The 144,179-nt window shown below is 33.5% G+C and overlaps 12 protein-coding genes across 16 annotated transcripts; 3 read left to right on the forward strand and 9 right to left on the reverse strand.

Moving 5' to 3' along the window:
- Nucleotides 1–19,272: 19,272 nt before the first annotated feature.
- Nucleotides 19,273–19,763, reverse strand: LOC109176443. The gene has a single exon (XM_019325871.1). The coding sequence runs from the start codon at nucleotides 19,750–19,752 to the stop codon at nucleotides 19,318–19,320; it is 435 nt and encodes a 144-aa protein (XP_019181416.1). The 5' UTR covers nucleotides 19,753–19,763; the 3' UTR covers nucleotides 19,273–19,317.
- Nucleotides 19,764–31,498: 11,735 nt separating this feature from the next.
- LOC109176409 lies at nucleotides 31,499–33,700 on the reverse strand. The gene is made up of 3 exons (XM_019325841.1): nucleotides 33,623–33,700; nucleotides 33,140–33,346; nucleotides 31,499–32,971 (listed from the first exon to the last, which is right to left on the reverse strand). Exons 1-3 carry the CDS (start codon nucleotides 33,698–33,700, stop codon nucleotides 31,499–31,501), a joined length of 1,758 nt encoding a protein of 585 aa, XP_019181386.1.
- An 11,606-nt stretch (nucleotides 33,701–45,306) lies between these two features.
- LOC109176361 lies at nucleotides 45,307–51,353 on the reverse strand. 2 transcript variants are annotated; one of them, XM_019325803.1, is made up of 7 exons: nucleotides 51,191–51,353; nucleotides 50,078–50,170; nucleotides 49,140–49,274; nucleotides 48,931–49,020; nucleotides 48,689–48,838; nucleotides 46,597–48,191; nucleotides 45,307–46,410 (listed from the first exon to the last, which is right to left on the reverse strand). In XM_019325803.1, exons 1-7 carry the CDS (start codon nucleotides 51,260–51,262, stop codon nucleotides 45,504–45,506), a joined length of 3,042 nt encoding a protein of 1,013 aa, XP_019181348.1. In that variant the 5' UTR covers nucleotides 51,263–51,353; the 3' UTR covers nucleotides 45,307–45,503. The 2 variants fall into 2 exon arrangements, with proteins under 2 accessions (XP_019181348.1, XP_019181349.1); XM_019325804.1 differs by lacking the exons at nucleotides 50,078–50,170; nucleotides 51,191–51,353 and having other exon boundaries at nucleotides 48,931–49,003; nucleotides 49,140–49,178.
- A 6,136-nt stretch (nucleotides 51,354–57,489) lies between these two features.
- On the reverse strand, nucleotides 57,490–58,017 carry LOC109176410 (glycine-rich protein 23). Its single transcript, XM_019325842.1, has one exon. The coding sequence runs from the start codon at nucleotides 58,015–58,017 to the stop codon at nucleotides 57,490–57,492; it is 528 nt and encodes a 175-aa protein (XP_019181387.1).
- Nucleotides 58,018–65,969: 7,952 nt separating this feature from the next.
- LOC109176412 (putative nuclease HARBI1) lies at nucleotides 65,970–66,748 on the reverse strand. Its single transcript, XM_019325843.1, has 2 exons — nucleotides 66,598–66,748; nucleotides 65,970–66,460 (listed from the first exon to the last, which is right to left on the reverse strand). Exons 1-2 carry the CDS (start codon nucleotides 66,746–66,748, stop codon nucleotides 65,970–65,972), a joined length of 642 nt encoding a protein of 213 aa, XP_019181388.1.
- A 1,523-nt stretch (nucleotides 66,749–68,271) lies between these two features.
- On the forward strand, nucleotides 68,272–71,666 carry LOC109176444 (neurofilament medium polypeptide). 3 transcript variants are annotated; one of them, XM_019325874.1, is made up of 3 exons: nucleotides 68,272–68,445; nucleotides 68,587–68,727; nucleotides 71,505–71,666. In XM_019325874.1, the coding sequence occupies exons 2-3, from the start codon at nucleotides 68,605–68,607 to the stop codon at nucleotides 71,661–71,663; spliced, it is 282 nt and encodes a 93-aa protein (XP_019181419.1). In that variant the 5' UTR covers nucleotides 68,272–68,445; nucleotides 68,587–68,604; the 3' UTR covers nucleotides 71,664–71,666. The 3 variants fall into 3 exon arrangements, with proteins under 3 accessions (XP_019181419.1, XP_019181417.1, XP_019181418.1); XM_019325872.1 differs by having other exon boundaries at nucleotides 68,272–68,441; XM_019325873.1 differs by having other exon boundaries at nucleotides 68,272–68,441; nucleotides 68,590–68,727.
- Nucleotides 71,667–78,790: 7,124 nt separating this feature from the next.
- Nucleotides 78,791–82,824, reverse strand: LOC109176356 (receptor-like protein kinase 2). The gene is made up of 3 exons (XM_019325798.1): nucleotides 82,772–82,824; nucleotides 79,584–82,653; nucleotides 78,791–79,439 (listed from the first exon to the last, which is right to left on the reverse strand). Exons 2-3 carry the CDS (start codon nucleotides 82,468–82,470, stop codon nucleotides 78,949–78,951), a joined length of 3,378 nt encoding a protein of 1,125 aa, XP_019181343.1. The 5' UTR covers nucleotides 82,471–82,653; nucleotides 82,772–82,824; the 3' UTR covers nucleotides 78,791–78,948.
- Nucleotides 82,825–93,528: 10,704 nt separating this feature from the next.
- Nucleotides 93,529–94,445, reverse strand: LOC109176413 (uncharacterized mitochondrial protein AtMg00810-like). The gene is made up of 2 exons (XM_019325844.1): nucleotides 94,051–94,445; nucleotides 93,529–93,961 (listed from the first exon to the last, which is right to left on the reverse strand). Exons 1-2 carry the CDS (start codon nucleotides 94,443–94,445, stop codon nucleotides 93,529–93,531), a joined length of 828 nt encoding a protein of 275 aa, XP_019181389.1.
- A 16,804-nt stretch (nucleotides 94,446–111,249) lies between these two features.
- Nucleotides 111,250–115,347, reverse strand: LOC109176414. The gene is made up of 3 exons (XM_019325845.1): nucleotides 114,257–115,347; nucleotides 112,699–114,132; nucleotides 111,250–112,594 (listed from the first exon to the last, which is right to left on the reverse strand). The coding sequence occupies exons 1-3, from the start codon at nucleotides 115,345–115,347 to the stop codon at nucleotides 111,250–111,252; spliced, it is 3,870 nt and encodes a 1,289-aa protein (XP_019181390.1).
- Nucleotides 115,348–117,875: 2,528 nt separating this feature from the next.
- LOC109176415 lies at nucleotides 117,876–118,911 on the forward strand. Its single transcript, XM_019325846.1, has 4 exons — nucleotides 117,876–118,112; nucleotides 118,391–118,465; nucleotides 118,561–118,696; nucleotides 118,742–118,911. The coding sequence occupies exons 1-4, from the start codon at nucleotides 117,876–117,878 to the stop codon at nucleotides 118,909–118,911; spliced, it is 618 nt and encodes a 205-aa protein (XP_019181391.1).
- A 798-nt stretch (nucleotides 118,912–119,709) lies between these two features.
- Nucleotides 119,710–122,565, forward strand: LOC109176355 (inosine triphosphate pyrophosphatase). 2 transcript variants are annotated; one of them, XR_002053370.1, is made up of 9 exons: nucleotides 119,710–119,941; nucleotides 120,080–120,144; nucleotides 120,350–120,413; nucleotides 120,531–120,540; nucleotides 120,757–120,788; nucleotides 120,876–120,988; nucleotides 122,032–122,108; nucleotides 122,196–122,381; nucleotides 122,421–122,565. XR_002053370.1 is itself a non-coding variant. In XM_019325797.1 (8 exons), the coding sequence occupies exons 1-8, from the start codon at nucleotides 119,815–119,817 to the stop codon at nucleotides 122,314–122,316; spliced, it is 609 nt and encodes a 202-aa protein (XP_019181342.1). In that variant the 5' UTR covers nucleotides 119,710–119,814; the 3' UTR covers nucleotides 122,317–122,565. The 2 variants fall into 2 exon arrangements, 1 of the variants encoding a protein (XP_019181342.1); XM_019325797.1 differs by having other exon boundaries at nucleotides 122,196–122,565.
- A 7,108-nt stretch (nucleotides 122,566–129,673) lies between these two features.
- LOC109176536 (probable pectate lyase 8) lies at nucleotides 129,674–134,122 on the reverse strand. The gene is made up of 7 exons (XM_019326000.1): nucleotides 133,898–134,122; nucleotides 133,522–133,575; nucleotides 132,778–132,852; nucleotides 130,937–131,579; nucleotides 130,737–130,840; nucleotides 130,511–130,649; nucleotides 129,674–130,426 (listed from the first exon to the last, which is right to left on the reverse strand). Exons 1-7 carry the CDS (start codon nucleotides 134,005–134,007, stop codon nucleotides 130,205–130,207), a joined length of 1,347 nt encoding a protein of 448 aa, XP_019181545.1. The 5' UTR covers nucleotides 134,008–134,122; the 3' UTR covers nucleotides 129,674–130,204.
- Nucleotides 134,123–144,179: the final 10,057 nt, after the last annotated feature.

Below are 144,179 nucleotides of genomic sequence, written 5' to 3' on the forward strand. Positions count from 1 at the left end.
AGAGTTCTGTAATTGTAAATATAGAGTTCAATAATTATGAATGTGAAGTTCAAAGATTATGAGTATTTAGCTTTATAATTATGGACATATAGTTTAGTAATTATGAATATAGAAATCCTCCTAACAAATTCCGCCCCCCCCCCCCCGCCCCCCCCCCCCCCCCCCCAAAAAAAAAAAAAGCTTTTGTAGTAAAACCTATTTGGTAAGTAGATGTCAAATGGAAATTAAATAAAATCTATTAATTGGTAATATTACATAATTGGTAATACTATTTATGTTATAATATAATTGATAATATTATTGTTCAAGTATAAATAAAAAACTTATGAAATAATAACAATAATAATAACAACAACAATAACAACAACAACAACAATAATAATAATAATAATAATAATAATAATAATAATAATAATAATAATAATAATAATAATAATAATAATAATAATCCAAACAAAAGTATATACAAAATAAAATTAAAATAAAAAAATAAGAAGAAGACAAATGTGGCTCTCCTTTGTAAACAATATGAGATCATTTTGATCCCACATTGAAAATGTTTGGAAAGAGGAGCTCTTGAGCTCCTCTATATAAGAGGAACAATGTTCCTCTTACAAACATACAATTGCTGGTCCATCAATGTGGGCAAGTTTTGAAAAGTCCAAAGTTTTTTTTTTTTTTTAGTATTATTGACCCAATAAATTATGTTGTAGAACTGTGTCCACCTTGCAAGGTAGACACGGTTCAAAAATTATACATAATAATTATGAATATAATCAATATATAGTTCAAAAATTATGAATATATAGTTCTATAATTATGAACATAGTGTTGTGAACATAATTATGAACACATAGTTATGTAATTATGAATATAGAGATTCAATAATTTTGAATATGAAGTTCAAAAATTATGAATATATATCTTTATAATTATGAACATATAATTCAATTTTTTAGTTTAGTCTCTAGGGTTGGAGTTTGGAAGAGTGAACATATAATTCAATAACTATGAACATAGAGTTCTGTAATTATAAATATAGAGATCAATAATTATGAATATGAAGTTCAAAGATTATTAATATATAGCTTTATAATAATGAACATATAGTTCAATATTTATGAACATAGAACTGTGTCCACCTTGCAAGGTGGACACGGTTCCACAACATAACTATTTGATTGACCCTGTTACATATAGTATCTGTTCATATAAACTTTCTCAACCTATTGACCCTGTTACATATAGTATCTGTTCATATAAACTTTTTCAACCTATTGAAACCCAACGTGTCAAAAGGCTCTTATTTAAGAAAACTTATCTTAATGGCTTTTTTTTTTTTTTGGTAATTTATTAGGGGGTTTGGGAAAGATTAACCAAAAATGTATATGAGTTGTTTTAGTTTTTTAGCAGTTTCGAGCAAATTGTTAAGTTATTAAATAATATTTTTGGTGTTTTGATAAAATATAAAATGTTAAACAGACGAATTTGCCAAATAATCAAATTACAATAACAACAACAACAATAATAATAATAATAATCTAAACAAAACTATATAAAAAATAAAATTAAAATTAAAATTAAAAAAAAAAAAAGAAGACAAATGTGACTCCCCTTTATAAATAATGTGGGATCATTTTGATCCCACATTGAAAATGTTTGGAAAGAGGATCTCTTGAGCTCCTCTATATAAGAGGAGCAATGCTCCTCTTACAAACATACAATTGCTTACCTATCAATGTGGGCAAGTATTGAAAAGTCCACCAACAACTATAATAATAATAATAATAATAATAATAATAATAATAATAATAATCCAAACAAAACTATATAAAAAATAAAATTAAAAAAAAAAAAAAGACAAGCGAGAGTCACGAAAATTTTGAAAAGAGAGAGCTCCTCTATATAAGAGGAGCAATGATCCTCCTCTTACAAACGTAATTGCTTGCCCATCAATGTGGGAAGTAGTGAGATGTCAAAAGGTTATTATTTAAGAAGTCTTAAATGTGTCTTCTTATTTTAGTTTTTATTTATTATTTATTTATTTATTTATTTATTTATTTATTATTAATGGGGATTGTGAAAGATTAACACAAAATGTATGTGTTGTATTAGTTTTTAGATATTTGGAGCAAATTAGTGAGTTACTATATAATTTTTTTTGGGGTTTTGATTAAAGTTAAAATGTTAAAATGACGAATTTGTTAAAGTTTTGGCGAATTTATCAATAATCCAATTACAACAACAACAACAACAACAAAAACAACAACAACAACAACAACAACAACAACAACAACAATAATAATAATAATAATAATAATAATAATAATAATAATAATAATAATAATAATAATAATAATAATAATAATCCAAACAAAACGATATACAAATTAAAATTAAAATAAATAAGAAGAAGACAAAAGGGAGCCATGGGTTCCCCTTTGTAAATAATGTTAGATCATTTTGATCCCACATTGAAAATGTATAGAAAATGAGTTTTTGAGTTCCTCTATATAAGAGGAGCAATGCTCCTCTTTCAAACATAATTGACCCGTCAAATTATGCTGTGGGATTGTGTCAACCTTTTAAGGTAGACACAATTGTAAAATTATTTATAAATATTATGAATATATATAGTTAAAAAAATTTATGAATATTTAGTTCTGTAAAGTTCTGTAATTATGAACATAATTATGAACACATGGTTATGTAATTATGAATATAGAGATTCAATAATTATGAATATGATGTTCAAAAATTATGAATATATAGCTTTATAATTATGAACATATAGTTCAATAATTATGAACATAGAGTTCTGTAATTGTGAATATAGAGTTCAATAAATATGAATATAAAGTTCAAAGATTATGAATATTTAGCTTTATAATTATGGACATATGATTCAGTAATTATGAACATAGAATTGTGTCCACCTTGCAAGGTTTTGTCTACAAAGAGGTTTTAATAATGTGTAAATATAATCAAATTAATTTTTTTTTAAATAAAAAAAATTGCTATATATCTAGACAAAAAAATATATCTTTCATATAAATGAATAAAGATAGCAATTCATTTCTTTAGTTGTTCAAAGTTATAGCACCGCATGTGTACATCTAGACATTAGCTATTAATTTAAGCAATTATTTGCAAAAATTCAAGCAATGATAACATCAAAATATATAAACGATCCAAACCATATCTTTAATTGCACTATATAATATTTAATGTTCTAATTTAAATACTTATATATCGATTCATATATACTACAACAAATCCATTCCGTACATCGCACTGGTGCAAATACTAGTTCATATAATAACTAAATATAAAATGAATTCTGTACCAAAACGACATGTAACCTTGCGTGTCTGAATTAGTTAATAAAAACTAAATATATTAACATTTGGTAAAAAATCTGCTAAAGTCATATATACACTCATACCTACTTTATACTTGAATCTTTAAACGGAGACAGCTGTGCATCCATGGCACCCTGCATGGTGCATACGGATGCAAAAACGACATCATCTTGCATAAAACGCGCGTCCTACTTAAAAAAAAAAAAAAAAAAAAAAAAACAGTTTCGATTCCCAACAACAACATTATGTTATTCATTTTGAATTTTTTAGTTATGAAATTTTGGAAGTGTAGTTATGCAATTCTGGAAGTGTAGTTATGAAGTTATGGATGTGTAGCTATGCAATTCTGGAAGTGTAGTTATGCAATTATGGAAGTGTACTTATGCAATTCTGGAAGTGTAGTTATGCAATTCTGGAAGTGTAATTATGCAATTCTGGAAGTATAGTTATGAAATTATGGATGTGTAGTGAAATTATAGATGTGTAGTTATGAAATTCTAATATATATATATATATATATTTTTAAGTTAGACGCCAAAACGACGTCGTTTTTGTATCCGTATGCATCATGCATAACGCTCCTAGATTTTGGGAATTATAATATTTTGGGATATTGTAATTCTAAAATATCTAGTAAATTGAATTTCTGTGATTTTGAGTTGGATCATGGGCTTGGGCAAGAAGGGCCATTGAAGCTTGATTCTTGAAGGAGGATACAATTTTACCGGCAAATTGTGTTGTGGAACCGTGTCCACATTGTAAGGTGAACACGGTTTCAGAACTGTTGATAATTATGAGTATATAGTTCAAAAAATTTATGAAGATATAATTCTATAATTATGAACATAGAGTTGTGAGCATAATTATGAACATATAGTTTTACAATTATGAATATAGAGATTCAATAATTGTGAATATGAAGTTCAAAAATTATGAATATATAGCTTTTTAATTATGAACATATAGTTTAGTAATTATGAACATAGAGTTCTGTAATTGTGAATATAGAGTTCAATCATTATTAATATGAAGTTTAAAAATTATGAATATATAACTTTATAATTATGAACATAGAACAAGGTGGACACGGTTCTATTTTAATGAGACTAGACAATTGTACCCCTTTACCCGACAAATTATTGCGTGGACCATGAATATCAGATACATTTTTAATATACTAAAGGTAAGTTATATTTGTACTGAAGGTACATTTTATAAAATAATGTACCATTAACATATTAAAAATGTATTTTATGTACATAAATATGGTACCCTTAATATATTAAAAATGTACTTTTTATTTATGATTCACACAATTGTGTGGTCCATGCATTAATGATTGCCTTTACCCAAGCCAAGTCCTATTTTATCTAGTTTAATTATACCCCATCGTTTGCGGGCTTTTATTGTTGTTGGTTGTTTAGGCAAATTATATCGTGCACCGCGGTCCATAATCGATTATGCACCGCGCATCAAAACGATGTCGTTTTGTTTAATGAAAAGAAATGACATCTGTTTCCCGCCGTTCCACACCCTTCCGCAAAAGGTAACTCTGTTATTCAGTTTCATTTTGTATACACTGCAGTTTCAGTTAAACACAACTATAGTTTCATTTGATATTTATAGACTCGAATATGTGGAAATGTTATTTAATTTTATTTATATACACTATAGTTTTATTAAAACATAACTACATGATCATTTTGATATAATTACAGCTTCATTGTACAATATACACTCAAATATGTGATATGTTATTCAGTTTCATTTTATATACACTGCAGTTTTATTTCATCACAACTACAGTATCATTTTGATATAACTGCAGTTTTATTTGATAATATAAAAATTATACGTGAGGCAGTGTCGATTTAGATATACTGTAGTGTCAGTTGGTAATTAACATACAAAAAAATGCTCTCTGTTAACACTAACAGCGCGTCGTTTTGACCGCGGTGCACATGCACCACGGTCCACGATATAAAGACCCAGTTGTTTATTGCACTTTACATCACATTTATGATTTGCTTAGCTTCTAGTTTATTTCCTAAACCTAGTGTGCTGCTTATTGGCTGTAATCCCTAAAAGCAAGACCATCAATGATTTTTTCAATGACATGAAAGAGAGAGATAGTGAGATGAACTGATGAAGGAGAGTTTTTTATGGGTCCTACAATTTTTTTTAAAAAAATTCACATGGTGTGCGTTTTACGCACCAGCTGTGCCAAATGGACGTGTACATCAACAATTCTTAAAAATATATGAATAATCTAATACCAAGGTCACCTCCTAATAATAGCTATCTAGCCCTTACAAGGAAAACAATACGTATAAAAAAAGAATTTTTGTTAAAAAAAAAATAAAATGTTAATAAACATGTTATTCTATTCTAGACGGATTTCATAATTTCTAAACAGTACAGTTATCATGAACACATAATTATCAAATTATGAATCTACAGTATAGAAATTATGAATGTGCAGTATAGAAATTATAAATCTACATTATAAATTTTATGAATCTACAGTATAGAAATTATGAATCTACAGTATAGAAATTATGAATCTACAGTACAGAAATTATGAATGTGCAGTATAGAAATTATGAATCTACGTTATAAATTTTATAAATCTACAGTATAGAAATTATGAATCTACAATATAAAAATTATAAATGTACAGCGTATCTACTATGCACATGGTAAACACGGGTCCAGAGCATAACGCTCCGTCATGGACCCATTGGATCCGACTAGTAAGCCTCTACCCAAGAATAAATAAATAATAATAAGGAGATCTCAATGGGTTTGGAAGGAGGAGATAGGTAGGCCTACAAGAGGGGATCATGAATATATTGGACTTGGAAGGAAGGAGCAGGTAGCTCAGAAGAGGGGAAGGGGGGACATGACTATATTGGACTCGGAAGGAGGAGGTCAAGACCACCACTAGAGGGGTCATGAACATTTGCGCACAGAGGATGTGTTGGGCATAGGGCCGAGGGTCATGGATGGGGGCATTGAGGGGGTGAAGGAGTGTGAAGGGGGTGTGGAAGGTGGAAAGAGGAGGCATAATGTGGCAAGTAATGAGGGAGTGAAGATGGGGAACATGGGTGGATAAGGTGAAGAGCTATGGAGGACCACATGTACTCTTGACAAACAAGAATAGGGAGTCCACACCCTATAAAAGGGACATCATGACTCCCTTTGGGTATCAGCTCTCATTCTCTTGTCTCAATGTAACATTCTTAGCTTGGTGGTGACTTGTTTGGGCTTTCAACCTATAGATATGTTTTCGATTCTCATTGGGTCCAATATGAGTAGTTATACCATGGACTAGGGTTCACCTTGTAAGGTGGACTCTAATCCTAAATAATATATAAATTGTGTATTTTTAATATTGGTTGGAATTGTAAACTTCTAGAATATAAATTATGTTTCTAAGTCAAAACACATAATACAATAGAGTTGTTATACCATGGACCAGGGTTCACCTTGCAAGGTGGACCCTAGTCCTAAACGACATATAAATTGTGTATTTTTAGTATTGGCCGAAATTGTAAACTTCTAGAATATAAATTGTGTTTCTAAGTCAAAACACATAATACAATATAAGGTCACCAAATCCTAATCTGTTAATATTGTTTTAAAAGGAACTTGAAAGAATACAAAACAATGTAATCAATTACATATATGTTAACATTGTGTGTTTCGTAGTATACAAATTGTAAATTTTTAAAAGGTAAATTGTGAACATTTGGACCCGGGTCCACCTTGCGGTCCACAGAATAATTTGCAGTCCAATATTAGTCCTATCTCCTTTACTTGGGCTTTATTATATTTATTTATTTCTTGGGTCGTTGTATGTACTCTTTGGGCCTAGGATCCCGATTAATGCAAATTATGCTGTGGAACCGTGTCCACCTTGCAAGGTGTACACGATTCCAAAACTGTTCATAATTATGAATATATAGTTCAAAAATTATGAACATAGAGTTGTGAACATAATTATGAACATATAGTTCTGTAATTATGAATATAGAGATTCAATAATTGTGAATATAAAATTCAAAAATTATGAATATATAGCTTTATAATTATGAACATATAGTTCAGTAATTATGAACATAGAATTCTGTAATTGTAAATATAGAGTTCAATAATTATGAATATGAAGTTCAAAAATTATGAATACATAGCTTTATAATTATGAACATATGATTCAGTAATTATGAACATAGAACCGTGTCCACCTTGCAAGGAAGGTGGACACGGTTCCACAACATAACGATTGCTCGATTAATACTAATAATATTATTATTATTTTCTATCACTATTGTGTATATTGATACCTAGTTTATGATGAGTTCGGTCCTATAAAACAATCACCGATAATATAATCAATTGACACAAATAAAGAGTAAAAAAAAAAAAAAAAATAGGGGCATACAACAATTTTAAAAATGGACACTTTAATTTTATGTCAAGAAATTGGGAGAGATCTAAGAATCTTTGAACAATTACAACTTGAGCTTGAGCTTGAATTATATAGTATAAAACTACTCTTCTTCCTTATCACCCAAAAAATAAAAATAAAAAAACAAAAAAAAAAATGTTTGCACAAGTAATAAAATATATACAAAGTGCGATAGCTTTAGTTTTTCTGGCTTATTCTAGGTTAACATTGCACAAGTTGGAAATCCCATGATGGGAAGAGGACAAGAATGAAATGCATCCAATTTTAGATCGAGGGCTAAAAAGAAAATTATCAGGAGAATGCAAATGGCGCAAGTTGCATTTGTTTTGGGATTTTATTCCTAAAAAACTGAGTTTAGATGGAAGACAAGCTACCCAGGCCAATATTGTTCTTTTCTTTTTAGTAGTTTGGCTGCTAATGATTAGTGTTTTGACTGCCAATATTTTTTCTCTCTCTCTTTTTTTTTTTTTTTTTTTTTTGAATAATAATTGTGACAGTGTTTAAAGATATCATGTTTGTAGGCTTGTATCTGTCAGATAGAAAGAGCAGATCTTGAAAATTTTGTATAATATCAAAAAAGATGTCCTACTTTTGCATGGTTTTTGCGAATTTTATTATATATTTTTAGTGCGCTTGTTGAATTGAATGAGGAAAGTACCACAATTATTCTTGTTATTGGGTGCAAACATCTCTTAATTTAGACTCTGTTTGTTAGAGCTTATAGCTCATTTTAAATAACAAATAAGATATAAGTTCTGTTTGGTAAATCATAGATACTTTAAAATAATAGTTTATTTTGAAACGCAACTTTAAGTATCGTTTCAAAATAAACTAGTAACTATTAACTATTTACTTTTAAGATTTTAATTTTAAACTAAATTAGAGCATCCTCATTTGATAAGTTTTTTGCACAAATTTTTAGGTGCCAACTAGGAGGGAACGAGGGAGGTAAAACAAAAACAAAAACAAAAACAAAAACAAAACAAAACAAAACAAAAAAAAAACAAAAAAAAAAAAAAAAAAACAAAAAACAAAAAAAATTGTCAAAAAAAAACAAAAACAAAAACAAAAAAAAAAACAAAAACAAAAAATGATTGTTAACGCGCTACACGTGCCCGGCTCAGCGCTTCTGTGCACTTCACCCGAAGAAAAAACAAGAGAAAAGGGTCAAATAGACCCCTAAACATTTTGTGAAAAGTCAATTAGCCCCACGAACTTTTAAAAAGGTCAATTGAACACATGAACACACGATTTTTAGTCAATTGACCCCATTAGCCGGTAACTTCTCTGGTAAAAGCCGGTAATTGCCCCCGTGGCGCGCCACATAAGCGTTGGAGTGGGTACTTGGCTGCCACATAAGCCTAAATAAAAAAAAATTAAATTAAAGAAATAAAAATTAAAATTACCATTCAGCCCATCGTCTTCTTCCTCTGTGTCTTCTTCATCCTGGTTTCTTCTTCTTCTTCTTCTTCTTCTTCTTCTTCTTCTTCTTCTTTGTACTCCATATGGGTCATCATAATCATCTGAAATTCCAGACCACCATCTCACCTATGTTCAGATAAATACTTTTCAACTTTAGAAACCTTTTCAACTTTCTTACAATTTTTTGGTTCTATTTAAGGTTGCTGGATTTGGTTAATGATGGTATGCAACTTGAAACCTTGTACTTAAGGTTGACTTGAATGTACTTAATTAATAAACTATGAGCGTTATATATATTCTGATCTTGTTCTGGGTTTCAATGGTATGCCTGCTACGCTCGCTGCTACTGTACTGTTGTGTTTCGAAAATAACTAACAATGTCAAAATAATCAAATTTCCCTATCTATTTTCAAGAAGGGAGCGTCTGATTTTTAGTTTGTGTTTTTGTATATTTTTGAGTGTTAAGTAGTATTTAGGGTTCCTAAAAGGGTTGATGGGAGAGTGGAAACCAAAGAATAATATGCGTGTGTGAATTCCTTTCTGCGGATAGGTTATTATTATGAGTTATGACCCATATGGAGTACAAAGAAGAAGAAGAAGAAGAAGACAACGCAGAATCATGATTTTAATTTTTATTTCTTTATTTTTTTTTAATTTATGCTTATGTGGCAGTCAAGTACCCACTCCAACGCTTATGTGGCGCGCCATGAGGGCAATTACCGACTTTTATCGGAAAAGTTACCGGTTAATGGGGTCAATTGACTAAAAATAGTGTGTTCATGTGTTCAATTGACTTTTTTAAAAGTTCGTGGGGCTAATTGACTTTTCGCGAAATGTTTAGGGGTCTATTTGACCCTTTTCTCAAAAAACAATTTTTGTTTGGTTGGGCACATTCAAGAAGACAAAATTTGGTCTTCGTGCAAAAACCCAAAACACTCTCTCTCTCTCTCTCTCATTCATGTGCAAATCCACCTCAAAAACCTTCCAAAATCTTTTATTGGGGATACTCTTATAAGCTAAGTATATCAAACAGAGTCTTTATGATCATAAGAATAAATTAGGTATTAGTTGTTAGCAGTTAATATATTGTGTCAATAATTAGTTATTTGTTGGATGTGTTTATTGACTTGACCAACTAGTAGCATTAGTTGTTTTTAGAGAAGTATTTGTAAAATAATGATTTTTTGAAAACCAAAAGACAGCTTATATAGAATCACCAAAGAATTTCGAAATACAGCTAGGCGGGGAGGAATCCCACACTACAAGTACAGAAGAGCATCTAGTCGTCCCTGCAAGCACATGAGCTACATGATTCGCTAACTTTTTGACATGTCGAACTAAGACGTTCCCGTTGTCATTGGCAATAAGTCGACATTGCTTAATAATAAGTCCAACAATAATAGTTAATAATTAATGATTAATTTTAATAACGAGTAAAATGACTTTGAGAACATGAATTTATTTTATAACAATAATTATATATGCATATATATCTAAAAACATAATAAGTCTCAATCAAAATTATACCCCTCATTTATGTCCATGTTTTTAATGCTAAATGTTTTGTACATTGTGCTTTTAAAGTTGTACTATATAATTTTTTGGACAAAAATACCCTTACCCCGTTATAACTTCCGTTAACTTTTCCATTACTTTTACCATGCACATGCATCTACCATATCTTTTCTTATATTCTTTAATTATAACAATATTTGTAAAACATTATATATTCATTATATATTAGATTAATATAATAAATAAATTTTATTTCACTTATATTATAATTAGTAAAAATTTGTTAGCTATTTTTAAAAATATAAATATTGGGCATATGTTTTTGCGCATCGCGCATAGAAAAGACTAGTATATATATATATATATATATATATATATATATATATATATATATATATATATATATATATATATATATATATATATATATATATATATATATATATTAAAAAAATGTACGTTAAAATAACTAGTTCAAAAAATGAAGGGCAAGTATCCTGCAATTTGACTATTTGAGAATAAAAGAGGTCTTGAGGTGCATAAGAGGAATTTAATAATTTTGTCTTAGAAAGTCAGATGAAACACCGGTCAAAATAGCTTTCAAAGAATTGGGTTTTTTTTTTTTTTTTTTTTTTTTTTTTTTTTTTTTTTTTTTAAGGTCAAAAGAACTAATTTCAAATGCTATTAGCCAAACATTACTTTCGTGTCAAATAGTTAAAAGTTAAAAAAAAAATATACCAAAAAGTCATTCACCAAATAACACTGTTGAAGTCTTTAAAAAATATTTACATATAAAATTTATTTGCGTGCAACATATATATCTCTTTTTTTTTTTTTTTTTTCCTTTATGGTTTAAAAATTTTTCCAGTTCATTGTTGATTTTTGTTGTAAACCACACATTATGGTCCGGGTCTTTCTCTGTCCGTTTAACGGTCCAAGTTCACCCGGTTCACTCCGAGAGGCACAGAAGCTGGCCCAAAGGGAATCGCCACTTGTGGGAATTGAACCCGAATTATCCCAGAATTCTCCTCCACAAATAGAGCTCATTTGCCACTTGAGCTACCGTGTTGGGTTGTTGATTTTTTTTTTTTTAAATGTAAACTCTCGAACTTTACCTAAGTAAGTCAATTAGGTCCTTAAACTTTTTAAGAGGCAATTGAACTCATCAACATTGTATTTTGGTGCAATGAAGCTCAAAAACTGATTAGTGCCTGTGATAGCAGGCCACTAGGGTTCCAACAACATTCGGCGACACTCCTGTGTTATTTCCTACGATAAAACCGCCGACGACCGACGAACCGACGCCAGTCACCATTGAAGCCAAGAAGGAAGGTGTCCTTGGTCGCTTTTCAACGGAGAAGGTGACACAAACCCAGGTGGTCGCCTTCCTTCTCGGCTTCAATAGCGATCGGCACCAGTTCGCTGGTTGTTTTGTCGTCGAAAATAGCGCCGGAGTGTCGTCAGGGTTATCGGAACACGTCATTAATAAGTTTTTTGGCTTCATTGCACCTAAATACAATGTTGATATGATCAACAGCTAATTTAAAATGTTTATGGGCTAATTGACTTTTTAAATAAAGTTCGATGGTCTTTTTTTTTTTTTTTACTCAACCATGTGGAATTTTATTCGGGGAGCATGCTAAAACATCTACAATTATCATTTACCAATCCTTATTAGTTACTCCCTAGTGTGTATCTTTTTATTGAATGTTTAGATTCCTTATTAATTCATGTGTTGTCAGTCAATTAACAGTAATTCGTGAAAATAAATTGTTGATTTTATGGCGGTTAGCCCAACATAAACAAAGAACTTAGGAAAAATGGCACTTTTTCCCCTGTGTTTTTTACTAATAGCACATTTTTCCCCTATGTTGTTTATGTAACCACTTTATCCCCTTCAATTATTTTTGAAGTGGCTATTTTCCCCCCTCTCTGTTAAATAAGTGTTAGGGATGTTAAATATGAGGGTAAAAATGACATTTCACTTATTATTATTATTATTATTATTATTATTGTTATTATTATTATTATTATTATTATTATTAGTAATGAATTTGGTTTGCAATATAACTGTGCATTTTAGGCGTGGAGTACTACAATATATTAGGATGTTGGGTGGGACTTATTATTATTATTATTATTATTATTATTATTATTATTATTATTATTATTAGTAATAATAAATTTGGTTTGCAATATAACTGTGCATTTTAGGCGTTGAGTACTGCAGTATATTAGGGGTGTTGGGTGGGGTCATTCATTAATAATAATAATAATAAATGAAATGTCATTTTTACCCTAATATTTAACAACCCTAACACTTACTTAACGGAGAGGGGGAAAAATAACCACTTCAAAAACAATTGAGGGGGATAAAATGGTTACATAAACAACACAGGGAGAAAATGTGTTATTAGTAAACAACACAGGGAGAAAAAGTGTCATTTTTCCAAGAACTTATATCAAATGAATGCGGACAATAATTCAGGAGAAAATAAATAGGCACAAGAATTTGTCAAGCCAAATTCTCTATGTTTCATGGAATTTCATACATGTACATTTTGTATAGAAAGGTCTTGGGTTTGAAATATCTTTATGCAATTTTTGGGACTTAAAAGGATAAATACCGATCATGTTGTTTGTATTGATGTAGGTGATCTTTAAGTCTTTGACCATGGTCATTTATAGTAGACTAGAGGTAGTGAATATGGTAATTGGGTTTTCTTATGGTAATCAAGCAATATGATAAGGTGGCGTGCTTAATGCGATAAGGAGGCAATTTAGGGAAGATGGGGTAATTGTGGCGGACTTGAATCACTTGATTGGTATTTATAATTCCAATTACTTTTTCCGAGTTAATTTCATTAACTAGACTGTCATTTGTATTTTGGGTCTTTACCGTCATTTGGCCATTTGGGCCTATACCTTCAAAAATAGTTTATCTCTTTATTTGAAGGTGATAAGTGTAGAGGTGGAAAGTTATTAAAAAAAAAAAAAAAAACAGGCGTGAAAAATGACAAAATATTTTTAGTATGAGAAAAGGGTCAAATAGACCCCTAAACATTACCCTAAAGGTCAATTAGCCCCCTAAACTTTAAAAAATGTCAATTAAACACTCAAACATGCTAAATTTGGTCAATGAAGCCCAAAAATCGGTAAATGACCTGTTTTTACCGGTCATTTTAATTCCGGCGACGAAATCCGGCCACCGGTGACGAATTCCGGCCACCGGCGAATTTTTCCGGCGGCCGACGAATTAATTTTCTGGCCGTCCGGTCGTCTTCCACCGGAGAAGACGACCGGACGGCTGCCTTCTCCAATGGAGAAGGCGGCAGGCGGCCGTCTGCCGCCTTCTCCAGTGGAGAAGACGACCAGATCTGGTCGTCTTCTCCATTGGAGAAGATGACCAGATCTGGTCATCTTCTCCAATGGAGAAGACGACCAGACGGACGTCTTCTCCATTGGAGAAGACGACCAGATCTGGTCGTCTTCTCCACTGGAGAAGGCTGGAGAAGGCGGCCGTCCGGTCGTCTTCTCCGGTGGAAGACGACCGGACGGCCGGAAAATTAATTCGCCGGCCGCCGGAAAAATTCGCCGGTGGCCGGATTTCGTCGCCGGAATTAAAATGACTGGTAAAAACAGGTCATTTACCAGTTTTTGGGCTTCATTGACCAAATTTAGCATGTTTGAGTGTTTAATTGACCTTTTATAAAGTTTAGGGGGCTAATTGACCTTTAGGGTAATGTTTAGGGGTCTATTTGACCCTTTTCTCTTTTAGTATTTCTTAGTGTTAAAGCGGGCTGGACCGCCTCACCGTGGACCTAATTTTTGACGGGCCTATATATATAGAGGGTGTTTTTCTGGTGCACACCAACATTATCCTGTGAACTTGTGGATTGATGTGGTGCATTGATATTGATCATCTGACAGTCCCTAATTAATGAGCAGCTCCTTTACTACGGCTTGCCTAACAAATTGCACTGGCACAGACCTACGGAGAGAGCACAGACTCGACAGTGATCACCGGCGGAACAAAGAAAACGCGAAAAAATAGAATAAAACCCAGACCCCTAAACACGCCTGACCCAATGCACCGGTCAAATTACAAAAACGCCCTACAACAAATCAACAACGTAAATGCTTGCATCATACGCGGTGCACCCGCCCAATATGCACCTTCAGTGATACCCATCGATGATGCCACGTGCACGGCTATTAACATTGCACATGTTCACATGATAAAAGGAATTCATACCTGAACAGTTATATATATATATATATATATATATATATATATATATATATATATATATATAGCTAGGCCCACTCTTTCTCAGACCATTTTTTTGTAACCCTAACCCACCCACCGCGGGACGGGTGTGGGCCAGCTCACGGATTTCGACCCACTTTGACAGTACTTTGATAATTATGTTCTTTTTTTTTTTGTCAGGCCATGAGGTGTCCTGAACAGACCCTAACCGTAAGAAGCACCTTTAAGTTCATATTATACTCAAGCTAATCCACGTTCGCACCGGACTGGCCTAATTATAGAGTGAGTGCTGACTAGATTAATTTTTTCATACGAGGGGGTTCGATAACCATGTATGGAATATATATAAGTGTTCACCAATAATATATTACGGTATCAACATAGATTTGATCTTAAATTAGATTAACACAGAGGCTAGACCTTTGCTTACTGCGCACAAGGAGCCCCCCTCACTTTAAGAGGTAACTCCCACACTGCCGCTGGTGAGACTCGATCCCTGATCATTCTTCCAACTTTTCACCTTTATGACCAGATGCCCATGCGGGTAGATTAACTTCACTTTTGCTTTGCCCACAGCGCCAATTTGCTGAGTGCTAATTTAATATAGATCAAACATTTTTAGTTACACAATATTAAGCTCGTCGATTTGCAAAAAATGAATATATGAGGAACCAAATTAAAATTTCATGAGAAACGAATAAACAAAGATTTCTTGTTTCTTTAGTTGGTCAAAAAAACACAAGAATTTCAAAAGGAATTTTACAATTTTAAGGTATTTGAAGGAATTTAAATTCCTCATATTTTAGGAATTGAATTTGCAAGAAGAAAAAAAAAATCTTCCACCAACTAAAGACAAAAAATCTTCCACCAAACATATTATATATAACACAAAACTATAATTAATGTAAAGCATCTATTCTTTCCGTGTTCCAAAAATCCCGCCTAGGCGCTAGGTGCTAGGAGCTGATCGGCCGCCTAGCGTATCACCATATATAATCGGTGATCTAGGAGGCCGACTATGCCGCCTAAGCGCTGCCTAGGCGTACTAGGCCTCCTAGGCATCGACTAGGTCGCCTAGTCGGCCGATTAGCTATTGTTCCCTTCTTCTTTAAATGAGTTATTTTACTTAAAATGACATCGTTTTGAGCAAAATAACCCTAAATTGTTCAAACTCTATGTTTTTTATGTTAATATTTAATATTTTAGTATTAAATATTAAAGTATTAAATAGTTTATAATTATCAAGTCTTGAAAATTTTAAAAATATATAAAAAAAAATACACAGATGCTTAGGAGCTGATTAATTGCCGCCTAGACATTTCCGAGCGCCTAGCGATTTTTTCAACTATGATCGTAAATAATACAAATTTCAATGAAGCTATACGCATAAAGTGATATGAATATAATGAAGTATGAGTGTAAATTAAAACTTTAAATAACAAATCAAACACACATGCATATGGCTCTATTTGGCATATTTAACTTATTTTTTTAGTGCTATTGACTTTGTTACAACTAGCATAGCACCCGTGCGATGCACGAATAATAACATATATTCAACAATTATATTATTTATCAAATTTAAATAATGTAAAAAATAAATAAGTACTCAAAATATTATATAATATTCAAATCATATCTTATTATAATAAAGTATGTATAGTACCTAATATCAAATTTCGCTTTATAATGACTTAGTGTTGGGATTAACAAAAAAAAAAAAAAAAAAAAAAAAAAAAAAAAAACATATACACATCACTTGTAAATTAAATGTAGTCAGCACAACAAATATTGTATTTGGCTGCCCAAAAGTATTAGAATTTGCATATACTAAACTACTACACTAAATATAATGTAATATTTGTAAGTGCAGGCTATGTGTATTGTTTAAGGTTTCCAAGATAATATATTTCTTTAGTAAATGCAGGTCATGAGTGTTGCTCTCAATCCCCCATGGTGGACCAGGGTCACCTTCCATAGTGGATCCTGGTCCAAAATGACATCGTTTTATATCAAATGTCAATTAGTACATTATATTTAATAATACTATCATAGACTATGTTCATAATATTTGTTTTATATGTCCATAAATCAAACCTTAGTGTCCATAAATACAAAACTAAATATACATTATCTGCATTTTCATTCATCTATAGTAGGTTCATAATATTCATTCTATATATTCATAAAAATAAAACTTAATGTACATAGACAGTGTACTATGAACACATCATGTTTAATAATATTCATTGTGTGTTATACTCATAATATTTCTTCTATATGTCCACAAACATAAATATTAATGTTCATAAACATTAAACTAAATATACATCATATGTATTTATATTCACTCTATAGTAGATTAGTAGGTCATTCAAAAAAGATCTTAATTAAGATTTTTTAATGATATATTTTTTATACATTAGTTTTATTTTTACAAAAAGAAAAAGAGAAAAATAAACTCAAGTTGAAATTAATATAAAATTACCATATCAAAGGAAAATAAAATTATTCATATCTCTATCTCTATCTATCTATCAAAACAAATGAAAGGAATATAAAATTACCATATGAAAGGAAATTACCATTCACACTGGGTGGGAAAATGCTAAGTTGTGATTGGCCAAAGCTATATGGCTTTATTATATAGAAGGATGCAGCAATCGTTATATTGTGCACCAGGGTGCACAATGCATTGTGCGCCCTGACCAAAATGACGTCGTTTTATACGTTCAGATTTTATGTGTATTAGTTAAGAGTTTATGTGTATTCTGTTAAGAGTTTATGTGTACTATGTTAAGAGTTTATGTGTATTATGTTATGAGTTTATGTGTATTATGTTAAAACTTTATGTGTATTATGTATTATGTTAGATTATGTGTATTCTGTTATGAGTTTATGTATATTCGAAACAGAGAAATTTTTTTCCGGAAATGGAATTTCTAAAAAAAAAAAAAAAAACATGGCCAAAACGACATCCTTTGCCCTGGTGCACGATATAATTTGCCACAATGTAGTATCTATGAGTCGATTACTACCTCCATTGAAGCTTGAACCCACAACTTTCCCTATGGGAGTCCAACTTGGTGCCACTAAACCACAAGCTATAAACTAGTTTAAAGTTGAAAACTTAAAAACTATATATGAGCTACTAGCTTATTTTGAAATGTTACTTGAATAGCATTTCAAAATAAGTTATTATTTTAACTCTCCAATTCTCCATGTTTTTTTTTTTTGTTTGAAATACTAATAATTCTTTACAAGGTAGTATATGTTCTATACTTTCTCAAACATTTTCAACCCAAAGAATCGAAGCCGTCACCACCGAGATTCGAACTTATGACCATCCATTTAATACTTCCAAGAGCCCCTCACATCCTGACCCGACAAAGTATTTAGGAGAATGTAAATCATAGTAACTCAATGGCTCAGCATATAGGGTCAAATATCGATGCACTCAATAGGTATGCTCACTTTGAACATAAACCCTATATTAACACTGCTAAAATTCAAACATTGATTTTTTCCTACTAAACAAGTAAGCTAAGCACGTGCTAGCTTTATTTTCTTTACTTTAAACCCGGAATGGGCGTCACTGGCTAGTTGTGTGCATAATAAGCTTAATTGTCTCACATCATTTCCCTGCAGGCTTAACGTCTTGTCCATTTCCTATTTTCCCATGCTACAATAGGAATGGAGTGTCCACTATATCCTAAGAAGCAAGTGGACGTACACATTTTTTTCTTCCATAATGCAAAGCCCCTAGAAAATAATCTACACCATAAATAAAGGATTCCAATCATAACTCGAGTGTAAAAACAGTAATGTTTATTACAAAAAAAATAAAAGAGTAATTTTTTTTCTTCAAAAAGTAATATAAAATCGTTATACAAAACACACATAAGTGAAATTTAGTTATAACCATAGTATTTAATACATTCATCAATAATCTGCCCACCGCGTATCTGTAAAATAAAGATCTATAGTAAACTCACGAGATTAAATAAATGTTGTGTAACGTAACTAACTATTATACTCCCATCCAACTTTCTTTATAAACATTAAAAGCATAAATTTATAGTTGAGCTATATATTATTTATCACATATGCTGTTAAATAAAAAATTGCAAAATCAAAATCAAAATCCAACATCCTTAGATGAAAAAAAAAAAAAAAAAAAAAAAAAAAGTTTGCTAAAAAATATAAGGAAATTTTACTCTAGAAAAAAACTATTTCTCTTGAATCTTCATTGCCATTTATTGGCAATATCACATTTTTCACATCCAAGAAAAATCTTTTCTCCAATTAATCCCGTCAACGCTAAAGTAAAACCCGTCTTCCTTCACCAGCCAGAAGCACCGCCGCGTAGGGCTGCAGCGGTTAACGTCGCGGCCCTGCGCAAACGCGGCGAACTTCCGGCGTTGCTGATCGAACTTCATGGTACAAGAGAAGAGGATGTTGGTCCACAGACTGGGTTTCACGCTCCAACTGAAGTCGTCCCTCTCCTGCAGCGCCCGGCCGCCGATGTCGGCGCCGTCGCCGGAGTTGCACCACACCACCAGCGGCAGCGAGGAGTTGTTGGTGAAGCCGTTGATAATGTGAACGCCATAGACATTGCCGAAGTAGGTATCCGGCTGCGTGGATACAATGAGGGCTATGTATGTCGCCATGCCCACTATCAACAGCAAAATGGTTTGCGTTTTCTTCTTCATCTTTTTCTTATTTTCTCTTCTCTTCTCAGAGTTCTTTTACAGGTTTTTTATGTTATGAACACTATAGTCTATATATATATACATATATATTGGCTGGCTAGCTTCACATATACTGTGTATGTGTGTGTATGAATATATATGTATATGTAATAAATTGGGATATGAATACTTTTAATTTGAGTGGGATCCAGTTTCCAATATTGGCAATTAAGTAATTTATTACTATAGTATTGGATCAATAATCAATTTCTTCACTTTGAATTGAAAAATGTTACTTTTTTGAATTATTTAATATCAAATCCTATCATAAAGCCACAAATCTCCAGGTCAAGCCATATAATTATGACTCTTTCAAACTCTAATAGAGGCATTGTAACAGAGTTAATAGTACTAAAAAAAATCATATCATAAACGAGTGGGACGATAAATATTAAAATTGTTTAAATCATTAAAATACTTACGAGCGAATTGTCTAACTCTGCAATTAATTTGTGAGTTAATTCCACCAGAGGTCCTTTGTCTTTGGTGACAATTTCAGATTTAGTCCTAGACTATCGTTTTTGCCATTTAACATCCCAAACTATCATTTTATTCGACACTTTTAATCATTCTCATGATTTTTCCTATTTTTAGTAAGGGCATTTTTGTCTCATCATATTTTTCAACCTGTTTAATTGGTTTAGTACTTTACTAAAAATCGATTGAAAAATATGATTACTAAAAATTAGAGGTTACCTAAAGTTCTAAACCGATTAAACCGGTTGAAATCGAAAAATTAACAAAACAAAAATATGTAAATACAAAAATACCCTTACTAAAAATAGCAAAAGTCATGAAAAAGATTAAAAGTGTCCAAAAAACAATAATCTGGGATGTTAAATGACAAAAACAATAGTCTGAGACTAAATTTGGAATTACTACAAAAGACAAGGGATCTATGGTGGAATTAACTCTTAATTATGAATTGTTTAATGTATTACACATTTACACTTGAATCTATAGAGTAATTTCATATATAATCAGGAAAATGATATTTCTTATTTCTCTCCGCAGGATTGGATCAATGAAAACTTTAAAATAATATAATATTTTCAAAAATCTCATATAAAGTGAAGATGTGATCCTCGTGAACGTTACTAATAATGAATTAAAAACAAAATTTGCAAATCTCATAATACCTTAATAAGCTCACATTTGCTAGAACCAAATAAAGTAATATGATATGACAATATTCATATTTTTGGGATTAAATATCTTGAATCAAACAGCTTTAAATGCTGTTATTATTAATTTCTGAGAAATTCATAATCTGTACAATAGGTCACGTTAGTATGTAATAACACTTTTAATAATTTTTTATTAATATAATTAATTAATTCACAAATAATTTCATTTCGAGATTAAATTACGGCAAGTTGGCAAGTACGTGGGTTAGCAATAGAAAGTGAGGCAGATTTGGTCATAATTTTTTACTAAAAAGGGAATACACATTATATATATTAGGTACAATTACTATTACTAAAAAAGGGTTTAACACAAATCGGCGGCAGTAACAATCACCCCCCCCACCCCCCAAAAAAAAATCCCACCACACCAAAGCAATTCATACTTTTGTTTCGAATTTATTAATATTTATTTATTAATAAGGATGAAAATTTATATCCGATTGCATGTATTTTTTTGTTAACAAATTGTTTAAAATGACATTTAAATCGACAATATTGTGGGTATAATTTCAGTGTGGTCCACTATCAATTTAGGTTGACTTAAGTGGATTTGGATTTTCCAAAGATAGATGTTTAATTTGATATATTATACGTATAAAATGAATAATATGTGAATGAAAAATTAATTTTAATTTTAAAGTGTACACATTTGAGTTTGAAAAAATGAAGTTGGAAATATTAGGTAGTTGGGAGTAATATTTGTCACACATTGAAAAATGGATAGGATTTGCACTAGTATATATACAATCATATTTTTGAGAAATTTAAATTGTATAGCATAAATATTCTCTTTCGTGTGCACTGTATAGTAACATTCTCATTAGTACCTTGCTTGGAACTTTTATTAAAATTTTCCCCATGATATGCATACATCTAGTATATTTCAATTATGAGTTAATTACCAAAATGATCCCTTGACTATTTTTTGACCAATTAAGTCCCTAAACGTTTAAAATCGTAATCAATTTGGTCCTCTGTTCGTTTTGTCAGTAGACATCCGTTAACTCGAGATCAAATTACTAATTTCGCTATAATCAAGGGACCATTTTAATAAATAATTTTTGAAGAAAATGGTGCATGTGATGACCAAAATGATCCATTGACTATAACAAAATTACCAATTTGGTCCCGAATTAATGAATGTCTAACGGCAAAACAAGCGGAGGACCAAATTGGTTAAGATTTTTAAAGTTGAGGGACTTAATTGGTCATAAAAAATTAGTCAAGGACCAAATCAGTAATTTTGCTATAGTCAATGGACCATTTCGGAAATTAATTCTTTCAATTCTACATATATACTATATCTACTATACTAATAAGAGCCCAAGATAGTTAGGCCTATAATGGGTAGAAAAAATGGCGGTCAAATTTTTTAATCAAATTAATGGCTCAGATTGATCAGATTTTAATTTTTCCTTAAGATTTTCTAATTTATCCTTAATGAATATGATTATCCGTTATCTTTTCCATTAATTTCTGTTAGTTCACCATTAACTTACTCATTGATTTTAATAAGAAAAGTCTTAGGTTCGAACCTCATCCAAATCAACGTTGGCATAATTAGTACTCTATTTTACTCTTATTAAATTAAATAATAATTTAGTATCTACACCAAAAAATAATAAATATGCATTTCTTTAATTTAGAATTATGTGTCTACAATGCCTTTATTAAAAGAAAATTATTCATTATCAATAAATTATATAAGAGAAGTAATTTCATTAGTTATATTGTCTTTATTTTTCTCCAATATAAAAATTTTTTACATTCAAATTCATGAATTGATTATATTCGCTACATTGTCCCTACAATGTCTTTATTCAAAAAAAATTATTCATTATCAATAAATTAATTAAGAGAAATAATTTCATTAGTTATATTGTCTTTATTTTTTTCCAATGTAAAAATTTTTCACATTCAAATTCATCAATTGATTATATTCACTACATTGTCTATATATTATCTTTTTTGTGCATTATTTTTTAATTAAATATCAAAGTTATAATACAAAATAATGCTATATATTTATTTACCAAGTATTTTATTAATACCATGAAAAAATTTTAAAAAAAATATAATTAAGCCAATCATATTAACTACTTGAGGGATTTGTTGACAAAGAGAGTATTCAAATCACACAACAATTTGAAGTGAAAAACTATCTAGCAATGTAGCAGTTAGCGGTTAGCGTTAGCGGATTTTACCAACGAATTATATCAACGGTTGGTAAAAAGATATTCGAAAAAATTAGCTATTTACATTAACATGTAAAATGACCTAAGGGTATACGTATATTTCATAATAATAATAATAATAATAATAATAATAATAATAATAATAATAATAATAATAATAATAATAATAATAATCCTTTATATAATAAAGCTATATGGTTCGGAAAATAATTAATGTTACAATTAATGCAATAACATCCTTTATTATTAAAAAAAAAAAAAAGCACAACATTTAAAAAATAAAATAGCTATATATTATATAATCATATAAAAAATATACTTTTGAAAAATAAAATAGCTATATATTATATAATCATATAAAAAATGTGTTCAATTAGTGTTTAAATTTACACATACAAAATTTGAAATTTGCTTTCCAAATGTGATTATCTTAGTTATTATTCGTATTGTGAAAAAAAAAAAAAAAACACAACATTTAAAAAATAAAATAGCTATATATTATATAATCATATAAAAAATATACTTTTGAAAAATAAAATAGCTATATATTATATAATCATATAAAAAATGTGTTCAATTAGAGTTTAAATTTACACATACAAAAATTTAAATTTGCTTTCCAAATGTAGTTATCTTAGTTATTATTCGTATTGTGAAAATTATAATATAGATGAAATACAATTAAGAATAAATCAATGTAATTATGTAAATTATCTCTATAAGTTTATTTGAATATGCACATAATTAGAGATTATATTAAGCATACAAAATTTTAATTTTGATTTTAATTTTAATTGTAATTTTGTATTCTATAAAAATAATAAATACTTAACCAATTGAAGCTCAAAAATATTATTATATTAAATAATATAAAATATTTTAGTTTTTCTATTTTTTATTTATATTTATAATAACATAATTTTTTCCCGTGCATCGCGTGAGTGAATTACTAATAATAATAATAATAATAATAATAATAATAATAATAATAATAATAATAATAATAATTGTTTTAAAAATAAAAATAATAATAATAATTTAATTAAAAAAAAAACATATGGGGAGTCGAATGTTCAGCTCCTCTTAGTTTTGCCACTTTTCCCACATCGGTGGAAAAAGTGGCATGGGAGCCTTGAGGCTCCTATAAACAGAGCCTTAAGGCTCCAATTTAAAAATTAAGCTTGTCCATCCGTTGATGAGCAAGCAGTAAGCCAGTGAAACTGACTCTTGTTATTCAAGGAGTCGAAATGGCTCTACAGTAAACTTTTTTTTTTTTTTTTTTAATATAGAGGTGTTTTGGAGAAATCATTCTAAAAAACGCTAAGGGCTCGTTTGGTTCGCGGAAAATATTTTAAGGGAAGTGGAATTGAAATTCCATGGAAAAACAATTGCTAGGAAGATGAATTTCATTGTTTGGTTGGTGGAAAAAGAATTACTGGGAATACTAATTCTATTGTTTGGTTAGATTTGGAATTGTAAGAAATAACGAGTATAAAGACTTATATGCCCCTACAAATTAATAAAAGTAATATAATTTAAAAAAAAAAAAGTAAACATGGGTAAAATAGGCATTCCATCTCACTTTTTCTTCCCATCTTCCATGGAAAACAAAATCCTTGGTTCAACCAAGGATTTTTTTTTTTCCTCAAATTTGAGGAATTCATTTTCCAATGGAAAATAAATTCCATGAACCAAACACAAGAAAACAACATTTTCCTCCACTTTAAGGAAAGTGTTTTCCTTTGGAAAACATTTTCTATGAACCAAACATCCCCTAAGTGAAAATATTGTAAATTGCAATATATGTTTGTATTTTCAGTGACTTTGTTGCTTCAAACTGTTGAATAACCAAACACTTTCTTTAGCATTTTGATCTTTGGAATATATCATATTTTCCAATCGTCCAATATCTTTGGGTTACATTATAATTAAAAATTTTAAATTTTTACTACTTCTAAATTCCTTAAATTATGAATTTCTTTATTCATAATAATTTATTCAACAATAATGGTTGAACTAAATGAATACTGTTGGAAATTATCATTTTTTTGATCATTTTTTCGATCACTCATAAAAATGGTTAAACAATAATTTTTTTAATTTTTCATCGAAAGATTGGAATGGACAAGAATTCCGACCACCTTCTACATTGTGGTCATAATTTCCCACCGCAAAACAAAGATGGTCCGAAATTTTTTCAGCTATTCAAAATTTTAAAATTAGTATTCATTTTCGACCACCCCAAACTGCTCTTTTAAAAAATAATAATAATAATAATAATTTATTGTACATATTGCTAAAGTTAGAGTTTGAGACTTTACCATCATTTCATTTCCGCCACTCCACTCATCACACTAACTCCTGACCTCAAAAGCTCTCGCCTCTCTTTCATCTCCACCATCGGCCCATAGTCGGAGTCTTCTTCGTCTCCGCCTCTCCACCCTTGGCTCGTCACCGACATAAGGAAGATATTCTTTCTCGTTCTCTCCCTCATGGCAAGTGTTCTATGTTCCTATTCGTTCTCTCCCTCAAATCAATCTGATTCGTGGATTTAGTGCATGTGTGAACTTTGGGGGGTGCACTTTCCGGTGTTCGGAAAATCGCTGATTTCTAGTAGTGAATGATAGAAATTAAAGTGGTTATTTTATGGTACAAAATTAAAAATATATGTGGGTCTACTTCTGATTTGGGTCGGGTTAAAGTAGATTCGGGTTCTTCGTAGTGACATGAAGAGATTGATATATTGTATGCTCAAAACAAATAATAGGTGGATGAGAAATTAATTCTTATATTAGACCCATTTGAGTTGGAAATGAAGGTGGATAGGCTTTATAAAAGCATTTGTCCCACATTGGTTTAAGAAGTGGGTTTGAACCATTATATATACAAGAGCCTTTTAAAAGCATTTGGAATTGTATAGTATAGAGGCTCTCTTGCCTTATGGGTTAACTTATGCCAAATTTTCATATATTTTTTCTGTTTTATCTTTCGGAACATCTATTTTACCATTCGGAACGTTGAATGAATAGTCTCCATTTAAACTTGACAATTCGGTCGAGTAGTTACTATTCGGACGTAGCTATTTGATTTGACCGAACAGTTGACTATTCGTATGTAATCTTCCGAGTACCTTTCAAAATGTACCATTCGGAGTAGTTACCTTTCGAACTACTCATGTTTCGAACCACTCGTCGGAGTACCGTTCTGGGTATTAATTATGATGTTACGGAATTAATTACGAATTATTTCCAATCTTTGTATTTTAAAATTAATCCTAAAGTAATGGTTGCCCATTACAAAGTTGAATTTATTTCAGTTGTTATTGTCATGGTTTAATGCTGTTAAATGATCTTCGTTCTAGTTCGTCGGACTTTATGTTTGAGTGCTCAAACACTAAAGTCATATAGTAATCCGTTTTATCTTGAGAGACTGGCACTACAACTCTCCTAGCACCCTTGGGAGGTAGCTAATTGATTTTAAAGAAAGTGTGAGAACACGCGACTCGAATTTCTCGTTCGGTTTAAACTTCAGGTTTCTAAAGCCCTCTTTTTGTTATTTATATATATTATATAAATATTTATTGGTTTCATACCAAGTTTGGTGAGATTAATTTTTTATAAATTAAATCTCTTATTATTTTGATTTCGTACCAAAACTTTGGTTGAAATTAATTTTCTAAATTAAATTACATTTTGTGTATCGACTTATACACCACCAACAAACAATCATATACTTTGTAAATTATATTATGTACTCTCTTTATCCCATTTTATGTATCCGATTTGATTAACAATACTTGATTAAAATGATTTACAATTTAATTTTAATAATATTAAATTAATTATTAGTTTATAAAATTTAAATATTTAAAAACAATATTAAAAGTACTATATACCGGAGTATTAAACACAAAAAAATCAAGTTTAAAAATAAAAAATAAACAAAGAAAAAATTAATTTGATTAATGAATAATAAACATTATTGGACATGACAAATAAATGGGATGGAAAAAGTATTATTATTCATTTTATATAATATATGCTATAAATTAATAAAACATTTCATCTAAAAATGATTAAAGTTATGAATATGAGTAAAAAAAACTTATTCATTAAAATATAGCGTGTATAAATTAAATTTATATACTTTTTCCTATTTATATATATTAAATAAGACATAATACATTATAGAGTATTCTTCTTTTTCTTTTTATATTTTATATTTTAAAATTAACCTGCAGCAAACTGGCTTTTCAACTCAATTAAAATCAACTCAGGAAATTGAAGACCTACAAATTTCCAGCTCGCCGCGGAGCAAGTAGACCTACCATATGGTTATTATTGTGTGAATCATATTATCAAATAATATTCAATATACAATAATGTATTTTTAATATGTTAATAATATACATTATATTTAAGAATAATATATTATTTGAGTACTTAAAATACATTATTTTATTTAATATACATTCAATACACGAATAATATATTTTTAATATATTAAAAATATACATTTTATTATGATTCACACACACTGTGTTAATTATAATCCACACAATAATTTGTCACTATCATAACACCCCTATCTATCATAGCATTATTACAAGTAAACATGCATTATCATATAAATAGACATCTCCATTATTACACAATTATCCATTACCTATAAGCCTATAACATATGCTTTAATATTATCTTGTTTATCCTTATACGTAAACTTCACTTCACATCGATCCATCTTAGTCATCCATCACGTTTAATTTGATTGCAGCTTCTATGTGTATCATATCATTATTATAAACAAAGAAAATTGAATTATATATGTGTATATATATATATATATATATATATATATATATATATATATATATATATATATATATTGAAATTCAAAATTCTAGTTACAACGAGTATCAATGCGATATGGGTACAAGATCTCTGAATGGTCCTCTGATTCTTCAATCGGATGCCTTAAACACTCCATCACTAAAGGGCCTCTGGAATTTGAGGGGTTTGATCTTCAAAGAAGAGCTTATATGTTTGTTCTTCGTTGAAGGGCCTCCGGGTTCAAATGTCTTGATCTTCAAGGGCTTTTACTTTCAAGATCATTTTATTGTGATCTCTTAATAATATTTTCATATGTTTACATCATTTTTCATAGGAGGAATATATAGAAATGAGAGCTCATATTTATAGCTGTAGGATACAAGAGTTTTGATAGGTTCAAACTCTTTTGATATTATCTAATTAAACAAATTAGATAATATCAATATTATCCAAAATATATTCAAATATTTTAATATTATCTTTAACAAATTTTCAATGTCAACAAATGCCCTTCGAGACTTCTTGTACACCACTTGAGAGTATATACCGCTTGAGAGTATGTAGTGCAAGGAAGTCTCGACATTATAATTAAAGGTATATATAAGGCTGTTTCAACTCGTGCGAAGGAGTATCTTGAAGGATATGAGGCCGTTTCAACTCATACCAAAGAGTATCATTTAGCTTCCTCCATTTCAAATTTCACACAGGGTTTGCCCCCATATCGCGGTTGAAAGTACCTATGAAGAGATGAGAGGCAGAGCTGTCCCATTGGGTGTGCCTGTAACACCCTTAATTTTTAAAACACTTAAAAACTTATAAAATAAAGGCTGCTAATAATAATAATCTAAACAGAACATAAACTATCCATATGAATCGGGGTGTTATGCCACACCTAGGTTTGAGAACTTAGGTACATAGACAAACTATCCAAACATGTGTAATCCATAAGTCAATATTCAAATATAATCCACGGCACGCAGGCCATCAACTAAAGATAGAGCTAACTAAGCTAAGTCTTCGGGTCTGGCTAGCGCGCTCCGTAGCTAATGGTCATCACCTATAAAACATATGGTATAGCAACCGTCAGCGAATGATGCTAAGTAACCCACTCCCACACGTTAAGTACAATAAATATAAATATAGGAAATCATTTTGAAACTGGAATACATATATAGTCTTAAGCAACACTAGCTTTCAAATCAGGATCAAGACACAGAAGGTAACAACGGAACGCCATCATGAATACCACTAACATGCGTCCTATGTTTGCAAGGAAAAATAAATAGGCAAGCGCATAAATAACAATAAAAGGCAAACAATGGGATCCAATAACAATCAATTAGCAAGCAATCATTAGAACACACAATCCATCTTCCAACCTTATACCAAGTTCCAACCTTTACTCCTCTCCATCCTTATATCAGTTCCAACCTGTACCTCCAGACCACCCTTATATCGCCTCACATATTCCTCCGGAGCAACTACATGCTCCACTCCGTAACCACCAACATGGCACCGAAGTGTCATTCGCATGGTCCGTGCCTCTAGCACCACTACCAAGGGGTCAGCGCATATAGCTCTGACATGACACCGCAGCGCTTATATCCTGACCCAAGCCTTTAGCCAGCAAGTCTAAGGGGTGGTCCGTGCCTTTAGCACGATAATCGAGCACTCGTTGTGCTATCCGCCAACAATTCATTTCCACCAATCACAATCTCAACCATCATTGCGCAATGATCACAATACTCATCATCATTCAATTAAACAACATATAATTAAAAATAACAATCAAGGTATAAAAGCAATGATACGCACTACACATAAATTCCTAGAACAGTACTAAAAACATCATACGAGACTCATAAACACCAAACGGGGTACAACGGGACACGGGGAAAAACGACCCGCCGTGCCACCCCGTTCCAGCGGGTGGGCGGTGGGTGGTGGACCACCCGCCGGTGGGGCGGCCACATTCCAGCGGCTGCTCGCTGGAACTTGGCAGTCCGGCCGCGGGTAGGTGGTGGGGATTCGTTCCCCCACCTACCCCCCACTGGTACGAGGGTAATAATCCGGTTCGGGGTTCGTTCATAGAACCCAAAACCATGTCCAAACACATTCCAACACGGATTCGATTAACAAAGATTGAACCATGAACCATTCCAATTACATTCTAACACGATTTCTAAACATGCCAACACTCGACATCAATCACATAACGGTTCAGGAGTATCCGGAACCTCAAGAACATCAAGAAATCTATATGCAAAGTCCTAAAGACAAGTCCTAGACTAGAATCAACACCCGAGCATGCATAAACCCACCCAAGAATGCCAAGAACATCACAATACGAGATTCACGATATAAACCCTAAGGACAAGCTCTAAACTTAATTAAATACAAGATCATATCAATAACCACACAGGGCCATCAAGAATAGCAATAATTTACCATATAAACCTAAAGCCAAGCTCTAACAAGATATACATACAAATCACACAATCAATCATTCAATCGGAGCCAATCAATAGACAATAGCAAGGAAAATAGGTTTTGTAAGACATGGGTTACCTCTTAGCCCTAATCAATATCCTTGGCTACTAAGGTTCTTCCCTAAGATCCTCCTCCAATTGATCTTTCTAGGTTCGGTGGCGGGGAATTCCTTTGCTAGGTTTCCTCGGGAATGTCTCGCGTGGTAGAATTAATCGTGGCAGGGTTTCTAAATGCTTTCTAATCCCATATATATAGATTCAGGAGTCTTAGCTAAAATCTTAATAGTAAAGACCCACTTTTCCTATTCCTAACGGATTAAAGGATTGATTAAGGATAAGGGTCCATAATCCATTGTGGACCACACTTAATTAATTCTAGCCCAATTAAATCATTTTCAATTATATTTTAGCGGAATTAATTTCATACTTAATCCAAATTTGGAGGTCATAACACGGGGTGTTACAGTGCCAATTTGTGAACAAAGAAAATTGAATTATATATATTGAAATTCAAAATTCTAATTACAACGAGTATCAATGCGGTATGGGTACAAGATCTCTAGATGGTGCTCTGATTCTTCAATTGGATGCCTTGAACACTCACCACTGAAGGGACTCCGGAATTCAAGTGGCTTGATCTATATGTTTGTTCTTCGTTGAAGGGCCTCCGGGTTCAAATGGCGGTTTGGATCAACTTGATTGGCATGATATTCATGGAGGAGACTTTTATTTTCAGGATCATTGTATTGTGGTCTCTGAATAATATTTTTAGATGTTTACATCATTTTTACTAGGATGAATACATACATATATATATATATATATATATATATATATATATATATATATATATATATATATATATATATATATATATATATATATATATAGAAATAAGAGTTCATATTTATAGTTGTAGGATAGAAGAGTTTTGATAAGTTCAAACTCTTTTGATATTATGTAATTAAACAAGTTAGATTTTTTGAAAGCTGTAAATTCGAATATTATTAATGAATATGCGAAATAATGAAATCAGGAGGGTCACCATCCCATAACATAGTAATACCCTGGTCAGTGACCCTAGATGCTAAAGTATGAGCAACGATATTTAAACGTCTAGGAATAAGCTGTAAATAACATGTAGTAAACTGAGCCATGATGGCCTGACACTCACAGACAATAATACTAACATACGATCTATGATGAAAATCAACTGTAGAAAGATAGGACTTCAACTCCGAACAATCCGTGGATAGAGTTACTGAAGTAATCTGGCGGTCCCTTAACCATGATAAAGCCTCCTTACAAGCCAGTGCTTCTGCCGTGATAGCATTCTCACATAACGGCAACCGTCCATTCATAGCTGCTACAAAGCCACCTTGATCGTTGAGGAGAATCGCGCCAAACGCCGCAACCCATGTCGATGGGGACCAAGCTGCGTCTACATGACACTGCAAGCCAGAGGGCGCCGATTGTTCTTGCTGCTGCCGAGGCGCTGCTGTTGGGCGTGACTGCCTCCATGTCGAGAGGGCTGGTTTGGCAGCCAACCACACATGCTTGGGCATCTTCATATATGCCTCCCATACCACAGAGTTTCGAGCATTCCATAGATGGTACAGGACTGCAACAACTTGAATAAGAACATCCATGGTTAACACAATCATCGCGTTCTGAAACCATTCAACAAAAGATCCACCATGCACAGAAGAAATAATAAGACTAGACTCATCCCAGACATGGCATGCATATTGACACTCTATCAAACAATGCATAACATCCTCATTAAAATCAAGACACATGGGACAAGCTAGATCTACATCAACCCTCCTACTAACAAGTGCTGTTGTGGTTGGCAACACACCACTCAACGCTCTCCAAAGGAACGTTTTCCACCTAGGGGGCACATCTAACTTCCATAAAGCTGGCCATTTTTCAAAAGTCGTAGTATTCTGTATCTCCCCTACAATCTGACGATGTGCACTTTTAACAGAATACAATCCATTATGCTCCTTATACCAGTACCAAGTATCCTCATAATCCGGACAGATTGGCACCCTACGGATACGGTTCGCATCCTGTGGGTCAAAAATATCATGTAGAATATCCAGATCCCAGGCATGAGTATCCTGATCCATCAAACCTGACACCTTTGATTCATTCCCAATCCTCCTCCTTACTCCCCCACATACAAGACTATGTGCAGCCATTATGCTTCTCCAACAATAGCTAGGGTTATTTCCTATGGCAGCATTTTTAAAATCAGTTTTAGGAAAATACCTTGCCTTGTACACTTTTGCAACCAATGATTCTGGCTTTGTAAGAAAACGCCAACCTTGCTTACCCAACATTGCAAGATTAAATGCTCTCAGATCCTTAAAGCCTAGGCCCCCAGCTGTTTTTGGCTTACTGAGACGGTCCCAAGCCATCCAATGTATACCACCTGCACCACCCTTATTCCAATAATACCTGTTCATAGTTCTCTGTATTGCCATACAGAGGGAATCAGTTAACAAAAAGACACTCATTGAAAAAGTAGGCATAGATTGAGCTACCGTTTTCAATAGTATCTATTTTCCTGCTTGGGACAGCAACTTCTTATTCCAAGAACCTATCCGTTGTTGGATTTTTTCCTCTATATATGCAAATACTTGTCTCTTATTCCGTCCAACAAAAGAGGGCAATCCCAAATACTTCCCAAAGTCTACTGCCTGGGCAACCCCCAACAGCGCACTCACCTCCTCCCTTACCTCCTCACCTGTATTCTTACTGAAGCAAATACTGGATTTATGAAAATTAATAGACTGACCAGACAGTTTTTCATAATGCTCCAAACACTGTTTCACTGCACTCGCTTCCTGTACATTTGCTTTAAAGAATAATAGGCTATCATCCGCAAAAAAACAAATGTGAAATAGGCGGGGCACCACGTGCAACTCTACAACCATGAATAGCTCCCAAAGCCTGTGTCTGCTGCAACATTAAAGATAGGCCCTCTGCACAATGATAAAAAGATAAGGGGATAGGGGATCTCCCTGTCTGAGACCCCTTGTTGGTACCACTACTCCTCCAACTGTACCATTAATAAGAATGTTATACGAAACAGTCGTAACACACATCATAATCAAATTCACCCACTGTTCCGCAAAACCCAGGGCTTTCATCATCTGCCTCAGGAAAACCCATTCCATTTTATCATAGGTTTTCGCCATATCCAGTTTTAACGCCCCCCAACCTACTTACCACATTGTTTTCTATTCAGGTAATGTCCAACCTCAGCAGCAATTAAGATATTATCAGTTATCAACCTATCCGGGATGAACGCACTTTGTGAATCTGAAATAATAGAATCCATAAAAGGCTTCATCCTATTTGCAATCATCTTGGCCATAATTTTGTAAACCACATTACTTAAAGCAATTGGCCTCAGATCCGTTGGATACTCAGGGACCTTCTTTTTCGGGATTAAGACAACATTAGATTCATTTAACCCCTCCGGGAACACACCCCCATTTAGACAGCTAAGCACAAATTCAGTCACTTCAGGCCCCACAACACCCCAGAAGTGCTGATAGAAACCAGGATTCATCCCATCCGACCCAGGTGCCTTATCTGGGAACATAGCAAACAAAGCCTCCTTCACCTCCTCAGCCACAAATGGCTTCAATAAGGATTCATTTTGCACCTCAGATACACGGGGGAGTATCGTACAAAAGAAATCACTATGGGCTGGGATATTTGATGATTTAAAGATTTCAGCAAAATATTCAATAATAACTGTATTCATTGCACCCTTAGACACCCAACTACCATCCACCCCTTTAAGTTTAGACAGTGAATTTTTACGCTTACGAGAAGAGGCATACCTATGATAGAACTTGGTGTTGGCATCCGCCCCTCGTAACCAATGCTGCTTTGCCCTCTGTCGCCAATATATATCCTCCTGTGCCTCCAGTCGAGCCAGTTCCGCTTGGATTGTATTATATTCCTCCAAGACCACGTGACCCCTACTCCCTTTTAGCCTCATTAACTTGCCATGTAACAATTTTATCTGTTTTCCAAACATATGGAAGCGGTCACCTCCCCAAGCCTGCAAACGATCTTTGCATAACTGCAAAGTACCCAACAACCCCTCCCCCTGAGCATCATACCACGCATGCTCCACCACTCCTCGGCAACCCGAGTCGAGCAACCAAGCCATTTCAAAACGGAAAGCACGTCGGCCATTCACCCTACAGTCAGATGGACTAGAGATACTCAGAAAAATGGCTGAATGATCCGACTTACGTGTAAGAATATTAACAGTCTTGGCTTCCACTAACAACTCACGCCACTCCATTGTCGCTACCACTCTATCCAGCCTCTCCTCAACCCAGTCCTCCGTACCCTCCCCCTTCTCCCATGTGTACGGATATCCCTCCATAGGCAGCTATATCAATCCACAGGAATCCAGCGTCTCCCCAAAACCACACAATAATCTCTCCGGATGTGGGACACGCCCACGCTTCTCAGACTGGAATAGCAGATCATTGAAATCACCAATCACAACCCATGGCAACGAGGATTGTGTTGCTAATCTCTTCAACAAAGCCCATGATTCACGCCTTCTAGATCTTTGAGGGTACCCATAGTTGCAAGTCATACGCCATGGTGCCTATCATCCACCGTCACCTCCACATCCACATGATTTTTGGAGTAGCTAATTAACCTAGCAGTGTTATTAGCCCTCCACAATAACGCCAAACCACCTCGTCTTCGATCCGGATTTACATAGAAAACCCCCTCAAAACCCAACTTAACTCGCAACCTTTCCGCATGATCCCCTTTCATCATTGTCTCAATCAGAAATACAAAGTCCGACTTCTTACTGGACACCATTTCCACCACCTCCCGAACTGTTCGTGGATTGCCCAAGCCACGACAGTTCTAGCATAACGTACTCATAATGATGGGCGGGACTGCTCTGCAGCTCCCGCCATGTACAAGTTTTTTGACACATCTGACATGGTAATGTCCTCCCCATTTTCCCGCCTTTCTCCCTCATACCCCCTTCCCTTCTTCTTTTCGAAACCGCCCCAACCGCCAGTTCGGCCTCATCTACTACAACCGGCACCACTCGAGCCGTACCCTCCCCCAACTCACCGCCCCTCCGAACTCCCTCATCCCGTACCCCCTCGGCTACCCTCGGCAGTCCCCCCACTGGAACCAGCCAGCTCTCCCCCACCTCCCTCGGACCACGGCCTCCCCCAACCCTCATCTCCGCACTATACGGGTAAAGATAAACCGGTACCTTAGAGACCCGGGCTTTGACACAGAATTTATAAGTATGCCCCAAAAGCCCACAAAAGAAACAAAAAGGAGTGCAACCGTTCATACCTGAAATTAACCCAACAAGTAGCCTTGTCCCGTTTCAATAGTTTCATTCGTCTTCGTAATGGTTTATCCACCGGGATCGATACACAGATCCGGTAGAACGCTAGCCAAGGTGCCCCTGTAAATCTTTCATCATGCTTAATAAAGGTTCCAATAAAGTTCACCATCTGCTCAAGTATTGGTTGTGACGTATAACCCATGGGAACATCATGCAGCTGCACCCACATATCAACAGTGTTCAACGCAACGTCTACCGGTAGCACACCATCATCAACCAAGCGGCACACCAGCGTATTGTTTTCAAACGCCCACTGGCCACCATTCAGAACATAATCAACATTCGTTTTGTGGAAGAAAACAAATAAGAACAAGCCCTTATGTATTTCCGTTACCGTAACCCCCATCACCGGCTGCCAAACTGATGCCAACACTTGCCTCATATATTCCAATTTAACCAAGCGTGTTGTTAGGAACCTGCCGACAACACTCCAAGTCTGAACCGGCGGCTCGGAACCGCCTGTATCCCCCTCCTCCACAGGCGCGAAGCAGACTTCTTCGTCATCAATAGCAATTTCCGCCGTGCGTTCCGTGAGTTCTGCCACATGCATCGCCTGTTCGTCATCTGCCATGCTGCTCCGTCGAAGAAGAAACCAGCACAGCCTTCGTTTGTATATCAAAAGCGTCGAAACCAGCAAGAAACGCCGGAGAGAACGATCGGAGAAGCGAAAAACCTAGCCAAACCCTAGGAGAGGATGCAAAACCCTAGAATTCTAGAGAGAGAGTTGATTTTTTTTACGTCAGGCCAACTCAAAAAAAAAGATTATTAAACAAGTTAGATAATATTAATATTATCCAAAATATATTCAAACATTTTAATATTATTATCTCTAACAAATTTTCAATGTCAACAATTATATTCAACCCTCATCCTTAATCTTAGGTTACCAAGTAATTAATTGCCCGCACGGTTTTAGCTCATTGGTTATTCGAACTTCGACATGCAGCGGCAGTCTGGAAATTATGCCAATTGAGCATATTCCTTGTGTGCACCGGCATTTGGCTCTGTTTATTAAGCCATTGAGTCACCATGATTTACATCCCCCAAAATGCTATGTCGGATGGGGTGTGGGGGTCCTTGGAGTTGGAGATTCAATCTTTTGTAGAAGGTTACCAAGTAATTATATTTTTAAGTGAAAACTTTATCTTACTGTATAATTTAATTAAGGGTGTTTTAAACGTACACTTTGAGCCAGGACTATGTGGTCTAATGGTACCCGGATTGGACTTCCATTTGGAAGGTTGTAAGTTCGAGCCTCAGTCAGATATTACATTTACAATGTAATAGAACTATACCCGGGTTCGATTCTTACAAGTGATGATTTCCTTTGGATCAGCTCCGAATAAAATATTCGTAATAAGTACCCGGGTTCGATTCTTACAAGTGACGATTTCCTTTGGCGAAGGGAGATTAGTCGGGTGGACCTGGACCCTGGACCGTTAAACGGATAGAGAAATACCGACATTGTCTCACGTATTATTTTTATATTATCAAATGAAACTACAGTTATATCAAAATGATACTGTAGTTGTGGTGAAATGAAACTACCGTATATATAAAATGAAACTGAATAACATTTCACATATTTGAGTGTATATACTATATTGTACAATAAAGCTGTAATTATATTGAAATGATCATGTAGTTGTGTTTTAATGAAATTATAGTGTATATAAAATAAAATTAAATAACATTTTCACATATTTGAGTGTATAAATATTGAATGAAACTGTAATTATATCGAAAAACTGTAGTTGTGTTGAACTGAAACTGCAGTGTATACAAAATGAAACTGAAGAACAGAGTTATTTTTTGTGAAGATTCTGTTTCTTTTCATTAAATAAAACGACGTCGTTTTGACAGTGTCGATTTAGACACGCTATAGTGTCTGACGCGCGGTACATGATTGATCATGCATCGTGGTGCATGATATAATTTGCCGTAATTTACACAAAAAAAAAAAAAATAGTCAAAGGATCAGAAATGTAGTAAACCCTAAGAATTATTAAATGCTTTTCATATACAAATTTCTCATTTATTATAAATAGAATAAATATTACCATAAACTTCATTTCTTATCATGTAATATTAGACCGTGTTTATCTCTATAATTGAGATGCTTGCAAACTGACAGGCGGCCTTTGGGAGCCAAAGTCATGCATGGTTCACCTTACCAAATTGGCACGGTGAGTACAGTCTACCTTTTATTTTCTTTGTTTTATTGTTTTTAGTTCTGTTGACTCTATTTTAAGGTAGTATCTTTTTTATATTTTATTTGTTAATTGTTTGTTATTATTGTTACCGTTGTTGTTATTTTTAAGAAAATCTTTTATGAAATGAATCGAGTTTTTCATAAGAGTATGTATAGTATTACATGTTTCTTTATAAGTATTACATTTTTCTCATCAGTAACTCTTTAACTCCTAATATTACATTTTAATTTAAAAGTATTACATTTTTATCAAAAGTATCACATTTTTTCATAAAAATATTACATTTTTTTCTCATAAGTGCGAATCATTTTTTTTTTTTTTTTGATACCAAGTGCGAATCAACTAATTTATCCAAGATTAATATTACAAATTTTCTCATAACTCTTCAATATGTAAATATTAGTATATTGCAATACACTTTTTATTTAAAAATATTACATTTTTTTCTTTAAAAGCATTACACTTTCTCTTATAAGTAACAAATAATTTATTTTTGATTAATACTCTGGTATTAATACATTTATATTTTGACCTGATATGTCTCACGGATAAGAATCCATGAGACCTTGTCACATTAGACTCACCCTAGTTATTATTAAAAGTGAGTTGAATTGGAATTGCAAATATGATTATATATAAATAAGCCTTACTTTTTAGAATTACATAGCACATTAATAATTGATATATATTTCAAACACTAGTTTTTTTACGCGCATTACGCGATTGGACAATGCTTAATATTTATTTTTTTTAAATAAGTACTTTAAAGTATATCAAGACAAGATTATATTGGAATTGTTCATGCATAGATAATTGAATGTGAAATTTGTGTATTTAAATAGGCAATTCTAAGTTTACAAATGCAAGATAATATAGTCAAGATTGATTACAACTGTCAATAAAATAATTGCATAGGTATGGTTGAAACCATATACGGGACATAAGGGAGAGCAAATAAAATTTAGGGCATAAAATATTAAATATATACTAATATTAAAGAGCTAACTGCTGATTGTCAAACAAGGACATTGCGAAGTAGTTTCTCACTTCAATTTGTTGTGTGATTTGAATACTCTTTTTTGTCAATAAATACCCCAAGTAGTTAATATTATTGGCTTAATTTTTTTTATTTTTTTATATTTTTTTGTAAAACAATTATTATTATTATTATTATTATTATTATTATTATTATTATTATTATTATTATTATTAAATATATGTATACCCTTAGGTCATTTTTCATGTTAATCTAAACAGCTAATTTTTTCAAATATCTTTTTACCAACCATTAATATAATTCGTTGGTCAAATTCGCTAATATAATCCGCTAACGCTAACCGCTAACTGCTGATTGTCAAACAAGGACATTGTGAGGTAGTTCTCACTTCAATTTGTTGTGTGATTTGAATGCTCTATTTGTCAACAAATCCCTCAAGTAGTTAATATGATTGGCTTTATTAATTGTATTTTTTTAAGTTTTTCATGGTATTAATAAAATACTTGGTAAATAAATATATAGCATTATTTTGCATTATAACTTTGATATTTAATTAAAAAATAGTACAGTGCACAAAAAAGATAATACACAATGTAGGGAATATAATCAATTGATGAATTTGAATGTAAAGAATTTTTACATTGGAGAAATATAAAGACAATATAACTAATAAAATTATTTCTCTTAATTAATTTATTGATAATGAATATTTTTTTTTAATAAAGACATTGTAGGGACAATGTAACGAATATAATCAATTGATGAATTTGAATGTAAAGAATTTTTATATTGGAGAAAAATAAAGACAATATAACTAATGAAATTATTTCTCTTATTTAATTTATTGATAATGAATAAAAAAAATTTTAATAAAGACATTATAGACACATAATTCTAAATTAAAGAAATGCATATGTATTATTTTTTGTTGTAGCTACTAAATTGTTATTTATAATATATAATTTAATAATAGTAAATAGAGTACTAATTATGCCAACTCTGATTGGGATGGAGTTCGAACCTAAGACATTTCTTATTGAAATCAATGAGTAAGTTAAGGTGAACTAACAGAAATTAACGGAAAAGATAATATTTAACGGACAGTTAACTGATAATCATATTCATTTAGGATAAATTAGGAAATCTTAAGAAAAAATTAAAATCTGATCAATCTGAGCCATTCATTTGATTAAAAAATTTGACCCTCATTTTTTTTACTCATTATAGGTCTAACTCTCTTGGCTCTTATTAGTATATATATATATATATATATATATATATATATATATATATATATATATATATATATATATATATATATATACTTAGAAATTGAGTTTACTTCACTTTTGATTAATTGATTCTTTGACAATAGTGGTGTCATTTTAATTTTTTGTCATCAATTTTGATTTGTTCAATTTTTAGTTCTCAAATTTACAATATGTATGTTTCACTTTTAGTTCAAAGTACCCATAATGGATGCTTTCACTTTGCATAGTTAAAATTTCATTGAACTTAACCATACAACGGAGTATATTTTATGATATATATGTTGAACTAAATGTAATACATATTCTTTTTTTAAAGTTGATGATTGAATATGGAACAAATCAAAGTCGATAACTAAATGTGAAAATGTTATTATAGTTGATAGGGAATAACCCCATTGCATATGACCGTACATCTGCTCGATACGTAATCTACACCACTTAAGGAACATTACCCCGACCCGATTCGACATCATTCAAGTCCGATCCAACCTGATCCGATACACGGAGTTATTCATTTACATTATTAATTATTTCATGGCGCCTTATAAAACTGGTTATGACCCTAGTGCTCAGATAGAGACTCCCCAACCAAGTGCCGCTAAGAAAGAGGACAAATACCTCCGCTATTGCTCTGGCCGATTTCATTATAAATGGGCTTGTTAGAAATCGGTATCCACGAGTACCTACCAGAAGTATCACCGACTTAAGCAGTGCATGTAGAGCATGTGTCCGAACATGCCGAGCGACCGGCATGTACTCCCTCTCAACTCTTATAAATAGGACATTAAATGCCTGAAAGGGAAGATTTTTGGACTTTCACCTAACCCATGCTTGTTCAAGAACGTCTATCCCACTGTCATAGTTACCCGAGCCCAGGCCACATCCTTGTATTCAGTAGTCTGCCTAGGCTTACTCGTATATCTCGATGTATATACCACATCAATAGTTTAGGGACTAAAACTGAAATAATTAAAAGAAATTTCTATGCTACCAATTAGCAAGTGTCTTTTATACCCAATGCAACGTTGCACTGAACTGGATACTGTAAGGACAATTCAAATAATACATTCTAAACAACTCAAATAGCATACATGATTATACTAAGTTAATATATATATATATATATATATATATATATATATATATATATATATATATATCATTATTAATTAGCACTCAGCATGTATTCAAAAAAAAAAAAAAATTAGCATTCAGCATCATAAAAATTCTCATAATTAAATTCCATATATATAAATTTGTTGTTTCAACAATAAAAAGAAATGGCCTGATACAATATTGACATTGTCCTCTTCAATATTGATACTTTTATCAGAAAAATATGGGCATAGTACCCACAGAAACCAGGAAAAAAAATAATAATAATAACAAGATATATATATATATATATATATATATATATATATATATATGGAAGGGTTCAGGTGTGGGTATAGCTTCCCGCGCGGTTGTGCGGTTAGATCTGCGCCATTGATCAAATCTAGATCAACTGCTCAAATCAATGAAAATTAAAAAAAAAAAAAAAACTCGTGTCTGGAAGTAAGAAGCATAAGCTAAAAATGACACACCTTAACAGGGCGTTTGGTTGGAGGGATTTTAAATTCCCTTCCCACTTAATTCCCACCTAATTCCAAAGGCCATTAAATTCCGTAGTTTAGTTGGAGGGAATTGCAATTCCCCCATTTTCATGGAATTAAAATCCCATGTTCCCTCCTGGTATTTTAATTCCTGGGAAAAAAAAGATAGTGATAAGTCAAAATTACCCCTTCCTTTTTTAACTTAAAATTAATGTCTAACAACAATAATGGACATTTTTGACTTTATACTACTTATTCCCTTTCAATTCCCATGTATACCAAACATTGGAATTGATTCCCAGTAATTCTATTCCTGTCAACCAAACACTGGAATTTAAATTCCCACTTTATTCCCAGTAATTCAACTCCCATGGAATTACAATTCTTTTCCCACATAATTCCCCCCCTCCAACCAAACGCCCTGTAAGTGTTAGATCTTAAGCACAAACTCACGCACATTAAGTACAAAACTCACGCACATTAAGCACAACCTCACGCACATTAAGCACAAAACCCACGATCTTTAAGTATTAACTCACAGACCTTAATTTTTAACAACTACTGACATTATGCACAAACTCACGCACATTAAGTACAAAAATCACGCACATTAAGCACAACCTCACGCACATTAAGCACAAAATCCACGCACATTAAGTATTAACTCACAAACCTTAAGTTTCAACAACTACTGACATTAATCACTAACCTCACACACATTAAGCACAAACCCTACGCACATTAAGTACAAACTCCACTCACATTAAGAACAAATCTCACGCACCTTAAGCACAAAAGCCCACACTTTAAGTTTTAACAACTACTCACATTAAGCACAACCCCACACGCACATTATTAAGCACAAAACTCACGCACCTTACACACAAGACTCACACATCTTATATACAAAACTCACGCACATTAATCACAGAACCGCTCACCTTAATTTTGACCTAGATGCAAAAATTATAAAATTGCCACCGCTTTTTTTTTTTAAATTTTGGTAATCCTAGACATTGATTTAAGCGAGATGAATGACCCAGATTAAACCGCACAACCGCACCTGGGCACCCTATCCGCACTAGAACCTATATATATATATATATATATATATATATATATATATATATATATATATATACTGTAAATTGAATATATGTATATATATAGTACTGTAAATTGAATATATGTAGACAAAAATTTGTGCACCATTCTTTAATTTTCACAAGTGCCCCAATATAATGTGTATATATATCAGCAGTGGGTGTCACCATTCACTGTTTCATTCCCACCACCCTGTAGTAATAACAGCTGGTGAAGGAAGGCAACATAGAATGTCAAATAAGAGATTTGATTAAGACTGTTCATATTATTTATTATTATTATTATTATTATTATTATTATTATTATTATATATGCTGGATGGGAAGGTAACATAGTTAGTTTATCAACTAATTTTGACTTATTTAATCATTATTAGCTGTTTGATTTGGTTAAACAATCAATGGTTGATTAATTAGTTTTTTGTAACAACTTATTACTCCAAAATACTAAAATTCGAAATTTGTTCAAAGTAACTTTTTCGATCAGTTTTTAAAAAAAGCATTTTGCATGTAATCAGTCATCAAACACTTTTATACAATCAGCTAATGCTATCAACTAGTCAAACCCACTAACTCAATCAACTAATAACCGCTATTAATTACCAATTCAAGCACCCCCTTTGTCTTCCATCTCTTAAGATATGATGTTAGTTCTTGCTGTCAACATTATATATTGTATTTCATTACAGTTTAGTTTAATTTTACACATAAAATTAATGTAAAATGTATAAACTGTGCACTCCTAGATTGTAAGAAAGGAGGAAAGTCTTTAAATTAGGACTATGAATATGGCTTGATCATCGATCTTTTAAAAATTGCGAATTTCTAATTATTATTATTATTATTATTATTTCAAATCAACATAAGGTGAATGAAAATTTTGATCTTCCTTTGATCACGAGCAGCTTTGTTTCTTTCCAAAATAGCATTCAAACTCAAGGAACAATCCCACTAACAAATCTTAGCAATTAGAGGAAAAATGTGGGACATCAAATTTTAATAATGAGAATGCGAATAACTAGAAGTATATATATTCAAATAAAAAAAATATGTAGAATAATCTCATTCATCAATCTTGGATAATCAATAGCTCGAATAAGGAAAATATGTGGTGATAATTTTGTAAATATTACAAACTTTGAACATTCAGTGAACCGGTAAAGTTTTGTGATGCATTATTTGTTGGTATGTTATCTTATGGAGTTATGGTGCATCCAACTTTAGTGTACTTTTACAAATCATGGGTTCAGTGTCACATATTAGTGAATGTACTTTAGAGTTTTGTTTGGTGCACTTCCAAAATTTGTAATAATTATAAAAATGTCATGGTATTTTTTTCTCCTTTTTCAATCTTTTGATCAACTTAGCTGGATAAATTAAATATTTCACTTTTTTTCAGGAAGTATTGTTCTTCTACGATCCAAATAATTCTATATATGTATACATAGACCCTTTTTGGTAAAATAGTTAGTTTCTCAGTCAATTTTGACTTATTTGACCACTATTAGTTGTTTGACTTTGTTAAAGAATCAATATGAGTGTTTGATTAATTAGCTTTTCGTAACAGCTTATTGCTCTAAAATGCTAAAATTTTAAAAGCTGCTCAAAGCAATTTTTTCTATCAGCTTTTTGAGAAAGTCATTTGCATGTAATCAGCTATCAACTAACATCTAATTTACCAAACACTTTTTTACAATTAGTCAAACTCGTTAACTCAATCAGCTAATAGCTATTTACCAATCACCCCATAGAGACGCGTGTATATATATAACTTTTTCATTTCAAAGTTGTCGAAGATCAGGGTAACACAATGTAACCTGGATGCATATCCTATTTGAAGACACAATATAATCCTTAGATTGTTGATGTGAAAACCAAGAACATGGCATATGATATCGCAAGAAGTTGACTATTGAGGTTTATCCCTACATAGTACATAATATCATGTATTGTTGGAAGAAGAATAATTCTGTATAGTCCTATGTTATCAAAACCCTGTGCTTTATGGCACATGAAAGGACAAGCAATATAATTCCTGTTGTGACACTCTTTTCATTTTGCACGGTGGAATTAGAATCTGTAGATGTGGTATGATATGAATCCTATATATAACAATTTGATCGACGATATTGTGTCACCATATGTAATTTATTGATATGTGCCCATATTGGCCAATACATATTTGAACTCCTGTTATTAGTTTCACTGTATTAGTTGGCCATTGTTTATTTCACCAGCAGTTATTGCGTTGACCGTTAATGGTCTCCGACAGGTCGAGAAAACATTACGTATGAGAAAACCTCAAATTTCCAAGAAAAGGGCCAGAACTCATAAATCTAAAATGCAAAAACACAATATTCCACGGCAACCTTAAATGCAACTAAAGAAAATGAGGAAGAGAGTAGTTAACCAGTTCCGGCTAAGCCAGCCAAGCTTGTGATCACGTCTTTCAGTTGAGAAATGTGCTTCAAGAAATTTTCATGAGTTTCGATGGAGTCGAACTCGTTATATTGCCATCTTGAAACGCTATCACCCATAACCTTCAGCCCATTCTGCAGCATTTCCATTCCTTCACTGATTCCATCTGGCAACTTTCTTTTCCTACTACATTGTTTCTCATTATCAACCTCCATTGCTTCACAGGGTATAGACATACTTTTTGTTTTCGTTTCCTTGGTCTTTCTTACAATCTCTTTCAACATCTCTCCATCCTTTCTCAGCATTGCAAGCTGATAATCCACCAAATTTGCCTTTTCAGACGGCATTTCCTTCTCAAGAAAGACCTTTAACTCTGACATAAACCTCTCCTCATCCGCTTCTTCATTTCCGGAATCCAAATCAAACGAAAGAGCAGCATCTGGTGGCACGTATCTCCACAGCTCATTGCAAGTAGTACGGGCAGCGAAAAATGCAAAAGCCACCATTGCTAAGTGAACAAATGCCCAATGCCTTTCTCTTAGTAGCATACAATAAAGCTCCCTTACAGCTGCACTCACCGCATTATCTTCACCATCTGCCAATTCAATGTAACCAAGACCAGCCATGAAGGATGACAGGTTTGGTTTGCATACAAACAATTGACTATCTGGCAGTGCTGGGCTTGAGATAAAAAGATTCTGAAGCTCCAAAATTACTCCCTCCATCCCATCAGATGAATATAAATTCTTTATTTTGGAGATGATAGTTAATGTTTCGCTCAGAAGCCTTCTGTAATCATCCTTTACCGGGCTGTCCATAGAGCTATAGAATTTGCGAATCACTGCTACTAGGAATTTTAAAGTCTTCATTTCTGTATCAGATATACTGATTGCACTGAAAGACATGCACAAGCCATAAAGAAATATAGTAAGAATATAACTGAAGGGCAAATAAAGAAGAGTATGTAAGATAGCATTAAGGGGGGGAATAGGAGTCTGTACACTAGCAAGTCACAGAAACATACCAGTACTGATTCTTAAATCAGTAATATATTTTGCTTCAAAAAACCATATTACTTACCAAGATTGTAACACAGCCGATAAAGCAAAAACTGGAGCACCATAAACACCAGAGCCATATTCCCTTGGTAATTTATCCTCAAATGCATCCAGGAATTCAAAATATTCCACAACAATTTGTTGTTTTGCTGTGGTCCTCATTTTGTTTGAAAGCAAATCCAGAGAGAAACCCTCCATGAGCAGCGCTAAGTACATACTTGATGAACAGTGAGGTCTGCTATTGCCAAGAACTGAAGAAAAAATTCTATCTGCCATTGATTCAGAACCACAATTAACAAGCGTGCAAATGAACCTTGCAACTTTTCGCACTGCACTGTCAGGAATAACTACAAATTCAGGAGATGCCAAATACTTCAATAATGAGCACAATTTATCAATAATGTCATTCTCTATATCTTTCTCAGCATGGCGACAAATAAAACACCAAAGCTCAGTAATGACTTCATGGCAAAGAAAGTGGGGATGGAAAACATTCTCAAGCAGGAAATGCTCTACATCACACCAGGCCGAACTTGAAGAAGCAGTTATCATGAAGGTTTTCAATGCATGGAGTACTAAGTGGAATATAGGTTCATAAGTCACTTCTTGCTTTTGAGTTGAACTGCAGACTGTAGGAATTTGCAAGGCGAGAATCAAAGAATATATATCCTCATCTACAAATGTACCCAATAACCATCCTAGTTTTCTGGCCATCACCATTCTTACATCATTTTCAATATCAGGAGCACTCTTCAGTAAATTAAGAAATACAATTACCCGGCCAGGCAACAGAACTTTTCCACCATGCATGGCATCAGAACTAGTGCAAAAAATAGCATTCATTGCATCAACCCCACCATCACTAGGAGAAACCACATCATCTGAATCCCATCCGTCCCCAAACAACCAGTCCAAAAGTTGGAATTTGTGCTCTGGTTGCACTTGTGCAGAAATCAGGAGAGAATTAAGAATATGGAAGGATGTAGGCTCCAGTATTTCTAACATTGCTTCACTTGCAAATTTCAGAAGTTCATCTTTACACAGTAAGATTTTGAAGGTTGAGATCTTTACAACAGAAAGAGTAATATCTTTGAACACAGAAAAGGCTTGGGTTGGGTACTGGGAGATAATTCTTACGGCATTAATCAGATAAAACTTAACCGGAAGGAATATTCTTTTGGCATCTACAAAAGAGATTGGTTCTTTCTGAGGGGAAGACCATCCCTCGGCTGCAATTTTCAAACATGCATTAGCAAGTGAAATCAAGCTCAAGATGGTGCCTGCTATATCCACCTTTACTGCTAAAGCACCCTTGCCAAGCTGAAGCAAGGTAACTACACCTTTCCATGACAAATTTAGTAAGCTCACAGAACTTCCACCATTATTACCTGCAATGATGCCTAATTCACACAGTTTCTCAATTGAAAGTTTGATTACATTGATAACATGATCTGTGCTATCAGCCTCTTGAACACCTATGACACTCGTATCTCTATCTGCTCTTAGATGACAGGAATTCCAATCTATGTTGTCAGAATAAACCCTGCATAGCCGTATCAAAGCGTCAAGGACTTCCTGCAACACCTTTTGCACTTCCAACCCAAATACACAAAGTGCCTATTTGAGAATCACAAAATCCAAATGACAAGCAGTTTATCTTCTGATTATGAAAACAGACCAAATACACTCTACTTATAGACATAAACTTTAAGATAATCAAGCAAAATCCTTAAAAAGAAAAGGTGCAACCACTTTTTCCCCCATTTATTTTGTATTAATCAAGCAAAAGATACACCCAGTTAAACAAACTTAAATTAGAGTGAATGTAAGGATAATAATTAACATCTTTAGCTAACTAAATGCATGAACATAGACACTACTAAACATCCAAATGGAAGGAATATCCTTTATTACAGTATCAGGGTCATACAAGGATCAGACTGTAATGTGATAATATAGACTTTACTTGATATATTAGGTTGCACACTAGTGGTTCTAAGTCTGATGTGTGTCATAATTGTATCATGGTGCAAAGGCAGTGGCTAGTTCAATTTGCATAGCAAGGTGACAATGGCAGATGAGCAGCAATGTTGAAGAGCCACAAAAGTAAATACCTTTATCTCTGAAATACAATCCTTTATCAGGTTTAATTGCTCGAAAATGAAATTCTCAACAGCAGTCATCAAGCCCTTGTTAACCGAAATAGGGTATCTGGTTAAAGCTGAAAAACCAAAGGTAGCGTAGCCCAGCAAATCCAAAAGCAACTGAGATAAACATGATGCATGTCAAAAGAGAAAGGAAACATTATTCTATAGTTGCAAATTCAAGACCACATCAACCACAAGAATCTTTTAACCTGATAAAATAGGTTGTCATGTTCTTCTTGCGATTCCTGAGTAGTTGACATAATTGTCATCTTAAGATGCTTTCTACACCATATGGCAGCCTCATAATAGGAAACAAAATGTTAAAAGAATTGAACTCTTAGAAACATAACATAATAAAAATCTACAGAATGAAAATAATAATAATAATAATAATAATAATAATAATAATAATAATCACCTTTGCTCCTAAACCCAGAATTTGCCCCAAACTTCCAGATATATCCAAATCTAGATATTTTGCCGCAACATGCAAAATGGTCTTGTTTAGTGTGCACTGAGATATGTCTAGACAAGTAAAATCTTCCCAGAGTATCCAGTGAATGTTAAGGTACAGAACAAGCATAGTAACAAAAATGGATATAATTACAATTAAGCCAAGACGCATAGGAGGAAATACCAATGACTGGAAAACAGTAACTTCTAGCAACAACATTAATTGAACATTTTTAACAATCATAATAGTTAACGTAATTGAATATTTTAAAATAACTGGAAAATGGTGGGAGTAGCCATAATCTTACTAAACAGCTAGTTACCTTTTGCCCATTTGATGAGTTTAACCTCTCACAACACCTCACCTAAAACGTGACCAAGATTGATCAATGAAAGGTTCAAGATACTGTTGGTTCCGTCAGAAGAGGCCACAGGCAGACCAACAAAAAGAAAAGACATAAGCCAAAAATTGCCAAAAATAGAAAAGAAAAACATTAACAGCTGGCCATGACAGCCTTTCCCAATCATAGGCCCAACTTTCACTTCAAATCAGAGTTGCAATAGCAGAGTATTAACTTGTAAATTTGTTTGTCTTCCATGTACCTACTTGAGTAGTACTGTCCGTTTCTATTGTTTCCCCAAATTTCTTATGTTACTGCCCAATCAGACAACTTAAGGAGACTACGACATTCAGGATCAACTTTACAAATCAATTTGAGTTTCCAAATAATTCCATGAAACACCAATATAGTCTCAGAACTGAAAGCTAAAAAGGTCTAAATACAAATTCTTAGCCATCAGCATGAAAAAATTATTCATATCCAGTGAAAGTGCATATAGAACAAAGAAGTTTCCATGTAAACTCAGATTTAAAAAAAGGAAATTTTGCAATAGTTTGGATACTTGAAGAGTGTCTACCATGAATGCCACCTCAGATATCTCTGTTATAGTTAACTCCCCTAGTTCATTAAGCAATTCAACGCGGTTCTCAACAACCTGTAAGTATAGAAAGCAAGATGAAGTTACTGTTTGATTCTGGTGTAGTATGAAGTGATGCTCCAAGTTGTAACATTGTTAAGTAAGATAGAAGAACACGGTTTTAGGGTGCAAAGTAGATTAACCATGACAACTGCACAATAACATGATAATAACTTCTAGAGGTTCTCTCTCATTTCTTTTCATTTTAGGAGGGGAGAGAGGAGATTGGAGACCAAAAAAACCAAAACGATAAGAAATGCATGTTATATCAGGTTAGATAGTGTCAGAAGGTATGCCAAACCCAACTCTAAAAGAATGTGGTACAAAATTACAAATGTACCTAGTAGATAGAGAGAGAAAATAAAAATGCATACATAAATATCAATAAAAAGCTCCATTCACTTGCTTTCATTTAAAGCCACTAGCAGCAATAACACAGCATTTTCTGCAACTAGAAGTATGATAGCTATACTTTGTTCAGGTTTAATATTCTCTATCTATCCTTAGGTTTTAACAAACAGATAATTAGTTTTAATTCTGCTCCTATTCAAACACATACGTTGCTTAATGCTTACCAAGCATAAAACAATTTAAACTTCTTTAAACAATTTCTGATTAGAGGAATAGTTGGACAAATTTCATGTTCATAATTGGATAAGTTAGTATATAGTGTATCTGAAACATCATTTTGTCCAGTACTATGTTAGAAGAAAAATTTTACTCCTTATCACTTATCAGTTAAAATGAAAAATGAGGAAATACCGAAAACTTTACAATTTTTTTCCTCAATTTCCTCTGAAACTAAACACATACTAATTAGTAAAGTATGCATTTCTTCACACCAAACTAGAAGACCTATAGAATTGATAAATATAGAAATTACAGAAATTAATCCCTGAAAAACCTAGATATCAAATTTAATAGTAAAAATAATTCAAAAACATATAAAATACAGAACCAGTGTGAAAAAATAGATTGAATTGATAGACTAAATAAAATCAAAACAGAAATTCGAATAGGAGTTCGAAGACAGCTGACCTCTGAAGATTTAATGGCTTCGAGAATGCCATGGAGATCTCTACCTGAAGTTGAGCTTGAGCCGCTAGCCATTTTCTCTCCCGGGAGGTTTTGCGCACTGTTTCTCTCTCAACACTCCCGCGCTCAATCTCTCTATCGCTCTGTGCAGAAGTATCCCACTTCGTAAATATGTTTCATTTTCCCGCCAATGAAGTGATGCGGAAATTAAGTGGTATTTATTATTTATGGATTTGACCCTTGTAGTTGTATGTATTTCCGCAGTGAACCCACTATTTCTTACCTTTTGGAAACGGGACTTTTTGACTCACTTGACTTTTTTATATGTCGCACTTGTGTGAGACCCTGTCTCAATAATCCTTATCTGTAAGTGAGATCGAGTTAGACCGGATCAGTATGTAAATGTTATACTTATATGTGCAAATATTATACTTTCAAATGTAATACTAATAAAAAATAAAGTGTTTGTTACGTATATGAGCAAATGTAATCAAAAATAACATGTTTGTGGGTTTAATTACAACTTCTAAAAGTTTAAGAGCCTAATTGACTTGTTAGGTAAAGTTTAGGGGTTTATTTAACTTTTTTTCCTTAATAAAATATATTCTTGAGAAAAAAAGTTTAAAAAATATCTTTTACTCCGGCCTCCACATGTTGTTATTTATGATTTATATAACAATACAGTTGCTCAAGATTTAGTTCAAAATTCATCTCTGTATTTGTACTAAAGTTAGATTGAGTGTACTTGTACTTAGACTTGGTTCATAGACAGGATGCTAATGAGAACTGATTGTATTATATTTTCTGAACTTAATTACAATGAGATCAGATGATGTGAATATATAGAATAGAGAGTCACAATGTGACAATGATAAGAAGTAGAGAGTCACAGTGTGACAAGGATAAGAAGTTCTAAACAGACTCATATACATAGAGTCCTAATACTCCCCCTCAAGCACAGTGTATACTAGTAACTTGTAGCTTGTCCCTTAAGGAAGAAAATCTAGGTCCAGGCAGAGCTTTGGTGAAGATATCAGCAAGTTGATCCTTTGTGGAGATGAAGTTGACTTGGATATCGCCCGAAGATACTCGATCACGAACAAAATGATAATCAATCTCCACATGCTTGGTGCGCGCATGAAAGATTGGATTGGCACTCATATATGTAGCTCCTAGATTATCACACCATAATTTTGGAATGGAAATACCCGGAATCTGTATCTCACGCAATAATGACATAATCCATAGAACCTCAGCACAAACATCTGCAAGAGCTTTGTATTCAGCCTCAGTGGATGACCTGGCAACAGTTCTCTGTTTCTTGCAAACCCATGATATAAGATTACTCCCCAAGAAAACAGCAAAACCACTCGTGGATTTTCGATCGTCAGGACAACCAGCCCAATCAGAATCAGAGAAAGCATGAATGTCTCTAGATGAGCACCGTCGTATGCGTAAACCATGATCAACTGTTCCCTTAACATACCTGAGTACCCGTTTGAGCTGCTCCCAGTGTGATATGGTGGGGGCATGCATATGCTGGCATAACTGATTAACTGCAAAGGATAGGTCAGGTCGTGTGACAGTGAGATATTGCAGTGCTCCAGCTAGACTCCTGTACTGTGTGGGATCATCATATAGATCTGAATTGAAGGGGACAGTTTTCGAGACAGAGATAGGTGTAGAAAGGGGTTTGCATTCAGACATTCCAGCCCGTTTTAAAATATCATTCATATACCGTTGTTGAGATAAAATAATCCCATTGTCACTCTTAACTGTTTCAATATCCAGAAAAAAATTTGGTTCACCAAGATCTCTGATTTTGAATGTAGCAGACAGTTTGGACAAGAGCTGAGACATAATACCTTGATCACTTCCCATTACAAGAATGTCATCCACGTACACCAATAGATAAACCAAAGTAGAGTCTTTAGAGTAATAGAACAGAGAGACATCTGTCTTGGATGCTTGAAAGCCAACCGATAGTAAGAACGTATGTAGTCGATTAAACCAAGCTCTAGGAGCTTGTTTTAACCCATACAGAGATCTTTTTAACAAACAAACATGATTCGGGAAGTTAGCATCAATATAACCAGGGGGTTGCTTCATATAAACTGTTTCAGCCAGATTACCATTCAGAAAAGCATTATGAACATCTAGCTGTTTGATAGACCACCCAGATGATAAAGCTAGAGATAGAAGGAGTCTTACAGTCGTAGGCTTTACCACTGGACTAAAAGTGTCGAAGAAGTCCTGACCTGGAACCTGATTAAAACCTTTCGCAACCAGCCTGGCTTTATGCCTTTCAATAGCACCATCAGCCTTTCTCTTCGTACGAAACACCCATTTACAGCCAATAATATTCATACCTGCAGTGGGTGGAACTAGAGACCATGTGTGGTTATGCAGGAGAGCATTGAATTCTTGGTCCATGGCTTCACGCCACTCAGGATATTTGACAGCTTGAGAGTAACATGTGGGTTCCGTGGGATGCACTTGAGCTGCTAGAGCAAAAAGAGGAGCATCTGCGTTGCTGCGAGTGGCCATAGAGTGAGTACGGACATTGGGCCTGATGGACCGCCCACGTGGACGGCCTCGCCGACGAGCAACAGGCTCCACAGGATCACCCGACGAGGCAGCCTGTCCAGGAACCACGGCTGGTTCGAATGAAGCAGGTAGCGGCGGTTCTGGCAGCTCATCATTGGACACGGCAGGAATATGTGTGTTGTGACTGAGAACAGATTCCGCCCAAGGTCCAGAAAACGGAGTAGATAGATCCTGCAAAGAAGTTTTAGTAGCAAAGGGGAAAACTTCTTCATCAAATCTGACATGCCTGCATGTGTAAATCTTATTAGTATGTAAGTCCATGCATCTGTACCCCCTAAAGGACTCAGGATAACCTAGGAAGACACATGGAGAAGACCTGTATGACATCTTATGACGATTATATGGTCGAAGATGAGGGTAGCATAAACACCCAAAGACACGAAGAAAAAGATAGGAAGGAGGGGATTTATGTAACAGGAGATGAGGACTGGAGTTATTTAATACAGAAGATGGCATTCTGTTAATTATTCAAAGGCAAAATCCCAAAATTTCAAAGGAACAGAGGCATGAGCTAGAAGAGCCAGACCAGTTTCAACAATGTGACGATGTTTTCGTTCAACACGACCATTCTGTTCATGTGTATAGGCACAGGATTGTCTATGTTGAATTCCTAATTGAACAAACAAAGAATGCAACTTTTTGTACTCAGCGCCTAAATCAGACTGAATGGCCTTTATTTTGCAATTAAAGGACCGTTCAACAAGAGTACGAAATTTATCAAAGATGACATAAAGATCAGACTTTAATTTCATAGGAAAGAACCATGTATAACGGGAATAGTCATCCACAAAGATCACAAAATAACGGAAGCCAGAAGTAGATAAAATGGGCGCAGGACCCCAAATGTCTGTGTAAATAAGATCTAGGACTTGAGAACTAGAGGAAGCAACACGGGGGAGGGGAAAACGGGCAGATTTGCCTAATTGACACACATTGCATAAAGAATTATGACAACGAATATTATCACGAGACCCACTAACCAAACAAGAACGAAGTATATGGCTAAGAACATGGTTATGAGGATGACCTAGACGATTGTGCCAAGTGGAAGCCGAGGCACGAGCGGAAATAAACGCTGACGGAGACGAACTAGGTAATGAAAGTGTGTATAGTCCCCCCAAACTATTGCCCCGAAGAAGTATTTCCTTGGTATTGATATCTTTTACAACAAAAAAGGAGGGGTGAAACTCAAAAAAGACTTTATTATCGGATGCAAACTTCTGAACAGATAATAAAGAATTAGACAAACGCGGAACGTGAAGTATATCAGACAATGTAAATGATCTAGAAGGGGTATTAAAAGAGGCATGGCCAACATGACTAATAGATAAACCCATACCGTCACCGACACGTAAAGTGTCATTACCAGTGTACTTCTCCGATGTAGAAAGGGCAGCGATGTTCGGAGTTGCATGATTTGTGGCTCCAGTGTCCGGAACCCAAGTATGAGAATTTGACGAGGTTTTAGCAACTAAACCATTCTGAAACACCAAATTAGCCTGAGAACCCGGAGCCCCTGAATATCGCCGAAAATAGTTGACTCCCGTGTGACCGAAACTTTTGCAAATTTGACACGGATCATTATAGCGCCAAAAACAATTGGCTCCCGTGTGACCAAAACGTTTACAAATTTGACACGGATCATCATAGCGCCAAAAACAATTGGCTCCCGTGTGACCAAAACGTTTACAAATTTGACACGGATCATCATAGCGCCAAAAACAATTGACTCCTGTGTGGCCGAATCCTTTACAGATTTGACACGGATCATCGAAGCCACGTTGCTGACCTCCACGGTAATTAAGGTTGCCATCGCAGCGCTGCATCTTCTTAATTTTATGAATCACAAAATCCTAGCTTACTGATACCAGATGAGAACTGATTGTATTATATTTTCTGAACTTAATTACAATGAGATCAGATGATGTGAATATATAGAATAGAGAGTCACAATGTGACAATGATAAGAAGTAGAGAGTCACAGTGTGACAAGGATAAGAAGTTCTAAACAGACTCATATACATAGAGTCCTAATAATGCTGACAGACATTGAAGATTGAAGACAAGGCTTGAACCAATTAACAAGACAAGTTTAGAAGATAGTTATCCGGAATAAGAATATAAAAGCCTTAACTCTCTTCCAGCTACCCCTAACTATTTAAGAATTACGCTGTAAAATTTCAGAAAATAGTAATGGCAATTTCAAGGAGCTTAACGGAGCAACTAGATGAATTTACATTCATATCAAGTTGGATTTTATCTTTGATGATTTCGGGCTGTTACCACAAGAATACAACTCGCGAGAGCTGCAGTTGAGGGGGAGACTCAACTTGAAAGATCGGGAGATCCTTCATCAATTCTTCAAGAAGTTTCTTCGTGTTCGACGTGCTTCGTTCTAATCATTGTGTTTAGTAAAACGTTGTTGATTATGAATGATGAATTGGGCTATCATTTCTGTGGTACGCCCCTAGATGTAAGAATGGTTATTCCATACTAAGTTAAGAAATTTCTATTCCTGTGTTATTGCGTGTTCTTCTTGATTACTTGCTGCTTGCTATCTGTGTGAATTTGTTTCTGAACTACGGTGGAACTAGTTCATTAACTATTTCTCTTTAACTCTGTTGCGCACATTATCAATTTGTCATTAGCTGATCGATTGTGTATTGATCTTGAATTGGAGTTACACCTGCTTAAATTCAATATTTATACATTATCCAAGTTGTTTATGCCATAATAATGTATGTATGCATCGCAAGTGGACTAACATGGTACTTCTTGGTTAATTAGCCTGTCTTGGTCATATATTGTGATCGGCCAGTTGAGCTAGACGACAATGCACATACTTAGATAGTTATGGTGGGTTGTATCAATAGTGCTATAAGCCAAGTTACACTAGTACAAAAAAGAATATAAGAGACGGACATTTAACATTGCCTTGTCATTATTAATTACTAGATAAATGTTTTATTTGATTGCCAAGTGAACTATTTATTAATTACCTCCTGCATCATATTTTATAGATTTTTTTTGAAAGGATATTTTACTAGGTAAAGCTTTAAAGTTATTATCTAAAAGTCAACTTTTTAGAGTATATAAAATTTATATATTTAAAAACTACATCAGATTAAAAGTAATATTAAAATTTATATTTAAAATTATTAAAAAAAAATATTAAAGAAAATAATAATAAAAAAATTAAATGAGATTAACCAATTCGTGATATATATATATATATATATATATATATATATATATATATATATATATATATATATATAGCACTGTTTTCATGCAAAATGCATGTGGACTTAATTTTTTTTTTTTTTTGAAAATGCATGTGGACTTAATTTAATTTGCTTAAGAGCTAAAGACTATATATACTAAATTTGCTTAAGAGCTAAAGACTATATATACTACATAGCTTGATAACCATAAGATATTAAACAGTAGCTCATGAAAATAATTATAGAAGCTGGTAATAAATTTCAAACGGGAATTACATGAGTACGTGAGGCTGGAAATAAAACACGGCACAACCTAATATATAATACTAGATTGCTACTAGCTACGTAGACACACAACATACATGCATGCATGAAAAATCCAAATTAAAGGCACTAACTAAAAAAGAGCAACTTAACCAACACAAAATAACGCAATTTAAAGCTTTCATCATATCTAGCTAGCTAGAAATTCTATGGAATAATTTTGCCAATCCCACCGCCGATTCCTCCACCGATCCCACTCGCGCCACCAAATCCACCAAGCCCTCCGAGACCACTAGCGCCACCGAGTCCGCCGAGTCCACTCGCGCCACCAAGCCCGCCGAGTCCACTCGCGCCACCGAGCCCACCGAGTCCACTCGCGCCGCCAATCCCTCCTCCAAGTCCACTTGCGCCACCAATCCCGCCTCCAGCGCCGCCGAGCCCGCCGGCACCACCCAGGCCGCTTGCACCGCCAACTCCTCCGGCCACGCCGCCAATGGCCGGAAGCACGTAGCCGACCCCAGCCCAGCCTCCAATGCCGCCAACTATAAGGTTCTTCTTGTCATCAACTGCGCCGGGCGCCATGGCAGGCTCTACGGTTTTCGGGTTCACCGTCAGATCCTGCGTGCCGCCAGGATTCACGGCGGCGCTAGGCTTCGTAGCATCGGGAATGTTACGCGCCGTCGCATGCGCCACCACCACTGCAAGAACAAACATTACATACAAACTTTTCGCCATTTTTTCCTCTCTCTCTCTCTCTATATATATATATTCAAAGAGAAGCTAATTAAGTTGTTCTCGTGATGTTGAGAGAAGAGGTGAGACGGTGGGTATTTATAGTGAGAATGAAGGGTAGGCAACAGTTGGGAGAATTGAATTGAAGGAAGAGAGTAAATGCATTAAAATGAACCCTAACAATCTCGAGAGTAGCATTATATTGTTGCATGGCGCAGAGTTAGGTGAATCAAAAGAAGAGAGTCATTAAGGTTCATAGCTTAGCTTGTGACATTGTCAACCTTGGCGCGGCCGGTAGAAATGTAGAATAATCAGAGGGTAAGATTTCACGTTTTCCATTTACAGTGTCTGGCCTGTATATATGTTGTCTTCAAAGAAGTATATATCATAGTATGAATCTGGTCAAAATGTTGTGCATGCACATTACAATCTTTTAGAAGTAAGTTTAATTCAATTTTGATGAGTGTAACTTAGGATACATATATTAATTTGATATAACCAAGAAAGCTTATAATAGTAGGACGGTAAGCAACAATTTTTTTTACCAACCTTAGCTTCTTTGTTAGATCCTTACTGTTTTTGGAGTGTTGAAATACTATTCAAGGTGGATACATGCATTTTCAGGAAAGTTTCTTAAAGGTCGCATTAAGTCAAATTGCTTCGGACCCATGACCTTTGGTCTAACTCTGATACCAAATTGAAGCATGTGCTCAATCTCAACTAAAAGCCTAAACTCGTAGTTGGATTGCACATTAATGTCTATATGATCAACACTTGTTTCCCTTATTCATTGTAATTGTGTGGAGATACTAATGATAGTGAATATCTTCCTGGATGATATGAAAAGAGTGTAGTAGGAAGATTACATCACTTTCAAATTACTATGAAATAATCTTTCGTGTCGTTCATATTTATGCACCTTATTTTACTTACTTTGTCATATCTCATATTTATTCAAGTTTAATTTTAATTTATCTTGAAAAACACTTTATTCCGCTTGTAACATTATTTTTATCAAATCGCGCCAACCATAGCTTTTCCTGTAGCCGGCATAAACCCAGCATCGACATAACATCTCCGTATTGGCTCGGTTGCCTCCAGTCGTACTCCCTCCTCGGTAGCCACAAGGCCGTCGACAGCGGTTCGTTGCTGCTGCTGCCGTGTCACGGCAGTGGCGATAATAGGACCCTGTGCGGCAGCTTGGTGGTTTGGTTGGCGATGGGTCGGGTGGATACGTTGCCATGCAAGTGTGGTGGCTTCGGCCAAGGCTATCACTTTCCGTGGTCGCGGTAGACATGCATCCCATACTACTCCGTTTCTGGTTCTCCAAATATAATATAAAAGTGCAGCTGCGTGAACAATTTGGTTAGCGTCTAAAATATTTAATAGATCACTAAACCAAGTATGAAAAATATTTGTTGTTATCATGGGATTGGAAGGTGAGATTGTGCCCAAATGGAACTTGCATAACCACATGTTACTAAAGCATGCATTGTGTCATATCTCATATTTATTCAAGTTTAATTTTAATTTATCTTGAAAAACACTTTATTCCGCTTGTAACATTATTTTTATCAAACTAATTTCTTTGGTGGACTATTTAGTTAATTAAGTAGTCAATATAACCTTTTAAAGAGAGTGTTAAAATTTTAACTTAGTCTAAAAATTTTGAAGTGTTTTGTCAACTTATAAAGTTATAATCCTTCATAAAAATCTTTTAAAAGTATATTCACTCTTCATTTAGACTTTTTCTCTTATTCCACCGGGACCATCACAATCTAATATATACTTATTGAATCTCGAGGTGTAACATTGATCTCATTCTCTCGGCCAAGAGGAATACTAAGAATACAATAATTTAATTTGCATTATTTTCCTCACAAAATTTGGTCTGGTGAACAACGTAACATAATCTCGTGATTCTACATGTCCCTGTATGATAGGGAAATCATATACGACATATGTTAGTCCGGTATGATAGGAAAATGATAATCCAGGTGTTTGAATTTTATTATATTTTATTGGAGAAAGAATATGCAATGCCAGTATTTTTTAAATCAAGCAGATTATATCGGCTGTGTTTGGCAAACTTAGCTGAAAAGATAGTTGAAAGCTTAAAAAGAGCTGAAAGCTAAAAGCTATGAGCTGAAAACTGAAGAGATATTGCTAACTTTTATGCTTGAAAGTGTTTGGTAAAATTAATTTTTTGATAAGTTGATTAATGTAAAAACACAAAAAAGAACATCTTCATAAAATTTAAATTAGTTTGTTTACATATTAAGATTTAACATTTTGTCTTAAAAAAATTAACATTTTGAAATAAAATTATTAGCATAATCATGATCTAACATCTCATAATGAAGTAGCAATATTGTTGCGAATCTCCTTCATCCAATAATAATAATAATAATAATAATAATAATAATAATAATAATAATAATAATAATAATAATAATAATAATAATAATAATAATAGCCGGGGTGTGGGGGGCCCTTAGGGTTGGGGTTTAGCCTTTGGAATAATAATAATAATAATAATAATAATAACAACAACAACAACAACAACAACAACAACAACAATAATAATAATTGTGGTGAAAGTTGATAAAGGAGAAGAGAAAAGGATATTAATCGGAAAGGGTAAATGATGTCATTTCTTTAAAATAATAAAGACAAAGATGGAAAAAAAAGTTAGAAGAAACTACTAGCTTATTTTGAAACGCTACCTAAGGTATAGGTAGCGTTCCAAAATAAGCTCTTATTTTAAGTTACGAGTTTATTTTGAGAACATTACCAAACAGAGCTTATAGCTTATTAGTAGCTTAAAATAAGCTATAAGTTCCTAAATAAGCATACATGCAGTTTAATTTGGCAGACTCATCATATCAGATGTACAAAAACAAAAACAAAAAAAAAACAAAAAAAAAAAAAAAAGTAAGCATACATGCAGTGTCATAGTATCACTTTTATATGATAAATTTATCCACATGATCAAATCAGAGGCATTTCAAAGATCTTGTGGTCAAGCGGTATAACTGTGACTCTCTCAAATAGGATGTCACAGGGATGAGAACTGTATAACTGTTTAGATGAACAGTAAATACAACTGTATAGACTGACATGAGAGCTCAGTCATGACGGAACCACTGCTCGTAGGCGGGATTAGGCTGTGGTATCGCGTCAACGCCGGATGGGAGAAAGGCCGCTGGACAGGGGATGCTGTCGTTGACAAAACACATCAGGTCGTGTTTGTCCAAGAACGGAACAACTTGCGTTCTCCAGAACATGTAGTTTTTATGGGTGAGCTTAATACTGATGAAGTGATGTGCAGTAGAAAGCGAGTTAACACCCATGATATCCAAGGAAGTGATAGCGACATCGGAGACAATCCGTTTAGAGGAGTTAACAGATTCGTCAGTCATGGGAACGAAACCCTAGCTAGCTTAGCTGAGACCATATGAGAACTGTATAATTGTATTAGATGAACAGTAAATACAACTGTACATATTGAGGGTATATATCATAGGGAGACTAGCTAGGATAAGGAGTCATAATGTGACTCAAATACATAGAGTCATAATAACAGATTCCAACCCCAGTGGGGGTGCGATGCTTCAATAGATTGGGAAAGTATGTATAAACAATATTACATTAGGAAATTTATAATTTGGCCTCAAAAAATTCAATGTTAATTTCCTACTCTTATAATTCTTTTAAAAAATGATTAAAAAAAAGTATAAATATATTAATCCATTTTTTTTTTTTTTTGGTAAAAAGTACCATACCAAAAAATATATCAATTTTTTTAATTTTTTATTTTTACAGAAAAGGGTATGGAAGAGTAATAATTAACATGCAATATATTCATGCAAGTTAGGTGAAGTGTTTACTTTACACTTGTCTGGCTCTGGGCTTGAGAGGGAGTGACATGATGAGCAAAATTCGACACTACACTTATGAATCCAACAGCTAGCTAGCAGATTAGCAAATATATATATATATATATATATATATATATATATATATATATATATATATATATATATATATATATATATATATGGCATGGGAATTTATAACACTGCAATTAATATTCGTCAGTTGTTGACGATGCATGGGATCTGGAAAAGTTATTCATCATCTTGCCAACACTTTTCGATCTGCAATTATATATAAACATACATTCGTAATTGAAATTCATAGAAACCATACATAATATGTATGTATTGCCAAAATCTTTTTTGAACCGATATGTGACAAATTGTCAAAACATTATTAGAAACACGAATCCTTAAAGTTTACAAGTTTGATTATTACTAAAACTCTTTTTTCGAATTAACTACACATACGGACTCTTTCTAATTGTGGTTTACTGTCTTGGTTTGCAGCTTATTACACAGAAATTCACAAATTTACAATTTTAGCATAACGCATGGACGAAAAGTGAGCACGAAAGAATGAAAAGTGCAACGTCGATAATAATTTAGAGACGAATTTTACAATTATCTTATAACTTAAAGACGAAAATTTTATTATTATTATATTCTTAAAACTAAGATGATCTTTCTCCATCACGTTATTGTCAATATGAATTGGACCTAAACCTGGCCTATGTATATAATTATTATATCTATAAAAACCCATCTGCAGATACATGCAATGCATGCGTAACAGGTTGACGAAGAAGGCTGAGAGCTTGGATCTCCAAGTGTCAGCCATGCATGTATATATTTCATTTCAAGCTCGTTGACTCACCTCCAATAATCAAACATATATTAAATGAATCCGCCTGGCCTGTATGTGCATTCATAGCTTCCATCCATCTCTGATCTTTTCATGCAATTTTGAAATTTCTCAGAACATCAATTAATTTCTGAATTTCTCCATCCCACACTACTGCATACACACACACACACTCTCTCTCTATATATATAATACATTATACATATATGAGTGCCCGTGATATGATGACTCAGTTAATGCATCTTAAAAAAATTAGTAATTACTTTGAATTATTGCACCTCCCCTATATGTGTATATGTATACTAACCTTGCACGGGTAATTGTCACCTTGATTAATCGGTTGAGTTTTATTTTAAAAGGTTTAAATATTAATTAGAGATAAATATAGCCTTTAAAAAAATTAGAGATAAATTAGGTGTGTTTGGTTAACACATGATGAGAATGGGAATCAAATACGCAATACTTGTTAATGGCAATGGATTTTAATTTGGTGAAAGTATTTTGCATGTTTGGTAGTAGGGTGAAATTGGAATAATTACTAATATTGATGTTTGGTTATATATGACCTTATAATGGGAATAAATGTTTTAAAAATACAAAAATAAAATATTAAGACAATTAATCCTAATATAATGACATCAAAAATACCAATATGAACAAAAAATCAAAATAAAAATCTAAAAGCACTAATCCAAACTTAAAAATCAAATTACCAATAAGATGGAATGATACTCGCTTTTAATTAGTAAATGTAGTCTTTTATTGAAGGGGTAATCAAATCTTATAGTTGTGTTTCAAAAAGTTATCAACTAAACATTAACTGTGATTTTGATTCACATTCCTGATCGATGTAGAAACCCATGAACCAAACACACCCTAAATATATAATATAATGCCATGGGTAGGTCACTTTTAAAATTTTACAAGTGTGATACGAGATCACATTTTGTTAGGATAATGGTGTTAACATGGATGAAAGGTTGCATGCTTGATCGAACATACAATTCTCTATTTATTTATGTTGCGTTAGAGATTTGTTTCGCAATTACAACCAATATTTTTTTTCTCCTCCCAAATACTTTGTCGAGTCAGAGTAGAAGTCTTTGGAATTGAACCTATTGAGAGAATAAGTATATCATTTTTCTCATGATGACATCTCGATTCATGTAGATTAGAGAACATGCAAGCATATCGTTACTATGACATATTTAGAGGAGTTAAATAATTGTACACGTACTTCCATTTTTATCTGATCTCTTAATTAGTATGTAGCATGCTTTGATTGCTAATATAAAGGGATTATCATTTTTATTAAATGGTGACTGGATTGCTGAGTTCGTTACACAAATTGGGATTACTAGTAGCTTCATGGCAGAGTTATAGGGTCTTCATGAGAGTCTCAAACTGGCTAAACAAAGGGGTTTCAACAGGATGGTCGTGAAAATGGACTCTTAAGTTGTGGTTCAAGCGGTCAAAGGGGACAGTGAACCACGCCCGGAAGTTGAAACGTTGATTGTTGACTGCAGAATCATCCTAGATCAGTTGGAAATTAGTGATATTGTTCATGTTCTTCATGAGGGAAACCAATGTGCAGATTTTCTCGCCAATTAACTTAGGACAAACTAGTGACTGGAAGACCACCATTCTGGATCACCCACCCGAAGGCATTGGGACATCCTTGAGCGGGATGCTAGTGGAGTGGCTACTAGGAAAGTGAGCTAACCTTTCAGGAGATCAAGATTTTTATCTATTACTTTTTTATTTTTCTCCAATAAAATTTGAAAACTTAATGAGAATAAAAATTGAAAGTAGATTTTTGGAGCCAACTAGTATTTTTGTGTTTAGAGAATGGCTATGGCTATATTAGCCTCTGATTTTTTTCTTAAGAAGGTTGGGTTATTAAACCAGTAAGTTCAACTATATATCTAATTAATTATGGGTCACATTGTGTGAGACGGTCTCACGGATCCTTATTCGTAAGACGGTCCAGGTTGAGTTAATATGCAAATGTAATACTTATACTAGCAAATGTAATACTAAATTAGAAAAAAAAAAGTGTTTGTTACTTATAAGGGAAAATGTAATACTTTTGAGAACAAATGTAATACTTGTATATTTTGATGTAAAACTATTTTTTTTTTATAAAAAAATATATTATATTTTAAGTAATATATTACACTTTAATGAAAAATGTAATACTTTTGATGAAAAATGTAATACTTTTATATCAAAATGTAAAAGTATTACATTTTCTCATTACTAAACATTTTATTCATAATTTAATATTATATTTGTTAGTATAAATATTACATTTTATCATGACCTGACATGTTTCACGAACAAGGTTATGAGACTGTTTCACACAAATTTTTACCATTAATTATACATCCACTTGATCACTGAACGAAAAAATTACATCCATATATTAAAATATCAATATAAGTACCCCAATACACTATGCACAGTTATTTCTGTCTCTTTCTAGAGCTTAAAAATGTAAAAATATTTTTATAAAAAATTGACAAATCTCCTAATTACAGAAATAGAAAAAGTCGCACCCAAAACTTAGTACATGGTTCATCGCATAACTTAATTGATGTCTTGAATTGATTGAAAGTCGTGGTGTAAGAATTTGAATTTCATTAAAAACATAAATGGAAAAAAAAGGCTCAATAATGAAAAGTCTGAATTGGATCATATCTTTTGTGCATGCATAAAGGCTAGAGATACCTGTAAACTGATTGAACGACTCGCGATTTATTTTTACAACTACTTAAGAGTAGAGTTCTGTGTATTTAAGAGTAGTTCGTCAAAACTAAGGGGGGTGTATTCAATCAAGACTTTTAAAGAGTTTCAAAGACTTTTAAAATGATGGATTTTAAATGACTTTTGTAGAGATTTTGTAGACTTTCATAGAATCTTTTAAACTTTCATCAACTTTGTAAGAGTCTTTAAAAATCCATAGGACAAACATTTATAGACTTTTAAAAATTTTTTCATATTAAAAAGTCTACAAAAGTCATTAAAACTCTAAATTGAATACACCCTTACAAACATTTCATAACTTTTATTAATACATTATTTATGATTTTCTTACAAAAATATATTTTTATAAACCATAAATAAACTAATGTATTGCAAAAAAAAAAAATTGATTGTCACAAAAATAAAATGAAAAATTACAAATTAAAATATTCATCTTGTTAGTACAATTATCTTTGATTGGAATTGATTTCACCTTGTTGAGTATCTCTCCACATATCCAAAGCTATTTTAGCCCTCCATTCATTGGCATGTTCTCGTTGTTGCTCTTGAGTTTCAAATAGTTGTTCAAAATTATCTATATCATTCATCGGTAAAGGTGAAAGAGATTCATCATTATTTAGGTCAACTGGAAACTCATCACTACGACATTCCTTGCGAAGAAAATTATGAAGGCCTGCACAAGCTAGTACAAGTTCTGCTTGAGTCTTATAAGGGAATGGAGGTGCTGACTTGAAGATCGTAAATCTCGATTTGAATATACCAAATATTCTCTCAATTACATTCCTCAAAGAAGAATGTCGTAGATTGAATAACTCAACATCATTTTCAGGGTCACGACCTTGCCCGAAAAAATCTTGGAGATGATACCGTACACCTCGATATGGAGCTAAAAACTGTTGTCGGTTTGGAAATCCACAATCCACTAAAAAGTATTTACCTACACACTTAACATATTAATTATCCAATATGTAAAGTTATTTAATATTCGTTAAAAAAAAAAAAAAAAAAAAAAAAAAAAAAAAAAAAAACTAAACTGATCTTGTGGCACTTTAAGGCCATTCCTCCTTGATAAACTGTCACTTAGCACTTTTGAATCATGTGCTGAACCCTCCCACCCGCTAAGAACATATATGAATTCTAAATCAAAGTTACAAGCAGCCAATATATTTTGTGAAATTATTCCATGACGATTACGATAACTGCTTACAACACGCCCAGTTACCATTGCTGGAATATGTGTGCCATCAATAGCTCCAACACAATCCTAAAGTAAATTCAACACATACATATAATTTCATATTCAAATGTATAAGAATATCTATGTCACTCATAAAAAAAAACAATAATTAATCAAATAGAGTGATTTATTACTTACCTTAAAATCTGCTACGAATAGCAGCTAGCTGTTGCTGCTGTTCGCAGCAGTATAAGCAGATTAAATTCTGCTGCGAACAGCAGCAGCTAGCTGCTGTTCGCAGCAGATTTTTGCTGCGAACAGCAAGCTTGCTGTTCACAGCAGCAAATTAAAACAAAATACATAAATAAAAAAAAAATTATAAAGTATAGTTTTATGAAAAGTTTAAAACGTATCGTAAATTTTGGTAGAAATTGATGAAAAATTTATCTGGTTGAGATAGAGATAAAAGTCTATAGAGAAAATTGAAAAGTTTGGGGTTGGAGGGTCGGATTTCATCTATTTATATTAATGAAGAAAAAGTCCACAGGAATCCTATTCTAATAGAGTCTATGAAAGTTGATAAATATTTGAATACCAGTAGACTTTTACAGACTCTATAAAAGTCTGAAACGAATACCAGTATACTTTTAAAGACTTTTGAAAAGTCTGAATCGAATACCGGTAGACTTTTAAAGAGTCTTTAAAAGTCTAAATTGAATACCCCCAAACTTTGAAAATCATTAAAAGTCTTTAAAACTCTTTAAAAGTCCGGATTGAATACACCCCCTTAACTAAGATCACCTAAATATTTCTAAGGAATAAGGTTCAAATTGGCCACTGAACGTAACCTGAAAATGCAATTAGGCCACTGAACGAAAAAAAAGTGCAATTAGGCCACTAAACACTCCAAAAATGTGCAATTTCACCTGATAGCAGGTTACCCTCAATTTTAGCAGGTTATCTGCTTACGTGGCAGCTGAGTTGGCATTTTTAATAAATTTTAATAAATTTTAATAATAACTTTTTATTAAAAAAATTTTTTAAAAAATAAAAACGACTTTATTTTATTTTTTATTTAATTTTTTCCAATTTTTTAATAAAATTTATTATTAAAATTAATTATTAAAAATTATTAAAAATGCCAACTAAGCTGCCACGTAAGCAGGTAACCTGCTAAAATTGATCGTAACCTGCTATCCGGTAAAATTGCATACGTTTGGAGAGTTCAGTGACCTAATTGCACATTTTTTGAGTGTTCAATGGCCTAATTGCACTTTTTTTTTTCCGTTCAATGGCCTAATTGCATTTTCATGTTACGTTCAGTGGCCAATTTGAACCTTATTCCTATTTCTAAAAAAATATTAGAAAAAAGTCCGATTTATATTTATCTGTTGGCTGTTGCAAAACTGTCCAATGCAGTTAGAGAGGTTTCTACACACCGGCAGAAAAACACTCAGCAACTAACACGTGTCGGAACACCTTGCATTCTCATCCTAGTACCCAGACATATATTAACATAAAAGTAATTAAACAATTAACCTAAAAAAACAGGTATTAGGATCATAGTAAAGTTACCTAACAAAAAAAGAAAGAAAGAAATATTATGGTAAGATCAGACGTGATGGGCAGTTTGAAAGTAGCAGATAGTTTATTATCCAAATGCATTTCTTCAACCACCATTGCTCCACAGAGTTTAGGGATCTGTAGAGGATTTGTGTCCGCTACGAGACCTTCACAAAAAGTGAGTGTTTTTTCGAATTTCCTTTTGAATTATTCAATTTAATTAGTATTGATATTAATATTAATATTCGAAATTGGAAGTAAATAATAATAGATTAATAGTATGTAGGTGATTTAATCTGATGAATAGAGTTTGTGATTGGAAGAAGGAACAGGCGGAGACGATGATAGATAAAGAGACGTGCGAAAAAGTAATAGAAGCAGCGAATGCAATAACAGAGAGTGCGAGAGAGGTTAGACATGTTGTTCGCGACGTCAAAGAGGCCGTCGCTATTGGAGCTGAATCTGTACGTACCCACCATTACTATTACTCTCTCTCTATATATATATATATTTGTAGATTTGTAGATATGTCCTTGCTCTGGTGTTGGAATGATTTCCGTGTGGTTATGTGGACATATTGATCAGTATAAATCAAATGGGTTGAAATCAATGAAGATGATAAAATACGGGGGACAATTTTGTAATTTTTTAATTATGTATATTTTGACAATGCATTTACGTGTTAGTTTATAGTGTAGTTATAAATATTTTGTGGTGCACTTTTGAGTGATATGAAGTGCACTTAGTATTGCACCACAGAAATATATCATGCGTAATTTTTTATATTGTGCTAAGTGCTAGTATGTGTTGCACTTATGAGTAGGCTAGCAACGGGACGTGAAGTATACACCCCGTCCTCATTTCCATCCCCTCCCTGTCCTGACAGAAAATTGAAAATATTCTCCATCTTTGTCTCTGGAAATTATGAAATTTTCGACCACTTGAAAGTGATCTTAAATCAAGTTAATACTAAAAAGTGGTCGAAAATAGCAACAAAGATTTTTTCGGATACTAAAAGTGGTCAGAACAAAGTTTTCGACTTGATTTAAGATCACTTTCAGGTGGTCGAAAATTTCATAATTTCCAGTAGCCCAGAAAATTGGGCAGGAATGGGTCCAGAGAGAGAGAGAGAGAGAGGGGGTTAAAACTACAAAATATCAAATATGGTTGTCTTCTTCATGGAAGAGACGACCATATTGAGGTCGTCTTCTCCACTAGAGAAGACAACCGGTTGGTCGTCTTCTTCGGTGGAGAAGATCAAAAAATGGTGCTAGTAATTTTTTTAATGGTCGTGAACATTGATCAATGGTCAGAATTTTACCGGTAGCCTATTGGTTATTTGTAAATCAGATTTAATTGAATTATTTTAACAAGTTTGAGTGTTCCTTTGCACTTTTCAAAGTCCAAAGGACTAATTGCCCTTTTGAGTAAAGTTCATTGTCTATTTGACACTTTTCCTAATTTTTAAAAAATGTTAAATATAAGTGGCATCTTAGGTAGCATCCTACGTGGCAGATGAGCTAGGTGTAACATGTTATTATAGGTCAAATAAGTTAATTGCACAAATTTAATAAGTTTAAGAGTATAATTAGAGATTTTTTAGTTCGAGTGTTCAATTATACTTTAGTATATAATTGAAGGGTCTTAATATTTAATATTTACATTTTAAGAAATAACTAACATAAAATTTCAATATATTATTATTATTATTATTAAATTAAAGAAGATAATAAAATATATGATAGATGTATGTGTATGATAACAATAGTGGAAAAAAATTCAAAGTTATTATTATTATTATTATTATTATTATTATTATTAAATTATTAAATTAAAGAAGATAATAAAATATATGGTAGATGTATGTGTATGATAATAATAGTTAAAAAGAATTCAAAGTTGTTATTATTATTATTATTATTATTATTATTATTATTACTATTATTACGGATTAACTATGATAATTTAGACTAATTTACTTTTTTTAGTTCTGTGCCAATTAGGTCATAAGTTTAAGTAGTAACTGCGATCTGAGTTTTCTTGATCATTTAAAAGAAATATAATGTAAATACATTTTGACTGAAAATTATAGTTGAAAAAATTGTTAGACGCTCTTCAAGCGGTCGGGGAGCGCCTCGCGCCTAAGCGTCTGTGTATTTTTTTTTTTTATAAATAAAAAATAAAAAATAAGTCTTAAATTTTCTAAGACTTGATAATTATAAATTATTTAATACTTTAATAGTTAACACTAAAATATTAAATATTAACATAAAAACATTTAGAGTTTAAACAATTTAATGTTATTTCGCTCAAAATGTCATTTTGAGTGAAATAACCTATTTGAAAAAGAAGGGAACAATATCTATTCGGCCGACTAGGCGTCCTAGTCGTCAGTGCTTAGGTGGCCTCGTCGGTGCTTAGGAGGCTTAGTTGGCATCTAGGAGGCCTAGGTGTAGAGGTGTTAGCGAACAGAGCTTTTGGTAAATTACTCGTGTTCATGTTCGGTAAGCGTTCGTTTCTGTTCGTTTATTAAAGTAAAAGAACATTAACAAAATTTAGAGCTCGTTTGCTAAGAGACCGTGAACAAGCACATTTGTGTTCGTTTAATAATGTTCGTGAACAAGCTTGTTTAGTATTTGTTTAATGTTTGTGAATAAGCTCGTTTGTGTTCGTTTAATATTTGTTTGTATTCTCTTTGTAGTTGTGTTACTTATTTGGTTATCTTTTGTGAACATAGATTATTTCTTGTTCACGAACGAATTGTGATTATGAATATGTTCATATGTTTGGTTATTAAGCATTTAAAAACATGAACGAACATGTTCGCAAACATTAATGAACATATTCGTGAACGTGCTTGTTAACAAACATGTTCATGAACGTGTTCGATAAGTTAACGATCACAAATCGAATGTGCTCGCGAACATTAACAAACACTAATGAACTTTTAACAAATGAACATGAACAAGATTTTAAAACCTTAACAAGCGAACACAAACACGAATACCTAAAAAATCTTAACAAACGAACGCGAATAACATCTGATCGTTTATATTCAGTTTGTTAACAACACTACTTAGGCGGTCATCGCCTAGGCAGTATTTAGGCGGTCCAGTCGGCCGCTTAGATAACCAATTATGGTGATACATTAGGTGGCTGGTCAACGCCTAACATCTAAGCGTTAATTAATCGGTGACTTGGCAAAAATTTTACAAGACTGCTGAAAATGATGTACGTGCAGGCAGCGATAAAGGTGGCGGAGAAAGCCATGGAGCAAGCAGCAGAAGGAGAGGAAGAGGAAGAGGAAGCGGAAGAGGAAGAGAGTGAAGAGAAAGGGTCATGGGAGAAAGTGACTAAAACTATAACGAAACAAGTCCTTGGGGACAAAAAATCCAACTAATTAAACTACCCTACTATAACAACATTTTTTTTTTTCCTTCTGGGAATTGCATGTAACAGTGTCGTTGTTACAAATGTTTAACTATGCTAATGAGAAATTTATTACTCTTATTAATCTCTTTTGACATAAAACATGTTCGTACTTTCTCTTTCCATATTTTAATCACTTATTTTCAAGTAAGAGTACCCTCTACCTAGTAATCGATATTTTGTATTGATTGCCTTCATATGAAATAAGAAAATAAAAGGGGGTGTTTCACGTGTGATTGTGCAATTAAATCTGAGTTGATCTTGTTTAAATCGAACAATAATTAAAAAAACACGGTGACAATTTGGCCATTTTGCATCTATGTCAAATTTAAGATGCGTGATTTTTCTTCTAAGGTGAATGATTTTCATTCTTAAGGTGTGAAGTTTTTGTGCTTAAGATGCGTGGTTTTTGTACTATGTGGCTTAAGTTGCATCAATTGTTGAAAAATTGAGTGCGTCGGTCTAAATTTTAAGTGCGTGATTTTCTTTCTTAATGTGTGTGATTTTTCTTTTTAAGGTGCATGGTTTGTATGCTTTAAGGTGCGTCAGTGTTGAAACTTAATATGCGTCAATTAAAGCTTTAAGTGTGTGATTATTCTTCCTAAGTTGCGTTATTTTCATGCTTAAGGTACTGCGTTATTTTCCTTCCTAAGGTGCGTGATTTTCATACTTAAGGTACGTCAGTTGTTGAAACTTAAGGTGAGTGATTTGTGTTCTTGAGATGCTTTATTTTTTGCTTAAGGTGGGCGGTTTGTGAAATTAATGTGCATGTGCAACCGCATAGGAAGATATACCCGCATATATATATATATATATATATATATATATATATATATATATATATATATATATATATATATATATATATATATATATAGAGAGAGAGAGAGAGAGAGAGAGAGTTGCACTCGGGTGCGAACGGCTCGCCCAGGCGCGAAATAGGAATGGATTCTGTTCGTCCACGTGTCCAGATCTAATGGATGAGAAACAGTGATTTTTTAAAAAAACGCGGTGACATTTTCGTAAATAATTGAACATCGAAGTGCAAGTAAAATGTATTACAAGTGCATGTAAAATGTATTATAGGTGCAAGTAAAAATTTACACTGAGCATCAATACTTAGTTGCACTTATAGTTCTAAGTAGTTGCACCTATAGTTCTAAATAGTTGCACACATAGGTATAAGTAGTTGCATCTAGGTGTATGAATGTTTGCGAGTGGTTTTCAGGAGTATTACTACCCGCTGAACTCAGATCAATGAATGTTAAGAAGACAAAATTACATGCACTTATAGGTGAAAGTAGGTGCACATATAGTTATAAGTAGTTGCACCTATAGTTATAAATAGTTGCACATATAGTTATAAGCACACCCAGGTGCATGAATGGTTGCGGAAAGTGAATGCTAACAAGGCAAAATTACATGCACTTATAGGTGAAAATAGGTGCACTTATAAGAGATTTTACTTGCACTTCGATGTTTAATTATTTACGAAAATGCCACCGCGTTTTTTTTTAAGTTATTAGATCTGGACACGTGTCACGCGCTGATTCGTTCGCATTTCCTTCCTGGGCACTTATTCGCACCTGAGTGTATATATATATATATATATATATATATATATATATATATATATATATATATATATATATATATATATATATATATATATATATATATATAGGGTTGAGTTCAAATGAGGACAATAATATATAGAGGACTGTGAGGACAAATAATGGACACACAACAAATTAATACCAGGTACACAACTTAATACATAATGACACACAAGAATAAATGTAAACATCAGGTTTCGAACCCAGGCTCTATAAATTGACAAATCTAGCAAGCGACATACAAACTGTGATACACGACTACATTCGGTCATGCACACAACATATCGGCTAATGGCACACACTACATCTGTCTTCACAGTCCTCTATAATATACTTGTCCTCATTTGAATACACACACACACACACACACACACACACACACACACACACACATATATATATAAACGTATGCACTAAATAAGAAGCCACAATCTTAATTATTCCGTATGCCGTATCCGTAACTGTTAACTAATTTGGCCCGCGGGTTGACCTGCAGCCTGCGTGAGTTGCAAGTCAATTCCGACCCGTCCCTTTAGGCCCGCATTTTCACGAGCCTATTTTTTTATGATCCTAACCCGCCCCACCATGGGGCGGGGGTGGGCCAACCCGCGGGCTTCGGTCCACTTTGACGATACTAGATTTATAGGTGGCAGTCCACTTTTAGTGATTTTTTTTATTACATTGTAGTATGTGTTCAAACATACTTTCTCAACCTAATGAAGCACGCAGAGTCAACAACGCCTCCATTGACAGGGACGGAGCTAGAAAATTTTATGAGTGAGGGCGAAGTTTAAATAACATTAGAAATGTTAGTTACAAAATATCAAACAATCATAATAAGGTTAAAATACAAAATACATTATAAATTATAATAAAATATATTTAATATATTACACGATAGTTAAAGTCGGAGGCAACAATATACTTGAGTGGGGTGACAATGTGAAAATATTTATGACAATATATGAAACATAATCAATTAGATAAAAATAATTTGAATAACACTATATTCATAAATATGTTTTAATTTAATTTTTTTAGTTAGATCAACTTTAAGTTTTTCTAAATTAATTCGAACACAATTAATTGAATATAAATTTGTATATTACATTAATTGAATGATTCATAAAAGGTAGATTACAAGAATATTTAATTTGTGAATTAATTGATTTATAAAAGTGGACTAAAAAATATTTATCTTAGGAAAGAATGAAGAAGATAAAATAAACAAGTGAAGATAAGAAAAATGTTGTTAATGAGATTTGAACCTATGCCCATACACTTTCTTAAAGAAAAAAATTAGAGTTCAACCAACTAAACTATTCAAACTATCACAAATTGAACATAAATATTTATTTTAGATAACATCTAATGCTATATATGTGTATATATACATACATATATATAAAGGGGTGGGTGGGGGAATGGGGGCACACTAGCTCCGTCTCTGTCCACCGAGGTTCGATCTTATGATCTCTCACATGGGAGAGGTCACTACATACCATCTGAGCACAAAGTACTTAGCAACAGTTTTAACGTCGTTAAATACAAAGGCATTTCAATTTTCAATTACATATTTTTTTTTCAAAAATATAAACATACAAATATAGCAAGGTCAACACAATTTGTATAAAAATGATCTTAATGTATTTGTATTTAACGGCATTTTAACAATTTAGTTGACGGAGGACCAAAAATGATCTGTCACAATAATACTATAACTAAATATAAATATTCTATGAAAATAACTAAAAGTGAACTACCACCTACAAATCTAGGACAAAAAAATAAAATTTACTCTCATTAAAACTGTGATCTTGTAAAAAAGCGGACCAACATTTTCACCTTGTCAAAAATTAAAAGTCAATACTAATCACACTAATAATTGAATGAATTATATTATTATTTTATATAAATATAGGGACTAAAATATAATTTGTTTTTAATTTTAAATATTTATTTCATACAAGGAGTACTTTATTAATATGCTCTTTTCTTTTTTAAAGAAGTACATGTAACTTAAGTAACTATATGAATCTATTGTTTGAAAACAAATAACACCACTAAAGGATCACCTTGAAGTAAATAGAATTTAAAGCTTGATCTCATCGGAGATAAAATGGTTAAATAAACCTTTAAAATATACATAATTACACCATATTGTAATTAAGCCCTAAAATATTAAAAGTTTTAATTAATGACCTCATGTTATCAAATTAAGGCAATTTGGTCAACTAGCTGCTAATCTCCCAGTTTAAACTGGTTTAATTTGATTTGGTGTCCCAATAAGCAGTGACGTGTATAATTTTTCAAATTTAAAAAAAAAAAAAAAAAAAAAAAAAAAACATGTCATGTGTACGTGTATTTGACATAACGTTTTGGTGCTTTTTCGAACAAAATTCCCAATTTCTCTCTAATTTTCTCAAGTTTATTCTGTCAACACTTTAAATTAAAACTTACAAAGTGTGTCTTGATTCAAGTCAATTCGTTAAAATATTTATATTTGAGTGCTCAAATATATACATGTAATCCATTATATCCGGGGAAAATCAAAGTTTTAATACTCCTATCATCATTAGGGAAAAATGAAATGATTTTCAAGGAAAGTGTGTTCTTGTGGACTGACATTTTTAAAAAAATAATTTATTTCAAATTTCTGAAAAAATATCCTCACATTATACAAGAACGAAATTTTTCTCACATATATCATCGGATGGTATAGTTATTATGTGAATCATGATATATTACAAAATTCCCTTCATCACATAAAAAAGTTAAAAACATGGCAACAACTCGATCTTGTGAATTGAATGAAGAATCAATTCTGTGGTTTCCCTTGCATCAAGAAGTCATTTGGCAAATTGGCGGGTTATGAGATGATGAGTAAATACTACTTCTAATCTCATTTTCTACTCCATTTCATATTCTCTGCTCAGGTATCATACTCTAATTGATCTAAAAATAAAATGAGCTGTTATTATTGTTTATTCAGTTTTTTTTTTACCCAATAAAATTTGTTATGCAAAGAGAATTATATTCTATAAGAATACATTTATCATTTTTCTGGGATAATATACTCCTATTTGAAATGGGGCTATGCAGGCTGCATTATACAGGGCTGCGCTATAGGCTTAGGCCCATGCATCCATTCATGTATATCTTTATCATATATATTTAACTTACCCAAATCTTCCAATCTCGTGAAAGAACATCACAACTTAATTGAAACTTTCAACCTCATGCATTATTTCAGGCATCGTCCTTTTCTGTTTGTTTGCTGCATGTGAGGTTAAGTTGAAGCTATAATTTTAAGGAATAAGGCTCAAATTTAGCCCTCGAACATAACGTGGAAATGTAATTGGACCACTCAATTAAAAAAAAAAAAAGTACAATTAAACAATTCAACATTGTAAAACCATGCAATTTGTCCCAAGTGACATGCAATGACGGTTACGAACATGTAATTAGTTAAAAATTAAAAAGAAAAAAAAAAAAGTCTCCGACTCTCCGATCGTCTCCATGGAGACGAAAGACACCCATGGACGCAAAGCCAACAATGAGAGAGAAAGAGACGGACGCTGACTCATGGAGAGAGAGAGAGGTCACTGGCGGCGGAAGCAGCACTGCTTCGCTACCATCGAACTCTCCGCCTTCTCTCCCACTCAAAACACAACCATCAGCGCTACCACCCTGAGCCGAGTGAGAGATCGGAGTAGCATCACCGCCATCGCTGAACATCCTACTGTCGATGCTATCGCCATTCGCTTTGCAATCGCCGCCCGCTGTCGCAATGCCAGCCAATCGACGATTTGCAGAACACCGAAAGCTTTATCGTCATGTTTCTCCGAGTTCTGTCGCCGCCGCTACTCCTGGTCGTAACGCCGTCCGTCGCCAGGAAGCCCAGCCTCGTCGCCGTTACCCCTCTCTCTTCCAGATCCATGGAGACAAGATAGTCTCCATGGATATGATCTGGTGGTCTCCGACACCTTTTTTTTTTTTTTTAAATAATTTTTAATTTCTTTTTAAAATTTTTAATTAATTACTTGTTGGTAACTTGCCACTGCGAGTCACTTGGACAAATTGTATAATTTTACAATGTTGAATGATCTAATTGCACTTCTTTTTAGTTGAGTGGCCCAATTATATTTTTAGTTCAGAACCGAAACCATCTGTTCTGGTTCACGATTTTAATAAACTGAAATCCAAATGTCGGATTCCGGTTCTAAATCGTTAATCGGAACCTTTTGATTTGGTTGCTATAGTGTCTGTTTAGTTTGAACCAAATTGTAGTCATAATTTGAAGAAGAATAAATTGAGGGGATACTGTGGATACATGAATAATTCAGGGGAGAAAACGTGTTATAAGTATATAACTAAGGGGGAAAAGTGTCATTTTTCATATATTAAATGTTTGCTTTTTGAATATTCATTTTTATTGTCCTGAAGATTCATTATTTAATATACTATTTAAAAATGGGTCAATACATTAATAATAAACCTTTAGTATATTAAAAATGATCATTTTGGGGTGGGTGTGTGTGTGTAAAAAATCTATTTAACTATTATCCCATTTATCCCTGATTATTATTATTATTTTTTTTTGGGATTGTGGGCTAGAGTGTTGGACCAAGATTTTTATTGTTTGATCTAGCTCATCCCCATCCACAATTTATATCATGGATCAAGGTCCACATTGTATTATGGACCCTGAATTGAAACGATGAGGTACATAATTGATACTTGTAAGTAACATAATTTTATAACACAAGACACAAAAAATCACAACACAAGGAACATACACATGTTATATATTTACTTATTTTTTCAAATCTGATTTAGGTACATAATTTGTGTTTATCGGCACAGAATTTCACAACACAAAACAAAAAATCCATAACATAAAGACACAATTACTAATTTATTTCATGTACAAAATTCATACTCATAAGGTACATAATTTCATAACACAATACACAAACTCACAACATAAGACACACATACACCATCCAGGATCCACATTGCACTGTAAATCCTGGTCCATGGTATAAGGATTGATCATTGCACTGTAAATCTTGGTCCATGGTATAAGGATTGATCCCAATCCATACTTTAATCAGTCATTGATAAATATATTAAGTCTAAATTAAAGAAATTGAAGAAAAAAAATTAAAATTTTAAATATTTTGAGCTATAGGCCAAGTCAAGTCAAAGATTTTTTATTTTATGGAGTCCAAAAGTAGATTAAACTCGCCTTGAGCACTCCCCCATAGAGTTTGTGTGCAACATAGATATAATTTAAGTATAGTGGAGTCCATATAAAAAGGAGAAAAGTAATGGTGGCATAATGACATCAAGAAGACAAGAACTGTTTAATCATTTGCAATTCCAAGTTCCAATTCTTAGCTGCAACGCAACATGGAACTTAAAACCTGGAGAATATGTTGCAGAATCACACAACACCCAAATTTTGCACAACTTGTCTTCATCATTTAATATAATATGTTCTCCACAGCTAGAACACAGTTGTAACACACAATTATCTACTCTTTTCCATCTTTACAACACAATAAAAAGTACCCAAAAAAAAAAAAAAAAACATAGAAACAAGACAAGCTTCTTTTGATACAACAATGTGAACAGTCATTGGAACCCGGTTTTGGCATTGGAGGATGATGAATAGAGAACCGAGGAAGCGGAGAAGAAGCTCGCTGCATTACCGCCTTCTCCATAAGACGTCGTTGCCGAGAGACCCTTCGCGTTTTCTTGGTTTGTAGGGGAGGCCTTGAGGAGGAGGGCGTCGACCTTCGCGTATTCCTCCCTCTCGTGCTTCATTTCCTTCAGCATTGCTGCCACGTCTTTCATCGTAGGCCTCTCAGCAGGCGCCGGGTTTACACACAACAACGCTATCCCTAACGCCTGCATCATTTCCTCGATATCCAAGTCTGGCCCCGAGCCCAACCTCGGGTCGAGCACCTCTGCCCCTCCCCTCCTCTTTCGTACCCAATCCACAATGTGGTCGCCTTCTGGTATCGTTGGATCAATTGGCTGCTTCCCCGTCAAAACTTCTAATATAACCACTCCATAGCTATACACGTCGCTTTTCTCAGTGATCTTCATTGAATAGCCATATTCTGTATAGGAATTAAGTCCAAAATTCGCTATATGTGAGCTAAAATTGTGACATTAGTCAATCAGCTCATATAAAGTGTGAGTGCTAAAATTGTGACATTCAATAAGCTCATATATAGTGTGAATTGAAAGAAATAAGTATTTACCGGGAGCTATATAGCCATATGAGCCTGCAACGGTGTTGGAGGATCGACCAAAATCGCCATCATCGACTAGCTTAGCGAGGCCAAAGTCAGCTATGTAAGGCTCGAATTCGAGACCGATGAGAATGTTGTTAGACTTGATATCTCGGTGAGCGATAGGCGGGACACAATCGTGGTGCAAGTAAGCGATTCCTTGTGCTGCTCCCAACAAAATTTTGTACCTCATTTCCCACTCGAGAGGGTTCCCGTTCCTCTCGTGTAGGAGGCTGCCTAAGCTCCCGTTAGGCATGTAGTCGTACATGAGTAACCTCGTGTTTCGGTTCCAGCAACAACCTAAGAACCTAACGATGTTCTTATGTCGTACCGAGCCAAGCGTTTTCACCTCGGTTGAAAAGGAATCACGAACTCCACTCTTACCCTCGTTGGCAATCGTTGTAGGCCAGAGCTTCTTTACTGCCACAGCCTCACCGTTATCGATATTAGCACGGTAAACAATCCCGGAACAACCCTTTCCAATGATATTGGAATCGACTAAACACTTCAGAACCTCTTCGACCGAGAAATTGAGCTTCTGGAAGGGAGTGAACTGCCAAGTCCACGACTCTCCCATCTCGGAATCATCGTCCCCTCTCATAGTCTTTCGGGTTCTCAGTATAGCAATCGTGCCCATGATAACCATCACGATTGTCATAGTTATGAGCAACGCAATGGCCAGTCTGAGCTTTTTCGACTTTGCATCGTTCGTTACACCCTCAGTGTTTCTAAGGAAGCACGACCCCCGGCCAAAAGTGCATAGCCCTTGGTTTCCAGCAATGTCCGATGCAGATAACTGGCGAAAGAGCTTGTTGTCGGGGAGAAAACCGGTGAAGTTGTTGTAGGACACGTTGAGGGAGACGAGATTCTCGAGCTTCGCTAGTACACTCAAGTTCCCTATGAACTTGTTGTGGGATAGGTCAAGAATTGAAAGTTTAGTGAGAGCAGAGATTTCAGCAGGAATTGGCCCGATTAGCTGATTGCTACTAAGGTTAAGTGCGATTTCGAGGGACTCGAGTTTCCCCAACTCAACCGGGATACTACCCGAAAGCTCATTGCTGCTAAGATCAAGAATTTGAAGATTTGAACACAGGCCAAGCGAGGGAGATATTGATCCCGAGAATGAATTCTCGCTTAGAACGAGCTTGTTCAACGAAACCAAGCGCCCAAGGCTTGCGGGTATAGGACCATTGAAACGATTACTCGAAACATCCAAGACTTGGAGCTCAGATAAAGACGACAAAGAATTAGGCAAAGGACCTTCTAATATATTGTTGCTCAGGTCCACCATTTGAAGCTGCACACACCTTCCAATCTCATCAGGGACGGGTCCAGAAAGCCGGTTTCCCGACAAATCAAGAAAGTTCAAGCTCTTCAATCCCCCAATCCCTCTCGGGATCAAACCCGTGATTCGGTTTTTCCCAAGCCTCAGCCTCACTAAGGAGCTACAATTCCCCATTTCTTGAGGCAACGTGCCCGAAATATCATTCGAAATCAAGAGAAGCTTTGTGAGATTCTTTAGCAAGAACAACCCGGGGGGAATACTACCAGTGAGGGAATTTCGCGATAAGTCCAGAGATTGGAGGCTACTACAGCTAGCCAAACTCGAAGGCACACTGCCTTCGAGCTGATTCGCCCACCCGAAAAACACTTGAAGGCTCGACAAATTCCCCAACTCCGGAGGAATCAATCCTGAAATCTGGTTCGTGTCGAGCTGCAATTGTACTAAACTTTTCGCATTCGACAGACCAGAGGGGATCGAACCGGAAACATTGTTGTTACTAAGCATTAGTTCCTGAAGCTCAAGAAGCCCACCAAAAGACAAAGGTATAGAGCCAGACAAATAGTTCAAAGACAAATCAATCATACTCAATTTGGTACAATTCCCAATCTGTTCTGGAATACCCCCAACCAAGCTGTTCTGCCACAGAAACAATTTCTCTAACTTCTTAAGATTCCCAAGCTCAGGTGGGATTGAACCAGAAAGACTATTATCATACAAATACAAATTCACAAGCTCAGAACAGTTACCTAAACCAGATGGGATTTCACCAGACAACATTGTAGTGTAAATAGACAATGTCTGGAGTTTCTGAAGCTTACTCAAAGAGCCTGGCAATGAACCCGAAATCCTCGTATCAGCAAGGCCTAAAACTGTCAATTCCCCACAGTTTCCAATCTCTTCTGGGATTTCTCCAACTATATCCTGGTTCCCACCTGCCCTGAGAGCCTCAAGATTTGCCAAGAGCCCTAGCTCTCTGGGCAGCTTCCCAGTGAGCCGGTTATCGAAAAGGTGAAGGCTTTTTAGGCTAGAACAATTGCCCAACTCAACTGGGATTTTCCCAGTGAGCTGATTTGAGTTCAAGATCAAATCTTGAAGATTTTGGAGCCTCCCAATGGTGGAAGGAACACTACCCACAATGCTATTTGAGCTGAAATCAATGAGAGTGAGGTCAGAACAGTCCCCAACCTCCCAGGGGATAGTCCCTGTGATGTTTGCATCAGAAATCACAAGCTTTTTCAGGTGTGTGAAAGAAGAGAGATTTGCAGGCAAGGGGAGCTCAAGGCTGATAGACTGAATGTTAATCTCGGCCACAAACCCCTCAGCGCTGCATGTAATGAAATCCCACTTGCATGGAGTGGGGTCCAGTGGGTTCCATGACGAGAAAAGGGGTGGCGGTGGCGCCGCCGAGGAGTGCAGCCACGAGTAGAGCGTCGCCGCCTCATGGTTGCCGGCGCCGGCGCCGGAAAAAAACAGAGTGAAGATAAAGAAGAGAAATGGTAGCCATGAAGAAACAATACTAGTAGAAGTAGAAGAAGAAGATTGTTTTCTTGGGATAGAGATTAAGATAGACATTTGCCTCAAATTCCAAACCTTTCTTGGGTTTGCAATTGCATGTCAAAAACACTTCTTGGGTTTTGCTCTTCCTTTCCTCAATCTCTGTGTTGTGTTTTTTCTTTTCTTTTTTTCTTCTCTTCTTGTTTGGGGGTTTTCTTGGTTTAAACTCAACCCCTTCAGAAGCAAAACCCTTTTATTAATCTGGGTTTTCCATTACAGAGAAAAAGATTACAAAAGGCCATAATAAAATAACCCAAAATCAGAAACAAAAACAAAATTGTTAATTTAATTACAGAACAAATTAACAAGGAAGGAATACCTTGAGATCAACAACCTTAGCTTGTGCACCACCTCCCCACTATTCCCTCCTAGGATCCCACCCCATTCTGTCTTTGAGTTTTTGACTATGTATGTGTGTATGTATAGCTACTGTATATGTATGTGAGATTAATTGACTTATAATAGTAGCTTCAAATTAAAATGGAAACATAAGAAATTAATTATACACATACATGAGAAAAATAATTCACATTATAATATGTTTACTCATAAATGATGACTTTTTTTCACCAATATGTCGCTCTGGTTAAGAGTTGAACTTGTACCTTGAGATTACCAAGTTAACAATGTGACTAAGTTGGCTATGATTTTGATTTTTGTGTTTTGGTGATATGATTTTAAGACGAATTATTTTCACTTTTAACACGGAGCATTAACTCCTTAAAGTAACGGTCACCGACACCAAAAAGAAAAAAAAAAAAAAAAAAAGATGGAAGGAAAGGAGGAAAGAAAAAAAAAATATGAAAAAAAAATATTACAGATTAAAACATTGTTGTGCACGTAGAGTGCACGCGCCCGACTAGGCACATTTTGGTGCTTTTCACGCGGTAAGGGGCAAATTTTTTTTGGGTAGGTCCTACTTTGGAGACAAAAAATCAAGTTCTTGCACAAAGACTCATTTCCTTCTCTGTCTTCTCTCTCCTTTGCATAAATATTACAATCTCACTTTTAATACTTCAAGGTTGCGATTTTGATTCGATAACGGACGCGGAGCATTAATTCCTTGAATTAGCGGCCGTTGACATACACACAGAAAGAGCCAAATATGACAGCAAATTATACCATTGATCAGGGTCTATCTTGAATTGTAGACTCTGATTCAAAAATAAGATAGACCCTACCCCAAAAATAACCTTAATATTATGTATGTGTGTATGTATAGCTACTGTATATGTATGTGAGATTAATTGACTTATAAGTTATAATAGAAGCTTCAAATTAAAATGGAAACATAAGAAATTAATTATATACACATACGTGAGAAAAATAATTCACATTATAACAAGCTTACCCATAAATGATGACTTTTCTTCACCACATGTGCGTATATATCGGATAATTAAATCTCGTGTTGTGATTCATAGGACTACAATAAAATTTTTAATATGTTCAAAATAAGAAAGTCAATATGTTGCTCTAGTTAAGAGTTGAACTTGTACCTTGAGATTACCAAGTTAACGATTTGACTACGTTGGCTGCGATTTTGATTTTTGTGTTTTGGTGATAATGATTGTCTTAATACTTATATTTTAAGACGGATTATTTTCACTTTTAATACTTTTATACGAGGTGGTCATTTTGATTCTATAACTGACGTGGGGCATTAACTCCTGAAGTAACGGCCGTCGACACCAAAAAGAAGGGGGGAGGGGGGGGGGGGGTGCAGAGGGAGATGGAAGGAAAGGAAGAAAGGAAAAAAGAAAAAAAAAAGAAGTAAAACAAAATATGAAAAAAAAATTATAGATTAACGTTGTTGGGCACGTAGAGTGCACGCGCCCGACTAGGCGCATTTTGATGCTTTTCAAACGGCATTTGATTTTTGTGTTTTGGTGATAATCATTGTCTTAATACTTATATTTTAAGACGGATTATTTTCACTTTTAATACTTTTATACGAGGTGGCCATTTTGATTCTATAACCGACGCGGAGCATTAACTCCTGAAGTAACGGCCGTTGACACCAAAAGGGGACCAAAAGGAAGGGGGGGGGGGGGGGGGGGGGGGGGCGAAGAGGGAGATGGAAGGAAAGGAAGAAAGGAAAAAGACAAAAAGAAGTAAAACAAAATATGAAGAAAAAAAATTATAGATTAACGTCGTTGGGCACATAGAGTGCACGCGCCCGACTAAGCGCATTTTGATGCTTTTCACGCGGCAAGGGGCAATTTTTTTTTTTTTTTTGGGGTAAGTCCTACTTTGGAGACCAAAAAAAAAAAAAAAAAAAAAAAACAAAACAAAACAAATTCTTGCATAAGGACCCATCTCCTTCTCTGTCTTCTCTCTTTTCTCTGCATAATCCCGTCCCGCCAACTTTGTGTTTACTTTAAGTCAAGTAATTGACCACTTAAATTAATTTTGCCAGACAAAATTTATCATTCTTTTTCTTTCGCTTGAATACTACTTATTTTTGGCTTAAAAAAAAAATCTATCGTAGTATTCTTTAATTGATTCAGGCATTTTTTTTTTAGAAAAAAGAGACAATTTTTATTTATTTATTTTCCTTTTTTTTTCAATAAAATCAACATATATAATTGGAGTTGATTTTATTGAAAAAAAAAAGGAAAATAAATAAATAAAAATTGTCTCTTTTTCTAAAAAAAAATGTCTGAATCAATTAAAGTATACTACGATATTTTTCATTCTAAAAAAATACTACGATATTTTTTTTTAAAAGCCAAAAATAAGTATTATTCAAGCGAAAGAAAAAGAATGATAAATTTTGTCTGGCAAAATTAGTTTAAGTGGTCAATTACTTGACTTAAAGTAAACACAAAGTTGGCGGGACGGTAAATCTCGTATTTCTGCTTAGGGCAAGTACAATAGTAGTTTTTGGGAAGTTTGTAATGTTGTAAGAGCATCTCCAACCTAATTCACACCAAAACATCAAATTTCTTCACCAAATCTCACATCAAAATGAATATTCTCAGCATATTCTCACACCAAATTTTATTCATCTCCAACCCATTTACACCAAAACACCAAATTTCTACATTAAAATAATTTGATTTCTCAATTATTAGTTCGAATTTAATTAGTTTAATATAATTTAGTTCGAACTTAATTAGTTTAATATAAAATATAACTTGTGATGTAAATAATAATTTTTATTAACAATAATTTTTATGCTATAATTATTTCAAAAAAATCGAATTTAACAGTATTTTTGAAAATTTAGTTTATTCCAAAATAATAATATAGCATAAAACATCTAGTACATTTAATTGTTGGAATTACTATATGTTTGATGTATTTAAAATTTTAATTAATATATATTCAATATTAGTCTTGTTTCGATCGTCTCAATGAGATCTTTAAAATGGTATAATTTATATTTAATAATACAAACTTTAAATATAAGTATTTAACAAATAAAAAATTACATATAAACAAATAAATGATAAATTTGGAATTATAAAAAGAAGTAAGGGCAAAATGGTCTATTACTTTCTTATTCTACATTTGTTGTGGATGAACAGTGCTACACCATATATGGCGCGACACTATTCATTAACGCCAAAACAATTGGCGTTATGCCGTTTTGCAGGCATACATTGGAGGAGCTAATTTTGCAGGGATGGTGGTTTGGCGTTGGAAAATGCAGATTTGGCGTTACGTTGGAGTTGCTCTAATAGTTATGTAAAGGAGAGAGAGAAGGCAGAGAAGGAAATGGGTCATTGTGCAAGAACTTTTTTTTTTTTTTTTTTTTTGTCTCCAAAGTAGGACTTACCTAAAAAAAAACTTGCCCCTTATTGCGTGAAAAGTACCAAAATGCGCCTAGTCGGGCGCGTGCACTCCACGTGCCCAACAACATTAATCTGTAATTCTTTTTTTCATATTTTGTTTTACTTTTTTTTCTTTTTCTTTTTTTCCTTCCCTTCCATCTCCCTCTTTTTTTTTTTGGGTGTCAACGGCCGTTACTTCAAGGAGTTAATGCTCTGCGTCAGTTATCGAATATAAGTATTGAAACAACCATAGTATATTAAAAATGTACTTTTTATTTATGATCCATGCAATAATGATGAGATACTGAATTACTAAACTAGTTTTGCTAGAGAAAATTTATCATTCATTTTCTTTTGCTTGAATAATACTTATTTTTAGCTTTTTTTTAAAAAAAAAAAAAAAAACAAAATAAAAAAATCTATGATAGTATGCTTTAATTGATTTAGAAATTTTTTTTTAAAAAAAAAAGTCACAAAATTTTTTTTCCCTTTCTTCAATAAAATCAACATATGTAATTGGAGTTTTACAGTTTTACTCCTTAAAAATATGTTTGGTTCATGGAATAGATTAGGGAGCATTATGTTGTGTGCATATTAAGCATGCGTTGTGTGCACCATAGGGACATGCTTAATATGCACACATCATAATTTATTTATTTTTTTACTTAATTATTCCAGTTTTATCGAACTAATCTTGAGCTCACATGACCCTGCCCCTAGAGCCATTGCGGAGTTAAATCGCAAGTCGCGCAAGCAGTTCACCGGTCAAATCCTAGTCTTCATGTGCACACAAGGAATCTTTTATCTTTTTTTTTTTTCTTTAATATTCTTTCACTTTGCCCATTGATAAATCTAGAACACTTAAATGTGTGAATTAAAGTTATACATTTGATTCTGATATGTTTTTCTTGTGATAAGGAAGTTGTACATTACATTTTAAAAAGTGTATATTACATTTTTATTAAACAAAAATGGTATCATGTCATTATAACACTGTTAACATTAATATTGCAAGATGAAATTAAATAAGGTTAAAAATATTAAAATTTGACCTCTATACTTTTGTTGCCCAATCAATGATGTCATATCATTTTAATCAATTTTATAAGCCCATGACATGCTAATTACATTCAATTTCTTAAATTATTTGCAATTTATTCACTTTCTTTATTCAACACTTTTTTCTTTAATCTTCGCACATAAATTGTAATCCTCTACATGTAAAAGAATAATTAACCTAAAAAAACTACCTACCCAATAGTTCATGCATTTTCACTATTATTTTTCATACCCATTTTTCACTACTTTTTTATATTTCTTTTATACTCTTTTGTAAACTAAACGTGGTTTATTGTAATAATAGTTTACTAATCTCACTTCAATTATACAACTTATTCAATTGATAATACATTTACCTTCTCAACAGAAATTTTAAATTATGCTTTAACGTTGGACATGAGATCTTGCACAACACGTAGAAATTGCTAGTTAAATAAATAATAATCGATGATTTTAATTTTGATTTAACTTGTATTATTGATTTTCTTTAATTAATTACAGCTTATTACGATGGTGTCTTGTCAAAAATCAAAAATGAATAAAATGTTTAAATGGATAGTGTTATCTCTATTCATAAATTTTAGAGTTAAGTCCACCGGAGGTCCCTTGTCTTTAGTGCAATTCTAAATTTAGCCTCATACTATTGTTTTTGCCATTTTACATCCCAGACTATCGTTTTTTGGACACTTTTAGACCTTCTCATGATTTTTTCTATTTTTAATAAGGGCATTTTTGTTTTTTCATTTTTTTTTGTTATTTTTCCGGTTTTAACTAGTTTTATTGGTTTAGGCCTTTACTAAAAATTGGTTGAAAATATGGTTACTAAAAATCAGGGGTTACCTAAAGTTCTAAACCAATTAAACTGGTTGAAACCGGAAAAATAACAAAAGAAAAATATGAAGAGACAAAAATACCCTTACTAAAAATAGAAAAAATCATGAGAATGACTAAAAGTGTCTAAAAATAATAATCTGGGATGTAAAATAGCAAAAACGATAATCTGAGACTAAATTTGGAATTGACACCAAACACAAGGGACCTCCGGTGAAATAAACTCTAAATTTTACTATGATTTTTTAATAAAAAATTAGGTTATATATTCTAACTCTAAATTGATCAGTTCATCTTATAAACTTTTGGTATATACCCAAAAAAAAAAAAAAAATTTGAATTATCTATTTTGAAAATTTTATATAATTCTATTTAATTTTTTTTTTTAAAAAAAATACGTACACTCTAACCTAATGATATCATCAAACCACAAAGTATTTGACATTTAAATAGTAGTTTTAATATACCTTCTTGACCAGTTCTAAGTATACAATGTGACCCCCCCCCCCCCCCCCCCCCCCCTTCCACCCCAGCAGCCCCAAAAAGAAAAAGAAAACCTATTTTGAGATCCAATGAACAATTTAATCGATTAAATATATGTACAATATAATTATACATATACCTATTAAATATATGTACAATTGTCACCATGTCTAAATATAATTAACAGTTTTTCAGAATTTGTCTATGAAACATGACCAAATTTAAGTATACCGCAAGCTAGCTTGCCGTTCCAATTACAGTCTTTGTTTATACCTTTTTGACAGACAAAGTTAGGGTTAAGTAGACAACGAATGGTGTGCAAAATGATAGTATAGGATGGAGAAATAGTATCACTCAAGTCTAGCTTAGCTAAAGTATGTAACCATTTTATTATTATTATTATTATCATTATTATTATTATTATTATTATTATATATATATATATATATATATATATATATATATATATATATATATATATATATATATATATATATAAAATCAATAGCCAACGACTCAAACAACACAACTGTGGCTCTCTCAAATATAATGAAAGGTCACGGGTTCGAACGCTTCAGTAGTACTAAAATATATATATATATATATATATATATATATATATATATATATATATATATATATATATATATATATATATATATATATATCCTCTATTAACATGTGAGCTTGTGTACCATTGTGCATTGTTCATCTTGCTTGATATTGTGATTTATAATAATTTTAACCTGTAATATGCATCCTTGTACCATTGCACCACATCACTGCACCATTGTACAATTGCACCGGAAACACTATTGCACCGCTCTTTAAATTTTAACTGTCCAATCTCACATTTCAACGGTGCGTAGAAGTCCACATGTTCACACTCAAATAGTGATTTTCACACACACAGAGTATGGCAGAAATAAAATTTAATTAAATGTGGTTGTTGAGGCAAGTATGATGGAGAGTGGTGCGATAATTATTTTTTAAAAAAGATTAATAGTAGTTTGAGCTGACAAATGAAGGAGCATCCTTCGAAATTAGCAATTAACAGCCAAAAATTTCATTAGATCCGATAAATTTTTTTGTTTTGTTTAATGTAAGCAATAGGAAAAACAGCAAGTTTTGACATAACACAGCAAATTAATTAATCAATAAATCAAGCAACTTGTGCTCAGATGACATATTGTGACCTCTCTCATGTAAGAGGTTATGTAAGAGGTCATAAGGTCGAGCCTTAATGGTGGTGTTGTTGACTTTATTATGTTTTATTAAATTGAGTAAGTATATTTGAACAGATATTACAATGTAATAGAGTCAACAACATTTAACTAAAATATCAAATATTTTATCTGACCAATTAATGTTAAATAATATTGTATTTAGAGCGATAGAATCATCCTTGTTTGCTCACCAATATATATATATATATATATATATATATATATATATATATATATATATACATTTGTATATACTTTTTTATGGTTAAAAGCCTGTCATGGCATCTATATAAAATATTGAAGTGCAAGTTAAAAAAATCTTTCTACATTATTGTTGTCTGAGACACAACAGTAAAATAAGGTCCACCTGCATACCAAGTCTGAGTCCTTCATGCCACTATGATTTTGGTAGGGTTTTAGTTTGCGTGTGTGCAGGATTAATATTTTTTTTTTTTAATATATGGTACAAAATTAAATAGGTAAATAAAGAAATATTTTTAATGCACTAATGATTGAGTGGGTACACGTACTTTCTTTTTTTGAACAAAAATTATTTGTTTAATCATTTTATTTTGGTAAAACTTGTGTGAAATCGCCTCACAGATTTTTGTCCATGCGACAGGTTAGATCAATTTAAAGATGTAATACTAATTAGAAATACAGTGTTTGTTTGTTTGTTTGTTTTTTTTTTTTTTTTTTGTATTTTTGTATTTTTTTTTGAAAGCCAAATGTTTGTTAATTATAAGAGAAAGTGTAATACCTACTTTTGAAGAAAAATGTAATACTTTTACATTTTGATTTAAATATATTACATTTTTCTCAAAAGTATTTCATTTCCCTTTATAAGTAACAAATATTTTATTCTTTATTAGTATTACATTTTTGAGTATAAGTTTTGCTCTATTTCAATCTTGATTCGACCCGTCTCACGAAAAATGAAGTCAACGGAAAATACTCATTTCTGTCAAAGGAAAATAATTCATTTTGGCGAAAAATATTTTTCGACATTTGGAAGACATTTTTCTGAATTCTTATTTTATGCTCAGTTCTCTCTCTTTGACTGGTGTCAAATGGACGGATTGACCCTCCATCTATTTAGTTATTATTAAGTTTAATTGGACTAGTCTGGTTAAAATATGTTTGATTAAAATATGGATTGAGTTTGGATGAACCAAATAATAAAAATCTTTGCCCGGCCTACAAAACAAAACAAAAACAAAAAAACTAAATTTTGTTCTTCAAATTCTTTAGTTCAAAGTATTACATTTATCAATTTTTAATTAAATATTAAGCTAGCTAGTCCAAATCAAATAATAAAAATCTTAATCTGATCGAATCCAAAAAAAAAAAAAAAAAAAAATCTTCAATTTCTTTCGTTCAGAATTATTATATTTATCAATTTATGTGTTTATTTTTATTATATTATAATAAGTTGCAAGTTAAAAGTTATTTATTTATATCTTTTTATTATACTAATTATTATTAATCTTTATAACTATTGCAAAGTTTATTTCATAATTTTATTTTAATATAAATTATTATTATTATATTTATTATAATAATTAATATTTTATAAGAAATAGTTTTGTAACTAATGTATGTTCATGTTTTTAAAAATGAATCAAACAGAAAGCATGCAATTTTATGGCTTTCAACCAAATAAAAAAAAAAAACACCATTTTATTACTTTCAGCCAACACCATAAAGTGAAAAAAGATTTTTTAAAAATGATTAAATTTTCAAAAAATATTTTTTGTGTTTCTAAACGGACCATTAGTTACGAATTTATTTCTCGATTAGAATTTGAAAGACTAAAAATATCTTTTTCTTCTTCTTTTTTAAATGACACTTTTCACGCCTAGATTATAAGAAATAGCACTTTTCAACATTCAACTATACCGTTACTACTTTTTGTCGCTCATTTGTCTGTGAAGTGACTTTTTATTTGTTCCTCAAATTTCTGTGAAGTGATTTTAACCCAACGTACTCTAGCAAAATTCATGAACAAAAAAGGTAACTTCGCAAACAATTTAGGTGACGAACATGTTATTTCCCTATAATTTAATAACAAAAAGTGTAGTTTCTCAATTTTTTTTTTCCTTTTGAAAAGAATTGAGACTAAACTTGAAAACTCCTGAAGTGTCCAGCTTAATTCATGAGTTAAATATCTAGTTCAAATTGAACTACCAACATTTCCACTAGATTGACCAATAAATTAAATATATCAATACTTACCAAATAAGTTGTACAAAAAGTAAAAACATATAATACACACACATTTATACAATATTTAAGATAGACACGAATATAAGACTAGCTATCTTAAATAAGAGACTTCAAATATAAGTTCGAAAGTGAAACTGATAATGTTAAGAGGAAAATATAATGTCTCCATACTGATAACTTGTGGTTCAAATAGAATAAATTTAATTCTCTTTTAAATAAAGTCTTGAATTTGAATTTTATAAATAAAATAATTAACATATCTTAAGAAAACTCTTCTCAAATAAGATGGGATAAAAACTAAAGTCTTAAAGTAATAATAATGGTATATTTTAAAAGAAAATTGTGTCCATAACAACCACTGGTTCCTTGAAAGGTGTATTGCCCCAAGGTTTGAATTATAAAGAAAGGGTCCAAATTGAAAGGCTTTGTATAAACATAAATAAAACTACAGTCATTATTGTTTGAAAAGTTCTTAATTAATTAATTAATATAATGGAGAGGTTGAAAAGTTATGAATTAAAATTGGGAGGAATTAAGTGGACTGAGTGGAGTAGTGGCTTTTAGTCCTTTTCCTTTACAGTATATATTATTATTATGAACATATCTCCAGATTTTGAGGCAATATCACGTGCAAGAAGGAATCCAAAATCTTGCCTACTAATTGTAGCTACTATTTTATTTTATATTGCAAAACTTTTATTAATCTATTTTGGTTGCTTCTCAAATTGAGATTATGATTCTTAATCCCTTATTTTTGAAGTGAAAAAAATTCACAGTTTTTACTTCAGGATGTGTATTAACTATTAAGTAAATTATATTTTTATATAATAATATGTAAATCGCACTAAATGGATTAATCTCTTATTTTAACGCTTACGTTGAGTGTTGGTCAAAATTACAACATAAATAAATGTAGGAAAAAATTAGCTAGGCTAGCTAAAATTACTGAATATAGTTGAGAGATAATGAAGGCATGTAATAATATTATTGATTATATTAATAAAGTCGAGTACAATTTCAAATTACAAGTGAGTTTGGAACGCTTTGAATAGGTTGAAAAATGTACTAGGTTTCTCTTCAAGTTGGTGAATGGTAGTATTTACAAAGTTAGAATAGGAAACATATGTTGAAGATTCCTTCATAAGGTTGAAATGACAAATGACTATGGGTGACTTAAGTCAGTTGTGACATGTGTTAAACACAGATGTGAGCCTTAAAATAGTGGAAGCTAACATGATGTTTCTATGATAAAAAAAAAAAAAAACAATCTTGGAGGTCAGTTTCGGAGAGGTTAGAAAGATGAGATCAACGATAATTGCATTAACTGAACAATAGCGAAGATAATACAATAATATAGCAATCTACGTTAACTAACCCTATACAATAGGCTAGCCATATAACTCTAACTTATTGACTTATTCAGAGATTACAGGAAAATATAACAATAATAATATTATGTCTAACACACCCCCTCAAGCACAAGGGTGGTGCATAACCACGTTGAGCTTGTCTCGTAGAGTAGTGAACCGGGGTCCTGGCAACGGTTTGGTGAAGATGTCCGCCAGTTGATCCTTGGTGGATATGAAGTTAACAACCATGTCTCCAGAACCAACCTTGTCCCTGACAAAATGATAGTCGATTTCCACATGTTTCGTCCCGGCGTGAAAAACTGGGTTTGCGCAGAGATAAGTGGCTCCGAGATTGTCGCACCAAAGCGTAGAAGGCTTGCCAGTGTGCATACCCAACTCACGAAGCAGAGACACAACCCAAGTGACCTCAGCAGAAACATCTGCAAGAGGCTTGTATTCGGCCTCAATCGACGAACGTGCAACGGTGCGCTGCTTCCTAGATAACCAAGAAATGAGATTCGAGCCAAGAAACACCGCATAGCCACTTGTACTCTTCCTGTCCAGTCGGAGTCCGAAAAAGCATGAATATCAGAAGAAGTGGATACAGAGAGACATAGGCCATAGTTAGTCGTGCCCTTGATATACCGTAGAACCCTCTTCAAAAGACCCCAATGATCCACTGTAGGTGAGTGCATGAACTGGCACAGACGGTTAACAGCGTATGCCAAGTCCGGCCTGGTGATAGTCAGATAATGGAGAGCGCCTACGAGACGACGATATTGAGTCGGATTATCACACGATTCCTCAGTCGGGGACACAGACTGAGTTACAGCTGCTGGTGTGGTGAGCGGCTTGCAGTCAGCCATTCCAGCACGTGTGAGGATATCATTCATATAGCGACGTTGAGATAGCAGCATACCCGTATCTTGCTTGATTGTTTCAATCCCGAGAAAGAACCCCGGTGTACCCAAATCTCGAATTTTGAAGACTGTTGCTAACTGATGTAGCAGTGTAGTGATAAGGGGAACGTCGTTCCCCATCATGATGATGTCGTCTACATACACAAGTAAAAAGACCCGGGAGCTAGACACCGAGTAGTGGAATAAGGACACATCTATTTTTTACGGAAGAAAACCTGCAGAGAATAAGTAATCGTGCAGTCTTTTAAACCATGCCCGAGGGGCTTGTTTTAGCCCGTATAAGGAGCGTTGCAGATGGCAAACATGTCCCGGATGAAGGCATGTAATAATATTATTGATTATTAATAAAGTCGAGTACAGTTTCAAATTACAAGTGAGTTTGGAACGCTTTGAATAGGTTGAAAAATGTACTAGGTTTCTCTTCAAGTTGGTGAATGGTAGTATTTACAAAGTTAGAATAGGAAACATATGTTGAAGATTCCTTCATAAGGTTGAAATGACAAATGACTATGGGTGACTTAAGTCAGTTGTGACACGTGTTAAACACAGATGTGAGCCTTAAAATAGTGGAAGCTAACATGATGTTTCTATGATAAAAAACCAATCTTGGAGGTCAGTTTCGGAGAGGTTAGAAAGATGAGATCAACGATAATTGCATTAACTGAACAATAGCGAAGATAATACAATAATATAGCAATCTACGTTAACTAACCCTATACAATAGGCTAGCCATATAACTCTAACTTATTGACTTATTCAGAGAGTACAGAAAAATATAACAATAATAATATTATGTCTAACAAGAAAGACTCTAGTAGAATCTATATAATCTTTATGGTATACACTCCATATATTTCATCAAAATATTTTACCAAATGATATGATGTAGCTTATGATATATATATATATATATATATATATATATATATATATATATATATATATATGTGTGTGTGTGTGTGTGTGTGTGTGTGTGTGTGTGTGTGTGTGTGTGTGTGTGTGTGTGTGTGTGTGTGTGTGTGTGTGTGTTATATTTAATTTATATTTAAATGATCATTTGTGTAATGATGGTTTACTTCAATTTTTCATTCTCTATTTTTAAATTGGAGAGACGAAAATGTTAGATATAGAATAATCTAACTATATTGAATAATAGTATAAGAAAAGTCTGACATCGTATAAGAGCGAAAGCATAGCCGTGTTGATCTCCAGCCACAGTTTGATGTTCGTGTTGCCTTGTGTGGGCTCTTAACAATGGATCGTTAGCCATTATTTGCATCATACATGACTCAGAATCCTGTTCCTGCTGTGTTGTCTCTTAACGATAGACCGTTAGCTATTATTAAGCTAGAACCCTAGATGGTGTATTCAAGGACGGAGCCAAAAGGGGGGCAGGGGGACAGCTGCCCTCCTCACCCCACCCCCACCCCCACCACATATATAACTTTTGTATGTATATATAGTACAAGTTTTAGTATTAGTATAAAAAAACAAATGGATATATATAGGAAGTGAGTTAGATTAGTTGACAAATCATGTGTTTGGTTATAATAATAAAGGTCATGGGTTCAAATTTTGTCATTAACATATTTTCACAGTTTTTTTTGCTTCAACACAATCACGTTTTTAATAGTTTTTTTTAATATTTAATACACACACATATATAACATTCTTTTATATTAATTATGAGATGTGTAATTTATAATGTGTTTTTTATTTAAATTATTTTATCAAATTAATTATGCTTCATATTTTGTTATGATATTTTATAAAGTTTCGATGGGTTTTATTTTTTGCTCATATCCAATAATATTTATACCTATATTTCTTAGATATTTTTTTTTTCAAATTATCTCTTTTGGTTTAGCGTTTCGCCTTCACTGGAAATTTTTTTTGGATCCGTCCCTGCTGCTTCGCCCCCCCTCAACGAAATTCCTGGCTCCGTCCCTGGGTGTATTGGTGTCTACTGAGCAGTATGCGTATTGTATCTGTATGTGCTATATAATGAATATCTTGTATCACATCAATTCAGATTTATATTAGGCACAGAGTCTGGTTAACTAACTACTTCTAGTTGTTTAGTCTAACCAAACCACTTAATAAACCTAGTCAACTTGCACCACTTAATTAAGACCCTAATATATAATATATAATATATAATATATAATATATAATATATATTATTAGGAAAAATAAATGTATTTTTTTATTTTTCTTTCTTTAATTTTTTATTCCTCCAGAAAAAAAAATATTTCTCCAATTTATAAATACATTTTTAGTATTCTCGTTTTGATTTCTATAACATTTAGAAAAATATTTTTTAAAAAAAATAAAGTATGTTGCCTTTTTTTTTTTTCGGTGAAAAGATGTATGATGCCTTAGTATTTTATATATAGTACCAAAATATTATTACATTACGACACATAAATTAGAATACCAAAGGAAGAGCATTATTGAATTTAATGTCAAGTTAAGAAGAATTGATTTTTATTGAGAACAATTTTTTATTTTTAATATAATTTACTAGTTAATTAATAATATAATGTAACTTACTTTAATTAAAAATAAAAGGACTTATCAAATTACGCTTAACTACTAGTAGCTACAGGAGTTTAGTTTTCAATAACCAAACTTGATCAAATTTGGTATTACTATTATTATTATCTCCCCGTTTCAAAATTGATTAATATGCCGACTTTTTTCTTTTCTCAAGGTTGAATTCTCAACCTCAAGACCCTATACACTGGATCAACAGAATATTTAAAAAGATATAAATCCAAATGGTTTAATGGTTCAACAGATAGTGACAAATGTTAGTACGTAAAAGAGATGTGCTCATTTTGGTATAATCCCTAACTGCCGTTGCCAAGTTTTGATATTAGTCTATTATATTCTTCCAAATACTGTCTACTTAACCAATGAGTTAAATCTGTTTCGACAATATGCGGACTTTTTTTGAGAGCTCTTTATTGACATTTTTTGTTTGAATCAGTCAATTATAAGCAACTAATGTTGATTTATCTTATTATAATCATTAATTGATACTTATGCATGGAGTAATAAATGAGATAGGATGCAGGTATATTTGATTCTTCTTAATTAAAAGTGTCCAGCCTAACCAATTCATTACTTATAAGAAAAAATATAATATTTGTGACAATAAAAGTAATACTTTTATTATCTCAAAAAAAAAAAGGTAATACGTTTACATTAAAATGTAAAAGTATTATATTTGTCCTAAAAAACATTACGTTTTTTTATAAGTAACAAATACTTTATTCTTAATTAGTACGGAGTATTACATTTGTTATTTTAAGTTTTACATTTGTATATTGATCTGTACTGACCCGATCTGACCCGTATAATGCATAAAAATCTGTGAGACGATCTCATATAAGTGTGACCTGTCTTTTTCTTAAAATTACTTTAAAAAGAGTGTTTTGATGTCTTACTCAGCACGAATAGGATTAGGTTTGATTAAAAAATCATTAATTAATAGAAAGAGTTTAGGTTCAGGAGAATATGGTCCCAAAAAAAAAAAATAATAAAAAAAAAAAAATAATAATAATAAAGGCTAAACGGCGGTGCATGAAAAAGTTCCCTAAATTAAGGGTGGTGGCGACCTCGGGAAATTGTCCAAACTCGAATCTGTCCACGTTTGCCTCTGTCGCCAACCTCACTCTCACCCTCCCAACTATCACCCCCACTTTTTATTTTTTATTTTATTTCTCAAATTTCACCTACTCCTCATCTCCTAAGATAATCCATATTCCATAGTGAGTATTTACACTTTAATTTCTTTGTTTGTTTGTTTGTTTTTTTTTTTTTAAAGAAGGAATAAGGTTCAAATTGGTCATTGAACGTAATCTGAAAATGTAATTAAGCCACTGAACGAAAAAAAAAATGTAATTAGGTCACTGAACACTCCAAAAAAGTGCAATTAAGCAACTGAACATTTCAAATATATGCAATTTTACCTAATAGTAGGTTATCATCAATTTTAGCAGGTTACCTGCTTACGTGGCAGTTGAGTTGGCATTTTTAATAAATTTTAAATAATTTTTAATAATAATTTTTTAAAAAAAATTGGAAAAAATTAAATAAATAAATAAAAATAAAACGACGGGGTGGCCGCCGTTGTTTTTTTTTTTAAAAAAAAAATTATAAAATATATTAAAAAGTCAACTCAGCTGCCACGTAAGCAGGTAACCTGCTAAGATTGATGGCAACTTGCTATCAAGTGAAATTGCATACAATTATTGAAGCGTTCAATGGTCTAATTGCATTTTCAGATTATGTTCAGTGACCAATTTGAGCCTTATTCCATTAAAGAAAGCTTGTAGGTGTTGTTAATTAAGTCGAAGAAATCAAATACAAAAGGAATAAGGGTCAAATAGGCCACTCAACTGCACTCTAAAGTGCAATTAGACAATCGAACTCAAAAAAAATGCAATTGAATACCTGAACAACACAAAAAATTATGCAATTAGGTCTAAAATGACATGTTTACTTGTTGTGACGGTTGTAAATTTTAAAAATAATTTTAAATAAAATAATTAAGAGTAAATACCACCTATGGTCCCTCGAGTTTGGTGGCATCGCCATCAATGGTCCCTAACTTCCGTAATTACCATCCGTCATCCTTCGAGTTGTCAAAAGTTACCTTCTAGCGTCCTTCCGTTACTTCCTCCTGTCTCAGCCGTCAAAATGGAGGGTAATATTGTCATTTGACTTATACGAAAAGAGTTAATACCAGCCAAGGTCCCTCGAGTTTGGTGATTTGGCCATCTTTAGTCCCAAGTTTCCATATTTCATTATTTTCCTTCTTTCATATTCTCTTCTTCAAATGTATTATTATTACTATTATTTATAGTTATTATTAAATTCTTATTATTATTACTATTATTTAAAGTTATTATTGCTATTATTAAATTATTATTGTTATTAAATTATTATTATTATTGTTATTGTTATTATTATATTATTAGCATTAAATTATTATTATTATTATTATTATTATTATTATTATATTCATATTCATATTATAATTATTATTGTTATTGTTATTATTAAATTATTATTATTATTATTATTATTATTTATTTTTATTATTATTTTTTAAAATTATTATTACTATTATTATTATTATTATTGTTATTGTTGTTGTTGTTGTTGTTGTTGTTGTAGAAATGTACAAATGCTATTATTATTATTATTATTATTATTATTATTATTATTATTATTATTATTATTATTATTATTATTATATTCATATTATTATTGTTATTGTTATTGTTATTATTATTATTATTATTAAATTATTAAATTATTATTATTATTGTTGGTTTTGTTGTAGAAATGTGCAAATGCTATATAGGATGAGTGTATTTAATAAAATCAGAAAATTAGAGAAATAAAAATCTGGAGGAATGAAAAAATGGAAAACTGAAAAAATGGAGAAGGAAAACTGGAAAAATTGAGAAAGAAAACTGGAGAAATAGAGAAAAGAAAAACTGGAAATGGAAAAACAGATAAATGAAGTAAACGACCCCTATACATTTGTAAATTTTCTTTAATATTGTATAGGAGAAGATGGAGTTCGAGTTGGAAGTTGAGAAATCACCAACTTTCTTTAATATTGTTTAGCCAAGTTTGGGACTAAAGATGGCCAAACCACCAATAATAATAATAATAATAATAATAATAATAATAATAATAATAATAATTTAATAATAACAATAAAAATAATAATAATAATAATAATAATAATAATAATAATAATAATAATAATAATATGAATATGAATATTATAATAATAATAATAACAATAATAATAATAATAATAATAATAATAATAATTTAATGCTAATAATATAATAATAACAATAACAATAATAATAATAATTTAATAATAATAATAATTTAATAATAACAATAATAACTTTAAATAATAGTAATAATAATAAGAATTTAATAATAACTATAAATAATAGTAATAATAATACATTTGAAGAAGAGAATATAACAGAAGGAAAATAATGGAATATGGAAACTTGGGACTAAAGATGGCCAAACCACTAAACTCGAGGGACCTTGGCTGGTATTAACTCTTTTCGTATAAGTCAAATGACAATATTACCCTCCATTTTGACGGCTGAGACGGGAGGAAGTAACGGAAAGGACGCTAGAAGGTAACTTTTGACAACTCGGAGGATGACGGATGGTAATTACGGAAGTTAGGGACCATTGATGGCGATGCCACCAAACTCGAGGGACCATAGGTGGTATTTACTCAAATAATTAATTAAAAATTTAAAAAAATTTAAAAAAATTTAAAAAAAAATTAAAAAAAAAAAACACGACCGTCTCCGTCCGGCTTCTTCTCCATGGCAAGAGACGAAAACCTTCATCTCCTGCCATGGAGATGAAGCCCTTCGTCTCCCCAATGGCCGGTAGTCTCTGGCCATGGAGACGAAGCCGACCTGTCTCCGGCCGTGCTGTTTTTTATTTTTATTTTTTTATTATTTTTTTATTTTTAATTAATTATTTTATTTAAAATTATTTAAAAAATTATTTTTAAAATCCGCAACCACCACGTTAGCAATGTTTAAGGTAAACAGGTAATTTTGGACCTAATTGTATAAATTTTTGTTGTTCAGGGACTCAATTATATATATTTTTTTTAGTTTGATGGCTTAATTGCACTATAATGTGTAGTTGAGTGGCCTATTTAACCCTTACTCCAATAAAAAATAACCGATATATGGCAGGCTACCTGTTTAATAGGACTGAGAAGAGAGAGGACCCAATGCGCTAACTAAAGTATGAGCGACTTGAATTGACTCGCCATTCTTTTAACATGACAAACCCTAAAGTCCTATACAAATTGGACTAAGCTAACACATTCAAGAATAACAGATCGAGCCAACATATGTTCTATCCTCCCCACACTTCTCCATGCCGAGACTTAGAGAAAGAGTTAGGCAATCCGTCTCCACAGTACCGTTGTAACATTATTAAATCATTTTATATTTAAGGAATAAGGTTCAAATTGGCCACTGAACGTAACCTGAAAATGCAATTAGGCCACTGAACAAAAAAAAAGTGCAATTAGGCCATTGAACACTCAAAAAATGTGCAATTAGGCCACTGAACTCTCCAAACGTATGCAATTTTACCGGATAGCAGGTTACCATCAATTTTAGCAGGTTACCTGCTTATGTGGCAGCTTAGTTGACATTTTTAATAATTTTTAAATAATTTTTAATAATTAATTTTAATAATAAATTTTATAAAAAATTAAATAAAAATAAAATAAAGTCGTTTTTATTATTTAAAAAAAATTTAATAAAAATTTATTATTAAAATTTATTAAAAATTAATTAAAATTTATTAAAAATTCCAACTCAGCTGCCACGTAAGCAGATAACCTGCTAAAATTGAGGGTAACCTGCTATCAGGTGAAATTGCACATTTTTGGAGTGTTCAGTGGCCTAATTGTATTTTTTTTTCGTTCGATGGCCTAATTGCATTTTTAGGTTACGTTCAGTGGCCAATTTGAACCTTATTCCTATATTTAATTATGTAAGTATTATTTTTGTCACATTTAATTATTCTGATCAAATCATCAATATAAAATAGAAGAAATGTGTCGTGTTTTAGTTTGAAATCATGCCAACTAAATACCTCAACAATTTTGGGAAGAAAACGTATGATTCTGACCTAGAAATATGATGTATCTTAACTATTTTATAATAAAAAGTTTATTAGAGTGACTAAATGTGACAAAGAAAATGAAATTTATGCACCAAATGTGATTATTAAAAAAAAAAAAAGATACTTGAGAACTAAGTGTAGAACGTAATAATAATAATATGATCAAAAGTGAAAATAATTCTCTAAAAAATATCAAATTTCATCAAAATCACTCGGCCAATGATGTATGAATAAGGAGAAATTGATGCTCATGTTACATACACATAAGTTTCGGTTTCTTTTTTTTTTAAAAAAAAGAATTATCTTATTTTTCCATATTCTACTTCGTTGTTCAAAAGACTTCATTGATTTAGAAGTTTTCATGGATGAAAAGACTTCATTGATTTAGAAGTTTTCATGGATGAAAAGACTTCAACTCCATTGGATTGGACTCAACTTAATCAAAATAATTTTTTTTATTTTTATTTTTTAAAAAATAGAGACTATCCTTATATTGAGGATTAATTTTGCACATCACTTATTATTTATTTTCAGTGTATAGATATATTAAATTCGTCATCTTATATAAGAAAACTTGAATTAAGAGACGGAGCTAGTATGGGGGCAGCTGCCCCAACTCCCCCCACCACACCCCTTTATATACTAGTTTTTTTACGCGCATTGCGCGATTAGGATAATGCCCAATGTTTTTTTTTTTTTTTAAATAAGTACTGTAAAGTATATCAAAGCAAGATTATATTGAAATTGTTTATGCACAGATAATTGAATGTTAGAGGTATTTAAATATGCAATTCTAAGTTTACAAATGCAAGATAATATAGTCAAGATTGATTATAATTGTCAATAAAATAATTGTATAGGTATGGTTGAAATCAAATACGGGACATAAGAGAGAGCAAATAAAAATTAGGGCATAAAATATTAAATATATACTAATATTGAAGAGCTAACTACTCATGCCAAACATGGATATTGCGAGATTGTTTTCCACTTCAATTTGTTGTGTGGTTTGAATACTCTTTTAAGCAATAAATCCCTAAGTAGTTAATATAATTGGCTTAATTATATTTTTATTTTTATTTTTTATTTTTTAAAAACAATTATTATTATTATTATTATTATTATTATTATTATTATTATTATTATTATTATTATTATTACTATTATTCTTATTATTATTATTATTGTTATTATTATTATTATTATACCTTAGGTCATTTTACATGTTAATCTAAACAGCTAATTTTTTCAAATATCATTTTACCAACCGTTGATATAATTCGCTGGTCAAATTCGCTAATATAATATGCTAACACTAACCACTAACTGCTGATTGTCAAACAAGGACATTGTGAAGTAGTCCTCACTTCAATTTGTTATGTGATTTGAATACTCTCTTTGTCAACAAACCCCATCAAGTAGTTAATATGATTGATTTTATTAATTATATATTTTTTTAATTTTTTCATGTTATTAATAAAAAATTTGGTAAATAAATATATAGCATTATTTTGTATTATAACTTTGATAATTAATTAAAAAATAGTGCACAATAAAGATAATAGACAATGTAGTGAATATAATCAATTGATGAATTTGAATGTAAAGAATTTTTACATTGGAGAAATATAAAGATAATATAATTAATAAAGTTATTTCTCTTAATTAATTTATTGATAATGAATAATTTTTTTTAATAAAGACATTGTAGGAACAATGTAGCGAATATAATCAATTGATGAATTTGAATGTAAAGAATTTTTATATTGGAGAAAAATAAATACAATATAACTAATGAAATTATTTCTCTTATTTAATTTATCAATAATGAATACTTTTTTTTGAATAAAGACATTGTAGACACATAATTCTAAATTAAAGAAATGCATATTTATTATTTTTTGTTGTAACTACTAAATTATTATTTTAATTTAATAAAAGTAAAATAAAGTACTAATTATGCCAACTTTGATTGGGATGTGGTTCAAACCTTAGACCTTTCTTATTGAAATCAATGAGTAAGTTAACGGCGAACTAACAGAAATTAACGGAAAAGATAATATTTAACGGAAAAGTTAACGGATAATCATATTCATTAAGGATAAATTATGAAATCTTAAGGAAAAATTAAAATCTAATCAATCTGAGCCATTCATTTGATTAAAAAATTTGACGGCCATTTTTTCTACCCATTATAGGCCTAACTCTCTTGAGCTCTTATTAGTATAGTAGATATGTATGTATATATATACATACATAATATTAGATGTTATATAAAACAAATATTTATGTTTAAATTGTTAATAGTTTGAGTAGTTCAGTTGATTGATCTTTATGCTTTTTTATGTTAAGAAAGTGTATGGTCATAGCTTCAAATCTCATTAACAACATTTTTCTTATCTTCACTTAGCTAGTTTATTTTATCTCTTTCATTCCTTTCCAAGATAAATATTTTTTTAGTCTACTTTTATATTGAAATTAAATATTATTTTAGTCTATTTTTTATAAATCATTCAATTAATGTAATATACAAGTTTATATTTTTTCAAAAAAAAAATTTATATTATACTTCATTGTATTCGAATTAATTTAGAAAAACTTAAAGTTGATCTAATTAACAAAAATTAAATTAAAACGTATTTATGAATATAGTATTATTCAAATTATTTTATCTAATTAATTATGTTTCATATGTTGTCATAAATATTTTCACATTGTCTCCACACTCAAGTATATTTTTGGCTCCGGCCCTAACTATCGTGTATTATATCAAAAACATTCTATTGTAATTTATAATATATTTTGTATTTTAACCTTATTATGACTGTTTGATATTTTGTAATTGACATTTCTAATGTTATTTAAACTTCGCTTCCACTCATGAAATTTTCTAGCTCAGTCCCTAGCTTGAATTCATTATGACTTGAAACAAATCTGTATTTGAACCTTACTCAAAATGACAATTCAAAATAGTGCGCTACATATATACATGTTAATTTTATGCCATTTTTTCAACAATAATTCTTGTCTAAAATATTCATTTACCTTAGCTTGTGAACAAGGTTACTTTTATTATTACCTTTTGTTGGTTGATAAAAAAAAATGAAGAACTTACTCTTAGAGTTTATTTAGAATCTCAAATATAATTTCTAAAGTCATTTTATGAATTTGTCAGTGTTTAGTTATTAACGAAAAATACTCAATCAAACATTAAAAGATGATTCATTTTTCAGAAATTATTTTTCTTAAAATATTGTTGATAACAAACCCTTAATATTAAAGATGATAGGCTCAATCTAAGTTGCTTGCTCGATCATAAATTATATCATGATGGAATTGAGATTTACCATATATGTGATTATTACATGCATTTTGAATTAAATGCTTGCTACTATATTTAAAATAAACTATCTAATTGCTACTATATATATTTGGGAAGAATGTTGCTATAGAGCAACGATAATGAGGTGATATTCTAGTTCTAGTCGTGTAAAACACAAGATGGATTTGGCATGGGGTTAACAAATTTATCAATCAATTCATAGTACTAGGTTTAATATGTAAAGTGGAATAAAAATGATAAACATTTGTTGAAAGCTATTTAATAATGATCGATATATTAGAGATGGACCCGGAACAAACTGATTCGGTGGAGCGGAGCAAGACAGATCTGGTTAGACTCGAATCTCGAGGTCGAATCCCGTGCTCGGCCTCAGCCTAAGCCTCGTCCTCGGCCATGGGATTCAAGCGACAAGGCCGAGCATAGTCAAAGTGTTTACAACCACTTCCCCTATTTTCGAGGCGGTTAAAGGGACAACTTAGTATATATTCACTAGCCATTGTCTTGGTTGGGAGATTATCACTTGGTCATTAAATCTATTGTAATAACAATACATTGCTCCTAAATACAATATCTTTGTCTTTCCAATATCATTCTTGTCTTTTGTCATGATCTTTTATCAACTTATCTATCCTTTAATGGCAAATTATGTTGTGAGCACGTGCTCACCATGCGCATGGTGCGCACGAATCTATATCCATAATTTCTATACTATATATCCATAATTTCTCGAATCTCGGTGAGCTAAAATTTATATTTTAGATTCCAATTGTTGAACCATGTTTTCACAAATTAGTGCAGTATAGAAATTATGGATCTGCTGTATAGAAATTATGGATCTACTGTATTTAAATTATGGATCATACGATTTTTTAAATTATAAATCTAAAGTATAAATTTTAGCTCACCGAGAGTCTAGAAATTATGAATCTACAATATAAAAATTATGGATCTACAGTATAAAAATTATGGATATAGATTCGTGCGCACCATGCAAGGTGGGCACATGCTCACAGCATAACGATTGTCCTTTAATTATCGGGTTTGTTAATTTGGGCTACCCGAATTAATTAAATCCATTAACAACATTATTAATATTCCATCTAAGGATTATTGTGGAATATGTTGTTGAATAATGCAATGAGATTTTGATAGGATAAATGATAAGGATAAGCACTTTGATTGATCATGATGATAAGTCACTTTGGATAGTTAAGTTGAGTTCCATCCCTTCCTCAGATAGCTAGCTAGTCCTCTACTTTTGGCATAGTCATTAGTCAATTCCCAATATATTGTATTGCCCCAATTAATGCATGTCTCAAATTGGATGAATTTATACATCATTAAGTCTAAATCAGGCCAACATCATCTTACTATTAGGTCTCACATTTAATAATTCATGGTGTAATTCGAGTCGAGTTGACAACTCACCAAAGTTTTGGGGTCATTAATTTGTTACATTTGCAAATCATAAAAAATGTAGGCCTATCAACTGACACATGCAGGCTTGTTTGAGCAGCGTGGAATATACTCCAAGTAATCCACCCCTATATATATGTCAAACATATATATACACATGACTTGATAGAAACAATGAAACATTAAAGTGTTTTCTTAGCACTCAAATCATCATGTTATTATGTTAGCCCTCCAAAAGACATTGAGGACTGGCTAGCTGGACCAATTCTGTCTTTTCCTTTCATTCTTTTCTTCCATTATCACTAAATTTGGCGTGTGTCTTAGAATTCTAAATACAACTATCCTACTCCACAACAAAACCAATGAAGGGTGCATGGGCAGCTCAGTTGGTCACAAGGGTAAAATTTAAAAATAATAATTCAAGATTGAGTCTCACCAACAACAGTGAAGGAACTCCTCGTGCGCAATAAAAAAATGTATGTATAACATCGGAGTTCTTGAAGTTGGAAATCCAATGAATTACTTGACAATGACACTAAAAAGAGAAAAATACCAACAACAATAAAAGAACATTAAGGTGGTATGTAGTCACTTAAAGGTAAACTATATCATGGACCATGGTTAATTTTTATAATATTGGGGTTCAGTACAAAGTACAATTGATTATGGTTGATTATTATAATATTATAGGTTCATTATAGTAATACTGTATGTCATTACGATGACACCAATTGCTTATTAATATTTACACATATTATTATTTTTATTTGGATAAAAAAATCAACGTGACAAATATATTGACCAATCAGCTTTGACGGTAGAAGAAAGAATTAAATGACAATTGCGCAATTATGGAAGAATAATCAAATGTCAACCTAAATCATCTCCAACTCCCTAATTATCAACCCATTTCCTAAATCACATTCTAATCCCATTAATTAGCCCACTCTACTTTAAATATCAAATTACCATATAGTTCGATCCTGATTAGCATGTACATTACCTATTTTTCACTATATAAAAGGCCATCCCCCAAAAAACCCATAGTATAACTGGTGTCACTAAAGTTGTGGGCTTGTTTCCTACTTGCATGCGACTCTCTTATATGCTTTAGCTTTAGTATAATACTATAATCTGCTTATAACATGTGCCCAATATATTGCATGTGGGCTACTATTTGGCCGAGTGGAGTCATTCTTGGGCTTGTAATTTCATGGTGTATTCAACTGATCAACTCTTCTTTCGCAAATTATGCTGTGCAACCGAATGCACCTTGCAAGGTGCATACGGTTGCAAAACGGCGCCGTTTTGGTTAAAAAAAAACGCGCGTCCCACTTAAAGAAGAAATCAAGTTCGATTCTCGGCAATAGCATTTTTATATATCCAGAAATTCATAACTATATATCCAGAAATTCATAACTATATATCCACAGTGAATGAATGAAGTAAAAATCCACAATGAATAAACTAAATATCCACAATGAATGAATTAAATATCCACAATGATTGAACTAAATATCCACAATGAATGAACTAAATATCCATAAATTCATAACTATATATCCAGAAATTCATAACTATATATCCATAAATTCATAACTATATATCCACAGTGAATGAATGAAGTAAATATCTACAATGAATGAACTAAATATCCACAATGAATGAACTAAATATCCATAAATTCATAACTATATATCCACAAATTTATAACTATATATCCAGAAATTCATAACTATATATCCACAATAATGCTATTGCCGAGAATCGAACCTGAATTATTATTATTTTTTTTTAAAGTGGGACACGCGTTTTTAGTCAAAACGACGTCGTTTTGCATCGTATGCACCATGCGCATGGTACATTCGGTTGCACAGCATAACTATTGCTCTTCTTTCTACTCTAATTTAATGCTTTCGGATTTGGTCCAAATTAAATTCATATTTCGGATTGATTTATAACCTCATCAATAGAATTGTCAAAATAGGCGAGTCCGGTCCATACGGGCTGGTCCTATCTCGGATTCAATTAGAAATGAACTGGGCCGGGTCGACTCGTTTTTACACGGGTTTGAATTTCTCAACCAACCCGTGTAAGACGGGCTGACACGTTAAACGAGCCAGTCTATTAGCCTGTTTTAATTTTTTTTAATCTTATTAAAACTTCTTTTATTGTGTAACTTAAAAATCAAACCCCTAACCTCTAAGTTAACAATTAAGACCATTTGTCCATTTCCAATCAACCACATTAAATTTTTTGAACAAATACCATATATATATATGTGTGTGTGTGTGTGTGTGCGCGCGCGCGCGCGCAGAGTAACACATACACACACACATAAAATTAGATTTTAACTTTTAATATATAATTATAATTTATTTAATTTATATTTAATACTAATATAGTTACATGTAATATTTTTTATTCCATAATTATAATATTTTTAAGTTATAAAGTTTATAACTTCATATAATTTATATAATAAATAAATTTTATATTAATATTTATATTTTTTGACGACATATTAATGATAAAATTAATTGTATTAATTAATACTTGTAATATATATAATAAATAAATAATATATACAATGCTTATGAATGATGTATATAAATATATAATTGAGTTAATACCCAAAATTGTCTTCGACTATAGTGGTTTTTCTCAATTTTGTCATAAACGACTTTGATGACTTAATGTAGTCCCAAAGTTTTGTGTTTTTACTCAATTTCGTCCCAGACTTTTGTGTTTTTGCTCAATTTAGTCCCCCATTTGTTATTCCGTCCATTTGTTGTTAAATAAATAGACAATTCAGTAATTTTAATATTGGCATCTCTTTATTCATAGACATGTGAAGTGCGAAATCCCTCTTTTTTTTTACGAATTACTCCCAGAATCACTTCTAAAGCTGCGAATATAAAATTTAATTCGTAGGTCTGAGAGTAACTCTGGGTGTAATTCATGTAAGAAAGAGAGATTTCTCACTTCGCAGGTTGAAAGTAAAGAGAGGTCAATATTGATATTATTGAATTGTTCTTTTATTTAACACCAATTTGACGGAATAACAAACGGAGGATTAAATTGAGCGAAACACAAAAGTCTGGGACTATATTGGGTCACCAAAGTCGTTTAGGACGAAATTGAGAAAAACCACTATAGTCGAGGACAATTTTGGGTATTAACTCATATATAATTATATAAAACTATTTAATATGTATCCTTAGCATAGTTAGTTTTAGTAGTGATAATTTAAGTGAAAGGCCAGAGGTTCAAGACTTAAGTAGCAATCATTATTCCATAAACCATAGACCATAGTATATATATTTGTGTGAACCATAAATAAAAGAGTTAATACCATCAAAAGTCCTCGAGTTTGGCGATTTCGTCACATTTAGTCCTAAATTTTCAAATCAACTATCCGTGTTCCTTCGAGTTTTGAATTTCGACCTGCAAGAGTCATTCTGTTAAATCCACCGGCTGCGTCGTGAAAAGTAAGGGCAAAAGAGTCTTTTTATGTCCAAACCAACCAAAACAATTGATTTTCTCACAAGAATTAGCTTTAATCTCCATACTCAATTGGAGTGTGCACTGCACGCACCTATTGGGCGCAACAGTTGTTGCACACCACAACTCTATGTAATAAATTTTTCCCTTCTCCCAAAAAGTGAACTCCACCAAAAAACTTGATTTACAATATAAAAAAACATAGCAAAAAACCTATTCCCGCATTAGATAAGAACCCACCATGCCACCATTGATTTTTTATTCTAAAAAAACTAAGCAAAAACCAACTAATGGTGATGTTCTTAGTTCTCTCAATTTTGAGCTGATCAACTATGAATATCTGAGACTAATTTACTACTGCATACCCTCAACAATGACCAATACAACAATTCAGTTTTCCTCGTCACTAAATAAAAATTGAAAACTTCAAAATGGATTGTGATGGCCCAAATACCCAATTGTTATACCATGGAGCATGGTCCATCTTGTATCATTGATCCTGATCCAAAACTTATGTGTATGCATGTAATATATTTTGTACATGAAGCTAATGGTTTGTGCCTGTAAATAAGTTGAAGCCATATAATATGTTAACTATAAATACATAAAATATTTTGTAGTAACTAAATACACATAAATGTAGTTAACATATTTTATACATGTTGTTAACAATTTACGTGTCTATAGTTAACATGTTATGTGCTTTCAATAGATACTAAAACAGTTAACTGCATGGTCTGCGTGTACAAAATACGTCAACTGCAAAATACTTAATTTGAAGAATTAATTATCAAAATGTCACTTGACTATAACGAAATTACTAATTTAGTCCTTGACTATTTTTTAACCAATTAAGTCCCTCAATTTTAAAAATCATAACCAATTTGATCATCCGTTTTTTTTTTTTTTTTTTTTTTGTGAGATTGATGCCCCTACAGTGGAGCATTACCTAATCCAAAGATGAGGCGTGTTACAAGCATCATAATGGAGAAGCGTAGTTAGCTCCGTTGGGGCGTCTTCGAGGATTGTCGTCCCCCAGTCGACCTCCTGGCCTAAGTTAGCCAGCCAATCAGCACATTTGTTCCCCTCCCTTTCAATGTGGGATACCCGGTGATTTGGAATTCTATCAAGAAGATGCAAACAATCTGAGATGAGAGTGTCCAACGCGTCCCTCTGTTTGAACCCGCCATTGAGAATGGCCACAACCGCTGCTGAGTCCAACTCCACCCATACCCTATCCAGACCTTCTTCTAAGCAGAGCTGTAGACCCTCCCTTAGGCCCCACAGTTCCGCCGAGAAGCTATCAGTAAGGCCGACTTTAGTCACAAAACCCTTAACCCAACGTCCATGGTCATCACGAATGAGCTCGTCGGCACTAGCCATCCCGGTATTGCTTTTCATCGCACCGTCCGTGTTGAGTTTAACCCACCCCGGTTGGGGATTCGACCAGCTGACCCATTTGTGTTGGCCATGTACTGATCCTTTATTGTTTACTATATAACAACGTGCCTCCAAGGCCATGCTGCGTGCTGTTCCAACAATCTGCACGACAGTGTCTCTTTTTTGGTTGAAAATGAGATTGTTCCTTGCTTTCCAAAGGAGCCAAAGGATGTAAACAAACGTAGAGCTCCAGACTGTTCCATCTTGTAAAACTTTGTTGCTTTGACTGTTTTCCTTGATCCACGTACTGATGGGAGAGTAGCGCACCAGCCCAGTCCCTCCTCCATCTTTAGCTAAATCCCAGCATTCCTCCGCCAGTGGGCAATCTCGAAGCAGGTGCGAGGTTGACTCTTCGCCAAAGCCACAGCTTGCACAGCTGCTGTCTGTTGTCATATGGCGTTTCATTCTCTCCAAATTCGTCAGCAGTTTGTCCTTGAGAAGGAGCCACACGAAAGTCTTCACTTTCTCCACCACCTTGAGTTTCCAAATCCACGCCCAGTTCTCTTCATCATTAGGGGTACCTACGAGAGAATTATAGGCCGAGCTTACCGTGAACGTACCTGAGGTGCGGTCTGACAAGACGAGCCTATCTGTGGTGTTGCCATCAATAGGGATGGGAATTGTGCGAATCTTGTTAATGATATCTTCCGGTAGGGCCTCTCTCAAAGCAGTAACATCCCAGCTCCGGTCAGATTTAATGAAGTCACTCACCAAAGCATTAGCGAATGTATCCGGGATGTTAAGATTATCATCAAGCCCAAGTGGTTTGTCGTTGATCCACCAGTCAGACAGAAAGTGAAGGGATTCTCCATTTCCCACTCTCCACCGGGCCCCAGCTTCAATGACTGATCTTCCTTGAGAATGCTCTTCCACGTCCAAGAGGCTTTAGCGGGGGCGGTTGTTGTGAAAAGATTGTCCGCCTGAAGATATTTATTTCTTAAGGCAATAACCCACAATTTCTCCGGATTGTTCATAGTTTGCCACGCAAGCTTGACCAGGAGAGCCAGATTAAAATCTTTCGCCATGCGGAGACCCAGACCCCCTAGATCACGGGGGGAGCACACCTCGTTCCAATTGACAGCGTGGATTTTTCTAGTCGTATCGGTTGATCCCCAAAGAAAGTCCCTGCAAATTTTGTCAATATCATTACACGTACCTGTTGGAAGCGCCATGGTTTGCATGGTATACACGGGGATAGTAGCTAACGCCGACTGGACCAGAATTCTTCTACCTGCCAAGCTTAAAAAGCCAGTTTTCCAATTTGCTAACTTTTTGCGCATGTTGTCAAGGATATAGGAGAAGTGTCTTCTAGAGACTCTCTTTTGAAGAATGGGGATCCCCAGGTACTTACCAAGAGTGACCGGGATGTTGGACAAGGACCGCACTAAACGTTTAGTCCTGTTAGGGGTGTTGGGGGAACAGTAGATGAGAGACTTACCCAAATTAACATGTAGACCTGACCTCCGGGAGAACTTCCCCAAGCAATCGATGATGACCTTAGTTTGCGCTTCGGTGGCCTCTCCGAACAACATCAGGTCATCTGCAAAGAAAATATGAGAAACACATGTACCTCCTCTGTTTAGGGTGACTGGTTTCCAATTCTTGTCTCTAGTTTCCACATGAATGTTCATTGAAAGTTTCTCCATAGCCAAGATGAAAAGGTACGAAGCTAGTGGATTTCCTTGCCTCAGGCCTCTCCCCGGTGTGTAATTTGGCAGCTTACCCCCATTCCATAGAATCCCTATCGTACTTTCTTTGAGAGAAAAAAGGACGAGACTAATAAGCTGTCTCGGGAACCCAAAATCCTGTAGAGTATGTTCAAGGAAGCCCCAATCGATGCTATCATAAGCTTTGTGGAGGTCCACTTTCATCACCAGTGACCCTTTTTTACCTTTCTTATTTCTCATGCTATGCATGATCTCCTGTGTCAAGACAATGTTGTCTAACGTGGATCTCCCTGGAAGAAAGCTGTTTTGATGGGGACCCACAAGCTTATCCATGAGCGGCCTCAATCTGTTAACAACAACTTTGGTAATAATCTTGAAAACCACATTAAGAAGGGTAATAGGTCTAAAGTCCGCAGCACTCTCCGTATTGTCTTTTTTGGGAATGAGGGTGACAAACGATTCAAGAATACCAACCGGGACCCTACCTGTGGTCAAGGCTTGATTGACAAGATCGGTGATGGGATTGCTTACTATGTCCCAGAAATCTTGGTAGAAAGCAGCCTGAATGCCATCGGGCCCCGGGTTTCCCATCCTTTTCATACCAAACACCGCTTTTCTGACTTCTTGAGTGTCGGCTGTGCGGGTCAAACAATCGGCTTCTGTTGGGTTTAGGCTATAGCCATGGTGGCGATCGGGATTATTCCGCTCAACTTGGTTATCCCTGCAGAATAAATTTGAAAAAAAAATTAATGACATGCTCTTTAAGAATCACAGGATCGAAGTTCCACTCACCATTGATTTTGAGAGCTCTGACTCTCCCTCTATTTCTTCTGATCACAGTGGACTTGTGATAAAAGTTGGTGTTTTTGTCACCATCTTCAATCCAGGCCCTTCTTGATTTCTGAAACCAAAGCAGTTCTTCCTGTGCCAGGGTCACACTAAGCTCTTTTATGAGCTTCCTTTCAAGGACTTGGAGACCACGGGCAGTATTATACCAAGGTGATGCTTGAATACCTTGAATGCGATTTTGGAGGAGATTCTTTCTCTTAAAGATGTTCCCGAAGACCTCCACATTCCACTTTTTACTCTGAGTAATCACTTCGTTGATAGCCCCTATTACATCCCCCATTTTTTCGGCCCAAGCAACTTTCCAGACGTCTTTGTAGTCGTTATGGGTGAGCCAGGCCGCTTCAAACCGGAAGGGTCTCTCATTCCTATTAGGAGCCGAACCGGCCATACTAGTGAAGGAGATAGGATGATGATCGGAGTGAGTTCTAGTAAGAACGTAAGCCTTGGCTTCAGGGAAGGCGTTTTGCGCTTCCAAGTTCCAAAATGCCCTGTCTAACTTTCTTCTTGTGACCGTCCTTCCACCGATTTGCCTAAGCCAAGTGAATTTTGGCCCTGTAGAGCTGACCTCCATAAGACCACAGTCCTCATAGGCTTTGCAGAATCTAGTAACGTTATTCATATTGACATGATCATTTCCCCAATGGTCATTAGGGGATGCTATGTCCTTGAAGTCTCCGAGCATAATCCAGGGCCCCACAATGGCACTCCCAAAGCTCTTGCACTCATTCCAGAACAACTCTTTAGCTTGAGGATTTGGTCTAACATAAGCAAAAGAGAGATGGAGATGCGAGACCCCGGTCCCCTTCACGTTGCAGTGAATGACTTGTGAATTGCTTCTAACCACCTCCAGGTCAAGCCTGTTCTTATTCCAAACCAGAAGAAGACCCCCTGCAAAACCAAGGGTGTTAACAGAAAAGAAATTATCAAAACCAGAATTACTCATCGCTTTGAGAAGATTGTCGGCCTTATTGGTCTTGGTTTCCAGGAAACAAATAGCCCCCACGTCCTTCTTAGTTAGGAGGAGTTTAGCATGGCGGATAGTCTCCCGGTTCCCAACACCCCGACAGTTCCAAGCAATGACAATCATGATGAACCAACGGGAGGCGAGGGAGTTAGGCCACCGCCTCCCTCACGCGTATTTCCTGTAACCTGGTCCGAATTGTGGACAACGGCAGCCTGGCTTGTCGAGCCAAAAACTGGTATAGAGCCAAAAATGAAAGTCTCCCCTCCACTGCCTTATGCACTGTCAGCCGGCGGTCGGTTTTTCGCCGCCTTATCAGGACCAGTGTTCTGATTAGCTAGCGTGGTATGTTTGGATTTCGGGGCAGCTTTTCCTTTCTGTTTCTTTTTCGAATTCTTCTTGATATTTCTGACCTCTTCTTCCACCCGCACAGGGGTTTCATGCAAGGTACTTTCATCCTGCAAGGCTGTAAACATGTTAGTATCAATAAAAGAGGGAGATGGGGTACCGACAGTGGGATTGATGGAGACTGTATTATCCTTCTGAGCTTTCTCGCCTGCCATGGACGGTTGCTTCCCCTTCCCAGCGTTGGTTTTCTCCACTTGAGACTTCCCTGTCGGCTTGGAGCCCTTGTTTCTCCCCACCTCTTTGGCTTTTGCATTCTTGTTGCTGACTATCATCCAGGAGCCATATTTTTCTGGCACTTGGACAATTATGGGATCCGCCGAAGGCCTCTCCTCATCGACGTTCATCTCCGTAGCCGGAGGTGATTCAGTTGGAGTAGTGTTCAGCGAGTGATCTTTAGAACAAGAGGCCGACACATGACCAACTGCACCACACCCAAAGCAGATCGTATGGAGACCCTCGTAAGCAACCTTCTGGAGCCAATCATCCACGGCCACCATCGATGCAAGCGGTTTGCGGAGATTGACTTCTATAGCCGCCCTAGCAAACCTCACCTTATCAACATCTGTCGTCGTTTTGTCCACCTTAAGAAGAGTACCAACAGGTTCCAAGATTTCTCTTAACGCATCCTCCCGGAAAAGTTCCACGGGGAGCCCTGGTAAACGCACCCACACCGCCATCTTTTCAAGAGTGGCAGTTTGGGGGTCGTAGTTTGGTCGCTATCTTTGCGGAATGACGTAGCAATCGAAGATCTTCCACGGCCCATCTAGAAGCACATGTTTGTAGTCGATTTCCAGCCCAAATCTAGCAATATAGTGCCCCATACCCAGATCAAGTATCTCCACCTTACCGGATAGGTTCCACAAGCGGATCAGCCGCTGTTGCACCACCATGAAAGCTGGTGGTTTGCCTAAGAACCTGAGGATAAGGGACTTGCGCCAAGGTTTTTCTAAGTCCGCGCGGAGCTCTTTGGATAGCCTCACGACTGGGACTCCTTCGAAGATGATGTTTTTAACCTTCTCCGGTTCCCTTGGAAGGGAGTCCTCCAACCAGTCCTCGTCGGTTTGTTCCTCCATATTATCGTTATCCAGAGTGGAAGATGCCGTTACCGCCTCAGCAAAAGACCGTTTCAGGACCCTCACTCGCTTTCTCGCTGGTGAACCCCTTCCCTCTCCCCCCTCCACCGCCGGTGGGGGAGCTAGCGACGGCACTCCGGCCGCAACCTCCATGGAAGGTTCGCCTTCAACGGCAACTTACCAAAGCAGAGAAGAAGAAAAAAGGAAGTTCCTAGAGAGAAAAAAAATTATTATTAGACATTTAATCTCCATACTCAATTGGAGTGTGCACTGCACGCACCTATTGGGCGCAACAGTTGTTGCACACCACAACTTTATGTAATAAATTTTTCCCTTCTCCCAAAAAGTGAACTCCACCAAAAAACTTGATTTACAAGATAAAAAACATAGCAAAAAACCTATTCCCGCATTAGATAAGAACCCACCATGCCACCATTGATTTTTTATTCTAAAAAAACTAAGAAAAAACCAACTAATGGTGATGTTCTTAGTTCTCTCAATTTTGAGCTGATCAACTATGAATATCTGAGACTAATTTACTACTGCATACCCTCAACAATGACCAATACAACAATTCAGTTTTCCTCGTCACTAAATAAAAATTGAAAACTTCAAAATGGATTGTGATGGCCCAAATACCCAATTGTTATACCATGGAGCATGGTCCATCTTGTATCATTGATCCTGATCCAAAACTTATGTGTATGCATGTAATATATTTTGTACATGAAGCTAATGGTTTGTGCCTGTAAATAAGTTGAAGCCATATAATATGTTAACTATAAATACATAAAATATTTCGTAGTAACTAAATACACATAAAGAGTTAATCAACGATTTGGTCCCTCAATTATTGCCAAACTGTGAATGTTGTCCTTTAATTCCTTAATCATCGATTTAGTCCCCGAAAATAACTGTTTTTAGTCATTTTAGTCCCTCCGTCCGTTTTCCGGCTACACTCCGGTTAGACCTCCGATTTACCAGGGTCATTTTTGTCATTTCAACAGTCTAAGGTGTTGTTTGGCTTGTGTTATTCCTTGCGGAGCCTTAGACTTGATCCGTATAGTGCACTTGAACGGGCAAGTTGAGGAAATTGCGCATCCCATCACCGCCGGCGAGGTTCTCAACAACAACCCAAACCACGTTTTGAGTAAGCCCAGCAGCTCTCAAGGCATGGTTCGCCGGATCATGATCCTCTCGCCGGAGTCTGAGCTCAAGAGAGGCAGTATCTACTTCTTGATCCCGGCGACTTCTGTCCTGGACAAGAAGAAGAACAAGAAGATCATCCATCCAGCTACCAAAAACCCATCCAAGAAGATGATGAGCATGAGAGTGTACCACGTTAATGCCACCGTCGTCGGAGAAAAAGTCTCGCCCGATGTCGTGCCGCCGTCGGAGAAGAAGTCATTTGTTTATTCACTTCGTACTTGCTTAACCCACACTTTGAGTTCGACATCTTTCTCTTCCATGGAATCTTTCTCTTCCATGGAATCACAAAAAAAAAAAGACAATATTGTCAGAAAGAAGGAAAATAATATCTTTTGCTTGGACTGTTGCGTTGCCATTTGCCCCCATTGCTTGACCCCTCACCGCTCCCATCGTCTCTTGCGGGTTTATATATAAAGATATCACATTTTACTGTGTGGATGATCGATTATAGATTATGAATTTGTGGGTTCTTGTGATAGGTAACAAGGTATATCTACCATGATGTTTTGAGGTTGAAGGATGCTGAGAAATTGCTGGACTGTGTTTCTGTTCAAGTATGTATCCATTCATTTCTTGATTTTAACAACGTTTGAGACTTGGGATTTTTGTTTGTTGTGTTTAGGCTTCCTTTTTTCGTGTGATTTTGCAGTCTTATATTAGTAATAGTGAGAAAGTTGTGTTTCTGAATGAAAGACCGATCACAAGGCCTTGCAGAGGCTATGCAAAGCTTTGCATTATCTATGACAGAGCCGTTCAAGAATCGTTCCTCTTCTGCTCCATCTCCTGCAAGGTTAAATCTTTACTTTTTTTTTTTTTTTTTTTTTTTGCAGTGGTGATGCCGGAGCCGGGGTTCGGAGATGACCTGTTCACGCCGGAGACCGTCCACGAACCCACGGCTTCCATCAGCGCGGGCTCCGCTTCCAGCTTTTCCGCCGGAGGAATCGAGTGCCGAATACTTGGTAGCATGCTAGAACCGCCGGAGAAATATTCCTTGGAGTGAATAAACAAATGAAATGACAAAAATGACCCTGGTAAATCAGAGGTCTAACCGGAGTGTAGCCGGAAAACGGACGGAGGGACTAAAATGACTAAAAACAGTTATTTTCGGGGACTAAATCGATGATTAAGGAATTAAAGGACAACATTCACAGTTTGGCAATAATTGAGGGACCAAATCGTTGATTAACTCTACACATAAATGTAGTTAACATATTTTATACATGTTGTTAACAATTTACGTGTCTATAGTTAACATGTTATGTGCTTTCAATAGATACTAAAACAGTTAACTGCATGGTCTGCGTGTACAAAATACGTCAAGTGCAAAATACTTAATTTGAAGAATTAATTATCAAAATGTCACTTGACTATAACGAAATTACTAATTTAGTCCTTGACTATTTTTTAACCAATTAAGTCCCTCAATTTTAAAAATCATAATCAATTTGATCATCCGTTTGTTTTGTCATTAGACGTTCGTTAATTCAGGACAAAATTAGTAATTTCGTTATAGTCAAGGGATTATTTTAGTAATTAAATTTTCAAAAAAATGGTGCTTGTAATGATCGAAATGGTCCCTTAACTATAGTAAAATTATCAATTTAATCATGAGTTAATGAATTGTCTAACGACAAAATAAACAAATGACTAAATTAGTATATTGGTTAAGATTTTTAAAATTGATAGGACTTAATTAGTCAAAAAAAAGTCAATGACCAAGACAATTATAGTCAAAAAAAAATTATTTCTATAATTAACTCTAATCTAAATGTTATTTTAGACCAAGAACCAAAATGAAATGAAAGGAGACATAATTTGCCCGCAAACGCCACCTAATTTCTTCCCAAGGGTTTAGCAGAATCTCCCGTTCGCGAATTCCGTTACAGTATCAACTCCCGAGATTATGGCGGCGGCAAGGGCGGTGGTGCTTCCCAGACCGGTGACTTTCGTGACCGGAAACGCAAAGAAGTTAGAGGAGGTCCGAGCCATCCTTGGAACCTCCATTCCTTTCCAGTCCCTCAAACTCGACCGTATGTCCTCAAAATTCTCTCTTCTTCATTTCTAGTCTTACATATGTGTATATCTATCTATACGCACGCGCACGAACACACATATTTATATATTCCTGGATTTTATTTTTATTTTCTTTAATATTTATTGAAATACAGTACCAGAGCTACAAGGCGAGCCTGAAGAAATCTCCAAGGAGAAGGCTAGAATCGCTGCTAAAGAGGTATAATGCTTGATCCACCCGTGTACAAAACTGTAATGCAGAATTGATATTGCGTTTTCATTTGCTTAAGGCTATGTATGTTCTGTTTTTGGCAAAAAGAAGAGGGAGAAATGGAAAAAAAAAATTATATATCTTCATTGCAATTTTTGGTATTCTTTTTGAAGTGGTTATTATACATTGGTTGGTTTTGTTGTTGAATTGGAAGGTCAAGGGCCCTGTGCTAGTGGAGGATACTTGTCTTTGTTTCAATGCGCTTAAGGGTCTCCCAGGTGCTTATATCAAATGTCACATTCATGCTTGTTTGTTTTATTTATACCTGCTTTGACATATCTCTTTGTGAATGGTTGATGATGGAATGTTCAAATTCTTTCGTTTTGTTTTTGCAGGGCCTTACATGTAAGTTTTAACTTTGTGCTGATTGTCTGGGGAAGTGTTGCTTTCGTTATTCTGATGAGCTTACAGTTTTTCCACTTCTTTAATTTCATTCCCTGTTGGGTGTTTATTCTTATGAAGTCCAACTAGTTACTAATGATTTGTTTGTTGTTTTGGGCATAAATTACTTTCACCTTTGGTTTCTGATGTTGTTAATGGATTGGAAATTGCATCGGCCAGCAAGTGGTTTTTGCAGAAAACTGGACATGAAGGTAATACGTTATCACCTTTCATGCACGGAAACTATGTATAATGTCTTCTCCTTCTTCCTATCACTTAAAGGTTTCTACGTTTTCTAGGTCTCAACAATTTGTTAATGGCATATGAGGATAAATCGGCATATGCTATGTGTATCTTCTCTCTTGCTATTGGACCTAATGTGGAGCCGATTACATTTATTGGTAAAACTTTGGTAAGCCTCCTCGCTCTTGTAAGTTGTAACCAAACACATCCATTTAATTAACATTTGTTTTAAATAGTGTTATGTAGCAGAGAAGCAAAGATTAGCACTACACTTGTTGTTTTCATAGGTTGATCATTTAAATTTCTAAATGAAAGAATGGATTGTCTTTTCTGTTCTAAAAGTGGAAGCCAGGCAATCAAGGAATTGAATAGTACTTTTAATGTAGTTTCTTTAGCATTTTGTGTGTGTTTAATAGTACTTTTAATGTAGTTTCTAAATATATAAATTTTGTATACTAATACTGAACTTAATGTTATGAAAAATTGAATTAACTTCAATTAAGTCTTGTTAACCGAACCAAACACATAAAATGAGACGGAGGGAGTATCTTGTTGGCATGACCTTAAAGAGTTAATGCCCTCCGCTAAAGATGTTGCTTAAGTAAATATTTTTTATGTCGTTTTGACCTTATGTTTGCTACAAAGTGCTTTTGAACTTTCTCCATCCTCAAGTTAGAAAAGCATTTTTGGATTTCTACTCAACTTCATTGCCAAATGCACAGTAGAATCCTTTCTTTAAGAAACATTAGTGGCATAAAATACATGAGACATAGGGACAAATTTTGGGCTTTCATTGGAAGAAGCTTGAATCATGGCTTATTAGCCAACGAGATTATGGTGTCACAGGTGCATACCGAAATGAATTGCTTAAAATATCTGGAAATTGAACACTTGCAAACCTACATTGAGGATCATTTCTAATTTCTCCCTGCTTTTGGGTAGTCTGATTTGCTACTATAAAATACAGTCTATGAGCCATTCCTAAGACTCTAAACATGTTACTAGTGTAAAATACACTGTTTCTGCATCGTAATAAGAAATATTGTCATCCTTAACATTGTATTTGTGTATGTATGGTGCTGCTAGAGTACTACTGTACTAGGCACATACTATTCCTTGAGATCTAGCTTCTCTTCTTATTATTTTCTCATTTTAGAGGCGGGGAATCATCAAAAGCTGGTTTTATATTAATTTGATGGCTTAAAATTTCAGGGAAAGATTGTTCCAGCGAGGGGACCAAATGATTTTGGATGGGATCCTATCTTTGAGCCTGATGGCTATGAGCAGACGTAAACCAAACGCTTCTTATCATGCTCATAAACTCTTGATGTTGAGTTAAGTAGTCCAACCAATTAAAGTGTGTGTTGTATGTGCAGTTATGCCGAGATGGCGAAGGAAGAAAAGAACAAGATTTCTCACCGCTCTAAGGCTCTTGCACTAGTGAAGTCACACTTTGCTGATGTTGGATATACCTTCCAGACAGACGCATCTACTTAGTCACACATGCAAAAACTCTTCAAAAACTATAACCATTGGAGATGCTTTTAGTAGTAGTACAACAATGATCAACGACACTAGTTGGTTCCACAGCATCCTCGGATTAGGTATTGGCCTATTGGGTAGAGGCCGGGAATTTTGTAACGAAGATTTATTTTTGGTACCATGAATTTTAGTTCTACTCTATCTAGCTTAATTAGTAGCATACATGTGAACAAAATATAGTAAATTCTTTCGCATATTTTACAACAGTTAGGAACTTGACATCACAATTTGATGGAACCAAACTAGAATTTTGATTAGAATTTCTTTTATTATTTTTTTAAAATTATTATGCTAACAAAATCCTTTTATGTAATTGATGGTACCACAACATCTTCAGATTTGATGCTTCTTAGATTATATTTTGATGCTTTTTTTACCATGAATATTCTAATTTTGGTACCACCCTAAGAATATATATAAAGACATTAAAACTCTTTATATTTAATGGTTACTTGATTTTTTTTTTTTTTTTTATAAATCAATTACTAATCAAATATAAAAAAGAACTAATTGAGTAACGTCACTTCAAGGCATAAATATTATTTCTTATCTTTTAAAACGAGCTTAAATTGTTCAAAGCTAATCAGCTCAAATTGAAAAGATTAATAAACAATTTCGTAAAAATTTAAACGAATTTTGAATCTTGTGGTCACCAAGTTAAGTATATGATGAATTGAGATGAGATTGCCCCACGAATGGCTATTCTTTCTTTTACAAAGGAAGCTATCTGGTGTGATGCATGAACAATCTGTATGTAGGTGGTGGACATAATTAATTATTCCCCAGAAAAGGAAATTGCAAATTCCACTGCCTTAGCTTGCCTGTACACTACCTGTGGCTGTCTGAAATCTAAAGCCAATAATAATATGCAGTGGTGCTACTTGTCTTTGAAATGGGAGATGTATGCATTAATGCATAGATTTGTGTGTGAAAGGCAGAAAAAATCCCCATCAAATGAATGAAGAAGGACAAGGGCACGTACAAGTAGAATATTTTCATTTTTTATTTCAAAACTTTACGTTTCTATTTTGGTTTTAAATGTTTTAACTATTGACTAAATAATATATTTTTAATTTTATCAAATAATAAATGTAATGTTATACTCTTAATTTTTACGCTATCTTGGTGTGACATATTTTTTTTTTTTTTGAAAAAACCAATCTGTCGATTGTATTAATTGATGAAAGCTATAATAGCGTCAGGAGGGATAGAATCCCAATACATAGAATGTTCCTGAGTAAAAGCTAACGAAGCTAAAGTATGAGCATGTAAATTAAACTGTCTAGGAACATAGCTTAACGAAATAAAATTAAATAAAGACATCATTGTCTTGCACTGGTCAATTATCAACCCAGCATACGAGTGAATGGGTGTAATTTGGTGGTGTATGGTGGATCGCAGAACCATACAATCCGTGAGCACACTGGCCGAATTAATATTCCTTTCAGCTAACCAGGACAGTGCCTCTTTAAAAGCCATAGCCTCCGCCATGAGTGGTGAAAAACAAACGGGTGATCTGCCATTCTTTGCTGCCACAAACAAGCCACCGGGCTCTAATAACACAACTCCATACGTAGCCTCCCCGGTTTCCTGCCGATACCTCGCATCTATATAGCATCGCATGTGATTGTCGGGCAATACCGGTTCGGATCGTGGCTGTAAATCTTCTCGCGTGGCCCGGCCGTGTACCGCACCATAAGCTTTCAGCAATGATGCCACCCCCTTCATAACAGTCTGCGGCCGTGACATGGCCCCTTCCCACACGGCGCCATTGCGGCTTCTCTAAATATTGTATAGAACTCCCACCAAAAGCTGTGTTTGTTCCTCGGTTAGAATTGCCATAGCCCCAGCTAACCATGTTGCAAACGAATTTGTAATAATATTCGTGATAGGTAATTGTGTTATATTCCAAACTAATGCATAATATTCACAATAAACTAATGCATGCAACACATCTTCATTATTTAATCTGCACATAGGACAAGCCGGGTCAATCTCCACCATCTTTTCAATTAGATTCGTGGTAGTTGGTAAAATATCACATACTACTCTCCATAAAAAAGTCTTCCATTTTGGTGGTACTTTCAATTTTCCACATCTTAACCCATTTATCAAAATCACATGGGTTATTCTCATAATCACCAACAATACGCCTGTAAGCATTCTTTACTGAATAAATACCTTTTGGATCACGTATCCAGTACCATGAGTCATCATAATCAGGCTAACAGGAATCATAACTATTCTGCTCACATCCTCAGGGATAAATAAATAAGATAAAATATGTGGATCCCATGTTTGTGTTTGTGGGTCAATCAAACCTGTCACTCGTGCCTCTCTTAACTCCTCAGGCATAATTGTTTGTACCAAGGGACTTGGATTATCCTGGAGCCATGAGTGCCCCCAAATAAGAGTTGTCTCACCATTTCTAATCCTGCATCTTATCCCAGCTACCACTATTGGATGTGCTGCCATTATACTTCTCCAACAAAAACTTGGGCAATTACCAATAGTAGCATCAACAAAACTAGAAGTGGGGTAATACCTGGCTTTATATATTCTTGCCACCAGGGACTCTGGGTTTGTCAAAAATCGACATGCCTGCTTGCCCAGCATAGCTAGATTAAAAGCTCTCAACTCCTTGAAACTCAAACCACCAAACTTCTTGGGGATACATAACTTATCCCATGCCTTCCAGTGAATTCCCTTATCCCTGCCACTTCCCCACCAGTATCTATTCATGGCTCTCTCAATTGATTGAAAAAGTGTTTCAGGTAGCAAAAAAACACTCATTGTAAAAATTGACATAGATTGAGCCGGTGTGACATATTTTAATGGTTTGAAAAGTTATAATTTTTATTTATTTTTTTACTCCAATAAAATTAAAATATGTTACCGAGTCTTCTCCTACAAGTACAACAAATTATTTTGTGGACCAAGGTGTCGCACTGATCCAAAATACACAATTTATATACTAAATGTTCACAATTTACCTTTTAAAAATTCACAATTTTTGATGACCCTGTATTGTATTCATAAATTTCAAAACTTAAAAACACAACTTATATTCTAGAAGTTAACAATTCTAATACTAAAAATACACAATTTAGGATCAGGATCCAAATTGCATGGTGGACCCTGGTCCATGGTATAACTGTACAGGTACATCATTGTACTTATCATTTTTCTAGTTTTTTTTTTTTTTTTTTTTCTCCAAAGAAAGATATTTTGAATTTTTTATTTTTTTTTTAGAAGAAGATATTTTGAAATCTTATTTACCAATTGTTGGATATTTTGAAGATCTTTTCGAAGTATGACAATTGTTGCTAAGCCATGCCCTTTCTTACTATAGAGTATTAAAATTCATCATTAATGCAATTTCTTATTTTTACAATATAGTATTAAATATATAAGTAATATATATTTTATTATTTTAAATTTTTATTTAAAGAATACTTTAGATCATATAGTTATAAATGTTAAATTTATTAATGTGACATTTTTTGTTGAAAATTATAAAGTGGGGATGATAATTTTTGACAAATAGAGGGAGTATCAATTTCAATTTTCAACCAATTATTCATTCTCTCAAAAGGTTGAATCCCCAATCGACTGAGTATTTGGGAGGAGGTAAATCACAATGACTCAAAACAGAGCTAAATGTCGTTGCGCACAAGGGATCTATCCACTTTGGACAGAATCCCCATACTCTTCTTCCAAATACTGTCTACTAAATCAGTGAGCTAAACCTGTGCAGACAATTTCAACCAATTATTGACAAATAAATATGATGTTGGCCTTCCATAAACATTTTTTTTTTCTTTTTGAACTTTATTTTCAACCTCTTTTTATGAGTATAAGTAAGCTTTTAATTTGGAACAAAAATGAAAATCTTCCAGCACCAATAATAAATCATTAAATCCTGAAGGTTCTGAAAGTGACAGCCCTGGTTGGCTGGTTGGCAGGTTTAGATGCACATAGCCATTAAACATATATGCCAATCCTCCCATGTGCTAGGATAGTTGGCATGGCAATTCCAATTGCATTAAGAATATGTGCATGAACCTGATTCTAACCTATATCGGGATCACTATTGCAGAAGACGCTAGGCGCTAATCGGACGCTCGAGAGGTCTAGCGCTTAGGCGGTCTAGTAATTCAAGTATATCGTCTCTACTTTTTTTACTCAGGGTTAGGAGTTGTAAGACGGTTATAATCCACCAAATTAGTTAACTGCATATATTAGATGGTTAGTTGAGTACATGGCTAGAGAAATAGAGAAGATGAGTAGTCTAGTAGGCAAAAAAAACCACTCGGTCGAGTTGAGTGCCAACTCAGCCGAGTTAAGCACCCGAGCTGAGTCGGCGCCTAGGGTGCCTGGTTGGCCGATTAGTCGATCAGCCGACTAAAAGTTGCCTAGGGCTGAAATCGCCTCGGCTTAGGGGCGCGTAGGCCGATTTTTACAACACTGATCAGGATATTATTTTAGTTGTTTGTTATATTTGTGATGAATGTCGCTATAATATTATCTTCATTTCTTTCGAGTAAACATTGAGTATATTAATATATATATATATAAATATATCGAAATTCAGATAATTATGTGAGCCGAGATTGATGAATAGGTAGGTCAAGAAATGAGGAATATGAATCTATCCATTCTCCATCTCCACTTGAAAATGGTGTGTTAGGCAGCTAAAGAATGGCTCAGCTGTCCCATGGCAATATGTACAATATAATGGGTCCAATATCACATGCACTGCTTTATGTTTACTTGTTTATCCACCAATTCTCCAAAGCATATATGCATGTGAGTTGAGAGTTTGGCTAACTTTAATTTTGGTCAATCAATAGTTGGTATGTCATATGTGTGTTAGGTTTATTGATGTCTAATAATAACATTTCATGTGAGAGTAGTTATTACCTGTGGGTTAATGTTATTCAATATTCAGGTTGTTAGAGGTATAATAGGTGAGAATGAGAAATTAAGGAGTTCATATATCTCTCTCATTTCATGTGTGCACTTTTTATTTTTTTTTTTGGATTGCTAAATGATAATTGATAATGTTAATTAGTTTGGGTCAGCTGCATAGCTAGGAAGGTAGTATGAAAGAAATAGTGAGGTAGAATGTTTTACGTGGAAGCCCCAAAAAGAAAAAAAAAAAAGAAAAAATCACAAGTTTTTTTTAGGTCGGGTTAGGCCAAATTTACGTGGAAACCCAAAAAAAAATATATATATTAAGTCGAGTTAGGCCAAATAATGTGATTTAAATAATACAAGTAGTTGCTCCCCCCCTCCCCCCCCCCCCCTCCCCTCCTCCTCCTAAAGTGCAATAAATGTCCTTTATATAGAGGGGGAAGGGGACACATGCCGGCCGCCCGGCATGCATGCCCTCCATGTATATCTTTTAGAGATTTAGTGATGAAGTTACGCTTGCCAAGTGCCCTTAATTAGAGGTCTGATCACGTGACAGGATGACGTTTGGCGTAGGTCTTGCAAACACTTGGTGATCATTGTGTGGTTATTAACTGTGCCGACCGAGAGGTCATAGGGCGACCGGGAGGTCTACTTTGGTGATTAGGAGGCCTACTGACAAGGCGACTAGTAGATAGGCATACACTCTCCAGATCGGAAAATTAAATATACTAGATCGGTCGGAAAATGCACTTACAAGACTGGGAAGCGCTCTTGAAAACACTTGCATTGTAAGACCAAAAAATGCATTTACGAGACCAGGAAGTGCACTTGTGATTCCCGTAGGGTAAGTAGGCCGGGTTGTCATATAACCCTATCAATAATCAACCATAATTCTAGAGGCAATATGCAATATGCACGCACACATATATATTAACACATCCAAGTGAGAACCGTTATTTAATAGAAAGCTGAAAATCAATCATATACATTGATCCGAGAATATCAATGGGTCTAAAGCAACAAAAAAATATGACAAAAGAATGCGATGACATTTTGATAATTGTTTGATCTCAAACTTTGAGTGCATTCTGCAACACTATTAAGTGTATTATTAGATATCTACAAAATGTAATATCTTTTAGTACACTTTACATATCATCAAATGCACTTGTACATAATAACAGAGGATGTATTTTCTAGTGTATGAAAGTGCATGCTTGCATTTGATCCCAATTTTTACTTGATATGTTTCTCCTCTCTCTCTCTATATATATATACACACACACAAACACATATAATTAATTAAAAAAATATGGATGATTACTGAATCCTGAAGTCACATACAGGTAGTGGGAGGCCACTTGCCTCTCCTGATAATTAGGAGTGAAATGCGCAATGAGAATTGAAACAGGATATGATTGATCCTATGCAACAAATTTTAAGATTATTACAACATTGAATTACACAACAACTACATTATTTTATTTAATTTAATTAGGAGAATTATGAGAGAATCTGTGGTCAACTTTACAATACTACAAAATTGACGCTATGCAGGAGTGAGGAGTCCAAGCAACCGTACGTTCAGCTTCATATATATAAAATAATAAATATATAATTTAATTATCAACTTAAAATTTTAATTGACCTATTAGAACTAACCTGCAAGTATGAGAGGCTAATGATTAATGAGTAACAAGTGTAATAGATTCATGTAAATGAGTTCATATTGATAAATTTGAATTTGTTAGTTTTGTGTCACAGTTTGTGTTGAGTTAATATTTGGTTGATAACTTGAGTTAGATTTTAGGACATAGTAATGAGTTTTGTGTTTGATTATTAACAAAACTTATGAAATGCTATTGTAAATATATACTCTCAAATAGCGTTTAAGACAATGAAGGATGAAGGCATGAAGCCAAGGAATGAAAGAGAAGAAAGCCTAAACTTTAACATTGCTAAGTATATAATATAAAACTCTGTATATAAAATATAAATATATAGTATAATTATCAATTTAAATTATTAATTGAGATAAAACACATCCTTCAGATTTCATTAATTGCGGAATGATAGAAAGCCGCAAATAGGATCACTTTTTCAAGCTTTGGGAACAACAGCATTAGAGACATGAATATCCTTGATGTGAAATTTTAAATTTTAATCTACTTTTTTATGTTGTTGCAAATAAAAGTGAAAAAAAGAAAGCAGCCAGCTGGTAATTAAGCATCCAATTATGGCAGACATCAAATACCCATCATTGTGATTAAATGTGTTAATTGCAAAGTTAAATTCCCACATGCAACCATTATAGCAAATCATACACAACTCAGATTGATTTCAATTGCACTGCACATCCAAAAGGACAATAATGCTGCTCTTCCATTGACAATGACAATTGAAAAAAGAAAATTAAAGTTGCTATTTTTTTTGTTTCCCAATAACATTGTTGACATTCACACTATATATAATATCCTAGGACTCAAAGTACTGAACAACACAGCTCAGAACAAAACTAAAATCAATCTATAGTTCCTATAAAAATAAAATCAGAACCCAAGCACAATATGCAGTGTAGAACCAAACACTGACTGAGACACAAAATAACAGGGGATGACAACGCTTCCGCGCCTGCATCTACACTACTAGCATGCATATATATATATATGTATATGTATGCTTCTTCGGTAGAGAACCAGGCCGAGGTTGCACAACTTTTTTATACCCAATGGGGAATGACATAAATTGACAGTGCAAAAAATGTACACTTGCCAATGGGTGACTGACTCCAAACAAAGGGTAAGGGGTGGGTGGGTGGGTGGTGTAATATGGGCAGGCAATTGGGTGGTATGGGTGTGAGGTAGTCATGATAAAAATAGATATCTAAAAAAAAAAGACCAAGACTGTTTTGATATTTGTATAGGTGCTAACAGGTGCGGCCACGGCGGCAACCTAGAGGGCCAGCATTTGCAGTCATGGTGCCTACCATAGAAGAGGACTTGGCACCTAAGCTTGAAGCTCTTGCATAGCTGGCTGAAGCCCCGGCTCCAGATGGAGTGAAATAGGCTCCATTCAGCATCAAGTCGCCCTCCGATCTCCAATTCCAACCCTTCCATTCGCTCTCTGATGTTTCAACCCTTTTTGTCACCTGTTTTAGTAACCCAATTAATATATAGAAGCATTCTATCACATGGCAAAGTACAGAGAGATTAATGAGAGGGTGGTGGAGTACCTCCTTGGCAAAACTGTTGGCTGGAGCCAGATATCTGTTGCCTTGGCTGTTTATGGTGGGGCTAGCACTTCCACCGATGGCATACATCTCCCAGTGAGTGTAGTCATTGTTCACCACATGGAAGTATCCATGCCTGCACCTGCATTTTCATCACCATTTCTTTAAACTTAGTAATCAATCTGGAATGCCCTAAATCACAATTATATATACATACTTCAATAATTACCTTGGCATTCTCTGAATGAGACCTTCCCCAAAGTGGTTATAAGCGATGGTCACTTGCATTTGCTTATCTCTTGTATAGGAGTCACTGTGACCCAATAGCATCACCTGTTCCATGTTAACTCCACCAAATTAGTACAGTTTTCCTCAAACTTAAGAAGGACATAGCTAGCTAAAAGGAGTTTCATGTGAAAATGAAGAGACCTCGTTGTGGTGGGCGAGGTGATTGTTAGAGATAGTGATGGCGGTTGAGCCCATGACAGCGTCAACAAGGCCATCAGCACAGTGACTTAGAGAATTGTGATCAATCCAGATATGGCTTGAGCCAAAGATAGAGACGGCGTCACCATCAGCCATAGTCCTCCAACCATAATGAGACGGTGAGCTCCTGACCATGGCATTTCCAGTGGGTTTGCAGTCATGAATGTGCAGTCCATGTATGATGACATTGGTAACGAATTGGATTGTGATGCACGCCCCATTAGCAATGTGGACGTTGGATCCACGGGCATCAATGGTCTTGAAGCTGTTCATGATCAGCTCTTGCTTCAACTGTATAACCATGTCACGCTTGAACACAATCCACAAGGGCTCCTCCTGGATAACAGCGTGGCGAAGAGTGCCAGGCTTGGGGTTCACAGGATCATCATCACCAGCATCAGTGACAACGTAGAATCGACCATCACGCCCACCAATGGCATTGCGCCCAAATCCAATGCCACAATCAGCAAGTCTCTTGCGGTTCTTTTGCCAATTGGGATCACAACGCCAGCAATCATCAATTGGATTACCAGTCCCACATGAAAAATAACCCAGTTTTCGCCTCTCAGTGCTGTTTCTGATGGTCCTGTTAATTCAAAGAATCTAATCAGTGCCAAAATATCATCAACTTAATCCCAGAAAGTTGTCATATAAGAATTAAAACATCATTTTCACTTGACAGTCTAAAATATAATCAGCCTAAATCATTGTATGTCTAGCCAACAGGATACTAAACATTTTTCCAGTCAATATCATATAATAATTGTGGTTACTTGTTGCTACTGTGTGTCGGTGGAAACAATAATAGGCTTGGGTAATCTTCTTGTCCTCACAAAGAATTAAAACTTTAAATATTCACCAAGCATTTAGTCATCTGGTTTCATATGTACTAGTTTTTCCCATTGTTGGTAAGTATTATTTAGTATTAGTATATATATACAGCAATGATATACAAGGCCCTTTCTTATTAAAGGCCACACATGGCTGATGCTGTCAGAGTGAAAAAGATAGATTATAAGTACAAATCAAAATGATATCATCGACAATTTTTCTTTCATGCACATGCACTCAAGCAGAGAGAGCCACAGCAACACGTCAACAATATCTTCCTATAAAAATAAAATAAAGTCATTTATTTCATTTTTATATACGGCATTAGGATAGTTAAGCAAGAAGTTTTGACCCTTTGACAGCCATAGGATGATAGGAAATATCAATCAAGTATCAGAATCTGGAATAGATTGCAGGATAGGAGAATAACATATTTACTGCTCAAGACAGATCTGACTGTACATGCATTTGACTTACCCATAGCTACAATTTGACTACTCTATTATAAAACTGAAACACAAAAGACGAAATCCCTCACCCTGAACTCCACATCACGGCTTTACATAATTTGCGAATGCAGTAAATCGCGGTAACTCAAGACCTATTAGGTGGGAAGACCAGTGCCAAGTGCCCAAGAATTAACAATATTCAGACAACATTATCAATTGGAGTTGTTGAATCATTTGTTATGGAACATTTATTTAGTTCTTGGGTTTTAATTCATTGAGGGAGGGGGGTAGGTGGGTACATGCTTTTTAGGGACTTGAGGTTTGGGTACTGGGTAGGTCTGTCACATGAAGAGTGGTTTCATAAATGCAAAAGTTTGAGAACAAAACACACTTTTTTTTTTCACTTAATGCAAGAACTAAACACAACTAATGGCAGATCAGAACATGAAGAAAACATCATAGTTTAACTTATAGTTGAAGAAATTAAAGGATAGAGGCACCCACTCTACAACCATGGAGACAACCTCTTCTGGGTCATCCACTGCATGCTTGCTCAAAGCTTCCTCCACCTCGGCCAACCTGGACCATAAATGACCAAAACAATTTTACATAAGAAATTCATGAGAAGAATGTAATATTGCGATTGATCCCCAAAAAAAATAATAATAAATAAATAAATTGCGGGAACAGAGAAGGGCATTTTGGGAAAATCAGTAAAAGGTTTGGGCAACCGACATTTATGATTTATCCACTATTCCACGCTGCAAAAGATGACACAAAGTACAGAGAGCAAAGCAAGACACTGCTCATTTGCTCAAGGCGGAGGAGATTCCGCTACGCACACAGTGCTTTTCTAGAGAGAAAATTTGAGGCTCTTTCAGTTAAAGGGAGAGAGAGAGAGGGGTAGTTTTGGAAGTACAGGAAAGGAGGGGAGAGCGGTTAAAGAACCAATGAAGATTTGCAGTTGCAGAGCAGAGGAACCCGAGGGAAGGAGGGAGGGGTGGGCTTTAACGGAATAAACGGTTGAGATCTGAGAATCTCAACGGCGGAAATTGCTCCAATGATCCTTATCAAGTTATCAGATGCTTTGTATTGAAGCAGCTGGTGGATATTAGGATCGGACGGTAGACATTTAACGAATATTTTTGGAACCAAAAACGAACCGTTGAGATTCATCAGAACAACCAGTGAGTCGACTCAACGATTCCAAACCAAAAACAAAGAGTAATTCCGGCAACGACTCGTTACCTGGCCGCCATTGTCGAGTTATACGATCTCTGCAACTCCTCTTCCTCCACAGTTCTGAAAACCAAAATCAAACACACAAATCAAAACAAAACCTACATATACCACAATGCTTATACGAAGAATTGATTATCTTCTCTCAACAAACAAGTAAACCAACAGAGTAGAGCTAAGATCTTTGAACAACCACAATGCGAGTAATTCTACTCAAAATTCTGTAAAAATAGAGATTAATTTAGCAGGAAACAAGGTCAGCTGCAAAAATCTCACAAAATTTTAGTTAAAAAAGTATGTGCACTGCGGAATTCCAAGGTTTGTAGCAGAGAAGTAGAGAGAAAGAGGGAAAATGTGAGCAATGTATCTGAGAGAGAAGCCGAACCTGGACTCAGACATTTCAGTTTTCTGGACTCTAGCGACAATGCCGACAACGAACAAGAGAAGCAACAAAGAAGTCAGACTCAAGTTAACGCAGTTCTTCGAGACCGCCATTGCAGCTGCGTTTTCGAGCTCTCTTCTCTCTCTCTCTCTCCAATGGATCTGAAAACACGGAGAGAGAAATGGAAGAAGAAAATACAGAAAGAGAGAAAGAACAGAGGAAAGAGCAGAGAGAGTGAAAGACGAAGCACTAAGCCCAATGTAACGGCCTCTTTATATAGCCCTCTGTGGCTTTCAGAAAACATCCGAATTAACGGCCGTTTAATAACTGACTTAAACGGAGAAAACGGGGAAAAGGGATAAAAGGAAAAAAAAAAAAAAAAATCCTATTCTCCGGTAAGGGGTCGGGTGGGTTGATTCGTTTATTTATTGGGTTCACTTAAACCTTTACTTTTTACCCGCTCCACTTTTGATTTTGAGGATTCACTGCCATAGTCACATGTTCATCTTGACTCGTTGTCACGTGACGACTCACTTCTTTTATCGTGGATGCTCAAAATTATTACGAACTTCCAACCATCCCAATCCGCATTTAATCGTCTACCCAACAACTATTCTGTTAGTTTTATGTTAATTTGATATTAAAAACATAATGGATTTTGCCAACCACTTTATGCTCGGTTGATACCTTTCTGACACTCTTTTAGAAGGACAATGGATTGAATTCCGGTAGTGAGATATTTGACTTAATATATTGAACAGATAATATCTTGTAACAAATTCGATAGTACTCACTCACTAAAATTTTAATCTAAATTTATATGATATACTAAAAGTTTTGAATATACCCAATTTGGTTGGCGTGATTGGCCGTGTACTCTTATTCTTTAAAAGAGGTCAAGAGTTTGAACCCTCTCTTGTATGAAAAAACCCAATCTAACCAGTACTTTGATGATACGGGCTTAAAAGGGATTTGTTTTTTTTTTTTTTTTGAAGAAAAAAGGGATTTTTTTTTAAGAGTTAGAATTTATATGTATTATGTTAGATTATGTGTATTATTATTTCAAAAAAGATTATGTGTATTCTGTTATACAATTATGTACATTCGAAACATGAAATTTTTTTAAAAGAAATTAACAGCAGACACGAGAAATGAAATTTCAAAAAAAAAAAAAAATACAAAACGACGCCATTTTGGGTCCATTGTGCACCCTGGTGCACGATATAATTTGCCGCTCAAGACACCTCATGGTCTGACAAAAAAAATTGAACCTATAAATAAATGTGATATATTATTAGCTTTAAATTATTTAATATTTTGTATTTACTAAGATGGATTTAACCAAAGTTTTGTAAATTTGGAATCCTTAAATATTAGTTATAGTCTTTAAGTGAGTGGTTAGAAAGTGTAATGTTACGGACTGAAGTACATCCTTTATATAATAAAACTATATGGTTTGAGAAATAATTAATATTACAATTAATGCCACAACATCATTTATTATAAAAAAAAAAAAAAAAAAAAAAAAAAAAAAAAGCACAACATTTAAATAATAAAATAGCTATATATTATATAATCATATAAAAAATATACTTTTGAAAAATAAAATAGCTATATATTATATAATCATATAAAAAATGTGTTCAATTAGAGTTTAAATTTACACATACAAAATTTGAAATTTGCTTTCCAAATGTAATTATCTTAGTTATTATTTGTATTTTGATAATTATAATATAGATGAAATACAATTAAGAGTAAATCAATGTAATTATGTAAATTATCTCTATAAGTTTATTTGAATATGCACATAATTAGAGATTATATTAACCAATTAACCATACAAAAATATAATTTTAATTTTAATTTTAATTTTAATTTTAATTGTAATTTTGTATTCTATAAAAATAATAAATACTTGACCAATGGAAGCTCAAAAATATTATTATATTAAATAATTTAAAATATTCTAGTTTTTCTATTTTTTATTTATATTTATAATAACATAATTTTTTTCTGTGCATCGCGCGGGTGAATTACTAGTATATAATATATTGCTAAAGTCATGTTGTGGTGAGATTTTCATGTTTTAAGAATACTGATGGGATTAAGAATCTAATGTCTAAAAATTGTCTCCTCTCATCAAATCAACTAAATTTAATGAAACCTGTTATTTTCGTTCTTAAAAATTGGTAAATCGCTATGTAATATTCACTTCAAATTTTATTTATCAGTTTTTTTATTATTATTAAAAAATTCTATGTTTGTTTTTGTCTAAAATACCATTGTTCGAAATAATAAATAAACAGATAAATTAGAAATAAAATATTTATTTATATATACAAAAATTTTAAATAATATAAAATAAATAAATTTATTTATTAATTTTTATATCTAAGTGATCCCAATTTTGTCACACTTATCTTAATTATTATAAATCCCATAAGATCTCGCCCCTAGAACTGCTATAGAGGTAAATCACAGGCAAATTATATTATGCACCGCGGTGCATAATCGATTATGCACCGCGCGTCTTTTTTTTTTAAATGAAAATTAACAGTGTTTATTTCCACCGTTTCGCACCCTTTTACAAAAAGTAACCCTGTTATTCAGTGTCATTTTGTATACACTGCAGTTTCAGTTGAACACAACTACAGTTTCATTTCGATATAACTATAGTTTCATTCGATATTTTATAGACTCAAATATGTGAAAATGTTACTCCGTATTTAATTTTATTTTATATACACTATAGTTTTATTAAAACACAATTACATGATCATTTTGATATAATTACAGCTTCATTGTACAATATACACTCAAATATGTGAAATGTTATTCAGTTTCAGTTTATATACACTGCAGTTTCATTTCACTATAACTATAGTATCATTTTGATATAACTGCAGTGTCGGTTTGGATATACTGTAGTATCAGTTGGTGTTTAATACACCAAACAAACGGACTCCGTTAACTCTAACGGCGGACCGTTTCTTTACTTAAAGAAACGGCGCCGTATATGGGCCGCGATGCATAATCGATTATGCACCGCGGTCTATAATATAACAACTGATTATATTCTGCACCGTGGTGCATAATCGATTATGCACCGCGCGTTTTTTTTTTAAATGAAAATAAACAGTGTTAGTTTCCGCCGTTTCGCACCCTTTTGCAAAAAGTAACTCTGTTATTCAGTGTCATTTTGTATACACTGCAGTTTCAGTTCAACACAACTACAGTTTCATTTCGATATAACTATAGTTTCATTTGATATTTATAGACTCAAATATGTGAAAATGTTATTTAATTTTATTATATATATATATACACTATAGTTTCATTAAAACACAACTACATGATTATTTTGATATAATTACAGCTTCATTGTACAATATACACTCAAATATGTGAAATGTTATTCAGTTTCATTTTATATACACTACAGTTTCATTTCACTATAACTACAGTATCATTTTGATATAACTGCAGTGTCGGTTTAGATATATTATAGTGTCAGTTGGTGTTTAATACACCAAACAAGCGGACTCCGTTAACTCTAACGACGGGCCGTTTCTTCACTTAAAGAAACGGCGCCGTTTTTTACCGCGGTGCACATGCACCACAGTCTATAATATAACGACTGTAAATCACAAGTGGCCAATCAGCCCACCGGTTTTACCAAAAAAAATCAGCCCACCGGTTTTACCAAAAAAAAAATTAAAAAAAAATTAGCCCACCAGTCATACAATTATGTGAGCACAAAAGATAGACTTAGGGTTGGGGTTCAGCCTTTTGGAAGAATGTGAGCACAAAAGATTCAAAAATCTATTTATTTTATATACACGCATGCACACAGACATAATGGTAATTTTGATATATTGGGTCTTGAGAATGGTTATTCTCATTGAAAATGAAATAGTAAATTCTATTCTGAAATTTTAAAAATAATCTAAATAACGGAATAGACCTACTCAATAAAATTTTATTTTATGTTCTGTTTATTATGCGAATCAAACACAATGCAAATGCGATAACTTTTTTTTTTTGAATGCGCAAATGCGATAACTTACTTTTTCATGAATTTATGTAATAATTAATAAAATTTTTTTTTTAATATTTAATAGATTTTGAAGATGTTGAGAAATAAATAAAAGTAAATTAGGAGGTAGAGCGGAGATTTAACGGAACCCTAATGAATACCCATGAGCTTTTTCCGAAATTTAGGTGTATTTAATGCTTTTTCCCTTCTCTCTCTCGTCCCTTTACTCATTGCCACGTAGGATAATTCCGTCTATTGGGCAAATACCGTACCGTTTGGATAGTACGAATTAACATCCCTAGGCGGAAGACGACGACAGGATTCACGAGGATTAGCTGATTGATTCCACAAAATTATTATCCCTTATAATAATATATATATAATTTTAAAATTCAAAATATTAGTTGTATTACATTTTTAATCAAATCTAATACCACGTCTAAACTCTAAAGTGCATTATTAATTTTTGTACTTTAAATTATCTGTAAACTTTAGATTCAACACTTAGCTTGATTGTCCGCACATATTTAACTTATTGATTCAGTAGGAAGTATTTGAGAGAACAAACTAAGGTTTGAACCTTGACAACGTCAGTTTAGGGATTATGTCTAAAGTGAGTAGATCCCTTGTGCGCACGACATTTGGTCATGTTTGCTAAGTCATTGAGTCACCGTGTTTTATATCATTCCAAATGCGCTGTTGAGTCTTTCGGGTTGGAATTCAACATTTTAGAAGAAGATTTTACGAACAAAAGATAAGACTCGAGATGTTTTTATAATTACACGAAGTAATATAGTATAATACAAAGTATAACGTAAGAGATAAATATGATGCCGAAAAATTATTTTGCGTTTTCACATCTAATACAAAACATAGAAAGAGGAATGTTACATCACCATTATATATTTTTTCCTCTATCATTTTTCATGATATGACATTATCTAATTGAATTTTTCAGTATTTAATTATTAATTAATTAGTGATGCGATCAAATAGGCCATAGACACGTAATGAATAAAAGTCACATCAGGAAATAATATTAGCGGAAAAATTCAGTAGAAAAAAAAAAAAAAAAGCATTTTCCATATAGAAAATGCGGAAAATAGTTTGCTTAAGCGGAAGTCTCGGCGGAGGACATTCGGAAAACCGGGTCCAAGGGCGGGTCACCATTCATTGCACATTTTAGCCTTGTTGACGTGTGATTTAAGACAATTATATTCTGTTGAATTGAGTTGGAGGACAGACAGATTGCACATGATTTACAATTCATATTTTGCAAACCAAATTATTTTTTCTAATAAATTTATTTTCTAATGTTTGCTCTCTAATATGATATAAAATTTGAAATAAATCGATCAATTCCACTACGGGATAATAAAGAGTTCACGCAATAATTAAATTAAAAAATTAAATAACAACACTGGAAATTGAATATTAAAAAACGATTTTAGTAGAGAAACTTGATGCGAGAATTACTCAATTCAAGGTGGGATTTGATTTAGAAGGAAAAAATGTATTGGTTTTGGAGTTTGCTCATATAGACCAGGAAAATACTATGGCCCTGTTTGGTAAAAAATTGGCTTATAGACCAATTTTGACTCATTTGACTACTATTAATTGTTTGATTTAGTTAAAATATCAATATAAATGTTTGGTTAATTAGCTTTTTACAACTTCAAAAGGCTAAAATTCAAAAAGCTACTCCAAGCAACTTTTTCAATTAGCTTTTTGAGAAAAAAAATTATACCAAACAGCTATCAGTTAACAGCTAATTTACCAAACACTTTTCTACAATCAGCTAATGTTATCAACTATTCATACTCTCTAATTAACACAATCAGCTAACAGCAAACAGCTATCAGCTAACAGCCATTTTACCAAACAGGGTATATGTATTTCCCTTCTCTACTCTAGACTTTTATTTTTACACTTAAAATTTTTGATGTAGATACTTTTATCGGGTTCCAAATGAAAAAAATTAACATATCAGTGTCCATCGCATCAAGGGTAAGATTTGAAAGTATATGCACTATAACTCTATAGACGGAAACATATGTGTACATTGCTGACCCCCTATTCCAATCTGACTTTTTGACACCAAAAGAGGAGAAAATTCAGGCAATGCTGCCTTAATTTGTCTCTTCACATGAAGTTTTAAAGAATTCAAGGAAAAAAAAAAGAAAAAAAGAAAAGAAAGAAAGAAGAGTTTGCCTTTAGAAGCCATGTGACTTCATTTGGTTGGTGCTTAGTAATCTTTCAAATTGAATTCAAATTATGCTTGTGGTTTTCTACTCCATTCATGTGTTTGTTATACCCATCCACTTAATTATAATACCAAATCATATAAATATATAATGTGTTTATGTACAAAGACGTGTGTAAACCAGTTGAAACACATTTCACAATTTACTTCCTTCCCTTATCTTCAAGACAAAATCGGTGATAAATTCTTATGTTTGAGGTTCAAACTTATATAATGTGTTGAACTTAAATATATAAAACAATTAATGTATAGTCTCATTAATTATTAGATTAAACTTTTAGTTATGATAAAACATATTCTTTAATCGAGTCACTTTTGTGCCGAATACTAAAAATTGTGTGCACATGCACTCACTTTTTCATTTGATTTAATACTTCTCTCAAAAGGTTGAATCCCAAACTTCAAGGGCCCCTACCACCCCCACCCGACAAAGCATATTTACGGTATTTGATCTCCACACTGCCGCTGCCAATGTTCGAACCTGGGCCTCTTCTCACAAATATTGTCTACTGAACCAGTGAGTTAAACTCGTGCAAGCATCATTTGATATGATCTAATACGTGTGTAGATTAGATGGTGACACGTACACAATGATTACTCTTACTTGACGTGCATATTTTCAAGATTCCTCTAGAGGATTTAAACCCGTTTCTTTTTACTGATATTGTGGGCGTTACTTTGATAAGATTTTTATAAACTCTTTCTTGGTTTTACTTTTTCCCTTGTAGTAAAAGAAAATACAAAATATATTCATAAATCACCTAGATGAAGACAATTGAGGTTAAAAAATTTGAAGAAGTTAATAATAATTGGGAATGAAGTAAAAATGTAATGTGAATTATTACAAATGTTGAGCCCCTCACTTCTCTCTCTCCCTTGGGGCATTATGTTTTCCATGCAACCACCAAGTGGCTCCCATCATGAAGCCAATCTCACGCCTGTAAAACCACTAAATTAAAACACCTATATATATATATATATATATATATATATATATATATATATATATATATATATATGATTTTACCTCATGCACCCAAAAGTTACTTAACCAAAAAACACCATCATTTTTACACACTCCACCAAGGGAACCGTCTCCATTCATTGCTGCTTTGGACCATTAATTTTCATCTCTCTCTCTCTTATCATTTTTAGTTATTCCATCGCAATTCACTGTCATAACTCTCATCAATTAACTAACTACCGGCTACTGCCTAGCTAGATAGTATTGTAGCAATAACTAACTACCCATTGTTGTTTTCAACTTTAGTTGCACTTTATTGTTGTTGTTTCCTTTTCAAATTTAAGACATACAAGTAGTGGTCTCGGTGGTTTAAGAGTGGTTGATAGGACTTGATGAATTTAGTTATTGAGAGGGATAATTCTTTTTACCCATTATTCACCCTATTAAATGTAATTTTCTTTGATTGTTGAGAGGGATAATTCTTTTTACCCATTATTCACCCTATTAAATGCAATTTTCTTTGATCGTCAACAATATATCCAACTTACATACGGGACTTTTAAAGTTACAATATATATGCTGATCGGCCAAAAAAACTTTGGGGTTTGCATCGAGTGCAATGAGGAGACTGTGCGGACAATGTCCCCATTGCAACTTATACAAACCTCAAAATGTTTTGCATATATTCACACTTTGATTGTACTCAATGTTATTAGCATCGATATCGATTGGTACCTTAAAAATTTTCATACGTATTTACACACACTCTAATTTTGAATCAGACTTTCATTTACTTAAATTTTAATATACCAAAAAGAAAAGATTAAATAGAAAAAAAAATTTAGAGTTTTTTTATGGTGTTGATTGATATCAGCCTTGATAGTACTCGATATACAATAAAAAATATTATATGAATGTTATTAACACCAATGTTAATATATATTACCTAGTACAACTATGTATATCAAACTTAGTCATATTTTGTACTATCACTATTATAGAAAAAAAAAAAAAAAGTTCGACTCTCTATGGGAACTGTCTGTTGGCCTTCAATGGGATGTTTGGTAGGATGGAATTGTAATTCCATTCCTACCAAATTCCATGAAATTGTATTTCCAGGGTTTGGTTGGAGGGAATTAGTGAATTACAATTCCATGGAATTGCAATTCCATTGTAAATTACCACTTTACCCTCATTATCATTATTATATTAATATTATATAAGGGCATTTTAGTATTTATTCACTTTTTCCTTCTTGATTCCTCATCACCTTATTCCTTCCCACCAAACAATGTAATTTAAATTCTCACTTTATTCTTTTTTCACTGAATTACAATTCATTTCCCCCCTAATTAATTTACTCCTTCCAACCAAACGCCTTGTTAATTTGAGTTGATCCACTATAGTAACCCCAAGTTGGTTTACCTTATTATAGTCATTTACCGATTAGGATCACAAGGTAAGTTTCACCCAGAGCGTACTTTCATGTAGTTACAAGCTTTCCTGTAACATCAAAGTATTATAGATTTAGACGTTAGGTTTGATTTATTAATTTAGAGTAAATAAGGACTTTTTTGAAAGTAAAACCAACTAATGTTTGGCTGTATGCATGTTTGGGGAACAATTGTAAATTTTCTCCTGCTTACGTTACTTTTAATCACCAGCAATCTTTGCTAGATTTGTGTTAATTGTGTGGTAAGATTGTATGCAGATGGATACTTGGCCCACAAAAGGGTTTAAAATCTCCCAAGTCTTGCCATTCACATGCCTTGACCTATAAGCTAGCTAGCATATATATAGACATCTTGTGTGAGAATTAATAATTATATAATGGAAATAATGATATAAAATGGTAATTTCTTGAAGAGTTCTATTATATGTACTCTCAAATTCTGCTATCTCACTTTTACTCCTAGCGTGACAAACAATGGTATGTTATTTTTATCATGTACGTCTCAGAAAAATGTCTACATCATGAATTTAATTTAAGAATGAAAGTAAAATTTGTGTGTCCATAACATAATACTTTCCTTTCTTGAATGGATACAATTATATATTAGTGTTATCTTATTATGTGTGTCATTCCCTCCCAACCTTGATTCTATAACAACAAATTTCACTTAGTTGGGATAACTCCAAATATGTCGATCAAATTGTTAGCTGGGTAACCATAAAGTTCTAAGTTAAATTCACAGTAGATCTCTTTAGTTTGAAACAATCAGCTATATGAGCAACCTTAATTAACTAGTTTACCTCATTGTAGTCCTTTTATCGACTAGTAAAATTTACTCAATACACACCTGGTAGCCACTATTGGTCTCTCAATTTAAGCTGGCTAGCTATAGGAATCCTAAGTTGGTTAGTTTACTTAGTTGTAATCCTTTCTCGACTAGGGTCACAAGGTAGTCTGGGCTTCATGCCCATAACGCACCTATTATCACATTTAGTATCATGATTTTGCTAATATTGTCACATTTGGCTCTCTGATCTATTACAATTTCAATCTAATTAACTTTAATTTTTTAGACAATTTAAAATTTTCACAATTAAAATATTATATTTATACATAAAAAATGTCCGTTTAGACATAATAAATTACATAACATAGGAAAAAAGTTAATTTAAAAAAAGCCTATCAAATTTTTATTTATTGTATAATTTACGAATGTTTTTAATAAGAAGTGGAGACGATTAAGATTGTATAATTACTGAATTTTTCTAGAACTTAACATTAATATAATGAAACAATAATAGAGGACCAATTGTGACATCATCAATACAAATCGTGAGATTAAATGTAGTCCAATAAAAAATTAATGACTTAATTTGAGACAATGCATCAATAACATCATGTGACTAAAAGTGAATCCATCCATTCTATAACTATCAATATTAACTTGTAACATGTTTAGAAATGACTTTTAAGATTTTGACTATATGCACATTTTTTACTTTTTGACCATCAATTTAACCTCTACTTTTTGCCCTTAATTTTTATTCTTTTTTTTCAAATCAACCA

This window comes from Ipomoea nil, unplaced genomic scaffold (assembly GCF_001879475.1).
Source record: "Ipomoea nil cultivar Tokyo-kokei standard unplaced genomic scaffold, Asagao_1.1 scaffold0706, whole genome shotgun sequence".
NCBI classification, from domain to species: domain Eukaryota; kingdom Viridiplantae; phylum Streptophyta; class Magnoliopsida; order Solanales; family Convolvulaceae; genus Ipomoea; species Ipomoea nil.

Excerpts from the sequence above, each read along its gene's own strand:
- LOC109176415 (XM_019325846.1), top strand. The coding sequence starts at position 117,876 with ATGGTTCGCCGGATCATGATCCTCTCGCCGGAGTCTGAGCTCAAGAGA. Across the intron at positions 118,466-118,560 it reads TGGACTGTGTTTCTGTTCAA|TCTTATATTAGTAATAGTGA; the intron begins GTATGTATCCAT and ends GTGATTTTGCAG. Across the intron at positions 118,697-118,741 it reads CCTCTTCTGCTCCATCTCCT|TGGTGATGCCGGAGCCGGGG; the intron begins GCAAGGTTAAAT and ends TTTTTTTTGCAG.
- LOC109176444 (XM_019325872.1), top strand. The coding sequence starts at position 68,304 with ATGGTAAGATCAGACGTGATGGGCAGTTTGAAAGTAGCAGATAGTTTA. Across the intron at positions 68,442-68,586 it reads CTACGAGACCTTCACAAAAA|AAGGAACAGGCGGAGACGAT; the intron begins GTGAGTGTTTTT and ends TGTGATTGGAAG. Across the intron at positions 68,728-71,504 it reads TCGCTATTGGAGCTGAATCT|GCAGCGATAAAGGTGGCGGA; the intron begins GTACGTACCCAC and ends ATGTACGTGCAG.
- LOC109176410 (XM_019325842.1), bottom strand. The coding sequence starts at position 58,017 with ATGGCGAAAAGTTTGTATGTAATGTTTGTTCTTGCAGTGGTGGTGGCG.
- LOC109176412 (XM_019325843.1), bottom strand. The coding sequence starts at position 66,748 with ATGGTAACTGGGCGTGTTGTAAGCAGTTATCGTAATCGTCATGGAATA. Across the intron at positions 66,461-66,597 it reads TTCAAAAGTGCTAAGTGACA|GTAAATACTTTTTAGTGGAT; the intron begins GTTTATCAAGGA and ends TTAAGTGTGTAG.
- LOC109176355 (XM_019325797.1), top strand. The coding sequence starts at position 119,815 with ATGGCGGCGGCAAGGGCGGTGGTGCTTCCCAGACCGGTGACTTTCGTG. Across the intron at positions 120,989-122,031 it reads CATTTATTGGTAAAACTTTG|GGAAAGATTGTTCCAGCGAG; the intron begins GTAAGCCTCCTC and ends TTAAAATTTCAG. Across the intron at positions 122,109-122,195 it reads CCTGATGGCTATGAGCAGAC|TTATGCCGAGATGGCGAAGG; the intron begins GTAAACCAAACG and ends TTGTATGTGCAG.
- LOC109176361 (XM_019325803.1), bottom strand. The coding sequence starts at position 51,262 with ATGGCTAGCGGCTCAAGCTCAACTTCAGGTAGAGATCTCCATGGCATT. Across the intron at positions 49,021-49,139 it reads TTCTGGGTTTAGGAGCAAAG|GCTGCCATATGGTGTAGAAA; the intron begins GTGATTATTATT and ends TCCTATTATGAG. Across the intron at positions 48,192-48,688 it reads ATTGTATTTCAGAGATAAAG|GCACTTTGTGTATTTGGGTT; the intron begins GTATTTACTTTT and ends ATTCTCAAATAG.
- LOC109176356 (XM_019325798.1), bottom strand. The coding sequence starts at position 82,470 with ATGTCTATCTTAATCTCTATCCCAAGAAAACAATCTTCTTCTTCTACT. Across the intron at positions 79,440-79,583 it reads ATATGGCTATATAGCTCCCG|AATATGGCTATTCAATGAAG; the intron begins GTAAATACTTAT and ends ATTCCTATACAG.
- LOC109176536 (XM_019326000.1), bottom strand. The coding sequence starts at position 134,007 with ATGGCGGTCTCGAAGAACTGCGTTAACTTGAGTCTGACTTCTTTGTTG. Across the intron at positions 133,576-133,897 it reads ACTGAAATGTCTGAGTCCAG|AACTGTGGAGGAAGAGGAGT; the intron begins GTTCGGCTTCTC and ends TTTGGTTTTCAG. Across the intron at positions 131,580-132,777 it reads GTTGTCTCCATGGTTGTAGA|GACCATCAGAAACAGCACTG; the intron begins GTGGGTGCCTCT and ends TTGAATTAACAG.
- LOC109176409 (XM_019325841.1), bottom strand. The coding sequence starts at position 33,700 with ATGGCGAAAACCTATGATAAAATGGAATGGGTTTTCCTGAGGCAGATG. Across the intron at positions 33,347-33,622 it reads TGGGTTTTGCGGAACAGTGG|GAAGCGAGTGCAGTGAAACA; the intron begins GTGAATTTGATT and ends GCAAATGTACAG. Across the intron at positions 32,972-33,139 it reads TTGGACGGAATAAGAGACAA|AGAACTATGAACAGGTATTA; the intron begins GTATTTGCATAT and ends ATGGCAATACAG.
- LOC109176443 (XM_019325871.1), bottom strand. The coding sequence starts at position 19,752 with ATGAAGAAGAAAACGCAAACCATTTTGCTGTTGATAGTGGGCATGGCG.
- LOC109176414 (XM_019325845.1), bottom strand. The coding sequence starts at position 115,347 with ATGATTGTCATTGCTTGGAACTGTCGGGGTGTTGGGAACCGGGAGACT. Across the intron at positions 114,133-114,256 it reads AACACCAACTTTTATCACAA|GGATAACCAAGTTGAGCGGA; the intron begins GTCCACTGTGAT and ends TTTATTCTGCAG. Across the intron at positions 112,595-112,698 it reads ATGAACAATCCGGAGAAATT|ATCAGTCATTGAAGCTGGGG; the intron begins GTGGGTTATTGC and ends TTCTCAAGGAAG.
- LOC109176413 (XM_019325844.1), bottom strand. The coding sequence starts at position 94,445 with ATGGGGAACGACGTTCCCCTTATCACTACACTGCTACATCAGTTAGCA. Across the intron at positions 93,962-94,050 it reads CTTTTGAAGAGGGTTCTACG|GAAGAGTACAAGTGGCTATG; the intron begins GTATATCAAGGG and ends CCGACTGGACAG.